This window comes from Bidens hawaiensis, unplaced genomic scaffold, assembly GCF_021521415.1.
Source record: "Bidens hawaiensis isolate Kalapana, Puna unplaced genomic scaffold, B.hawaiensis_p1.1 tig00041915_1, whole genome shotgun sequence".
Lineage (NCBI taxonomy): Eukaryota > Viridiplantae > Streptophyta > Magnoliopsida > Asterales > Asteraceae > Bidens > Bidens hawaiensis.
In genome coordinates this window covers 5,200-129,660 of record NW_027505751.1, presented here as the reverse complement: position 1 = coordinate 129,660, position 124,461 = coordinate 5,200, and the positions used below count along the sequence as shown (strand labels likewise).

Below are 124,461 nucleotides of genomic sequence, written 5' to 3'. Positions count from 1 at the left end.
CGGGGACTGGACCCGGGATATCTTCGAGAACCATTCCGCCTCCTCGTAGTTGAGGGCGGGAAGGTTCGGAAGCGCCTGGCCATTCTTGAACTTCATGGCGATGGGGATGGCTGCGAGCGGATATGAAGAAGAACTCTCTTCTCCATGAGCGAAGACTCCGCTCGGTGGTACAAATCTTTAAACCCTTGATACGGGTTGTAAGAGTGTACCACCCCTGGATGCACCTCCAAGTGTAGAAGGTCATCAGACAGTCAACGAGGGGCTCAAGGCCCAGTATCCGGCACACCCACTCAAAGTGCCGGACCTTGGCAATGGCCATGGGGTGCACCTCTGTCAGGTGCACACCGTGCCTCTCCAGGACACGGTACACAAACTTTGTCAACGGAAACCTAAGGTTTCCGTAGACAAAGAATGCAGCATAAACCCCGATCTTGCCACTAGGGGCATCGTACACAGTATGGTGGGGCTCAGGAAACTCAGGCTCGAGAGACTCGAGCATGAACTTCCTGACGATATACTGGTACAGCTCGACAGGAAGAGAACACTGGCATTCGCCAGCAGTCTTCTGATCATCAGCATCGTGAGAAGACATGGTGGAAGAAAGAAGAAATTTCAGAGTAATGCTTTACCGAAAAAGAGAAATTCGCCGGAAATTACTGGAGAAGAAGAGATGAAAGTGGAAAGTGTGAATTGCAAATAACCCTCTCCCCCTTTATATAGTAATCGCAATTAATGCGATGAATTTAATACGGAAGAGAGAGAAATCAAAGGTGCAATGAAACTATGACGCGTGGCAAAGGCAAGCTGGCAACAGCTGTCAAAAGGACGTGTGCCAGAGATTTCGCGGCCACGCGCCCGAAATCCCGTGCCCACGCGCCTGAAAAAGCAACTGGAATGACCACATAATGTCATGTCGCCATAACTTCTGGCACGTCCTGACACAGTCAGAAGAAACCGTCGCACGACGTTTGAGGTATTGGGTTGTTATCCATCCACCAACTCTTCAAATTTCAAAATTTAAAAATTTGAAGACTAAGGTTCAAAAAAGTAAGCGGGAAAATACCCCTTACCTTGGCAAACAAGTAACCATAAGCCGGGTGTGGGTACAGTGTAAAGGCAAAACCCTTCACATACCTAACACCCGCAGGGAATTGAAGCCAAAATATTTGGCAACCAAGTAACCATAAGACGGGTGCGGGTACAGTGTAAAGTCAAAACCCTTCATACCTAGCACCCGCAGGGAATGGACGCCAGGAATACCTTGGAAGTAAAGTAACCGTAAGACGGATGCAGGTACAGTGTAAAGGCAAAACCCTTCACATACCTAGCACCCGCTGAGAATTGAAACCAGGAAGGATCTTCTGGGCAATGCTTGCGAAAACGGAAATAATATCCCCGCATAGCGGGAACATCGAGTACTACGTTGTTTGAGGCTCCAAGATGGAATTGGTGGTTTAAACATAATTGATCACTATGTTCAAAAACTACCAGAACCACAGGGAGAATCCGCACAACTAAGACCCAATGCTCCTGACTTGCGAGGAGGTTACAGACCTACCCGCATCATACCCAAAGACCAAGCAGGAAACTCGGGAATTTCTGCAAGTGACAAGGACTTCCGCGGGAAGAACCCCCATGGAAAACCTTACAAAAACCCCTTTTCAAAACCCTTTGCTTAAGTCCAAAAGTTCACCTCACTTTATTAGACATTCGTGAGAAGAACATTGGACTGGGGGGACTTGAAGAGGTAGGTCCCAGCAGGGCTCAGTTGGTCCCGCATGACTCACCTTGAACAGGGATGTCTGCGCAAAGACCATCTACTCCCGCAGGACCCACCATGCTCAGAGAAGCCTACGCGCAGTATGCAAGCTGCATACGCAGGGAAAAGCCTCCCAATGGTAAAGTAACCCGCCTGTTCCCGCAGTTGCGGATACAAGCCATCAGGGAAGGCTACCCGCACAGCATAGCTACACGCATAAGGCTTAACACTTACAAATATTCAGTGTCACCTGAAAGAATGAGCAAAGGCGGGAGGGGGAAAACTCCCGCCAAAATGGGCCAGTCCGTATGATGGAGGATCTTTTGCGTGATACCTGACGAGGTAAAGACAAAAGATCTGACCAAGAATGCGACAGCTCACTGACAGCAGCGTGGCAGACAGCACGCCACAGCACTGTGACCAATAGCCGCCGCCTGCCCACCAACTCCTGCCAGACCACGTGCCTAGCCTGCAGTTGGTAGAAGACGAAGAGTGCACGGCACGCCTGCTCTGTGTCAGCCGCTACCTATCCACCACTCACAGGTAGGGCACGTGCATAGGTTACAGTTGGTAGCGTGTTGGGCCGGCTAAACCCCTTGGAAACCCACCTTCGGCTATAAAAGACAGCAAATGGTATTATCATTTCATCATCTACTATCTCGTATAACTTACTTGATAATTGCTCTAATAGTATTCATATACTTTTATATTTAAAGAGCAATATAGACTGATTCTCACGCCGGAGGGTGGTCACAAGGAGGAACCCCCCCCCCCCCTTCTCAGTGACGAGCTCACGGTGTCTGTTTTGCAGGTTCCCTGAAGTACAACTTACTCTGCTGGACCTAACCTTCGAGGGAAACATTACTTAGCCCCCAGATTACCCATAATCTGCCCGGGGTCACTTAGTGTTTCTTCACAAACAAAACAATAAGTAAAAAGTCATCCTCTTAACAAATCAAGAAAATTAATTCCTGTTTAATTAATTATTATGAACATATGTCCTGGGCCTTTATCATGAGATGAAATGATTGATAAAATGAAAATATATTGAAATAGAAAACAGGAAAAGAGAAACACGGATTACACACATAAAGGATGACTTCGACATGTTTTCTAGATAATAAAGTGGGCCCACAACAATCTTTATCTATTGACCAATGGGTTTACGTATATCATACTCGGATTCGTCCAAATGACTCACCCTTTTTGGTGGTTCAAAAGCCTTAGGATAATTTCTTTTAATATATGGGACATTGCGTATTTGCTTACACAAATCATATTGTGCGTTTTAAATTTTAATATATGACTTTTTATATAGTTTTATAATTTGTAAAATACTATTTTTCTTTGCCACCTATAATTAGAAAAATAGGAGAGGGTATTTGGTTCAAGTCTCACCCGTTATAAAATAAAAGGAGGTTTCAGGCTGGACTAGGGAATTTTGGCACCTATGGTCGGTATTCTTCTAGGCGTGGAATGAAGATGATTAGGTGGGCCAGTACCCATTAGTGATCCAACTGACTATTCGATAATAATAATAATAATAATAATAATAATAATAATAATAATAATAATAATAAAATTATATAATCTAAAAATGGTAATGGCATAAAATTATGATAAAACTTATATAAATGTCTTGTTTATAACAATATTTAAAACTTATCTATACTATTTAATAAATAAAGGATTATTTGTGTCACGTGTCCTTAGTTTAGCCTATTCTTCCTCTCCAAATCCCGCCTACAACAAACTCCCCTTCCAATGACGGTCTGATCCCTTACTCTGGATATGATTTTATAATCCAACAATTAGATTCATCATAATTTTTGCGAAACCCTAAATCAATTTTGCCCCTTTGGTATTGTTTTAGAATCATCGGCGCCAACTCCCCCAAACTCCAAAATTAATCAGAATCACTAGCGATCAAACCTCTCAAAACTCATTCCCAAACTCCAACATCGAATAGATTCATCATAATCTAAATCAATTGTGCGTTGGCTATTTAATGTTGCTGACTATTAACCGGCGACCAAACTCTATGAATTCCTTTTTTGTAAGTTTACCAAAATAAACAAATTTGACGTAAAAAATTTTTAAAACAGACATGTCTAATTTAACCACATTCATGTAACACCCCGACCAAAGGCGGATTATACATCGGGGCGCCACATATTGTTTCATTACTCGTGACACTATTGGGTGTCAATATTTAATAAATACATTCATTCGCGCACGCGCAGGGTAAACACAAGATAACATAAATCATCATAAATCAATATATTATAAATCATAATATTCGAACAGCAAAAACTTGTCTTGATACATTTTAATCTAGGTCCAAAATAAAGAAACTTCCTATGTGTCCACAAGCTCCAAAACAGCTACTGCAACCCTGAACATGTGTTAAAATAAACGTCAAACACTTGCGTGTTGGTGAGAAATCAAGTTTAATACAATACATAGATAACCATAAATCTGCGCGCAACATGTGTATGTCTGGTTTTCAACAAGGGTGTAATCTGATCGGGACCAACTCTAAGATTCATAAGACTGCCAGTGCTCACAATTGAGCTCACAAACAAGACAAACTGTGCATGTGCAAACAAAAGAGAAAATCATAAACGATAGTTCTCCCGTGTTCATCTAATGGTACCATGAAAACTGCGGAATAGACCGACAAGACGGTTAATGATCCACACATACAAATAAACAGCCAAGTCTACGTCCTCAACACATGGGATACTGCGCGACTAAAGTTCATAAACAGTTTAAGACTCTAAGTTTGTATGAACACATGAACATCCCAAAACATTAAAAGCAAAAAGGGATTAGGTACGAGATTACTCACATGATAAACGATGCGGTGTAAGATAAAGCAAGAACCAACTTTAAACAAGCACAAGTTAACCTATAAATAAGATTATTGTTTTAATGATTTGTTTTAAGTCTTGATTATAAGTTAGCATAATTAATAAGTAAATTATATATAATATATATATTACCGGAAAAGCAGGGCAGAACAGGGAGGAAGACGGAGGCAGAGAGGAAGACGGCAGAGAGAGCAAGGAGCAAGAGAACAGGAGAGATTAAGTGTTTTGTGTGTGTAGTGTTAAAACATTATTATTATATATAGGAAAACCCTAGGAGACATAATCCCTAGAAAAGGGGAAAAGATCTTTAACAGGATCAAGCAAAAGATATCAAAAAGCATAAGAATCCAAAAGCAAAAGATATGGAAAGATATGGCAGCTGCAGAGGCAAGATAAAGTTGTCAGGGAACAGTAAAAAGCATGGGCGGGTAGATAAAGGTACAGGTCAAGCATGGCAAAAGCAGATCTCAAAAGATAATGTCAGTCACTTTTTCTGCCAACCAATGGGGTTGGTGCGCATGCTGCGCCGAAAGTAACTTTTCAGACATAAAGCAGATTAGGTCAACAGCTCAAAAGATAAGACAACACAAAAGCAAACGGCTAGATTAAACAGAAGAAAACTCAAAGGGTTTAGCGCGAGAAGGCTGACACAAAAGGTCAAGAGAGCGCGAGCGTGAAGGCAGACAGAACTAACCTTAACGCGTCGCGGAAAGAAATACATTTCTAAGCGCGCCGCGGGAAGAATCACATTTCTTAGCGCGCCGCGGTAGGAACTAAAATTCCTTGCGCGCCGCGGGAAGAACTATAATTCTTCGCGCGTCGAGGGATGAACTACGATTCTTAGCGCGCTGCGAGAAGAACTACAAATCCTTAGCGCGTCGCGGGAAGAACTACCGTCCTTCGCGCGCTGCGAGAAGAATTACAATTCTTAGCGCGCTGCGAGAAGAGTTCGTCTCGCGTATCGCTGAAACAGGTGGTCTTCACGCAGGATTCCTTGTAAGGGGTCTGGCGCGTGGAGCTGCGCAGACAACCTTAGGCGGGAAGGAACAAAGGACAAGCAAAGAGAAGAAAAAGAGGGAAACAAGGCTTAAGGGCGGGACGGCGACAAGAGGGAAAAGAAGGCGGAAAGAGAGAAGGAGAGGGACGGGACGGCGGAAAGAAAGAGAGAGAAAGAGGCGGGAAGGAAATTATATATTATTATTAAAAGTAAAATATAAGTATAAATAAATATTAAATCATAAAAGAAAGAGATCGGATAAGGGAAACGGGTACCTGGGTCGGGTCGGATCAGGGCAGTTGTTACAGTCTCCCCTACTTTAAGAAATTTCGTCCCGAAATTTATCTCGAAGTAGGTTGCGCAGAGAACAGGTGCGGGTACTTGATCTTCATTTGATCTTCCCTTTCCCATGTAAACTCGGCTCCGCGCTTGGACTCCCAACGAACTTTAACAATAGGGATACGACTGCGCTTGGTTTGCTTAACCTCGCGATCCATAATCTCAACAGGCTTCTCAACGAAATGCATAGTTTCATCAACTTGAACTTCATCAAGTGGAATGTGAAGGTTCTCGTCAGCTAAACACTTCTTGAGATTGGATATATGGAACGTTGGATGCACATTACTGAGCGCGGGCGGCAGATCAAGTCTGTAGGCAACTTTTCTTACACGCGCGAGAATCTTGAATGGACCAACATAACGAGGAGCAAGCTTACCTTTCTTCCTAAAGCGGACAACACCCTTCCAAGGCGACACTTTGAGGAGAACAAGATCACCAACTTGAAATTCGAGAGGCTTCCGCCTACGATCTGCGTAACTCTTCTGTCGGCTTCGGGCAGTCAGCAGATGATCACGGATCTTGGCGATTTTATCGGTTGTCTCTTGAACCAGTTCGGGTCCTGTGATTTGAGTTTCACCCACTTCGCTCCATCAAATCGGGGAGCGGCACTTACGACCTTAAAGTGCTTCAAATGGGGCCATACCAATACTGGAATGATAGCTGTTATTATAAGAGAACTCAATCAAAGGCAGGTGCGAATCCCAATTACCTCCAAAATCAAGAACACAAGATCGGAGCATATCCTCAAGAGTTTGAATAGTTCGCTCAGACTGTCCGTCAGTCTGGGGATGATATGCCGTACTCATGTCCAAGCGAGTTCCTAGCGCAGATTGGAGAGATTTCCAAAAGCGAGATATAAAACGGCCATCGCGATCGGATATGATGCTCAAAGGAGTACCATGGCGGCAGACAATTTCCTTGACATAAAGCTGCGCGAGTTGCTCAACACGGTAGTTTTCACGAATGGGCAGAAAGTGAGCAGACTTAGTCAAACGATCCACTATTACCCAAATGCTATCATGTTTGCTTGCTGTCAAAGGTAACTTGGTAATAAAGTCCATCGCTACACATTCCCATTTCCACGTAGGAATTTCAGGTTGTTCGAGCAAACCAGATGGGCGTTGGTGTTCAGCTTTTACTTTAGAACAAGTCAGGCATTTAGCTACGAACACAGCAATATTCTTTTTCATACCGGGCCACCAATAAGTAATGCGCAAATCCTTGTACATCTTATCAGCGCCGGGATGAATAGAATATCGAGATTTGTGCGCTTCACTCAGGATATCAGCGCGAAGATTCTCATCAAAGGGAATCCAGATGCGATTAAGATAACAGAGAATTCCACTCAGATTAGGGACAAAATGTGCTTCCGCGCCACACGCTAACTCGGCGCGAAGGTTACCATTACTGATGGATGCGCGCTGCGCGTCACGAATACGCAATTCAAGGTTGCTTTGAATCGGCGCGAAGTGAAGCTGGGTGCGCGGCAAGATACAGTTAAGCTGGCAGGGTTTTCGGCTGAGCGCATCGGCTACCACGTTAGCCTTACCAGGATGATACCGGATCTCACAATCGTAATCGCTGATGAGTTCGTTCCATCGGCGTTGCCTCATGTTAAGTTCCTTTTGATCAAAGATATGCTGAAGGCTTTTATGGTCAGTGTAGAGGATACACTTAGTACCATAAAGGTAGTGTCTCCAGATCTTCAAGGCAAAAACAACTGCACCAAGTTCGAGATCGTGAGTTGTATAATTCTTTTCATGAACCTTGAGTTGCCTTGATGCGTAAGCGATAACCTTGCCTCGTTGCATAAGAACACAACCGAGACCTTGGTTGGATGCATCGCAATACACGACAAAATCATCATTACCCTCAGGTAGCGCAAGAACAGGAGCTTCACACAACAAACGCTTGAGCGATAGAAAGGCTTCTTCTTGCTTCGAGCCCCAAATATATGGTTTACCTTTGTGCGTTAGAGCTGTTAAAGGCAAAGCGATCTTCGAGAAGTTCGAAATGAAGCGCCGGTAATAACCAGCTAAGCCCAGAAAGGAACGGATCTCAGAAGGAGTGGATGGCGTAATCCAGTTCTTGATTGCTTCAATCTTGGATGGGTCGACATGAATACCCATCTTGTTTACAACATGACCAAGAAACTGTACTTCATCCGACCAAAATTCACACTTGGAAAGCTTAGCATAGAGTTGCTCGGTTCTAAGCTTCTGCAACACCAACCGAAGATGTTGCTCATGCTCGGCCTTGGTCTTAGAATACACCAGAACATCATCGATAAACACAATCACAAAACGGTCCAAGAAAGGTCTACACACCCGATTCATTAGATCCATGAAAACGGCGGGTGCGTTGGTTAGACCGAAGGACATGACCAAGAATTCAAAATGGCCATAACGAGTTCGAAAAGCAGTCTTCGGAACATCTTCATCGCGGATGCGCAACTGGTGATAACCAGAGCGGAGATCGATCTTCGAGAAACAAGAGGCACCTTGGAGTTGATCAAAGAGGTCGTCAATACGCGGTAAAGGATACCGGTTTTTAATGGTGAGTTTGTTCAACTCGCGGTAATCAATACACATGCGAAACGATCCATCTTTCTTTTTAACGAACAACACCGGGGCACCCCAGGGCGAAGAGCTAGGGCGGATGAATCCTTTAGCTGTCAACTCTTGAAGTTGGCTGGCCAATTCTTGCATCTCAGCGGGTGCAAGACGGTAAGGAGATTTAGCTACGGGGGAAGCACCAGGGACAAGATCAATACGGAACTCGACTTCACGAGCGGGAGGGATACCAGGAAGATCATCAGGAAAAACTTCAGGGAAATCACGCACAACAGGGATATCGCGAAGCTTCTTCTCTTCAGCAGGTTTAACCACATGGGCTAGAAATGCAATACACTTCTTCCGCATGAGTCTTTGGGCTTCGGCGCAAGACATAAGTTTAAGACCGCGGGAGGGTTTCTCGCCGTAAATATGAAGATCACCATTTTCTCGAGGAATGCGAATCAACTTCTTGGCGCAAATAACTTCGGCGCGATTCTTCGAGAGCCAGTCCATACCAATGATAACATCAAAGCTCCCAAGAGGCATGGGGATGAGGTCGATCAGAAAATCGTTTTCGTTAAGGTTAAGCGTGCAATCTTTAATCACAGAGTTAATTAAAACAGTTTCACCGTTAGCCAATTCAACTGAAAAATCTTCTTTTAAGTCATCGCGCGGTCGCGCAAGCTTCTGCTCGAAGGCGCGAGAGATAAAACTTCGATCGGCGCCAGTATCAAAAAGTATAGAAGCATAAAATCCGTTAAGCAAAAATGTACCATTAACTACGTCATTATTCGCTTGCGCTTGGTGCGCGGTTATGTTAAAAGCTCGTCCACGCGTCACTTGGTTCGAAATCTGGTTCACCGGATTCGCTTGCATAATCTGAACTTGTAGTCTTGGGCACGCGTTCCGGAAATGACTGGGATCACCGCAGTTAAAGCACGATCTGGGTCGTGGGTTTTGGTAGGTTGGTTGTGGGTTCTGCGGGTAGACTGGTGGTGTTGGCGCAATTGGATTGGCGAGAAGGACTCTACAGTTTTCTGCAAGGTGACCAGCGCGGCCACATCGGGTACAAAGTCGACACGGGGTTTGGGTTGGGTGGTGAAATCTACAGGTTGGGCAAAAGGGATGGTTTCCTGTGTAAGGTTTCTTAGGTGGAGGGGCAGGGAGTGCTGAATTGGTCAAGGCATAGTTGTGGACTATAGGGGGAGTTGGGTAGGCTGACAGAGGGTTAGGCGCATAAACTGGAGGTTGGTATGTGGGTTGCTGGACTATGGGTGGGCTGGTAAGCGCATAGGCTTTGCGCCTGCGCTTGAGGTTGTTACGGTTTGAGGGTTCTGGTTTGGTTTCTGTTGGTTCAGGGGCAGTCTTGGTGGGTTTGGTTTTCTCAGCTCCCCGCAGGAGCAGGGTTCCTGCTCTGACATGGTTGTCGCTGAGCACAGCGGCCAACTCAATGGCGTCAGAGAGGGTTACTGGGTTTCTGGCCCATACAGAATCTTGAATTTCCATGGGGAGACCCCCAAGGAATTTCTCTATGGCTCGGCGTGAAGGGGTAACAAGGTGAGGGACAAGCAAACTTAGTTCATGGAAGCGCGTCGCGTACTCGCGCGCTTCGCCACTGTATTGCTTAAGATTCCAAAATTCTTCCTCCAAGCGCTTAACTTCGTTGGGAGGGCAGAATTCTCGCGTCAGAATTTCCTTAAATTCCTCCCAGAGCATGCTGGAAGCAGCTTCTGCGCCACGCGCATGAGCTACTCCATTCCACCATGTAAGCGCTCTAGATTCCAGGACACTGGAAGCATATAGGGTTCGTCTGTCTGAGGGGCATTGGGTGTGGAGGAAAGTGTTTTCTATTTTCTCAAGCCACTGGAGCATCACGGTGGCTCCTTCAAGACCTGTGAACTTTGGAGGGTTACCCGCGTTAAAGGACTTAATGTTGTAACCAGAGGTGTTGGTATTGTTTTGGCTCAAAGCTTGGGCTATTGCGGCGGCCATTTCCTGGGAACGTTGCTGTCTACGCATGCGCGAGGCTTCTCATCTCTGAAATCGGCGAGATAGCGGAGGCATTCTATAAAAGTTTTAATTTTAGTTAATATCTTGGTTTTATTGCAAAGTATAACTTTATAAAGCTTGGTTTCGCAGAGTTAGATACTATCAAAAGTTAAAGTAGATTAAATGACCCTAAATGCAGGCTTAATAAAGGTAACAAATTCGAATCAAGAATCGACAATTCATGTATCACCATGACTTTCCGAAATCCCAATTTAAAATATACGAGCAAACAAGTATTGGAGATTGACGATTCATGTATCACCATGACTTTTCAATCTTCAATATAAAATATACAAGGAAATGAGTATTGGAGGTTGACAATTCATGTATCACCATGACTTTTCAAGTCTCCAACCTCAGAACATAATCGTAAATGGAAATTGAAAATCAACTATTCATGTATCACCATGACTTTTCGGATTTTCAAACCCAACAAACGAATATGTAAGAAAAATCAATAAAAATCGAAATTCAACAAAAATCGAAATATCGCGAAATAAAAGATAAAATCATATACTGCGCAAGCGCGAGCATATTCATAAATAACGAGTAATTAACAATAAGCGCGCAAACATGAGATTTCTCTCATGCGCGAGAAGGGACTCTTAGGTATTCTAGGCCGTTACGTCTAACCACCTATCCTAAAGTCAACGAGCTCTGATACCAATCTGTAACACCCCGACCAAAGGCGGATTATACATCGGGGCGCCACATATTGTTTCATTACTCGTGACACTATTGGGTGTCAATATTTAATAAATACATTCATTCGCGCACGCGCAGGGTAAACACAAGATAACATAAATCATCATAAATCAATATATTATAAATCATAATATTCGAACAGCAAAAACTTGTCTTGATACATTTTAATCTAGGTCCAAAATAAAGAAACTTCCTATGTGTCCACAAGCTCCAAAACAGCTACTGCAACCCTGAACATGTGTTAAAATAAACGTCAAACACTTGCGTGTTGGTGAGAAATCAAGTTTAATACAATACATAGATAACCATAAATCTGCGCGCAACATGTGTATGTCTGGTTTTCAACAAGGGTGTAATCTGATCGGGACCAACTCTAAGATTCATAAGACTGCCAGTGCTCACAATTGAGCTCACAAACAAGACAAACTGTGCATGTGCAAACAAAAGAGAAAATCATAAACGATAGTTCTCCCGTGTTCATCTAATGGTACCATGAAAACTGCGGAATAGACCGACAAGACGGTTAATGATCCACACATACAAATAAACAGCCAAGTCTACGTCCTCAACACATGGGATACTGCGCGACTAAAGTTCATAAACAGTTTAAGACTCTAAGTTTGTATGAACACATGAACATCCCAAAACATTAAAAGCAAAAAGGGATTAGGTACGAGATTACTCACATGATAAACGATGCGGTGTAAGATAAAGCAAGAACCAACTTTAAACAAGCACAAGTTAACCTATAAATAAGATTATTGTTTTAATGATTTGTTTTAAGTCTTGATTATAAGTTAGCATAATTAATAAGTAAATTATATATAATATATATATTACCGGAAAAGCAGGGCAGAACAGGGAGGAAGACGGCAGAGAGAGCAAGGAGCAAGAGAACAGGAGAGATTAAGTGTTTTGTGTGTGTAGTGTTAAAACATTATTATTATATATAGGAAAACCCTAGGAGACATAATCCCTAGAAAAGGGGAAAAGATCTTTAACAGGATCAAGCAAAAGATATCAAAAAGCATAAGAATCCAAAAGCAAAAGATATGGAAAGATATGGCAGCTGCAGAGGCAAGATAAAGTTGTCAGGGAACAGTAAAAAGCATGGGCGGGTAGATAAAGGTACAGGTCAAGCATGGCAAAAGCAGATCTCAAAAGATAATGTCAGTCACTTTTTCTGCCAACCAATGGGGTTGGTGCGCATGCTGCGCCGAAAGTAACTTTTCAGACATAAAGCAGATTAGGTCAACAGCTCAAAAGATAAGACAACACAAAAGCAAACGGCTAGATTAAACAGAAGAAAACTCAAAGGGTTTAGCGCGAGAAGGCTGACACAAAAGGTCAAGAGAGCGCGAGCGTGAAGGCAGACAGAACTAACCTTAACGCGTCGCGGAAAGAAATACATTTCTAAGCGCGCCGCGGGAAGAATCACATTTCTTAGCGCGCCGCGGTAGGAACTAAAATTCCTTGCGCGCCGCGGGAAGAACTATAATTCTTCGCGCGTCGAGGGATGAACTACGATTCTTAGCGCGCTGCGAGAAGAACTACAAATCCTTAGCGCGTCGCGGGAAGAACTACCGTCCTTCGCGCGCTGCGAGAAGAATTACAATTCTTAGCGCGCTGCGAGAAGAGTTCGTCTCGCGTATCGCTGAAACAGGTGGTCTTCACGCAGGATTCCTTGTAAGGGGTCTGGCGCGTGGAGCTGCGCAGACAACCTTAGGCGGGAAGGAACAAAGGACAAGCAAAGAGAAGAAAAAGAGGGAAACAAGGCTTAAGGGCGGGACGGCGACAAGAGGGAAAAGAAGGCGGAAAGAGAGAAGGAGAGGGACGGGACGGCGGAAAGAAAGAGAGAGAAAGAGGCGGGAAGGAAATTATATATTATTATTAAAAGTAAAATATAAGTATAAATAAATATTAAATCATAAAAGAAAGAGATCGGATAAGGGAAACGGGTACCTGGGTCGGGTCGGATCAGGGCAGATGTTACAATTCATCCAATAATTGAGTTTTTGTCCAATAGACAAGTGACACGTCATGGAAACCGGCTAAGGCGGTTAAGCCTTAGTCGTCACTTTATGTGCATGAAATTTTGTGAAAAGTAAACGGGACCCACTTTGAAACTATAAAAATTCGACATGTGTCAAAGACGGCTAAGCTTAGTCTACATCTCTGGTTATTTAGGCGACATCTTTGACTCTTAGTCGACTTTGGATATGCGTTTATTCACTAAGTTGGCTCCATACATTCCTTCTTAGTCGGGCCCAACTCGGCTTGTGTTCTAAAGCTTCACTTAGCCATCTTTTCCCCCCCTTGTAGCCGCCAAAGTTTTATTAGGTAAGTGTTTTCATAGGTAGGTAAAAATATTTAAAAGCATGCCGATTGAGGGAAAAAATGAAGACGACTAAGAGTAAACACAACGGAAGTGGGCTAAGTGTTTATTAGGTAGGTATAAATGTTTAATTTTGGCGCCTAAAACATGTCGGCTAAGAGAGAAAATGAAGACGGCTAAGAGAGAAATAAAATGTGAGCCGGCTAAATATTTAATTTGGTAGGTAAAGTATTCAATATGGCGGCTAAATAAAGACGGCTAAGAGAAAATAACATGAAAGTCGGGTAAGTATTTAATTTGGTAGGTAAATATTTTTGATTTTCGTGGCTAGTGGAGTTGGCTAAGTGAATATATACATATTCCGAAACTGGCTAAGAGTAAAGAATTTCTGCTAAATAACCATAGATGTAGGCTAAGTTTAGACGTCTTTGATACGTGTCGAATTTTTATAGGCTGAAAGTGGGTTCCGCTTACTTTTCACAAAATTGTGTGCCCATAAAGTGGTGGCTAAGGCTTAGCCGGCTTCCCTGACATGTCACTTGTTTATTAAAATCTATATTCTAAGTTTTGAAGTTTTATGTAAGAATCTTGTTTACCATCTACTCATCCCCATCTTTAAGGAAGAGATCGACGACACCAAGTTCTTTTACTCTATTCAGAAAGTCTTTTCTGCCGGATGACTCGTAGGGCAGATAGGGGCCCTTACTCTGTACCACATAGTGTATTACTATCGGCCCTACCAGACAACATCTACTTACACAAGCTCGATCAGGAGATAGGGAGGATCCAACAGAAGTACGAAATTCCGATTGTTCAGAGAATAAGATATATTATATTAAAGACAGGTCATATTGATGACCAAGAAGAAACCCTCCCCAAGACAACAGAGCCATCATTGTGGGGAGGGTAAAGAGCATCCAACGGCAAAGCGGTACGATCATTATATGCACCTTAACTTCAGTAGCAGTAACATGTTTATGATGTTCATCTTCCTAAAATCAATTAGCTTAATTGTTTTAAAAGGTATTTGCATGTATACTTTCTAAACCCCTAAGGGCCACGGCACAGAACAAGTCAAAAGTCTTGTAAACCAAAAAATACGTTAGTGAAAAGTCTTCACTATGCTACTATATGAGTGAGACTTTATTGTTATGGACCACAAACAATTAAAAGTTGAATATTTTGCATGAGTTTAAGGCCTATTGACTCAAAAGTCAGTCTTACATTTAGAAATAGATCTAGAACACAAACGAATAGCCATGATGTGTATATATAGATTGTAACAAAGTATGAATATCTATAGCCATTTAAATGCTCATTCCATTTGGATAATGATAATGAAAGATAAAGAGATCCAACTGACCGTTAAAAAAAAACATATAATTCTATAACCTGAAAATGGTAATGGCATAAAATTATGATTAAACTTATATAAATGTCTTATTTATAATAAAATTTATTACTTATTTTTTAATATAACCAACTTTGGATTAGTTATTATGTGATGTGGATGCAATATTTTAATTTGTAACCGGGAATAAGTTTTTGGGAAAATTCCTAAAATAGGTATTTATGAAAACAAATTTCTAGTTTTAGGTACCATTTGTAAAAAAATCCATAAATAAGTATTATAAACTAGTCGTGACGAGTAGTTTGTAGAAACCAATTAGAACTTGCCACATATCTTAAACTAACCGTAACGAGCACGTTCGATAATCATTTACTCGTTACGACTAAATAAATTTCATGCCTCATAAGCAACGCCCACGAGTAATTATAAGTCATTTAATCGCGACGAGTTGATTATAAGGTTAAACTAGTCGCGACGAGTTAACTACTAATAAACTACTCTTGTAGGGAATATAAATAAGATAAACTAGTCGTCACGACTAAAGGACTTATGAATTACTCGTGAGCGTTGATTACAAGACATGAAACTTACTTAGTCGTGACGAGTAAATGATTAGTGAACATGCTCGTTACGGTTAGTTTAAGGACACATGGCAAGTTTTAATTGGTTCTACAAACTACTCGTCACGACTAGTTTCTAATACCTATTTTTGGAATTTTTTGAAAATAATACCTAAAACTAGAAAGTTGTTTTCATAAATACTTATTTTGAGAATTTTTCTGTTTTAACTTATGATTTTCTTTATGATGCTACATATTTGTGTCAAGCAACTTTTCCAGTTTTGGGTGGTTGGTATAGACTTTTGCCTTTTGTGGAGAAAACCATGAATCGAATCATATCATTGGAGTAGATTACTCTCCTGGTGTGGGAGTAGTCCGTAGTTAAAAAAAGAAAAAAAAATGAAAGGTTAGGGCTATGACAAGAAGTGCTCATTCCATTTAGATAATAATAATATTGAAAGATAAAAGAGATTTGAGCATGGGATACGAATAGAAGTGAGGGAATATGATTTAGTTGAAAGGGCTTATTTGATGTTTATTAATATATCAGTCATTTAATGAGCTTTTTTGGTGAATATTTTGGTTAAATTTAATTTTATTGTTTTGAGAAATCCAGATTGGAGATGGTATAAAACTAGTTTACAGCTTAAGAAACATTCTAACATAAGATATCGACAGTGTTGATATTTCAGTAATGTGATGGGCCTCGATACTTCTACTTCTAATTCTATAATGTGATGGGCCCATAATTTTCATACTTGAAATGGGCTATTCTCCTTTTTTTATTTTTGAGCCTGAGATATTGGCAGCTTGGCCGACATCATTTTCCTAATAATTGAAATTGAACTAGTGTACAATCAAACCGAAAAGAATCCGGAAACTGTCTGGGTAAAAACAGTTTGAATGCAATCCAATCCGTCAGTATAGGATGGGTTTGGTATATGATCTGATTCGACCCTACCCGTTATGGTTTTCCTTTTAAAGTAGATCCGGTTTGGGTCCAACATTTGTTTGACTGAATTATAGTCTTTAAACAGGTTTGGTTTAGCCAAAAACCGGTTTTTTGCCACAAGATTGAACATAACTTTATGTAGAGGTGTAAAAAAAACCGGTTTAGGACCGGTTTTAGGCAAACCGAACCGAACCGGTTTGGTTTTAAAACCGGTTTCACCCGAACCGGTTCCCAAACCGACCCAAACCGCCGGTTTCAGGACCGGTTCCCCTTAAGATCTACCAAACCGGTTTTAAAACTGAACCGGTTTGAGGAAAACTGGTTTAAACCGGCTAAAACCGGTTTATAAACCGAATCGAACCGACGTGACCAGGTCAGCCTATCTTGTGTCTAAACTACACAAGGTTTATAAACCGAACCGGTTTGAGTCAAACCAGTTTTGACCGGTAGTTGACCAAACCAGTTCGGTTTGGGTTTAAAACCGGTTTTGTACACCTCTAACTTTATGTATGGAAAAAGTTAACCAAATAGTAACAATGTTTTCCAATTGTTTCAATAATATCATTTAAAGTATTTTTCATTCTTCTAAACTAGCTCAACTTCAGTTAGGTTGTGTTAATATTGTGAAATTTTATTGTAAGTGTTCTAACTCTTTTCTTCTCAAATCATGTGATCTAAAAATAAACATATACGAATCATCGCTAACTTTTTTAAATTAACTTGAAATGGAGGGTAATAGTGAACAACAGATTCACTAAATAATAACAATTGTAAATTTATTTAATTATAAATCTGCTTTGTTTGTTTACTTAATTTAAAAACTTTAAACATTTATAACTTATTTTATATAATTTAAACAACTAATAATAGTTAAAAGATTTTAAAAACATTTAATTAATATGGAATAATGTCGTGAGTTTGAGCCTTGCCTAAACCATTTTGTTCCAGGTTAAGCTAGAGCGTTCTTTTCATTTACTAGTCGTGTACCGCGTGATATATGTTTAAACATTTTTAGTAGTTACAACCTTTTAAATATACGGTAGGATACAGTTTTTTCAAAAAATGAATGTTTCTTTTTGTACGGTACAATTATTATACAAATCCTAAAAACCTAGTTTTATACCCATGGCTTGGTAGCTTAAAAAAATGATCGAAACTCATTTTGCATGGCATTTTGACCTGAACCAAATCTATTATGATAGTCATGGTTATTTGGGAAGTTTTTTGAAACCTTCATAAACGACCAAAATTTTTCACACTGAGCCAAAATTGATATTTTCTTTAAATGACCTAAATTCATTTTGCATATAATTGTTTTGACGCAAACCAAAACCTATTTTTTTTAAAGATGACTCGAACCGTTATGCTTATAACATGTTAACAAGAACCAAAGTTGATAGTTTTTTTTAATGTCCCGAACTCATTTTACATATACCTGTCTTGATCTTGATCTTAACAAAACATTAAACTTTTTTTATAATGACGTAAACTCATTTGGCTTACATCCTAATATAACTCGAACACGTTTTGACCTATCAAAGTCCTCGATCGTTGGCCTGGAAAAATAAAAATATTAAAAAAAATTACCGAAACTCATTTTGCTGCGCATTTTGACCTGAACCAAATCTACTATGGTAGTCACGTTAATTTGGGAAGTCATTTGAACCTTCATAAATGATCAAATATTTAATGTCCACCCTGAGCCAAAATGGATACTTTTTTAAATGACTTGAATTTATTTTGCATATAATTGTTTTGACGCAAATCGAAACCATTTTTCTTAAGATGACTCGATCTCATTATGCTTATAACCTGTTTCAACTAGAACCAAAATTGCCATTTTTTTAAAATGACTCAAAGTCATTTTACTTATTGCATGTTTGGAATTGAACAAAAGTTTAAACATTTTTTTATAATGACATAAACTCATTTCGCTTACATCCTATTATAGCTCGAATGCGTTTTGACTTGAAACAATAAAAGTATTTAAAAAAATGATCAAAACTTATTTTGATGGCAATTTGACTTGAACCAAAATTGATACTTTCTTTTAAATGACGCGAAATCATTTTGGTTATAACATACGCATCAATATTCTTACATCGTAGTGTCGACAAAAACAAACACATCATGATAGTATGTTTGAAATTTATTATATTCAAAGATGTACATGAAAACCAAAGAAAAAGAATATAGCGGAATATATGGGTAAATTTAAGGGGATGGAAGGATAATTATTAATTAAGTTTATAAAAGTTGAGTATAGTTGAAGGGTTAAATTTGTAATTATATTTTAGGTTCATAATTGCATATTTGAGTTGCACTTTTATGCTTTATTGATTTGTACATTATAATAAACACATCAAAATAAAACAAAATTTACACTGAAATGTTAACAAAAATAAGCACGTTACAATGGTAAGTTTGGTTGCTTTTTAAACACAATATATTAAAAGATATAGAAGAAATAAAAAATTTAAATGTATTTGTATGTGGAGTCTGGTTTCGCAATGGTGTAAAGCATTCGTCTTCTTCCTTTTTAGATATCGGGATATTTTAGAACTTATAAGTTTTCCAAGTTCCCAAAGGATAAAGCAAGAGTTTTCCATGCGGTGTGTTTAATTGCGATTTGGATTTTGTGGAAAAGGAGGAATGCGCTAGTTCACAAGGGAAGTCTTATTCATCTTGTAAGTTTGGCGGAGGAAATAACGATGTTGGGATTTCTTTGGATAAAAAATAGGGGGAAAAGAAGATGTCTCACTTGGGAGGATTTGTGTCGATTTACTGTATAACGGGTTGCGATTTCAATACTTGTGTCTTTCTTGTTCCCTTGGCCATACTTGTTTCCACCTGGTCGCCGAAAAACATTATTTTCGGTGCCCGGTGAACAAAACATGGCGCGATCTATTTGGGGAGCTAAATCAAAGCTCGCATTTACTGCTCTCGCTTTAGGCAACGGTGCTGGTGCCGCCACCATTGCTAATGCCGAAGATCCGCCACTTCTCTCAAGCTTTGCACCACTGTACCCGTTCGCCTCTTCCGCTTATCCCTCACAGCTGAATCGATGCCCAACGTCTTCGTATGATCAAGTGTGCCAGGTTGTCAAGAAAGAACTCGGTGGCCCACCTGAAGAAGTATGTATGCTAATATGTTATATCTATGTTATTCTGATTATTTCATGTCTTAAAAGTGAGTTAAATGTTTGTGTACACAGATATTTAAGGAGTTTGATCCTGTCCCTATTGCAAGCGCTTCCCTTGCTCAGGTTCATGTTGCTCGAACTCATCGGGGACAAAAAGTTGCTGTCAAGGTTTCAAATTGTTACCATTATATTCCATCTTATTTGATTCTTTATATTGATAATTATTCTTTTTTGCAGGTACAACATATGCACATGACAGATACCGCAGTCGCAGATTATGCAACAGTGGAATTGATTGTCACTACTCTGCATTGGATATTTCCCTCATTTGATTACAGGTTTATATCTCTAGCTGTTATTATTTTATGCGTGTGTTTGTAAATGGAGATATTTGGCAATAACCATAGTGGTCTGAATATAGGTGGTTGATAGATGAAGTACACGAGAGTCTACCTAAGGTTAGGGACTTATCTTTGACTTTCACTTCGATCCAATTACTTCTCAAATTGTTATGAACATCAAAAACTGGATATGAACAAATTTTATGCTAATGAAGTTATATTGTTAATGAAGTTAAAATGATGGTTATCAGGAACTAGATTTCTTAAATGAAGCCAACAACAGCATAAAATGTATGGATAACTTTCGAAGGTTATCTCCTCATATTGCAGAGTATGTTTACGCACCTATGGTTAGAGGCTAATAACCATAGTGGTCTGAATATAGGTGGTTGATAGATGAAGTACACGAGAGTCTACCTAAGGTTAGAGGCTAATCTTTGACTTTGACCTGCTTCCCAAATTGTTATGATATCCTGCTGCATTATAAACACCAAAAACTGGATGAACAAATGTAAGGTGGTATTATGCATTTAAAAATATATTGTTAATAAAATTACGATGATGGTTATCAGGAACTAGATTTCTTAAATGAGGCCAACAACAGCATAAAATGTATGGATAATTTTCGAAGGTTATCTCCTCATATTGCAGAGTATGTTTATGCACCTGCTGTGTATTGGAACCTCAGTACCTCAAAGCTGTTGACCATGGAGTTTGTGGAAGGCCCACAAGTCAATGATTTGAAGAGCATTCAAAAACTTGGTCTCAACCCTCATGACATCGCAAAGCTTGTAAGCTTTCTAAGTCTTGTAAACCAAAAGACACGTTATTGAACAAATAGCCATAATGTGTTTATATAGATTGTACCAAAGTATGAATATGTATAGCTACTAGAAACACACCAACAACAAAAATGAGTAATTCAATGCTGCTCTTCTTTTTCCTTTCGTTTATTATTTTTATCTCTCCCGGTTCATCCTCTTCAACTTCTATGAACACCACTCGTAGATGTTCAGTTAAACAAGCCCATGCTTTGATTCTGTTCAAACAAAACCTTTCCTCAATCAATTATAACCGGTCTTGGTTACACCACATATGTGAAGGCTGGCTTGGTTCTGGTTATAAACAAAAAATGATTAACTGGAAAACTGGTGCAGATTGTTGTGATTGGAATGGGGTAACTTGTGACCGCTCCACCGGTGATGTTATCGGTCTTGACCTAAGTTGTGGCATGGTGCAAGGTACTATCCACCCTAACACGACTCTTTTTCACCTTCCTCGTCTCCAGAGACTCAACCTTGCTTACAATAATTTTACTGATTCTCAGTTTCCACCTCATATAAGCAAGCTTTCTAATAGTCTCACACATCTCAATATGTCTTCTTGTGGGTTTACGGGTCAAGTTCCCGCAGACATTTCACACCTTCATAAATTGGTGTCCCTTGATCTCTCTAACAGTGGGATTGATCTTATTTTAAAACCTCATGTTTTCATCAATCTGCTTCAAAATTCTACTGCTATGGAAGAACTTTCGCTTGCATATCTTCATCTCTTCAGTTTTACCTAATAATCTGAATATCTCTTCTTCTTTATAATTGCTAAATCTTGGCCCCACTGGATTGCAAAGAAACCTACCTAACAACATATTCAGTCTTCAATCTTTGGAAGAACTTAACCTGTCGGATAACAGTTTCACATGGCATATCCTTTCAGAAATCACACTTCTTCCTAAATTGGTTTCACTTTATCTCTCCAACAATTGGAATGAGATTGATAATTTGCATATGCAACCTCATATTTTCAGTATTCTCCTTGAAAATTCCACTTTTTTGAGAGACCTTTGGCTTGGTGAAGTTAATATAGGTTTTGTTTTACCCACCTATCTTAATATCTCTTCTTCTCTAAGATCACTTGGTCTTATCTCCACCGGCTTATAAGGAAGGTTACATGATAACATCTTAAGTCTTGAATATCTGGAAAGACTTTACTTGTCAAATAACAAAAATCTCTCTGGTCCACTTCCCAAGGTTAACACAAGCACTATCATCCCTCTCACGGTTTTATATATGCTGTAACATCCTAAAATTTTTATAATGTTAAATAAAAGAAAGTTATGTTTAGTGATTTCACGTTTTAGTTATTTAATGTCGAGTAAGGAACAGGTCATGGGCTTAGATTACGTAAGATGGGTTAAATGAGAATGGGCCTTGGGTCCGTGGGCTTGAGAGATATAAATACCCATCCCAAGCCCAAGATATCATTTTATTTCCATCTTTCTCTTTTACACACTCAAAAACACACACATAACCGACCGAGATCCGAAGTCGAGACCAGAGATTTTGCTGGTAGATCTGAGTTGGAAAGGTAGGAACTAATCCCGCAAAGCTAATATTACTGAAAATGGTTAGGATTTGACGGGTTAATCGGACCCGAAACCCAACTGCCCAAATCGGACCCCTAAAACGTCGATTTTAGGCCGATTTGATGGTTGGGATTTGTAGGCGCCGATCATACGATTCCGTGGGTACCAAAATCGAGTTATTTGGCTAAGAAACGAAGGAGTTATGGGCAAACAGATCTGCAGCGCGACAACTTCGCCTTCATCTGGGCAACTTCGCCTTCAAGCGATGAACTTCGCCTGCAAGCTAAGTTCGCCTGATGAACTTCGCCTGCAAGCCAAGTTCGCCTGATGATAAGTTCGCCTGAAGCCAAGTTCGCCTGATGGCAACTTCGCTGAAAAGCTAAGTTCGCCTAAATGGTAACTTCGCCTAAAAGCCAAGTTCGCCTGAGGTTTAACTTCGCCTAAAAGCCAAGTTCGCCTAAGGTTTAACTTCGCCTAAAAGCCAAGTTCGCCTGAGGTTTAACTTCGCCTAAAAGCCAAGTTCGCCTGAGGTTTAACTTCGCCTAAAAGCCAAGTTCGCCTAAGGTTTAACTTCGCCTGAAGCCAAGTTCGCCTAAGGTTTAACTTCGCCTAAAGTGAAGTTCGCTTAGAAAATAAATTAAAAACCTAATGGAAAATGTGTTAAGGCAGTTATCGAAAATAAAATTTTTCCAAGCTGACCTGGCAGCTTAACCCCAGCCAGGGGCTCTGCCCCTTGGACCCCGCTAGGGGCTGCCGCCCCTAGAACCCCGCTGCCAGGGGCGCTGCCCCCGGACCCCCGTTCGTTGTGGGTCATATAAAGATAGAAATACAAAACGAGTAGTAGTAGTTAATTGATATGTGTAAATATTATACAGTTAGCCGAGCCCAGTTAAAGAAAGGAATTACGATCAACGGCGAGCGTAACAGGATCCAGGTGAGTTTCTAGCCCCATTTATGTGTTATGTTTTCGGGGCTGTGTGCATACTCGATATGTTTGTCAATACGCTTATCCTAAGAGATAAGTGTATGCCTTATGTGAATGATATGATATGTATGAATGATTGCTTGATGGTACGTGAACGATCTTCGGATATTGCACGTACTGTCAGGTTGTAACGCTAAGTATAAGGTAAGTATGATATGTATGCTTATGTGTATGAATGTGATAAGTTAATTAAAGAAGGAAATGACGGTTGCATGATTGTATGGTTACGAAAAGGGTACCGAGCCCTAATAATACTCGAGGTATAATGTATGGTTGTATTGTAACAAAGAGGGAATCGAACCCTACTAATATTCGAGAACTAGGGAACCGAACCCTACTAATATTCGAGGAAAGAGGGAAACCGAGCCCTAATAATACTCGTGGAAAGAGGGAAACCGAGCCCTAATAATACTCGTGGAAGGAGGGTACCGAGCCCTAATAATACTCGAGGAAGGAGGGTACCGAGCCCTAATAATACTCGTGGAAGGAGGGTACCGAGCCCTAATAATATTCGAGGAAGGAGGGTACCGAGCCCTAATAATACTCGAGGAATGTAGGGTGTAATGCTCTTTATAACGTAAGATATGAAGGTAAGTTAATACAAAAGAAAGAATGAAAGTATGAAAGTAAGAAAGTATGAATGAAGGAATATAAGTTTATGTGTATGGTATAGTGTATGATTAACTAGAACTCACTCAGCGTAGCTGACTTTTAGTATGCACGCAGGTGAGTAGGATGAGGCAGCTCGCTTGAGGAGACACGTGGCATTGAACAAGAGTCTGGCATCTGAAGACTTATGATGTTCTAATTTTAATGCTTTAATGTGAAAGACAAAGGATGTTTTGGGACAAGTTATGAATTATGTAATGTTTAATGAAAGTTTTATATTCCGCGTAAAGTTTTTAATTAACTCTGATATTTAAAACTGTGTTTATGAGTAAATCCAACACGAAAGTAGGGTTACCGGTAACGGGGCCTTACATATGCCATTCACAAGCTTATCAGGAGAGATACCCACTTCAATTGGCTATCTCAAATCTTTAACTTACTTGTATCTTTCACGAACAAGCTTATCAGGAGAGATACCCATCTCAATTGGCAATCTCAAATCTTTAACTTACTTGTATCTTTCACGAACAAGCTTATCGAGAGATACCCATCTCAATTGGCAATCTCAAATCTTTAACTTACTTGTATCTTTCACGAACAAGCTTGTCAGGAGAGATACCCACTTCAATTGGCAATCTCAAATCTTTAACTTACTTGTATCTTTCACGAACAAGCTTATCAGGAGAGATACCCATCTCAATTGGCAATCTCAAATCTTTAACTTACTTGTATCTTTCACGAACAAGCTTATCAGGAGAGATACCCATCTCAATTGGCAATCTCAAATCTTTAACCGAATTGGATCTGTCATACACAAGCTTATCGGTAGATACCCATCTCAATTGGCCATCTCACATCTTTATTTTACTTGAGATTCTCATATTGTGATTTGAATGGGTCCCTTCCCAAATCCATAGGTAACCTAAGATCCCTTAAATATCTAGATTTATCATTTAACAAGCTTTCTGGAACATTACCTTCTTCATTGTTTACCCTTTCTTCTTTAGAATATATCGTGCTTGATAATAACATGTTCCAAGGAAATATGCCACCGGAGTTGTTTTCTCTTCAATCTTTAAGAGTATTATCCCTTTCTAACAATCGATTAACCGGGCAGATTGATGTGCTTGATAATGGCCCCATCCAGCAAACATTTCAACAGCTTACCAACCTCGCTTTCCTAGACCTTTCATATAATAAATTTAGAGGCGAATGGGAGTTGGATACATTGTTATCAAGCCTCACAAACCTTGATACACTCACTCTGTCGTACATTGGTATATCAGTTACCACCAATAATGCTAATCATTATGTCAATCCTAATTTTTTCATCTTGAGTTTGCCCTCTTGTAGACTAAAGGTCTTTCCGGTGTTTGTTCGGGCCATGAAAAATATTTACCTATTAGATATGTCTAACAATGATATAAAAGGACACATTCCTGATTGGGTAGGGGAAATAGGAGGAAATCATATGGCAGTTTTGAATCTTTCAAAAAACTCAATAACGGGCACCATTCCAAATGTATACAAGGATTGGGGCCAATTACAAGGGTTTCTTTTGAATGGAAATGAGTTAGAAGGAAATGTGCCAACTTCTTTGAACAAATGTCACAATTTGAGAATAATTGATTTGGGAAATAACCACTTGAATGACACCTTTCCTGGTTGGTTAGGAGATCTTCCCAATTTAGAGGTTCTTGTCCTCAGGTCAAACAATTTTCATGGTAGCCTTGCAACCTCTTCCTTTGTTAATTTCCCATTTCCATGTCTTCGAGTTCTTGACTTATCTCATAATGGGTTTGTTGGCAAACTCCCTACAAAATATTTTCAAAATTTCAAGGCGATGAAGAATGTGGTAACAAGTAACACAGAACCAAAATATGCAAACGGGTAACATGTATTACGCTATCACTATTACGATTAAAGGAGTGGATCAAATTTTCACGCGACTTTTTCGTTGAGTACACTATTGTCGATCTATCAAACATTCAATTTGAAGGAGAGATTCCAAAGATCATTGGAAATCTGAACTCTTTAAAAGTCCTAAACTTGTCCCACAACAGTCTAATGGGCCGAATCCCAAACTCTTGGGAAAATATCAAAAATTGAATCACTAGACATGTCTTGGAACCAACTCATAGGAGAGATCCCACAAAGCCTTGCTGACTTGACGTCTCTTGAGGTCTTAAAACTATCACAAAACCATCTAGTGGGTCGCATTCCACAAGGAAAGCAGTTCAACACATTTGAAGGAAATTCATTTGAAGGGAATCCAAAACTTTGTGGGTTTCCATTGCCAAAAATTGCAGTGAGCATCTACTGGAACCACAACTTGAAGGTGATGGAGATGGAAATAAAGAAGGTGGATTTACATGGAAAGTGGTGATGATGGGATACATGTGTGGAATCTTACTTGGGTTGGTGTTGGGATATCTAATGCTATCGACCGGAAGACCAAAATGGATCAATGCACTTGTTGATGAAGCAAACTATGTGATCACGAAGAGGCAAAATAAGAGAAGATGGTAAAATTAGTTCATGAATGGTACATGTTTCATATGTTTATCTAAATTCCAAAATTGTTCAAAACTCGTGACTCTATTATTATTGCTCTTTTTGTAAAAAAATATATGATGCAGGTAGAGAGCTTTAAAATGCGGCTGGACGTTGTGAATCATGCAATTGTAGAGATTCTTACAAAATATGTTATATTTTGAGTATTTGTTTTAATTTTGTTTCAAATTGTCTCAACATTACACTTGGTACTTGGTAGTCAAATATCTCTTTCTTAATTAATAGTAACTGATTTACCTTTTTATTGCTGTTATATACACACATTTAACATGAACTTAGCAGGTTACCAGTGTTTCGTGTGTATTTTTTGCATTTAAATCAAACAAAAGTGGTTCAACTCAATTTCTGATGCAGAATAGCATAACAGAAGATAAATCTTTTTCTTTATAGTTTACATTACACATTTTTTCATAAGTGTACCAAATTAAACCAAAATCAGGTGCAAATTAAACCAAAATCAGAAGTTGCAGCCACTCTTTCTCCATCATTTCTTCTTTCAACTTCATTATCATCAACCTCCATCTTCACGGTCTCCTTCGACGCATCATACGTGGCAGCAATCCCACAAGAAAGTAGTATGTTAGCAAGACAGCAGTCCACCCCAAGAACAAGTTCAATGCAATGCTACCCAACGGAAGCCATGGAGCAAATGGTGCCCCCAGAGCTTCAGGTTTCTCGCTTGCTTCACCTTTAACCGAAATACCCAAAGTGGCCAAAAACCAGGTCCCCACAACATACAAATACACCAACCAACTGTTTACTCCCCATGCCCAAAGTAAACCCATCTCAATAGCCGAACAAACGATCTACACCAATAAGATAATCAATATGGTTCTATTTTGAGCCGTTGTCACCCCCGTTGAGTAGTATCGCCTCATAATATATAGCCCGATTGCCACTAGCGATAATGTGAATAGTGTAGATATGGAAAGAAGACCGTGAAAAACGCAACCAGGCAGTTTGTAGCGGTCATGATAATGGCAGCATTAACCGGTGTCCTGAGCTTTTTATGGACCACAGCTAGAATAGGTGGCGCAATGTCATGTGTGCTCGCGCAATGTCAGTGAAGTATCTAGATTCGGCTATGATGATAGCTAACAGAACAGTAGTCATTCCCTTTCATGCGCCTAACCTGAGTAATATCTTAGCCCATTTCATCCCCACAGCTTCAATTGCAACTGTGAATAAGTGGCGATGAGCCGATGACAATTAACATATACCCGACTAACCCAATGGGTATATCTCTTTCCCGGCTTCTTGGTTTCTTCACCTAAATAATGAATTCCTTTTAAATCCTCCACGGATACTTGATCTATCTATTTAAGGTGTACTTACTCTTTCAGGCATTTCATCGAACACCACAAGTGCATACCGTGAAAATTGAAGAATAGTGTAATCTCCAAAGGGTCCATATATCATCAATAATAGTTTGATTTGTAGCTGTATTAGCTTGGTCATGAGCGTGGCCATCAGTAACAGTTTATGCTAAATTACCAATCCCACGAATAGAATGTAGACCAATCTCAACATAAATAATATGCAGATTAAATATTGCATTAAGGGGGGTGGGGGTGGTTTAAAAACCATCACTTGCTCCCACCAATACAAGTGTGCCACCTCATTCCATCACTTTCCATCGCTAGTGATGGAATTTTGGTGGGGTGGTGGTGTGGTGTAATGGAAAATTTTTTTTTTTGATATTTTTTTACAACTTAAAAATTAAAAACAATAGTAAATTAAAAAAATAAAAATTACATTAAACATTCTACTCCTCGTTCGAATTCGGAAATTCCAAACCTAAAGAACCTACAAGTTCAACTAGATCATATCTCAACCGGTGGTGAATATCTTCGTTCCGCAAGTCTAATTGCACGTTCTCAGGAACGGGAACTTGAGTAGAAGGATCCGGCACCCAATCTGGAGAAATTGCACGTCCGTCTTCTTTTATTAGCATATTGTGCAATATGATGCATGCATATAATATGCTAGAGATCATGGGTTTTTTCATTGCACGAACCGGTCGACTAAGTATGCACCATCTACCCTTTAAGACACCGAAAGCTCTCTCGACATCTTTTCTTGCCAATTCTTGCAACTTCTTGAACGCCTTTTCCTTGACCTCGACAGGAAACGAAAAGGCTTTCACAAAAACAGACCATGCGGGTAGATACCATCGACAAGAAAGTAGCCACGTCTGTAATATCTCCCGTTGACAAAATATGGACAGAAGGGTGCGGTACCATCTGTCACGCTTTGAACAACGGTGATGTGTATAGAACACTAATGTCGTTGTTTGAGCAAGGAACACCAAAATAAGAATGCCAAATCCATAAATCATTTGACGCAACCGCTTCAAGTACGATAGTCGGTCGTTTGATATCACCCCTAACATACGCCCCTCGAAACTCCCATGGACAATTCCTTTATTCGATATGTACAGTCGATGCTACCGAGCATCCCTGGAAAATGCCATCTAGCCTCATGCGTGGCGTAAAGACGTGTAATGTCGTGTCTTGTTGGTTTTCGTAGAAACTCTTTGCCATACAATTTAATAATCGCGTTACAAAAGAATTGCAGACATTCACGTGAAGTTCTCTGAGACATTTGTAAGTATTCATCAAATTGATCGGGTGGGTTACCTGTCGCTAATTGACGAATAGCGGATGTGCATTTTTGAAGCGCCGTAAAACTTCGTTTGCCCCCACGTCGTAAGATTCTTGAAACCATTCTTCGCTTGCTTTGACGTCCGCTACAATCTTTAAAAATAAAGATTTCGGCAAACGAAACCGATCCCTGAACGTCTCGTTATTGTATTTTGGCTCCTCCACAAAATAGTCGTTCATTAGCACTTCGTGGGCATGTATACGATCACGATCCACCATTTTTTCCTTTGGACGGCTCGGGCCTTCAAGTTCGTTATATAACAACGGGAACCATTCAACAATGTCATCGTCCGAAGACGAAGAGCTATCGGTGTCTAGCGGGAAACGAGTTGCTCGGAAAATCCATATTTTTGTTTTGAATTGAAGTGGTGAAGAAATAGGTTTTTGTAGTAGAAGATTGAGAGTGTTTTGAGTTGAATTTGATTTCAAGTTGGATTGAAATGGTTGTTATTTTTATTGTTAAAATATTTTTTTTTAATTACCCAACCCCAACGGTCACCCCCTCCCCAACATTCAATAAATTTGTATTCACCACATGATGGCCATCACGGCCGGACCCCATCACACGTGATGGCGGACCGGCAGTGGTGTTCGTGATGCCATCACGCGTGATTGCCGTGTATAACGGACCACCCCACTCTCCTAACACAGGCTAAATACCTAAATTCTAATGATTATTGTCATGTATACCAGAAAGCCGTGTGATGACAAGGAAGCAGGGATAATGAATGAATTAAGCACCTTCTAAATATGACATTATTTCTTATTTACATTAAACAAATTTAAAGTAATAAAATAATATCCCTTGTCTTTTTAAACTATCTACGAATAAAGTTTGGATACCCCGGCAAAGGCAACCCTATACGCCCTCGATCGTAGACAGTACTGGATCTAGGTAGCCCAAGGCCCATACGGTAAATCAGATGGGATTGGATTCAAACCTGGATCTTACGACTTTCAGCCTAAATCTTCTTTTCCCTTTTAATGTCAGGTGAGTTAAAGCATTCATTGGCGTAATATTGTTCTTTTAATGAATCATGAAAATGAAAATTAATTATTGTGTAGTTAATTATTTTATGAAACATATGTACTTGGGCCTTTTTCATGAGAAGTTATTTGAGAAATTAAAAAGAAAAAGAAATATAAATATAAAATCAGAATAGAGAAACACAATCACATAGCGTGATGTCATCATGTTTTCTAGATAATAAAGAAGTGGGCCCTCAACCCCTTTTGTAGTTCAAAAGCCTTGCCATAATTTCTATTATTGGGACTTTGCGTATTTGTTTATAGAAAACATATTTTTGTTTTAACGTATTTGACGCTTTAGATAGTTATTTTTAATTATTAGTGAAGCACAATTTTTTTTAACGTGCAACTTGGATCATCATTGATGGGTCACTTGCTCACCCTCCTCGAGTACCGAATACCACCTCAGGAGGAAACTCACTGGCCTAACTTTGAAGCCTTTTTTCTTGGTCACATGTGTGACTTGAGCCTAAAGTCTCTTCATTTTAACTTATAGTTTTTAGTACCTCGCCTCAAACACTTGAGCTATAGATTTGACCTAAAAAACACTATTTTCTAGTTATTTATAATCTAAAAAACATAAATGGTATAAAAATTATATAAATGAGTTGTTTGTGATAAACTTTAATACAACAAACTGTTGATTTGTTACGAATGTGACATTTAACCTCGTAATAAGTTTTAACTTATTTCTTTGTAACGACTAGGGGTAAATGAGTCAAGCTTCTTGTGAGCTACTCGAGATCGGCTTGTTAAAAAGCTCGATTCCTTCATCCCTTTGAATATTTAAAGACATGACCAAATCAAAGTCTTGTAAACCAAAAGACACGTTATTGAACAAATAGCCATAATGTGTTTATATAGATTGTACCAAAGTATGAATATGTATAGCTACTAGAAACACACCAACAACAAAAATGAGTAATTCAATGCTGCTCTTCTTTTTCCTTTCGTTTATTATTTTTATCTCTCCCGGTTCATCCTCTTCATCTTCTATGAACACCACTCGTAGATGTTCAGTTAAACAAGCCCATGCTTTGATTCTGTTCAAACAAAACCTTTCCTCAATCAATTATAACCGGTCTTGGTTACACCACATATGTGAAGGCTGGCTTGGTTCTGGTTATAAACAAAAAATGATTAACTGGAAAACTGGTGCAGATTGTTGTGATTGGAATGGGGTAACTTGTGACCGCTCCACCGGTGATGTTATCGGTCTTGACCTAAGTTGTGGCATGGTGCAAGGTACTATCCACCCTAACACGACTCTTTTTCACCTTCCTCGTCTCCAGAGACTCAACCTTGCTTACAATAATTTTACTGATTCTCAGTTTCCACCTCATATAAGCAAGCTTTCTAATAGTCTCACACATCTCAATATGTCTTCTTGTGGGTTTACGGGTCAAGTTCCCGCAGACATTTCACACCTTCATAAATTGGTGTCCCTTGATCTCTCTAACAGTGGGATTGATCTTATTTTAAAACCTCATGTTTTCATCAATCTGCTTCAAAATTCTACTGCTATGGAAGAACTTTCGCTTGCATATCTTCATATCTCTTCCGTTTTACCTAATACTCTGAATATCTCTTCTTCTTTAAAATTGCTAAATCTGCGCTCCAATGGATTGCAAGGAAACCTGCCTATCAACATATTCAGTCTTCAGTCTTTGGAAAAACTTGACCTGTTAGGAAACATTTTCACAGGGCATATTCCTTCACAGATCACACTTCTTCCTAAATTGGTTTCACTTTATCTCTATGGGAATGAGATTGATAATTTGCATATGCAACCTCATATTTTCAGTATTCTCCTTGAAAATTCCACTTTTTTGAGAGACCTTTGGCTTGGTGAAGTTAATATAGGTTTTGTTTTACCCACCTATCTTAATATCTCTTCTTCTCTAAGATCACTTGTTCTTATCTCCACCGGCTTACAAGGAAGGTTACCTGATAACATCTTAAGTCTTGAATATCTCGAAGTACTTTACTTGTCAGATAACAAAAATCTCTCTGGTCCACTTCCCAATGTTAACACAAGCACTATCATCCCTCTCACGGTTTTAGATCTATCATGGACAAACATATCAGGAGAGATACCCACTTCAATTGGCAATCTCAAATATTTAACTCGCTTAGATTTGTCATCCACAAGCTTATCAGGAGAGATACCCACTTCAATTGGCAATCTCAAATCTTTAACCGAATTGGATCTGTCATACACAAGCTTATCAGGAGAGATACCCATCTCAATTGGCAATCTCAAATCTTTAACTTACTTGTATCTTTCACGAACAAGCTTATCAGGAGAGAGGCCCACTTCAATTGGCAATCTCAAATCTTTAACCGAATTGGATCTGTCATACACAAGCTTATCAGGAGAGATACCCACTTCAATTGGCAATCTCAAATATTTAACTCGCTTAGATTTGTCATCCACAAGCTTATCAGGAGAGATACCCACTTCAATTGGCAATCTCAAATATTTAACTCGCTTAGATTTGTCATCCACAAGCTTATCAGGAGAGATACCCACTTCAATTGGCAATCTCAAATCTTTAACCGAATTGGGTCTGTCATACACAAGCTTATCAGGAGAGATACCCATCTCAATTGGCAATCTCAAATCTTTAACTTACTTGTATCTTTCACGAACAAGCTTATCAGGAGAGATACCCACTTCAATTGGCAATCTCAAATATTTAACTCGCTTAGATTTGTCATCCACAAGCTTATCAGGAGAGATACCCATCTCAATTGGCAATCTCAAATCTTTAACTGGCTTGTATCTTTCACAAACAAGCTTATCAGGAGAGATACCCATCTCAATTGGCAATCTCAAATCTTTAACTTACTTGTATCTTTCACGAACAAGCTTATCAGGAGAGATACCCACTTCAATTGGCAATTTCAAATCTTTAACCAAATTGGATCTGTCATACACAAGCTTATCAGGTGAATGGGAGTTGGATACATTGTTATCAAGCCTCACAAACCTTCAAGAACTTGTTCTGTCATTTAGTGGTATATCTGTTACCACCAATAATGCTAATCGTGATGTCAATCATAATCTTATGACCTTAGGTTTGGCCTCTTGTAGCCTAAAGGTGTTTCCGGCATCCATTCGATCCATGAAAGCTCTTTATTACTTAGATCTGTCAAGAAATGATATACATGGGCACATTCCTGATTGGGTAGGGGAGATAGGAGGAAATGGGTTGGAACTTTTGGATCTTTCAAATAACTCGATAACAGGCATCATTCCAAATGAATACAAGGATTGGGGCCAATTACAATGGTTTCTTTTGAATGGAAATGAGTTAGAAGGAAAGGTGCCAACTTCTTTAAACAAATGTAAACAATTGAGTGTAATTGATTTGGGAAACAACCACTTAAATGACACATTCCCGGGTTGGTTAGGAGATCTTCCCAATTTACAGGTTCTCGTCCTCAGATCAAACAATTTTCATGGTGGCATTGTACCCTCTTCCTTTGTTAATTTCCCATTTCCAAGTCTGCGAGTTCTTGACTTATCTCAAAATGGGTTTGTAGGCAAACTCCCTACAAAATATTTTCAAAATTTCAATGCCATGAAGAATGTGGTAATTAAGAACACAGAACCAGAATATTTATACATAGATGGCAAGTATTACTCTATCACTTTTGCGATGAAAGGAGTGGATCAAAATTTCCCACGACTTTTGGTTGACTACACGATTATTGATCTATCAAACAATAAATTTGAAGGGGAGATTCCAAACATCATTGGTAATCTAAACTCTTTGAAAGCACTCAACCTGTCCCATAACAGCCTAACGGGCCGAATCCCACAGGCTCTTGGAAATATTTCAGAAATTGAATCCTTAGACCTGTCTTGGAACAAACTCACAGGAGAGATCCCACAAAGCCTTGCTGATGTGACCTTTCTGGAGTTCTTAAATCTGTCCCAAAACCATCTCATGGGTCACATTCCGCAAGGAAAACAGTTCAACACATTTGAAGGGAATTCGTTTGGAGGGAATCCAAAACTCTGTGGGTTTCCATTGCCCAAAAATTGCAGTGAGCGTCTGCACGAACCACAACTTGAAGGTGATGGAGATGAAGATGAGAGTGGATTTGCATGGAAAGTGGTGATGATGGGATACATATGTGGAATCTTACTTGGGTTCGTGTTGGGATATCTAATGCTATCAACCGGAAGACCGAAATGGGTCAATGCAATTGTTGATGAAGCAAACTATGTGATCATGAAGAGGCAAAATAAGAGAAGATGATAAAATTAGTTCATGAATGGTATGTATTTCATATGTTTTTCTATTCTCCAAAACTGTTCAGAACTCGTAACTTTGTTTTCTTTCATTTTTTTTTAAATATGATGCAGGTAAAGAAGTTTAGGGTGCATCTGGACCCTTTTGAATCAGGCAGTTGTAGGGAACTTTCTGATCAAATTATGCTATATTTTAAGTATTTGTTTTAATTTTGTATTACAATGTCTATATTTGAGTATTTGTTTAAATTTTGTATTACAATGCCTACATTTTGAGTATTTGTTTTTTTCTTTGGAAGCCACTGTTTTTTCTTTGGATTTGCTTAGCACTTCAGGTCATCTCACATTTGTTTTCGACCGAGATTCTTATCAGCTATTAGTATTTTTGGATTCACATCTTCAACCAAGCAACATTATTGACCACCCGGTTGGTTTCCATTAAAAAGAATTAGCAATTGTCGTATTTTCTTACGTTTGTAAAATCCTCTACCGATACCTGAATGTATCTATTGAAGGTGTAATTACTCATTCAAGCATTTCATCGAACACCTTAAGTGCATACTGTAAGACTAGAAGAATAGTGCAATTAATCCAAAGATAATTAAACCATGTCGAAGCCAACCTCTTGGTTATGAGGCCAATAAGCTTATCCACAGTAGAAACAATAAATTGAAGCCAAAAATAGTGTATTGTAAGAATAGAACGTAAACCAATCTCAAGATAATTCATATGCAGATTAAATATTGCATTAACAACTGAATACGTAACCAATCTTCTTTTTCCCTCCAATGTCTCAAGTGAGCTAAACCACTCATTGGCATTATATTGTTCTTTCAATGAATCATGAAAATTAATTTTTGTATAATTATATTATAAAACATATGTACCCTTACCTTTTTCATGAGATGGAAGTGATTTGAGAAATTAAGAATAAATAGAAATTAATTTCCAACTATAGCAGTAACGTTTGCTATAAGATATAGCTAGAGGTTACCCTCAGCGCCAGGACCGTCTCCGACAATTTAAATACCTCGGCCGAGTCGAAAAAAAAAGGCCCATGGCCTTAACGAGTAACGAAATAAATAAGCTATTTTTTTTAAACGAGACTTAATGTTATAACAATAAACATAGAAAAATATATTATTAAAATCAAATACCATAATAATTAACGATTAACCAATGATTTGTGAAACTCTCCTAAGTCCTAACATTGGAAAAAGGAATAGCTTGGTCCTTGGTGGCTAGATTGGTCAACCGTGGAGGAACATGGTGGTTAACAACGAACTAACAGTGGTAGTCGGCTAGGTTGGTCGTTGTTCAGCATTCGCAAAGAAGGAAGGAACCAAAGAGAAATTTCAATCAACCGTTATTTCTTTTATTTTGCATCGGGTTTTTATTTAATTTTTTTAGTCTTTAGTTTTAGTTTGGACCTAATAATTTAAACTTAATTAAATGGATGTTTGTTCTGGCCCAATAATTATAAGATGGTAAAGATCAATTAATATTTTATAAGTTTTATGTTTTTAAATGTATATTTAAAAAAATATAGATACAAAAATTTTGGCCCCTAAAAGTTACATGCCCTGGCCGACGGTCCAACCGGCGCCACCCTCCGGCCGGCCTTGCCCAGCGCGTTACGTCGATTTCTTTTAAAACCAACTCAAAAAATTGAACACTACTTTACCACCACATCACCTTATGTTTCCGTTGCTTGATTTAGTATGAAATATATAAATACATAGATCTTAAAAAAATTAGTATGAATATATAAATACATAGACCTTAGGAAAACAAAAAAAAACTAAAAACCGGCCGAGGCCAAATTCGAACTCAAGACTTAAGCATTATAACATCACAGTGAGACCACCAGACCAACTTTCCTTTTATGTTAAACTACAGTCTCACAAATCAATAAATAGTAAAGTAATACCGAAAATATTAAAAAAAATTCAGTGGCTGTCACATGGCAATTACTGATTGGACCTCATCAAAATTACTGTAGCAGCAAGTTTTCCTTTAATATATAATATAATGGGACATTGCGTATTTGCTTACATAAAGCGTATTTTATGTTTTTAAGTTTTAACATATTTGATTGTTAATTTGTAAAACGCTATTTTTAATTATTTGTAAAACAATATTTTTATTTGAACGGTTAATCTGGATCATTGACATGAGTCACCTGATTATCTCTATTCTCTGACTACCGAAGATCACTCTCAGAGAGAGTCTCAGGAGAAAACCCACCATAAATGAGAAAATCCCTAGTGAAAGCCCCTATTTTTTTTTCACCGGTGGAACTTAAGCCCAAAACCTTTCATTTTCAAATTAAAGTCTTTTGGTGTCTCACCATTACTTGAGCTAGGAATCATTGGCTAAAAAACACTATTTTCTAGTTATCTTAAAAACGGCAATGGTATAAAAATCTAATAAAAATTATATAAATGGCTTGTTTATAATTAAATTCAATATAACAAACTTTTGATTTGTTATCATGTGACGCAAATGTAATATTTTAACTTGCAACAAGTTTTAACTTATGATTTTCATTATAAAGGCCGCATATGTTATCATATTCATATCATACTTGTGTTGAGCAACCAATCTAGAACTTTAAAATAAAATCATAGATCTAATGGGTTTTGTGATTACTGATGTGGTTAAGTTTAAATTCTTAAGTGGTACCCGATTAATTGAACATTGTTTTCTCGTACCATCTGCTTCGTCGATTTTCAGTTTGGTTTCGCTAAAGCTTAAGTGGTACCCGATTAATTGAACATTGTTCCTTCTTGGTAATATGAAGCTATCGGCTTACCTGATTGTCTACAAGCATGAATGAATTAATTGGGTATCACTTAAGCTTAATAAACCGAATAGATTGACCGAAACCAAACTGAAAACCGACGAAACTGAATACATATTAACCGCAAATTGAACATTGTTTTCTCGTACCATCGATACTGAAATTAACCGAACTGAACAATTCATATTTTCATATATTTCTAGCTTTTGTACTCAATTTCATGTATTATACCTTAATTTCATGTATTTATACCTCCACTTCATATATTTGTACCCCTATTTGTTCTTAACAAAAATTTTAGATCAAATTTGATTTTGTTATTGCCGAACCGTTCCGAAAACCGACAAACTAACCGATTAAAACAAACTAATTAACTGGAAACCAATTAGTTAATAAAACAAAGTAACCGATGATTACGATTTCAGTTTCGGTTTGAACTAATAATCGAACGAACCAAAACGGGCACACCCAAAAATACGACGACTTCCTAGTTTGTTTCTAATGAAATTGTAGTCTTAAAAAATAAAAAATAAAATAAAAAATTACTATCCATGGTTCTCTTGACTATGAGTTATTTTTGTCTCTAAAAAACAGTGTCAGCGAAAATTTTATTTACTAAAATAGAGTAGCTAGCGTCGTTAATTTATATATTAAAAAGGAGATTCAAATCTCCTCACAAAGTTACTATTCATTTTACTATTTAATATTTTAATATATAATTAATTATAACCACTAAATCACATAATTTCATAAATAAAAATGATTGTTTTTATGTCGTTAACTTGGGCAAGTATCGGCTTTACATGTAGGTTAAACGATTTTTTTAAACTTCATTTTTATATTTTTTATAGTTCATCTTTACAATGACCGAAACTTTTTCATGATTTAAAATATTCCATCGTCACGTGGTTTTAATTCGCGTTTCAACGTTTGACATCTCACCTTTAAAATATTTTTTGGCTTACTAATTTATGTTTACGAATTTGTGTTGGTACTGCTGATACTAACAGAATTTGTGTTGGTTTGCAGCTGTCACATGCCTGGTTTTTTGGTTCTATATATGATAATTGGTTGTATTTTGACATTGACGGGTTTATTTCTTTTGTTTACTTTCGATGTCGTAACTTCACGTTGACTTGCAGTGAGTTTATGATTTAACATTTTTACGTATGTTTTTTTTCCGATTTAACGGTCCCGTCGAGAAGCGCGGGGTCCTAAATCCCACTTCCAAATAAGTGGAGACCGGAAATGTGTAACATCCTAAAATTTATAATGTTAAATAAAGAAAGTTACGTTTAGTAATTTCGCGTGATTAATTAATTAATATCGAGTAAGGAACGGATCATGGACTTAGATTAATTGAGATGGGTTAAATGAGAATGGGCCTTGGGTGTAACACCCCGACCAAAGGCGGATTATACATCGGGGCGCCACATATTGTTTCATTACTCGTGACACTATTTGGTGTCAATATTTAATAAATACATTTTATTCGCGCACGCGCAACACACAATTTCATAAAGTAACATAAATCAATATAATATCAAAACTCAGAAAATATTCAATAACACAAACTTGTCTTGTTACATTTTAAAACTAGGTCCAAAGCAAAAGAAAATATCCTACGTGTCCTCAAGCTTCCAGAAACAGCTACAGCAAACCTGAACATGTGTTAAAATAAAACGTCAACACTTGCATGTCGGTGAGAAATCAAGTTTAATAGATAATAATAGATAATAACATTGCGCGCAACATGTGTATTTCTGGTGTTCAACAAGGGTGTAATCAGATTGTGACCAAGTCTAAGATTCATAGCTCATAGTTCAATCCGTGCTCCCAATTGAGCACAAAAACAAGAAAACTGTGCAAGTGTAAACAAAAGAGAAATCGTAAACGATAGTTCTCCCGTGTTCATCTAATGGATCCATGAGAACAGCGGAATAGACCGACAAGACGGTTAATGATCCACACATAAAAATAAACAGCCAAGTCTACGTCCATAACACATGGGATACTGCGCGACTAAAGTTCAGAAACAAGTTTAAGACTCAAGTTTGTACGAACACATGAACATCCCAAAACATTAAAAAATAAAAAGGGATTAGGTACGAGATTACTCACTTGATAAAGATGCGTTGAAAGATAATGCAAGAACCAACTTTAAACAAGCACAAGTTAACCTATAAATAAAGATTATTGGTTTAACGATTGGTTTTAATGTCTTGAATATATTTAAGCATTATTAATATGTGACTTAATCAAATTATTATATATTATATGTTACCGGTAAGCTGGGCAGAAAGGAGGAGAAACGGAGGCAAAGAGAGGAGGCGGCTGAGGACAACGGCAGAGAGCAAAGGAGAGGATAAGTGTTTGTGTGTGTAGTGTTAAACTATTAAGAAAACCAGTTATAAATAGGAAAACCCTAGGGAACACAATCCCTAGAAAAGAGGAAAAGATCTTCAAAAAGCAAAAGATTCCAAAAGCAAAAGATATCAAAAGATATGGCAGCAGGGGAACAGGAAAAAGGCTGACAGGTAACAGTAAAAAGCATGGGAGGTGTCAGATAAAGGTACTGGTCAAAGCATGGAAAAGCAGATCTCAAAAGATAATGTCAGTCACTTTTTCTGTCAACCAATGGGGTTGGTGCGCATGCTGCGCCGAAAGTGGCTTTTCAGACATAAGATAGGTCAGGTCAACAGCACAGAAGATAAGACCTCACAAAAGTAAACGGCTGGATTAAACAGAAGAAAGATGCAAGTCTAGCGCGAGAAGGCTCGAGCGCGCGAGAAGGCTGAGCGCGCGAGCGCGAGAAGGCAGACAGAACCAACCTTAGCGCGCCGCGGGAAGAACTACAATTCTAAGCGCGCTGCGGGAAGAACTATATTTCTTAGCGCGTCGCGAGAAGAACTATATTCCTTAGCGCGTCGCGGGAAGAACTGTATCCATAGCGCGCCGCGGGGAGAACTATATTCCTTAGCGCGCTGCGGGGACAGTTCGCCTCGCGTATCGCAGTAACAGGTGGTCTTCACGCAGGCTTCCTTGTAAGGAGTCTGGCGCGTGGAACTGCGCAGACATCCTTAGGCGGGAAGAAACAAAGGGCAAACAAAGAGTTAAGAGAAAAGGGGTTCAAGGCTTAAGGGTTAAGCAGAGGGGCGGGACGGCGACAAGAGAGAAAAGAAGAGCGGAACGGCGGAAAGAAAGAGAGAGGGACGGGACGGCGGGAAGGAAGGAAATTATTATTAGTAATAAAAAATATATTTTAAATGTCAAGTTTTAAAAGAAAATAATTAAATTTTAAATCATAAAAAGGATCGGATCAGAAAACGGGTACCTGGGTCGGGTCGGATGGGGCAGATGTCACAGTCTCCCCTACTTTAAGAAATTTCGTCCCGAAATTTATCTCGAAGTAGGTTGCGCAGAGAACAGGTGCGGGTATTTGATCTTCATTTGATCTTCCCTTTCCCATGTAAACTCGGCTCCGCGCTTGGACTCCTAGCGAACTTTCACGATAGGGATGCGACTGCGCTTGGTTTGCTTAACCTCGCGATCCATAATCTCAACAGGCTTCTCAACGAAATGCATAGATTCATCAACTTGCACTTCATCGAGTGGGAGGGATACCAGGAAGATCATCGGAAAAAACTTCAGGGAAGTCACGCACAATAGGGATTTCGCGAAGTTTCTTCTTTCCTTCATCGGGTTTGACCACGTGGGCTAAGAATGCAACACATTTCTTCCGCATAAGCCTTTGGGCTTCAGCGCAGGACATAAGCTTAAGGCCATTGGAGGGTTTCTCGCCGTAGATGTGAAGATCACCGTTTTCTCGAGGAATGCGAATCAACTTCTTGGCGCAAATAACTTTGGCGCGATTCTTCGAGAGCCAGTCCACCAATGATAACATCAAAACTTCCAAGGGGCATGGGGATGAGGTCGATTAGAAAATCGTTTTCATTAAGGTTAAGCGTGCAGTCCTTGATCACAGAGTTTATTAAAATAGTTTCACCATTAGCCAATTCAACAGAAAAGTTTTCGCTTAAGTTAATGCGCGGTCGCGCAAGCTTCTTTCTTCTTAAGATGGCGAGCTGATAGCGGAGGCATTCTATAAAAGTTTTAGTTTTGCTAATATCTTGGTTTTAGTGCAAAGTATAACCTTGTAAAGCATGTTTTCGCGGGGTTAGTTGCTATCAAAAGTTAAAGTAAATCATGAATTTAAATGCAAACTTAATACAGGTAACAAATTCGAAGTGAAAATCGACAATTCATGTATCACCATGACCTTCCGAATTCTCAATTTAAAATAACGAGTAAACGAGCATTGGAGTTTTGACAATTCATGTATCACCATGACTTTTCAAACCTTCAATGTAAAATATACAAGGAAATGAGTATTGAAGACTGACAATTCATGTATCACCATGACTTTTCAATTCTTCAATTTCAGAACATAAAGTTAATGGAAATTGAAAGTCAACTATTCATGTATCACCATGACTTTTCGGATTTTCAATCCCCACAAACGAATATGTAAATTAGAAATAAATCGAAATTCAGCAATAAAAATTGAAATATCGCAGAAATACGTGAAATCATACGCTGCGCAGGCGCAGGCATTTTTATAAATAACGAGTAATTAACAATAAGCGCGCAAACATGAGATTTCTCTCATGCGCGAGAAGGGACTCTTAGGTATTCTAGGTCGTTACGTCTAACCACCTATCCTAAAGTCAACGAGCTCTGATACCAATCTGTAACACCCCGACCAAAGGCGGATTATACATCGGGGCGCCACATATTGTTTCATTACTCGTGACACTATTTGGTGTCAATATTTAATAAATACATTTTATTCGCGCACGCGCAACACACAATTTCATAAAGTAACATAAATCAATATAATATCAAAACTCAGAAAATATTCAATAACACAAACTTGTCTTGTTACATTTTAAAACTAGGTCCAAAGCAAAAGAAAATATCCTACGTGTCCTCAAGCTTCCAGAAACAGCTACAACAAACCTGAACATGTGTTAAAATAAAACGTCAACACTTGCATGTCGGTGAGAAATCAAGTTTAATAGATAATAATAGATAATAACATTGCGCGCAACATGTGTATTTCTGGTGTTCAACAAGGGTGTAATCAGATTGTGACCAAGTTGAAGAGACGTGGATCGACTCACAGGTAGACGATCTACTTTCCTCGGGTGTGATTATACTCTTTCACCGATGGTTCTCTTGGATCTGTGTTCTTCCACCAACAAAATGAACAGCACCGTCAACTTACCCCTCAGAAAGGGACAGAGGGGTCCTCTTTGGGGTAACCCTCCGGCGTGAGAATAAGTATTTGTAGGAGAAGATAATAATGTGAGAGTATGGAAATCTGGGGAGTATTGCTTAATAGCTGAATACTCTGTGATTGGATGTGATTGTGTATGTTACTGTGTGTAATTGTCTGTAACTGTGTATGATTGTATGATTGAATGTGTGTGTCTGTATATGATTGAATGTAACTCCTTGTGGAGTTGATGCTGTATTTATAGTGCTAGGGTTTCCACTGATTGAGCTAAGACCCAATTAAGGTTTTGTTGGCCTCCTCCAATTGATTTGCGCCACGTGTCCTTGGGGACACCTGGTGCTCTTTCATTGGTTATAATCACGTGGTAGCACATGAGTTAAGCTGAGTTGTCCACCTTTCATCTGGCAGCTGTCAACATCAGCATATCCTTATTCCTTAAAAAGATACCTTCTGGAAGGTTGTCTGACGTGCACAATCAAGGTTGCCCTAATCCTGATTTGGATAAGGACGAGGTTGATTATGTGCATGTGTGATATGCGCCTATCCTGAGGATGCGCGAGGTCTTCTCTTTATTCTCACGCGCAGATATTTCATGCGCAGATGTGATGCACAAGCATGTGATATGCGCCACGCACGGATGCGCCACGCGCAGATGTTATATGCGTGAGCATGTGATGTGCGTGAGCATATGTGATGCGTGAGCATATGTGATGCCTGAGCATGTGTGATGCCTGAGCATCTGTGGTGCCTGAGCATATGTAATGCCTGAGCATGTAATGCATGAGCAAATGTGGTGTGCGCGAGCATATGTGATATGCGCCATGTGCATAGGTTTTGGCTTTGTGCCCTCATAATATCTTGATTTCAAGTCTCTTGTGGGTTGACCCGCCTCGCTCGTTGTTGATGCGGGTACATACCTCTTCAAGCCCCCCAGTCTAATGTGTGTCTTATCTCGCGCGAGCGAGGTAAGATAGATTTTAGACTTAACTGTTTGCTCTCTTAATGGGGTTTTGTCGTTTTCGTTTTTGTTTCTCATCGTTGCGCGAAGTTCTATCCCTTTAGTTGAAACGAAACGTCCAAATACGTGGTTGGTTGATGGTGACGTGCGCCGGAAACGTGTCAGATTTTTCGTGTGCTCGAGGGACTTTTCGTGTGCTCGAGGTGCTACAGTTGCTTTTCACGTCCCCTCGCACAGTGTCAGGAACACGTGTCGCGCTCGCATTGGTTTGCACCTGCGAGTGGGGGCGCGTCTCTGATTCGTGCCTGTTCCGTTTCCTTTTATGTCCCCTCAAACAGTGTCAGGGACACGTGTCGCGCCCGCGTTGGCGTACACCTGCGAGTGGGGGCGCGTGAAATCCGATCAGTATCAATTTTTCTCTCTCCTGGGCCTATAAAAGCCAGCCTCTTTGAGTTTTTTATCCTTCATCTCCTTGTTTATCCAGAGCCTTTCCTTCTTACATTGTATTCCGATTCTCTGTTTATTGTTTCCGAACACCCGATTGTCTGCTTTTTGCAGTTGCATGTCTGATAGCTCGAATTCCTCAAACACCTCAATCACCTCAATCGCCTCCCGAAGACGCCGTGTTAAATCCGTGGTGATGTCGACGTTGAAGAAGAAGGGCAAGGGGCAGAGGGTTGTTGAGACCACATCGGAGGAGGTAGGGAGGACCAAAGCCGTGAAGAGGTGGAATGAAATCCCCTGCAAACTGAGGCAGGCCGATCTTGACAGCCTTATCGCCTCTCAGGGTTTTCTCCCTGTGTTTGGCTGCATGTTGCCTCTGGCCGGGCAAACGGCGGCGGACCCGCCTACCGGCTATATTTCCCTTTACTCCCATTTTTTCACCCACTGCAACCTTCGTCTTCCGATGACCAGGTTTGTAGGTGCGGTGCTTCAGTTTTATGGGATTCATATATCCCAAGTCCATCCGTTTGGACTCGTGCGCATGACTCATTTCGATTTCATGTGCAAATCACAGCGCGAGGAGCCCACCCCTCGGCGCTTTCAATTTTTTTATAAGCCCAAGATCCAAGATTCTTGGTTCTCCTTTATTCCTCGCAGTCAGAAGGTTAAGTGCAGCACTGTCTCATTCAAGAGCCTTCATGACTGGTCTGAGAGGTTCTTCTACATCAGGGCTGGTGTAATCCCCATCCGCATGACCATGCGCGCGATTTCTTCTGCGCCTGCGGATGTGGGTGTTCTTAAAAACCCAACTGGTGCCTGGGTTAACAAGCTGACCGCCGAACCGTCCCCCGCCAGGAAAATTTGCGAGGAGGCGCTGGTGGGGGTCGGCATGAGTAGGCGGTGGGCCGACAGCGCGAGCGAGCCCGTTATCCAAGTTGACGGCTTGTATAAGTTGACTATTTGTATTATTTCTGCGCGAATTTAATTTGTTTTGCTGATATCATTTGCCTTGTTTTGTGTAGTGACGAAGGAGTATGTCCACGCCGCCTACGATGATCAGGTGGAGGGTGGCTCCGTTGCGCTGGGCGCTGGGGAGGTGGGCTTCCCAGATCGCTTTGATGACATGTTCATCCCTGTTGATCTGGGATTTATTTTTGAAAGCGATGCGCCTGGTAAGCCTTTGTACTTATGTTTATGCCTTTATGATATCAGATTTGGTCTAACACTTCTGTTGCGCGTATTGTAGATGCGCTCGAAAACTACGAGCTGGAGCTCGCGGAAGAGGAGGAGGAAGAGGAGGCGCCCCAACTAAAGCGTAAAGCTATGGGGAAAACTGGCGCAGGGGCCAGTAAGAAACAGAAGAAAGATGATGCCCCTGTTGTTCATCCCCATGCTCAAGCGAAGGGACCTGAGAAAACCCAGGTGTTTAGCACCAAGGTTTCCTTGGCTTCCCTGCCTCAAAAAGTGGGCAGACCTCCTATCCACTTGAGGTATGGTGGCGCTACCTCCTCCCTTCGCGCGGCTGAAGAGAGAAGCGGTGTTGCGCCTTCGACAGGTATACTTTGCTTATCTTTTATGGTTCTATGAGCGCGATTCTGATAGAAATACTAATGAATCTTTGCTTACTCAAATGTGTGTAGAACCGGCGACCTTGGTGGATCAACCTCAAGCGCCACAAGGTGCCGAGGCTGCGCCGGAGGTCCCTTCGAAGTCCCCCGTTTTACCCTCAAAAAAGGGTAGAATGGACTTCATGGCGATGTTTGTCTCGCGAACGAAATTGCGCCAAGGTATGTATTGCGCTTTTGTCTTCTGAATTTTTTCTTTTGGATCAAGTCATAAACCATTTTTCCTTGTTGATTTTTTCATAGGAGTTGTTGCTGGCGTTCAAGCTGCTGGTGGCACTCCTGGCGCCGGTGCCGGCGCCGCTGGTTCTGCTCCTGCTCCTGCTAGTGCTGAATCTCCCCTTATTGGGATTACAAAGGAGCAGGAGGCCGTATTGCGCGCCGACCTGGCGGCGTCGAGACCTCCCTCACCTCCTCCTGCGCACAGCCCTCCTCGCGAGACCGATTTTGTCTCTAGGTCGCAGGAGAAAAGGCCTGTTTCTGAGGAGGATGAGGAGATTGACGTTGAAGACTCCGACCGGGGTCGCGCCAGTCCTGCAGCGCCACGAGGCTTCGCGGCAGAGCCTTCTCGTGGGGCTGGCGCTGACCTTTCTGCTTCATCCCCGCAGGTATAGGTTATTTTTTTGGTCCGCTGCGCGGACTTCCATCTTAATGTTTTGATGACTTAGAACATTGCTTGTGTTTTGCAGGAAGCCGATCACATTTACCGCCCGAGATGGAATATTACAGAGGATAGCTCTTTTCAATCCATGGGTGTGTGTGAAGACTTCTGGGCTCATGCCGTGCCTCCTACTGAAAGGAGGTTTCAGGAGGGACGCGCCCGCGCGGACTTGCTCAACGATCATATTTTCGCTGGGTCGGCTTTCTTTGCTGCCTCCCAAGAGCTTCATCATGATTATATTAAAGTACGTGATGCTCTTGTGGAAGCCCAGCGAGAGGCTAAGGTGTCTGCTTGGAACCTTTCCGATGCTCGCGAGAGAGCTGAGAAACTCCAGGCAGAGCTCAGCGAAAACCGAGCAAGTGCCAACGCCGCCTTTATTAAGCGCGGGCATGAGCTCCAAGCTACGCGGGAGAAGCAGCAGCTGGCGGAGGCCGAAGCTGCCAAGTACGCGCGGAGAGTGCGTGACTTGGAGCTGGAGGCGGAGGCGCGTGACCAAGCTATTGTCCAGTCTATCACTGAAAAATCATCACTGGAGAGCGAGGTTGCGCGCCTAAAGAAGGAACTGGCGTCCGCGCAGGCCGAGAAGGATGAAGCCTTGGCGATGGCAGCGTCTAGCCAGGAAGCATTTGATTCTGCGCGGGCGGAAAAGGAAGAAGCCTTGGCGGCAGCAGCGTCCGACAAAGAGGAGCTAAAAAAGACTAAGGAAACTGTTGAGTTGTTAAACTCTCAGGTTCCTGCCCTCGAGACGACTGTTTCTTCTCTCGCGCAGGATCGCCACTGGCTAGTGTCACAGGGCATGACTCGTTGCGCTTACGCGATGAAATACTCAGACGAGTTCCAGGCCCTTGTGATGGATTGCAACGCTGCCGCGCGCTTGGTGGGTCGAGCTGAGGGGTTTACGGATGGCTATGAATATGGCATGTTGAAGAAGAACCCATCCGAGTACCCTTATCAGAGCGACGTTGCCTGCGCGTACATGGCCGCGATGGGGGAGAAGTATATGAATACTCCCATTCCCATCCTTGCGCAGGTATTTTAATCTTTCTGAGATTACCTTGACTTATTTTCTAAGTCTTTTTGTACTCATATTTTTCCTTATGACTTGCAGATATCCGCGCTTGCTGACCAGCCCGATCTCGTCGCGCTAAAGAAATTACTTGACGAGTGCGAAGGGGCTGGCGGCGACGATGATGGCGCGAGGAAGGCTGGCGTTGCTAGCGGCTCTGGCGTGGCCAAAGGATCCGCTCCTGACACTGTCGTGATAGAAGACTCCATTGAGGACGAAGAACTCGACTATGGTCAGTTTGGAGATGAGGAGCGGGCTGCGCCAGATGCTGAGGAAGATGATGATGGTGATGAAGAGGCTGACGTCGACGTGGAGACTTGAGAAGCCCTTCATCATTTTTTTTTTTTATACTTGTAGTTTGTAACTCATCATACTTGTAAATTTCAATGCCTTGGAATGAAATTTGTTTTTCCTTTATTTGCATCTTGCGCATTTCCATTCATCTCTATATGTTCGCATGCTTGCTAGTTTGGATGTAAGATATGCTTGCACGTTAAAATAAGAACAAGGTTGTAAGGAAATTATTTACCTAACCATTGTCATATTTTGTAAGTGGTTTTGCAATATCTTGTTTATGTTGACACGCGCGCTGGCGTTTCATTATTCCCTTTTTTGCGCGACGTAATCGCGCGTTTATTATAGGGAATTATGAGTTTTTTAGCCTTTACGCGTCAGCATGTGTTACTCAGATATCCACTATGATTTCGTGCGCGACCTCGACCTGAGACCTTAACAACTATGTTTTGGCATGTAGTTTGCCTTAGTTGTGTTTAGGGATTTTTATGATCAGGCTGCGCAGGATGTAGGATGGATGTTTGTGTGTTTTTGAGCTAAGGCTCGTATTTTTGGGCTAAGGCCCTAGCGTTTTAGAGTTAAGACTCGTTAACGCGGTTGAGCTAAGGCTCGTATTTTTGGGCTAAGGCCCTAGCGTTTTAGAGTTAAGACTCGTTAACGTGCTTGAGCTTGAAGCACGCGCATGTATGTTTTACTTCGTTTTATTTTTGTTTTGATGTCAATATAGTGTTGTCATATTGCTCAAAATTAATAAAGGAAGTGTGAAACATGTATGCAAAAGGTAATAGAACAGATATTGGAAGATAGCGCGAATCATCATTCATAATGGCTTAAAAGCCTTGATTACAAACTTGAATTTTTACATGAAGCATTTTCTAAGCTGTGCTGCGTTCCATGCGCGCGGGATCTTCTTTCCATTCAAATCTTTTAAAGCATACGCGCCTTTCCCCAATTCTTCTGAGATTTGATAAGGTCCCTACCAATTGGGGGACATCTTTCCTGGGGGTATCGCGCGACTAGCTTCATTGTTTCGAAGGACAAAATCATTTTTCTTGAAGTGGCATTCTTTAACGCGCTGATTATAATATTTTTCCAGCTTTTTCTTGTATTTGGCTTCACTGATGATAGCCGCCTCTCTGCGCCCTTCGAGTAAGTTGAGATCCAACCTTCTTTCGCGCTCGTTATCAATTTTGTTCATCATGAGCACCCTATGGGATGGGCATCCAATTTCTGCTGGAATCATTGCCTCCGTTCCATAGGTTAGGCTGAACGGGGACTCGCCATTGCTGGTTTTGCTTAATGTCCTGTGCGCCCACAGGACATTAGGTAGCTCTTCGACCCAAGAATGGGATTCTCCCTCTAACTTTTTCTTTAGCCCATTCAGCAAACTTTGGTTCGCGCGTTCCACTTGTCCATTCCCCTGAGGGTGATAAACTGAAGTGAAAATTTGGTTGACGCGCAATTCCTTGAGCCATCTGGATATCTTCTTGTCAGTGAATTGCTTGCCATTATCGCTCACAATTTCCATGGGCAAGCCAAAACGGCATATGATGTGGCTCCAGATAAACTGTTTCATCGCTTCGGCTGTGATTTTTGCTAGTGGCTTGGCTTCAACCCATTTTGTGAAATAGTCTACTGCCACTACCAAAAATTTTACTCGCCCAGGCGCTTGCGGTAGGGGACCCACAATATCGATTGCCCATTTATGGAAAGGCCATGCGGAGGTAACTGGAATCAAGTTGTTCTTTGGTCGCATGGTGTTAGGCGCATAGCTCTGACACGCTTTGCATTTTTGGATTTCTTTTAGCGCGTCTAAGTACATGCCTGGCCAATAGTAGCCTGCGCTCATTGCCTTGGCAACCACCATGTGCGGGCCAGCATGAATTCCACAGATTCTTTCGTGTATCTCTCTGATCACATAGCTTGCTTCCTCAGCATCTAGGCATTTCATGAGCGGCCCAAGATAAGAGCGTCGATATAATGTACCATCAAGCAGTTCATAGTTCTGCGCCTTGTGTCTTATCTTCCTTGCCTGTGCGCGATCGTCTGGTACCTTTCCCTCCTTCAGGAATTCCATTATTGGAGTTATCCATGATGAAGGAGTTGTATGAATTACAAGGACAGACTGCGCTTGCACCGACGGGTTGCTCATTACTTCCACCCTGACATCTTTGCCAAAGTGGTCAAAGCTGGTTGATGCCATCTTACTCAGCGCATCTGCAGATTTGTTTTCACTGCGCGGAATATGAATGATTCTGAAGCAGTCAAATTGCTCGATGAGCTTTTTCGCCTGCTCTAGATAAAGAGGCATGGTGTTCTCCTTGGCATCATAAAGGCCATTGACCTGTGCTGCTACCAAGTATGAATCAACATGGGCCTCTAGCTTTTTAACTCCGAATTTTTGCGCGATGCGCATGCCAGCCAGCAGGGCTTCATATTCAGCCTCATTGTTGGTGCTCTTGAAGTCCAACCTGATGGCGTAAGTATATTCATGATTCTCTGGATCCACCAGTTTGAGGCCTGCGCCGGATCCTTCATTGTTTGAAGCTCCGTCAGTGAACAATCTCCAAACATTTTCTTCATCATTGGCTCGCGGAGGGTCTACCTCGCGCTGAGCCTCTTCAATTTTTCCTTCGGGGACTTCTGCAATGAAATCAGCCAAGACTTGTCCCTTTATTGCTGGACGGGGCTTATAGGAGATCGTGTGCTCTCCTAACTCCAGCGCCCACTTTGTCAGCCTTCCTGAGAGCGCGGGGCGCCGCAAGACTTGCTGGATGTTGTAACCAGTCAGAACTTCAATGGGATGACCATTGAAATATCTATGAAGCTTGCGCGACGCGTGTGTTAGTGATAAAACTAACTTTTCCATGATGGAGTAGCGCGTCTCCGGATCTGTCAGCACCCGACTCACATAGTATATTGGCGTTTGGATTCCTGTGCGATCCACCAATAATACTGCGCCGATGGCGCGCTCTCCTGCTGATAGGTATAATGTCAAAGTTTCACCAGGAAGTGGAGCTGTGAGCGCGGACAGATTTATCAAACATTCTTTAATCTCACTGAAAGCTTGCTCGGCCTCAGGAGTCCATTTGAACTGGCTTTTCTTTAAGCAGTTTCTCAATGTATTGACAAATGGGGTAGATTTGCTTGCATGGTTCGCTAGAAACCTGTTGATTGAAACCAATCTACCATTCAGCTTCTGGACTTCTTTCATGGTGGATGGCGAGGGCATGTCAAGGATGGCCTCCACCTTCTCAGGGTTCACCTTGAAACCATCCTTGGTGACCATTACACCTAGAAATTTTCCCTCTAGTACGCCGAAAGTACATTTGCTCGGATTGAGCTTCATGTTAACTTCCTTTAGGCGCCCAAGGGTTTCTTCGATGTCTTTGAGCATTTGCTTTTCCTCCCTGCTCTTGATCACCAAATCATCCACATAGACTTCTAGGTTTCTTCCAATTTGCTCGCTGAAAACGGCATCCATAAGTCTTTGGTAGGTGGCGCCCGCATTCTTCAAACCAAATGGCATTTTTGTGTAGCAAAAAACACCCTTGTCAGTTCTAAATGCGGTCTTGTCCTCATCTTGTGGTGCCATTTGAATCTGGTGATAGCCTTTGTAGGCATCCAGGAAACATTTGAGCTTGAATGGCGCCACGGAGTCCACCTTTGCGTCGATGTTTGGGAGGGGGTAACAATCTTTTGGGCACGCTTTGTTGAGGTCTTTGAAGTCAATGCACATCCTCCACGACCCGTTACTTTTCTTTACCATCACAGGATTGGCTACCCACGTCTGGTATCGTATCGGGCGGATGATGTTTGCGCGCAGTAAATCCTCAACCTTCTCATTCATGGCCCTCGCTTTCTCATCCCCCATGACTCTCTTCTTTTGAGCAATTGGCTCTACAGACTTGAACGTGTTGAGAGAATGTTGTGCCAGGTCTCGCGGAACCCCAGTCATATCAGAGTGTTGCCACGCGAAGACCGACATATATGCTGTGAGCAACCTTTTCATTCTCAACCTCGTGTCGTCTGATATGGTAGCGCCAATTGTGATTTTTTGCTCCGGGAATTTTGGGTTGAGAATCCATTCCTCTGGCGCGTTGTCTGCCATTGGAAGTTTCATTCTCCCCTCCCGCGGAGTACTTTTCACTGCGCACAAATGATCTCTGTATACAAAAGTTACCCCTGTTGGTGTTGGGAACCCCAACGCGCCGTGTGCTGGCGACGGTATGGCGTTGAATTGGGCAATCGTTCCCCTACCCAAGATCATATTGTGGCAAGAAGTGGTGGGCAGGACCAAGAAGTTGACAACTTCGGCTCGCTTGTGTTTGTCATCCCCCATAGTTAGCTCAAATTGCATTTGACCTAGGGGATGAATGATTTCATTTGAAACACCATAGATTGGTGCATTCACAATTTCAAGCCTCGCTTGGTCTGCCGGATCCAGTTTTCTGAAACATTGCTCATACATTATGTCTGATTCGCTGCCAGTGTCCACCAGGACTTTTGACACTTCGTAATGAGCAATGTGTGTAGTGATGACAAGAAGACTGCTGATGGAAGGGCCTCCCCTGATTCTTGGGAAGATTACTTGCTGCTCGCGCCAATCTCCTTGGATTTGCGCGCTTCTTTTTCTTGATGTTTGCCCTTGCCTTCCTCCCTCGGCTACACAGATTCTTTTGTACTTTTTGCTGGCAGAGGCTCCTTCTGGTTGTTCATTTTCAGGTCTTGAGTTTTTCACCAGGTGAGCCAGCTTGCCTGATTTCACATCCTTTTCAATTGCATCCTTCAAGTGGTGGCATGCATCAGTGTTGTGTCCTGTGGACTTGTGAAACTCACAGTACTTGCCACTGTCTGATGGTCCCTTGTAGTGTAGTGGCTTGGGGCTTTTGAATTGGACATTCTCAGTGCTTAACACCTGTGAAGGCGTTTTAGTGAGGGGAGTCCATATTCGTGGCAGAGGTCTGTTAGGATCTCTGCCGCCCTCCCTCTTGTCACCCTCCCCGCGATTACGAACATCTTTTTGGGGCTGGGGTGAGCTTGGTTGCGCCTGCTTTTCTACGGAAGAAAAACTGGTTGGTTGCAACCTGGACCATACAGAGTTCTGTTTGCCCCTCTTTTCTTTGCTGCGCGGTGACTCAGCTTGATGCGCTCTTTCTCTTGCCCTATCTTGGGCAATTTGTTTTTCATTTCTCGCGAAGACTCGCGATGCTTCCATTAGTTTTGCCCAAGTGGTGGGCATGCCATCTCTGCTTACGAGAGCTCGGCGGAGTTGATCACTGCGCGCGCCTTGTATAAAGGCCACGCGCAGGAGTTGCTCAGTTATACCTCCGATTGCCAGAGACTCCTGATTGAAACGAGTGATGTAGTCTTCAATCGTTTCATCATTCCTGCGCACGCAGTGCATGATGTCATCAGGGTCGCGCGTATGTCTGCGCTGCTGTACGAAGTGGGCTTGGAACTTTTCCAATAGTTCCTCGAACCCATCAATTTGCCCAGTCGGCAAGCTCTCGAACCAGACACGCGCCGCGCCCGTGAGGCAGCGAGCAAACATGTGACACCATGTTGGCATCGTCCAGCTCTCTAGGTTTCCCGTGTTGTAAAAGCCTTGCAAGAAATCGTCTGGATCTGTTGTGCCGTCATATTTGCCCAAACCACTTGGCATCTTGGTTTTGTGCTGGATAGGAGCCTTCGCGATGCGCTCAGTGAACTTTGAATGTTTCACCAAGATGGCTGGTCTGTACGGTGTGGTTACGTCCACTAGCCCTCTAACTGGTGGGCTGTACGGTATGTGCAGATCCAGATCGGCTCTGGCTCCAGGCGCCATGTTCACAGGCGCGCGGAGCTGTGAGCCTCCTGCATGAGTATCTCGCGTCTTCCTCATGCTGTGCACTTCTTCATCACTGAACTCAGTGTGTGCAGTGTGAACAGAATGTCCTTCTTCCGGCGCGCGCGGCCTTTTTGTTCCATGAACAGTTTGCTTATCAAACGCTTGCCTTTGTGTTAAGTCGGCTAGCTTTTTCTGTTTGACCATCTCATTGTACTTTTCCATTAGACGCCGCTGCTCGTTTATGAGCCATTCTTTCGGATCATTTGTTTCTTCTTCTGGACCCATTGGTCCTTTTTGTTTCGCGCCGGCAAGATTTTGTAACGTGAGATCGTCTGGAGGAGTTTCAGTCTGGCCGTGAGGAGTTGTGATGAAGGGACGGTTACTGGTGGTGCGCGTAGAATCACGCGGCACCCTCAGAAACTGCTGTCCCTCATTAACATCCTCACGTTCAATATCCTCCAGAACTTGATCAACGTTATGAACGCCAGAAACCATGGTGATTTTTTGTTTTTTTATAGATCTGATGAGATCTTGTTGCCGTTGTAACAGTGGATGGCGCCAATGAAGAAGCGTGGATCGACTCACAGGTAGACGATCTACTTTCCTCGGGTGTGATTATACTCTTTCACCGATGGTTCTCTTGGATCTTTGTTCTTCCACCTACAAAATGAACAGCACCGTCAACTTACCCCTCAGAAAGGGACAGAGGGGTCCTCTTTGGGGTAACCCTCCGGCGTGAGAATAAGTATTTGTAGGAGAAGATAATAATGTGAGAGTATGGAAATCTGGAGAGTATTGCTTAATAGCTGAATACTCAGTGATTGGATGTGATTGTGTATGTTACTGTGTGTAATTGTCTGTAACTGTGTATGATTGTATGATTGAATGTGTGTGTCTGTATATGATTGAATGTAACTCCTTGTGGAGTTGATGCTGTATTTATAGTGCTAGGGTTTCCACTGATTGAGCTAAGACCCAATTAGGGTTTTGTTGGCCTCCTCCAATTGATTTGCGCCACGTGTCCTTGGGGACACCTGGTGCTCTTTCATTGGTTATAATCACGTGGTAGCACATGAGTTAAGCTGAGTTGTCCACCTTTCATCTGGCAGCTGTCAACATCAGCATATCCTTATTCCTTAAAAAGATACCTTCTGGAAGGTTGTCTGACGTGCACAATCAAGGTTGCCCTAATCCTGATTTGGATAAGGACGAGGTTGATTATGTGCATGTGTGATATGCGCCTATCCTGAGGATGCGCGAGGTCTTCTCTTTATTCTCACGCGCAGATATTTCATGCGCAGATGTGATGCACAAGCATGTGATATGCGCCACGCACGGATGCGCCACGCGCAGATGTTATATGCGTGAGCATGTGATGTGCGTGAGCATATGTGATGCGTGAGCATATGTGATGCCTGAGCATGTGTGATGCCTGAGCATCTGTGGTGCCTGAGCATATGTAATGCCTGAGCATGTAATGCATGAGCATATGTGGTATGCGCGAGCATATGTGATATGCGCCATGCGCATAGGTTTTGGCTTTGTGCCCTCATAATATCTTGATTTCAAGTCTCTTGTGGGTTGACCCGCCTCGCTCGTTGTTGATGCGGGTACATACCTCTTCACAAGTCTAAGATTCATAGCTCATAGTTCAATCCGTGCTCCCAATTGAGCACAAAAACAAGAAAACTGTGCAAGTGTAAACAAAAGAGAAATCGTAAACGATAGTTCTCCCGTGTTCATCTAATGGATCCATGAGAACAGCGGAATAGACCGACAAGACGGTTAATGATCCACACATACAAATAAACAGCCAAGTCTACGTCCATAACACATGGGATACTGCGCGACTAAAGTTCAGAAACAAGTTTAAGACTCAAGTTTGTACGAACACATGAACATCCCAAAACATTAAAAAATAAAAAGGGATTAGGTACGAGATTACTCACTTGATAAAGATGCGTTGAAAGATAATGCAAGAACCAACTTTAAACAAGCACAAGTTAACCTATAAATAAAGATTATTGGTTTAACGATTGGTTTTAATGTCTTGACTATATTTAAGCATTATTAATATGTGACCTAATCAAATTATTATATATTATATGTTACCGGTAAGCTGGGCAGAAAGGAGGAGAAACGGAGGCAAAGAGAGGAGGCGGCTGAGGACAACGGCAGAGAGCAAAGGAGAGGATAAGTGTTTGTGTGTGTAGTGTTAAACTATTAAGAAAACCAGTTATAAATAGGAAAACCCTAGGGAACACAATCCCTAGAAAAGAGGAAAAGATCTTCAAAAAGCAAAAGATTCCAAAAGCAAAAGATATCAAAAGATATGGCAGCAGGGGAACAGGAAAAAGGCTGACAGGTAACAGTAAAAAGCATGGGAGGTGTCAGATAAAGGTACTGGTCAAAGCATGGAAAAGCAGATCTCAAAAGATAATGTCAGTCACTTTTTCTGTCAACCAATGGGGTTGGTGCGCATGCTGCGCCGAAAGTGGCTTTTCAGACATAAGATAGGTCAGGTCAACAGCACAGAAGATAAGACCTCACAAAAGTAAACGGCTGGATTAAACAGAAGAAAGATGCAAGTCTAGCGCGAGAAGGCTCGAGCGCGCGAGAAGGCTGAGCGCACGAGCGCGAAGGCAGACAGAACCAACCTTAGCGCGCCGCGGGAAGAACTACAATTCTAAGCGCGCCGCGGGAAGAACTATATTTCTTAGCGCGTCGCGAGAAGAACTATATTCCTTAGCGCGTCGCGGGAAGAACTGTATCCATAGCGCGCCGCGGGGAGAACTATATTCCTTAGCGCGCTGCGGGAGGAACTATATTTCTTAGCGCGTCGCGGGAAGAACTATAATCCTTAGCGCGCTGCGGGGACAGTTCGCCTCGCGTATCGCAGTAACAGGTGGTCTTCACGCAGGCTTCCTTGTAAGGAGTCTGGCGCGTGGAACTGCGCAGACATCCTTAGGCGGGAAGAAACAAAGGGCAAACAAAGAGTTAAGAGAAAAGGGGTTCAAGGCTTAAGGGTTAAGCAGAGGGGCGGGACGGCGACAAGAGAGAAAAGAAGAGCGGAACGGCGGAAAGAAAGAGAGAGGGACGGGACGGCGGGAAGGAAGGAAATTATTATTAGTAATAAAAAATATATTTTAAATGTCAAGTTTTAAAAGAAAATAATTAAATTTTAAATCATAAAAAGGATCGGATCAGAAAACGGGTACCTGGGTCGGGTCGGATGGGGCAGATGTCACATTGGGTCCATGGGCTTTAAGGGATATAAATATCCCCTAAACCCTAAACCATCATTCATTCTCATCTTATTCTCTAACACACTCCAAAACACACACACACCACACACCGCCATACGGCCGGCGGCCGAGAGAGGAACGAACAAGATCCGAGAGAGAGTGAACGATTAGTTGTGATTAAACAAGTTAAACGAGATCCAAATGAGCACAAAAAGGTATGTTCTTGACCTTTAAAGTTTAAAGATCCAAGCTTTATAGTATATACGGGGTATATATACGACCGAAAACGGTTAGGGAACGTAGTGGGTGATGTCGAACCATAACAAGGCTGTTAAAATCGCCAAAATGCTTGATAAAAACCAAAACCGCGGCTGAACTGGGCAACTTCGCTTTCAAAGCGATAACTTCGCTTTCAAAGCGATAACTTCGCCTTCAAAGCTTAACTTCGCCTTCAAAGCTTAACTTCGCCTACGGCCAAGTTCGCCTAATTGATAACTTCGCCTAAGGCCAAGTTCGCCTAATTGATAACTTCGCCTACGGCCAAGTTCGCCTAACTGATAATTTCGCCTAAAGCTAAGTTCGCTTAAGTTTAACTTCGCCTAAAGTCAAGTTCGATTAGAAAATAAATTAAAAACCTAATGAAAAATGTGTTAAGGCAGTTAATGGAAATATAATTTTTTCAAGCTGACCTGGCAGCTCGACCCCAGCCAGGGGCTCTGCCCCTTGGACCCTGCTAGGGGCTGCCGCCCCTAAACCCCGCTGCCAGGGGCGCTGCCCCCGGGCCCCCATTCGTTGTGGGTAGTAGTTAAGACTAGAAAGATGATATGAATAGTGATAGTTAATTGATACGTATACTTGTTATACAGTCAGCCGAGCACAACTGAAGAAAGGGATTACAATTAACGGTGAACGTAACCATGTTCAGGTGAGTTTCTAGCCCCATTTATGTGTTATGTTTTCGGGGCAGTGTGCATACTCGATATGTTTGTTAATACGCTTATCCTAAGAGATAAGTGTATGCCTTATGTGAATGATGTGATATGTATGAATGATTGCTTGATGGTACGTGAACGATCTTCGGATATTGCATGTACTGTCAGGTTGTAACGCTATGTATAAGGTAAGTATGATATGTATGCTTATGTGTATGAACGTGATAAAGTTAATAAAAGAAGGAAATGATGGTTGCATGGTCGTATGGTTACGAAAAGGGTACCGAGCCCTAATAATACTCGAGGTATGATGTATGGTTGAATGGTAACGAAGAGGGAATCGAACCCTACTAATATTCGAGAACTAGGGAACCGAACCCTACTAATATTCGAGGAAAGAGGGAAACCGAGCCCTAATAATACTCGAGGAAAGAGGGAAACCGAGCCCTAATAATACTCGAGAAAAGAGGGTACCGAGCCCTAATAATACTCGAGAAAAGAGGGTACCGAGCCCTAATAATACTCGAGGAAGGAGGGTACCGAGCCCTAATAATACTCGAGGAATGTAGGGCGTAATGCTCTTTATAACGTAAGATATGAAGGTAAGTTAATACAAAAGAAAGTATGAAAGTATGAAAGTATGAACGAAAGAATATAAGTTTATGTGTATTGTATAGCGTATGATTAACTAGAACTCACTCAGCGTAGTTGACTTTTAGTATGCACGCAGGTGAGTAGGATGAGGCAGCTCGCTTGAGGAGACATGTGGCACTGAATAAGAGGCTGGCATCGGAAGACTCAAGACGTTTAAGTTTAATGTTTCGTTTATTTTGAAAGACAAAATGATGTTTTAAGACAAGACGTGTTTTGTTATGAAATGTTTTATGAAAGCTTTTATATTCCGCGTGTTTTAATTAACTCTGATATTTAGAACTGCGTTTATGAGTAAATCCAACACGAAAGTAGGGCTACCGGTAACGGGGCCTTACAAAATGTATGAATCAAAAAAATAGTGTGTTCGTTGTGAAATCTAAGGAAAAATATCATTTGTTAGTCAAAACGAAATTTTGATTAAAAGTTAAAAATGATCTAATTATAGTAAATAAGCATTCCTCCTCCTTTTCTTTTTCTTCTTCTTCTTTCTTTCTTTCTTTCTTTTTTTTTCATTTTTTTTTATTTTGAACTTTTAGTGTTTCCAATCAATCCATCATTTCACCATGGTTAAAACCCGTCATCAAAGAAAGACCGAGCCATGACACAATAAGATGACAAATTTGACTTGCCACTAAACTTGTGGCAAAAGCGAGATCATTGATCTCATCAATCTTGTTACAAACATCCTTTTGAGAAAGCTTATCTACTAACGGACCCCAATATTCATCCATCTTTTTTCAAATATAGTTTCTTGATTGTTCCCGACCATTTATTTATTTTTACGATGACACCCAATTCATTCTATCTAATAAAAGATTTACACAAAAATGACCAAAGATTTGAACTCAGGTTGTCAGTTCCTGACTAACAAACATCTTCTTATAGTGTTTTGATATATGCAGATTTAACTATTAGAAGGTCAATAACTGTCTTATAACTTTTTTGGTCTAGTGGTTTTATGTTCCTACTTACAAATATCTTTGCAATTATAAGAGAAATGTGAAATTTTATTGTAGAAAACAAAAGAAGGGTAATGACCGAATATAACTAATAATGTTAATTAAGATTTTTGAGTAATTTTATTAGGTACATTTGTAAATTCACCTAACCATGTTGAGAAACTAATGCAATTTTTCCAATAAAATGAATATTAAATTTATTATAATATTAATAACAGTTTATTGGTGCTTAGTTTCGTGACATTTAAAATTAAGTAATCTATTTTAATGGATTGATATATAAAAAAATAAAATATTAAAGTATTATAAGTCTATAAAATAATTTTTTAATAATTTTTAACAAATAAAAAAACGTGAACAAAAAGAGAAGTATCATAGGCTAGTAGAAATAATAAAAAATAATTTATAAGAATAATCCAAGCATCACTCCTAATGACGGAAACAGTTACCCTAAGTGGTACGCTATAAACAAGTTTATAAAAAGAAAATTAGAAATTTTAGGGCTTGGGAGTTGAAAAGGCTGAAAGTATCATAACGTGTTTTCACATTTATAATGGGTTAAGATCTTCCCACATCACTAGAGATTCTCACATATCATTTTTTTTACTATAAGGCTCGTATAGGATTATATGGTAGTATAACACCTGAATCGTGCCAGTTTTGTCGGATATCATCAGTCGTATAACACCTCGTATAGCCCTATATGGCTGTATAGACAATTTTTTGACACAAATTTTTTACGACCATATATTTATGTGATTTATGACTTTAACATCCTATATAGCCATCATTCAGATACATTATATGACTTGCACCATATTTTTTTTAGCAATTTTAGCCGCTCTCCTTTGTGGTTGTATACCGAGAACCTTCGTTTAAGATTATATAATGTTACACTTTATAATAGTCTATACACAATTATAAATCAATGATTAAGTAAACAAGAAAACATTTTGTCAAAACACACTGATAAACATCTGATCCACGTATATAAAAATAAAAGTGCACCCGAAATACATTATGTTCTAAACACATGGTTTAATAGACGGTCGTATAGGTTTTATGGTGTGTCAGGGAGCAATACGAGCAATTAAATGCCTATACGGCTCTTGTATGTCTATACGGTCATATAGGCTGCAAAAAAATTATTTTTTTGTTCCATGTCAGTCATGCGTAGCCTATGAGCCCATATATGCCTATACGAGCCGTATAGACATGTCCTGTCGGAGGGGGTGGTGTCAGGGAGCAATACGAGCAATTAAATGCCTATACGGCTCGTATAGGTCTATAAGGTTGTATATGCTGCAAAAAAGCTGTTTTTTGTCCCATGTCAGTCATGCCCGTATATGCCTATACGAGCCGTATAGACTTGTCCTGTCTCAGCAGGGGATGGTGTATGAGGATCACATCCAAAAGAAATAGAAATATAAAAATAGAAAAGACTAACATGGATTACACAGGGTGACGTCATCATGTTTTCTAGATAATATAGAAGTGGGCCCTCAACAATCTTTATCTTTTGACTCATGGTCTATGTATCTGTCGAATGACTCACCCTTTTTGTTGGTTCAAAACCTTGGATTATATCTTTTAATGAGACATTACAAAAGTTAAACAAGTTTGACCTAGAAAAATTTAAAGGAAAAATTACTAAAATAAACAAATTTAAAGAAAAAAATTTTAAAACACGCATGTCTATTTTAACCCACATCCATCCAATCATTGAGTATTTGTCCAATAAACAAGTGACACGTCATGGAAGCCGGCTAAGATGGCTAAACCTTAGTCGCCACTTTACGGGCATGAAATTTTGTGAAAAGTAAACAGGACCACTTTGAGACTATAAAAATTCGACATGTGTCAAAGACGGCTAAACTTAGCTTTCATCTATGGTTATTTAGACGGCATCTTTGACTCTTAGCCGACTTTGAGATATGTGTCTATTCACTTAGCTGCCTCCAATATTCCTTCTTGGCCGGCTCTAACTCGGCTTGTAGGCTAAAGCTTCACTTAGCCGTCTTTTTTTTCCCTTTTTAGCCGCCAAAGTTTTATTAGGTAAGTGTTTTCTTAGGTAGGTAAAAATAATTAATTTTGGCTGTAAAAACATGCTAGTTAAGGGAAAAAAACGAAGACGGCTAAGAGTAAAAATAATAGAAGCCGGCTAAGTGTTTTATTAGTTAGGTAAAAATATTCAATTTTGGTGCCTAAAACATGCCGGCTAAGAGAAAATAAAGACGACTAAGAGAAAAAAACATGAAAGCCGAGTAAGTATTTAATTGGGTATGCAAATATTTTTAATTTTGGCGGCTAAAAGGATAAAAAGAAGACGGCTAAGTGTAGCTTTAGCCTACAAGCCGAGTTGGAGCTGGCTAAGAAAGAATATATGGAGTCAGCTAAGTGAATAGATACATATTCCGAAACCGGCTAACTGGCTAAGAGTCAAGGATGTCGGCTAAATAACTATAGATGTAGGCTAAGTTTCGACGTCTTTGACACGTGTAGAATTTTTATAGGCTGAAAGTGGGTTCTGTTTACTTTTCACAAAATTCCGTGCCCATAAAGTGACGGCTAAGGCTTAGCCAGCTTCCCTGACGTGCCACTTGTTTATAAAAATCTATATTCTAAGTTTTGAAGTTTTGTGTAAGAATCTTGTTTACCGGTACATAAAAATAGGTATAAAAGGATAAATTACCAATCCAAGGACCCTACTGTTTCGATTCATTCACCCTGTACTTCTTTATTCTGTTTCTTACTTTGTGTTATATACATTTTTTTTCATCGACAGAGTATAGACTAGAGGATGTTAGTTGTGGTCTACGATCATTATATGCACCTTAACTTCAGTAGCAGTAACGTGTTTATGATGCTCATCTTCCTAAAATCAATTAGCTTAATTATTTTAAAAGGTATTTGCATGTGAACAAGTCAAAAGTCTTGTAAACCAAAAAATACGTTATTGAAAAGTCTTCACTATGCTACTATATGAGTGAGAATTATTGTTATGGACCACAAGCTATGATATTTTGCATGAGTTTAAGGCCTATTGACTCAAAAGTCTTGTCTATAGACCACAAACGAATAGCCATGATGTGTATATATAGATTGTAGCAAAGTATGAATATCTATATCCATTAAATGCTCATTCCATTTGAATAATGATAATGAAAGATAAAAGAGAACTGACCGTTAAAAAAAACATATAATTCTATAACCTGAAAATGGTAATGGCATAAAATTATGATTAAACTTATATAAATGCCTTATTTATAATAAACTTTATTACTTATTTTTTAATATAGCAAACTTTTGATTTGTTATTATGTGATGTGGATGTAATATTTTAACTTGTAACCGGGAATTAAGTTTTAACTCATGATTTTCTTTATGATGCTACAACGGCATATATTATCATGCTCATATAATCATATTTGTGTTAAGCAACTGTTTCAGTTTGGTTGGTTGGTATAGACTTTTGCCTTTTGAGGAGAAAACCATTAATCGAATTATATCATTGGAGTAGATAACTCTCCTGGTGTAGTTTAGAAGTAAAAAGTAAAGTGTGAGTAGTCCGTAGTAAAAAAAGAAAAAAAATGAAAGGTTTGGTCTATGACTAAAGTCTACAAGTGCTCATTCCATATGGATAATAATAATAATACTGAAATATAAAGAGGTTGAGCTTGGGATGTGAATAGAAGTGAAGGAATATGTTTTAGTTGAAAGGGCTTATTTTATGTCTAGTAATACCAGTCGCTTAATGAGCTTTTTTGTTGAATATTTTGGTTAAATTTAATTTTATTATTTTGAGATATCCGGATTGGAGATAGTATAAAACTAGTTTACAGATTAAAAAACATTCGAACAAGATATCAGCAGAGATTATATTTCTATAATGTGACGGGCCTCGATACTTCTACTTCTAATTCTATAATGTGATGGGCCTATAATTTTCATATTTGAAACGGGCTCTTCTCCTTTTACATTTTTGAGCCTGAGATATTGGTAGCTTGGCCCAACATTTTCCTAATGATAGAAATTGAACTAGTGTACAATCAAACCGAAAAGAATCCGGAAACTGTCTGGGTGAAAACGGTTTGAATGCAATCCAATCCGGCCCTACCCGTTATGGTTTTCCTTTTAAAGTAGATCCGGTTTGGGTCCAACATTTGTTTGACTGAATTATAGTCTTTAAACAGGTTTGGTTTGGCAAAAACCCATTTTTTGGCCATAAGGATTGAACATAACTTTATGTATGGAAAAAATTAACCAAATAGTAGGGGTGACCAGAAAACCGAATTAACCGAATCGAAACAGAATTAACCGAAAAAACCGCACCAAAAAACAGAACCAAAGCATTAACCGATGGTTCATTTTTTGTTTTTTTGAAAAACTAAAATTTCAGTTTCGATTTGGTTATCCATTTTTAAACAACCTAAAAAAACGAACCGAACCGATTGATGATGATAAATATTATCAAGATGATGAGGAATTGACCAAACTTTTAAGATAAATAAATAAGATGATGAATGAAGATCGGGATTAAACTTTTAATGCTTTTTAATTTTTAAACTCTATTTAGCAACTTTGTATTCGTATAGTTCCACGTAACTTGTGCCTATTTTTGTGTTTTGAATTCAATATATATGTGGACTGTGGCACTCTAACATGTTTTTATACAAGTTTAAAATATGCATTTTGTAACATCCTAAAATTTTAATGATGAATAAAGGAAGTTATGTTTAGTGATTTCGCGTAATTAATTAATATCGGGTAAGGAGCGGGTCTTGGACTTGGATTAATTGAGATGGGTTAAATGAGAATGGGATTTCAGGGATATAAATACCCCCAAAACCCCAAAGTACCTTCATTTCCATCATTTTCCTAAAAACACTCCATAACATACACACCACCTACAACCGCCGGCGGCAGCCGAGGAGAGGGAGAGCGAGGTCCGAGAAAGAGAGAGCGGTTGGTTGTGATTAAGCAAGTAAACGAGATCCAAACAAGCCCAAAAAGGTATGGTTCTTGATCTTTGAAGTTTAAAGATCCAAGCTTTTTAGTGTATAAACGACCGAAAATGGCCGGGTAGCGTAGTGGGTGATATTGAACCATAGCAAGGGTGTTAAAATCGCTCGAAATGCCGATCAGAAGCTAAAACAGCGGCTGTCTGGGCAACTTCGCCTTCAAAGCAACGAACTTCGCCTGCAAGCTAAGTTCGCCTGATGAACTTCGCCTGCAAGCTAAGTTCGCCTGATGGCAACTTCGCTGTAAAGTTAAGTTCGCCTAACTGGTAACTTCGCCTGAGGCCAAGTTCGCCTGATGACAACTTCGCCTAAAGCCAAGTTCGCCTGATGACAACTTCGCCTAAAGCTAAGTTCGCCTAAGGTTTAACTTCGCCTAAAGCTAAGTTCGCCTAAGGTTTAACTTCGCCTAAAGCTAAATTCGCCTAAGGTTTAACTTCGCCTAAAGCCAAGTTCGATTAGGAAGTAAACTAAAAATCTAATGAAAAATGTGTTAAGACAGTTAATGGAAATAAAATTTTTCCAAGCTGACCTGGCAGCTCGACCCCAGCCAGGGGCTCTGCCCCTTGGACCCTGCTAGGGGCTGCCGCCCCTAGACCCCGCTGCCAGGGGCGCTGCCCCCGGACCCCCGTTCGTTGTGGGTCATATAAAGATAGAAATACATTATGAGAAGTGATAGTTAATTGATACGTATACTTGTTATACAGTCAGCCGTGCACAACTGAAGAAAGGAATTACGATTAACGGTGAACGTAACCGTGTTCAGGTGAGTTTCTAGCCCCATTCCTTGTTATGTTTTCGGGGCTGTGTGCGTACTTGATGTGTTGTTAATACATTTATCATAAGTGATAAGTGTATGCCCTATGTGATATATGTGTTATGTAAGAATGATTGCTTGATGGTACGTGAACGATCTTCGGATATTGCACGTACTGTCAGGTTGTAATGCTATGTATAAGGTAAGTATAATATGAATGCTTATGCGTATGAACGTGATAGAGATAATAAAAGAAGGAAATAATGATGTATGGTCGTATGGTTACGAAAAGGGGTACCGAGCCCTAATAATACTCGAGGTATGATGTATGGTTGTATGGTTACGAAAAGGGTACCGAGCCCTAATAATACTGGAGGTATGATGTATGGTTGTATGGTTACGAAAAGGGTACCGAGCCCTAAAAATACTCGGGGTATAATGTATGGTAACGAAGAGGGAATCGAACCCTACTAATATTCGAAAACTATGGACCAGACCCTTATAATATCTGTGATGTTAGGGACCAGACCCTTATAATATCTGTGATGTTAGGGAATCGAACCCTTCTAATATTCGAAACTAGGGACCAGACCCTTATAATATCTGTGATGGTAGGGACCAGACCCTTATAATATCTGTGATGTTAGGGAATCGAACCCTTCTAATATTCAAAAACTAGGGACCAGACCCTTATAATATCTGTGAGGTTATAGGGCGAAAGGCTCTTTAAAACGTATGATTATGTATGTAAAGAAAGTATGAAGGTAAAAATGAAAGTAAAAGCACTTAAGTGTGTATGAAAGAAAGTTAGGAGGTTAAGTTTGAAATGTAAAGAATGTATTGTATGATTTTGTGATTAACTAGAACTCACTCAGCGTAGCTGACATTTAGTATGCACGCAGGTGAGTAGGATGAGACAGCTGGCTTGAGCGAGGACACATGGCAGAAGAATAAGAGCCTGGCATCTGAAGACTTACGATGTTTTAATTTTAATGTTTTAATGTGAAAGACAAAGGATGTTTTGAGACAAGTTATGAAATATTGTAATGTTTTATGAAAGTTTTATAATCCGCATAAATGTTTTAATTAACTCTGATATTTAGAACTGTGTTTATGAGTAAATCCAACACGAAAGTAGGGTTACCGGTAACGGGGCCTTACACATTTTCATTTTTGAAATTTTTTTTTTTTGCAATGTCAACACATAATTGAAGAAAAACCGAAAATTCGAAAACCGAAAAGCCGGAAAACCGAAAACAGAACGGTTTGCATATTCAAATAACCGATTACTTCGGTTTCGGTTTGGGTTTCACCTAATAACCGAACCGAACCGTGCTCAGCCCTATCAAATAGTAACAATGTTTTCCAATTGTTTCATTAATTAATATCATTTAAAGTATTTTTTTTTCTTCTAAACTAGCTCAACTTCAGTTAGGTTGTGTTAATATTGTGAAATTTTATTGTTAGTGTTCTAACTCTTTTCTTCTCAAATTATGTGATCTAAAACTAAACATATACGAATCATCGCTTACTTTTTTAAATTAACTTGAAATGGAGGGTAATAGTGAACAACAGATTCACTAAATAATAACAATTGTAAATTTATTTAATTATAAATATGCTTTGTTTGTTTACTTAATTTAAAAACTTTAAACATTTATAACTTATTTTATGTAATTTAAACAACTAATAATAGTTTAAGAGATTTTAATAACATTTATTAATTTTAGCAAGACAGATGATACAAACATAGTTAATATGGAATAATGCCATGAGTTTGAATCTTGCCTAAACCATTTGTTCCAGGTTGAGCTAGAGCGTTTCTTTTTTTTTTTTTTTTTAGATGGACCACGTTCTGTTGTTACTTTTTAGAGCGAAGTGATAGGGATTAATTCATAAGTTGACCAGCTTGTGTTTACGTGGAGCTAAATCATTAGCCAGAAAATTATCATAGGATATTAGCCAACACTACATCTTTCTGTAATGTTTATAAATTACGTGGAGAATTCATAATGTTTTGCTCATAATAAATTATAAAACAGAAAGATGTAAATGGCAAATTATTAGGTTTAACATATTAAACAAATTATTAGGTTTAACATGTTTCTCTTTGTTTATACATTTAAAAAACTTACTCAACCAAACTCATCAAAACCAACTTCAAGATTTTTTTCTTTTATACTTTAACCACCAAACTTTTAACTTTTGTTATAAAATATTATTTTGACAGTACAGTAAAGAACCGAATCGAAATACTAACCGAGTTACCGCCGCAACATGCCCATTTAAAGCTACTGTAGAGAGAGAGAGAGTTTTTAATCCTTTCGAGTTTCCAACAAGGTAACAGACATAGGCTTAGGGTTCCTATATCAAGTTCGAGCCGCCACAACATGCCCATTTAAAGCAACTGCAGAGAGAGAGAGAGTTTAATCCTTTCGAGTTTCCAACGAGGTAACAGACATAGGCTTAGGGTTCCTATATCAAGTTCGAGCCGCCACAACATGCAGTGTCTCTAACTTGTTAGTTATCAATTAATAAAATGATTTAGACTCAAACTCATTATCTTGGGCCAATCTTTGTCGGCCAAAAACTTTCAAGCTCTAATGACAAAAAAAAAAAAAAAACCCAAACCAATGCGGCTTTCAAAAATTCAAAAATCAGAATTTTAGGCTTTAGATCCAATTTTGCCCAAACGATGCACACCTCTACTTTTAACTGACATTTTTAAAACCAACTAACCAAAATCCATATGTAGAGGTGCAAAAAAAACATGAACCAGACTCGAAAAACACAAAAGAAACCGAGTTTTTACTACCGGGATTCGTACCCGGCCTTACCCATAGGGTATGGATATGGTATTCATTTTAGTACCAAAATCCGTACCCGGCACTGGACCCGATTTGTATCCGCAAATATCTGAAAACCAGAACCTGGTTTTTCCATAACCAAACCCATGTTTTTCAAATACTCGGTTTATACCCGAAAAATACCTCAAAAAATTGTAGCCCCTTAAGAAAACCAATCTATGCCGAAAATACCAAAAAAAAAAAAAAAAAGAACCTGAAAATAAGGTTTTTTCATTATCCGGAAATAGGGTATTAAAACACCCAATTTTATACCCGGACCTCGAACCGACCCTTAATAGAAAAACCCAATTTATGCACCTTTAAGGCTCTAACCCACATGCAATGATCCAAATCCAATAAAACTCATCAATGGGCCTAAGATTTAGCTATTATAACGGGCCGATATCTGGGCCTTAGTTTGGATCAACATCTGATAGCTAACCATCTCTCTGGTATCCTCCTGTCTTCATCTTCTTCTTCGTCCAAACCCTAGAGCACCACCTAAACTCTCCGGCGATTCAAATCTTGTTTCATCCGATCAATTAACCAGCCATGGCGTCAACAGATCAAACAGTGCTTCAACGCCTCCCGTTATCAACTAGCTTGTCCGCCAAGGTTCATCCTCTCGTCATCTTCAACATCTGTGACTGCTTCGTCAGACGCCCGGACCAGGCGGACCGAGTCATCGGGACGCTTCTCGGATCCGTGCTTCCGGACGGCACCGTGGACGTTCGGAATTCGTATGTCGTGCCGCATAATGAGTCGGCTGATCAGGTTAGGGTTTGGTTTAACGTGTTAATTGTTTTGGTATTGTAGTTTGTTGATAATTAGGTTAACGTGAAAGTGAAAGTCCATTAGGTTTTATGTTTTTTGATAATTAGGGCTGTAAACGAACCCAACCGAACGTTAAGCTTTTATCCGACAAGTGAATGTTTCACAATAGTCTAGGTGCAAACGAGCCTATCTCGAGCTCGACTAGGCTTGAACTCAACTTGTTTAACTTACACCGAGCTCGGCTCGTGAGTAGTTTTCAAGCTTGAGCTCAGCTCAGGATCAGCTCATTTACTATTTATATATATTTGTTAGATTTATAAGTAACATAATATATATTATATAGTTATTTTTTTTCAATATTATACACACACATACATTACATATATTATATATATAATAAAAGATTTATAAATGAAATGCTCGTTTAGTCCTGCGAGCCGGCTCAACTTTGACTTACACTGAGCTCAAGCTCGGCTCATTTAATTTACACTTAGCTCGAGCTCGGCTTGTGAATAGTTTTGCAAGCTGGAGTTTGGCTCGTTTACTATTTATTAATTAATTTTGTATATTGATAATTATTTTTATATATATTTTTTATAATTATAGATTTATAAATAACAAAATATATATTATATAGTTATATATTTTCATAACTATATATATATATATTAATTAATAATATTTTTTATTTTGTGTGTGTATCTATATATATAAATAATAAAAAATTTATAAATGACAGGCTTGTTTAGGCTCTCGAGCCAGCTAGAGCTTGATAACCGAGAATGGCCAGTGTCAACGGTTGGGTCCGGCTACCAAGTTCGTGTTGGTGGTTTTTTTAACATTCATATTCATATTTTAATTTTACTTCTAAATTAATCACATAATACTCATGTATATTTTCTGTTTATGGTTAATAATTTTGCTGGAGTCTACACGATAGGGATTAGAAAAGTCATGGAAAAGTATTAAATACATTTAATGAATAAACATTAATTGGACGTAAACGAGCACATTATCAAACTTTCGCGAACACGATTGAACAAATTGGGCTTATGTTTGTGTTCAATCCTTTAGTTAATTCTGCTGAACAGTTCACGAGCAAGTCTCTGAACGTTCGGTTCATTTACAGCCCTAATAATAAGTGTTTTTATTTTTGTATTGAACGTTAGATATATCGAATTTGTCATCTGACACTTATTTCATGTTCTCCTGTATGTTGTTTCAAGGTTGCCCTGGATATAGATTACCATCACAGTATGTTATCATCTCACCAGAAGGTGAATCCGAAAGAAGTCATTGTTGGATGGTAATTCCTCATCAAATTTTTGTTAACTTTCATTTTATTGTTCGGTCAATCTAATCCTGGGAACTCATCATAATACCATATTAAATCTACTTTAGGTTTTCAACCGGATTCGGCGTGACGGGTGGCAGTGCTCTTATTCATGAGTTTTATTCCAAAGAAGTTGCAAACCCTGTTCATTTGACAGTTGACACTGGATTCACAAACGGTGAAGCTTCCATCAAAGCTTTCGTCTCTGTTAACTTATCATTGGGTGATCAGCAACTCGCTGCTCAGTTTCAAGAAATCCCTCTGGATCTGCGTATGGTTGAAGCTGAGCGCATCGGATGTCAGCATTATAACATGTTCTTGATTTAATAGAATATGTTAACGATTAAACCGTTAAACTAAAGTATGGTATTTATGATTGTAGTTGATGTTTTGAAGACCACGGCAGTTGACAAACTTCCAACCGATATGGAAGGAATGGAAGCAACTATGGAACGGCTGCTAGCATTAATCGATGACACCTACAAATATGTTGATGATGTTGTGGTGAGATTGATTGATTTCATACTGGTTATATTATATGCATATATCATATTATCATTACAATGTTTTTATTAATTTAAGTATAAATTTTTGTTTTCCAGGAAGGGCGCGTTGCACCAGATAACACCATCGGAAGATTTATATCAGAAACCGTATCCTCCATTCCGAAGATATCGCCACCAGCTTTTGATAAGCTTGTGAATGATAGTTTACAGGTAAAGATAATATTCCTAAAGTACCCTTCATCTGTTGGATGCATTTGGTTGGTGTTGATGGCATATTTTGTTTATTATGTAGGACCAATTGCTGTTATTATACTTGTCAAGCATTACGAGGACGCAACTCAGCTTAGCAGAGAAATTGAACACCGCCGCTCAGATTCTGTAAACCAAATCTTATGGTTTTTTTTCTTCTTGAATTTGTTAAATCAGTGAGGTTGATTTTGCTAGGGAAAGTTTGTAAGATGATTTTGGATATGTAATAGCTGTGGATTATTTTCCGCTGGAACTGATATACTTCATGGATACTACTAAATTGAGGCTTGGTTTCGATGAGTTCTCTCTACTTCTCATGTTAGTTCTATTAGAAGACGACTAGGGTTGTTTTGTGGATGTGTTTTACATATATAGCTGTGACAAAGAGCGTGTTCGACTTTATTCCCGCTAATGTTGGCTAAAGTCTGTCATAAGCAAGTAGATACGTGAATGTCCATTCATCGGTTTGCCTATGCCGAAAGCCGGCTAGAGTTACACTAACTGCCTTTTCGGCCAAACAAGAGCGGTCTTAAAATTGGTTTGCTTATGTCATTAGTTGTAGACCTGATACAAGTAAATGCTTAATATGTAATTGTGTAGCATGTGCATAGCCTTTTATTCAAGCACATGCAAACTGATATGAGCCTAAAGTGCCTAATCATACTTGATTTTATTGTTTTGTTGTAACTGAATAGCAAGCATTTCCTTATTCAAGCATTACTCAATTTTATGTTTTTCAAGCATATTCGATACATGCAACATCCGTAATACTGTCTGCAACGTCACAACTAATTTTCCCATATGCAGGCCTAATCGGTATGCCGCATCAGTTTTTTACCCAAAGCACATTTTTACTCTTAGCACTATCATACTCATCCTTCCCACATGCAACCAACTTTTTAATACTAAATTTGTTGATTTGTGTGACAAAAAAGAAATAAAAAAATACCAAGGATGGTGCATGTAGCTACGTGCGGATAGTTAAACCTCAACGCCGCATAGCTAGCATGCATCCATCCTCTTAGCCACTAATGGTAGCAAGAATGGGCGTCGGAGATAGTCTAACGTTAGTCTTAAAACATTAATAGCGTTTCAACCAATTTGATCCGTATCTCAATACAATTTTCCCAGCTTCACACCAAATTAGACCAAAAGCACAAACCATCTCAAACCACAAAAGCATTAGGTATGGTCCCGGTTAGATCCTTCGGGCCAGCCCGGTCCAGACCAAATATATCACAAACCAACTTATGAGTTATGTCACTATCAATCTAAGAGTTTTATAAAAAGAATACATACAGTAATAATAATAATAATAATAATAATAATAATAATAATATTATGAATGGCATGAATGATGGGAATGGTGGTCGGGTTAGTGAGGTTACCATTTTAACTAAAGACGGATTTCAGGGCCGCCTCAATTTCACGCCTATATATATATATATATATATATATATATATATTATGTATCTATCAGACAGACAAGACAGGCACACTTCACTATCACTTTTGTTTATCTCGGTTTTAGACATTTATGGATTCTAAGAAAATATTATTGTTGGGACATATGTTGTTCCACTTTATAATACATATTGTCACATTTTATTTTATTTTACTATACTCATCTACTTTAACTTTACACACACTGTTTAATCAGTTTCATATCATCATATTTTGATATTCATATCCTCCAAGAAAGATGTAATATTGTTATGTTTCGGACCGTCGATAGATTTTGATGAAAATTTTGGTAATTATGGTTTGGGGAAGGACAGATTGAACTGGATGGTTTCATGATTTTACGATTTAACGGTTCGATTTTGATGATTTAGCGGTTTTAGAAAAAAAGTAGTTTTTTTTAAGGAACATAGTTTTGTATTAAGTTTTAAAAGGTGATAAACTGATAATGACTGTATATAAATTTAATATATACATAACATTATAATTTTAATTCCTAAGATTATGTAAAATAAAATAATAAATATTAAAGGTTTGGCTTGGTTTACTCAACCGGTTCAAATTTTCAAATTGTAAACCGAACTATCAAACCGTTAAAATCAAATTGTGTAACAGACGGCGTATATAATTTAACCGGCCAAATCAAACGAATTTCTTCGGTTTAGATGGTTCGGTCAGCTATGTCGATATACAAACACACATGTAATAAACCCTTGTTTTATAGACTTTACATGTGTCGTCAATATTACTTCCCGTTCCAATGAAGTAAGAGATCCCCTCGAGGACTATCAAGCAGGTCACCGCCATTATTAAGTTAAACAAAATATTAGTTGTATTATAAGTTATAAGGGTTTGTTTGTCATTAGTTTAAAGTTAGTTTAGGGTTAAACGTGTCAATGTAAATAGGTTAGGGGTCAGTCATGTAACTATGTTAAAACGGTTTCTGATGAAACATTGCGTCGATTAGATTGTGTCGATTGGTAGGGTTTATATACCCCTCCATCCATCACTTTTCATTGTATCAAACAATCATATTAATCAAAGAATTCGCTTATACATCATCATTGTGTTCTTGTTCTTATATAATTTGGATATTATATTGTTTGATCACCAATTTTACAACAATGGCCCACCAGTTGAAGGAGGCAGGTGGTTTACTTACACAAAATCGTTTTGTTTGAGAAACGATAAATAAAATTTAATTTTTAGTAGAGAAACCGTACCAGTCATAAATTTGTGTATCTTTTGTTTTAGCTGTAATATATAAGACATTTATGTATTTAACTACCATACTATATTTTTAATTATGCGCCCTGCTTGCCATGCGCGCATATAATGTATATATGTGTGAACTCTTAAGTGGGCAAAAGTGAAATTGCACTAATTTTGACGTTATTTTATTAATCTAGTGAAAATAACGTTAAAAGTGGCAGAAAGTTAATCAGGTATCATGTGGTGGCATTGATAGCCGAAAGACAAGGGTACATGCACCAATCGACTGGTGTCCCGATGGTTGAGTGTTATGTGCCTTATGTCCAAGGCTTGATGCAAAATTACTATCGAGCCGGGGTCTCATCGGAAGCAACCTCTCTATTCCTACATGGTAGAGGTAAGGTTGTCTACATTTTACCCTCCTCAGACCCTACTATAGCTTTGCTATTAGTGGGATATACTGAGTACGGTGATGATGATGACGACTATATTTTTAATTATCATTACACATGTAATGATATAAACCAATATGTACAAGTGTATTTTGTGCATCTAGTAACTCTTAATGTTATGTGAATACGCCCACTTTTGTTTTAACCTGATCAACACCGTTAATTTATTTAACCTTTTTGGTTAATTTTTTAAGAGAAGGAGACAAAAACAGAAAGGAACCGCAGCCAACTGAGGTTCCAAATGCTATAGGACAAAATGAACTAATTAAAATATTACATGTTTTGTCTCTGTTACTAAAGTTAACTATTAATTATTTATATAGTGTATAATTAATTAGATCAAATGTCCCAACATTTTGGGTTTCCAAAAAGAAAAAAACAAAGGGCCAACTTAGTATATCACTTTAGCAACAAATATATATCTTACTAAGGTGATACAAAGCGTTGTATTCTATTACAATATTTTGTACCGATATTATGTAACTTTATTGTTACATATGTATAATCGGTAGTACACGAAGAAGCTCAAAGAGCACGATAAACATGAAAACCACAATTTACGTATAATGCAACTAAAAAAAGTTTATATACATGTGTATTTTATTAGTGGTTTTTACTATAAAAAAAATTTCATAAGTTTTCTCATTTATATACATTAAAATTTATGGTTCATAGTCATTTCGAAATACAAAAAAGAAGTTTCATGTTTATATACATATGTGTGTGTATATAACACCGTGTAGTACGCGAAGAAGTTCAAAGAGCACGATGAACACGAAAAACACAATTTACGTATAATATAACTAAAAAGGTTTATATATGTGTGTATTTTATTTGTGGTTTTTACTATAAAAAAAGTTTTCATAAGTTTTCTCGTTTATACACATTAAAATTTATGGTTCATAGTCATTTCGAAGTACAAAAAAGAAGTTTCATGTTTATATACGTATGTATATTGGTGTCTTTAATATTTTGATATTCATATAATTGTTAAGCATCACATATATGTAAATTGTATCACATTTGTAACTAGTTAAAAGGATTACATATATGCAAATATCTCGATCGTCTTGTCAATAGATGGGAAAAATTATTTACATGACCGTCTTCAAAGCCCAAAAACATGATTTCTCCAATATACCCCTAAACCCTTTAACTTCATTCTATTTACAAAATTGTCCAACTAGCTGATTTCAGACATGAATAAACAAGATTAATAAAAAATACACATTCGAGAAATACATTTACTCTCACGAAAAAGTACGATCGCATAGAGAAGCTTCCATAAAGTGTTGTGGCAAGCCTAATGATCGTCGACTATACATGTTTAAAAGAAATCCACTCATTTATAATAACCTCACAACTTATAAAGCGTGCAAAGAAACAAATCTAACTTATTTGGAATTGGATTTTGATTTTGATAGCAACACATGTTTTAACAGTTATAACAATCGTTTATTTAAAAGTTTTGATATTCATTATGAAAAAAAAGCATTATGCTATATATACACTATAATCAAACATATCAACCTAGCTAATCGTGACAGTGGTTTTTAACTGTATATATAATTGCTCTGGTATTTTTTATTTGAACAACAATCTCATCTATCCATAATAAAACAACATTAATTGCCACGATTAGACTCAAACCCTTGACCTTCAAACGATTAGACTCAAAACATTGGGTCACATATCCATCGGTAATTACTCTAGTTGTTACGAAACATAACTTATCAATTTACAAATCAACCTATCAATAATAATTAGACATATAATGAAACTTCAAAGAAAATAATAGTAAGAAATACATCGAATTAAATTTGATAATTTGATCATCCAAATAATTTTTCATAAAAGTTAAGAATTTTTCTTTTAAAAAAAATGAGGTATTCAAGGACATGGTTGGGAATTGGAGTGAACAAATTGACCCTTTCACTTCTTCCAACAATTACACTCCGACCACATAAGTTAAAACAACTTAATATTTATTTAACTATAAGATCCCACTTTTTTTTAAAAATTTTCTTTCAAACCTATTATAAAAGTATGAGCTAGTGCTGGAGTGGTAATGAAAAGATTCGGTGTTTTATGTGACCCAGGTTTGATTCATGCCTACAAACATTTAGTTTCAGAGGCATCAGGTGAGTGTTCACGGGCGTTGGTCTTAGGTGAGGGTTTTTCCCAGATCGAGAGACGAGTGTATCCCAATGCGATGAATTTAGTCAATAGCCCATTTGGATGATTCGTTGGCCGTTAAAAAAAATAAACCCTAAAAAAGTTTCACTATATATATATATAGAAAAATGTTCAAATAATAATAAAGAGTTTTCTATGAATGATAAGAAACAATAGATTTTTGACATTTGGCATTAAAATCTATGGTAAAAGAATAATTCTCGGAAACTATGTCGGTTTTTGGTAATTTTAAATCTCAACCATTGATTAACATGATCCAATGGCTTTGATTTATTCCTAGTCTCCCTAGAAAACACTCTCTTTTTATTTTAACCCACATATATATATATATATATATATATATATATATATATATATAAACCATGCATTCATACATGTCAGTTATAGCTTGATTACCTTTTAATAATGTTTGTAATTGACATGAGTAAGAAAACTTATGGCACGTTTGATAGTCTCTTAGTTATTCCATTAAAAGCCTGTATCTAAATCGGTTAAATGTAGATGTAGATGGTGTTTACTTCATTAAAAAGACACATTTTAATGGTTCGTGTAGTCTTTTAATAACTATAAGTTTTAGAAACATGTTAAATTATTCATAGGTTACTCTTATTTTCAACTAGAATTGTTAATGATTCAGCGCAAGATTATCAAATAGTCTCTTAAATAATTATATTTAATTTTGCAATTAAAAAGTTAATGATCTTAAATTTATGAAGTTAATGTTTTTTATTAAAAGAAACATGTGCAGTGAATTGAGATCTTCCGTCTTCTTTTATCTTGTCATGTCTTGGTCTAATATGTATTGTAGCTTTACATACTATAATATCACATGACACATTATATTTATATATAAAGTAAAACAAGATATCTTATATGTAAAGCACAATTTAGTAAATTATGAATAACTTAAGTCAACTTGTGTAAGAGTAAATTTGACTATATGACATACTTACTAGTACGTTAATGATATTCTATTATTAAGTTTTATTATAACTACTTGATCATGTAGATATTTTATGAATTTGTAATGCCCATACACACAAAAGCCAATGAACGAATCAATGTTCGTATATAATTGATACTAGTTTGGGACCCGTGAATTACACGGGGAATTAATAAAAATTATAATATTTAAAAATTAAGCAAAATACAATGAATAACACATAACACAATTATCATATATTATTAATACAATTACACAACTCACATTAAAATGACATGAATTACAAAACAAACATTACGCAACTATTTTACAAATAAGAAAAAATTCACTTGTACACTACATTTATGTTTGTATTGGTCAGATTACCTTGTTTATCAAGAATCAGAATCTTTAGCCCACACATGCTTGTAACTCTTGACAAGGCGACATATAGCTGTCCATGTGAGAACACAGGTTCTTTCAAGTACAAACCAACCCTAGATAATGATTAACCCTGGCTTTTGTTTATGGTCATTGCAAAACATTCTGCAAGGGGAAACTGTCGTATTTGAAACTTATATGCTATTTTGTTGTCTGTTGGAGTCAATAGTGATCTATGGATCAAAACTCTATGTCCAATGTTAGTTCCATAAATAATTTTTGCTTCAACTACACGAGTACCTAAAGATATAATTTGTAGTCGAGTACCGTTACATAAGCCTTCTTTCTGGTTAAGATTTCTAAGAAGCATAACAGGAACACCGGTTTGAACCCGATATTACAAAAGCCGGTTTCTAGTTATAAACCACCGGGTGAGGACCGGTTTGGAGTTTTTTTTAGCAAAAACCGATTCGAACCCGATATTTTGGAACCAGTTAAACAAAAACAACTTTCATCTGGTTTAAAATCCGTTTGTAGCTCAAAACTAATTTATAGCTCACACATCATATCTATTTATAGCTCAGTGACCATTCCATGTAATGCCCCATTGATAAATCAATTTATTGTAAAGGAAATATGATTGTAATTATAATAATGATATTCACAATTGCTTATGTTACAATAAGAAAGATATTTTGGAACCGGTTAGTCAAAAACAGGTTTAACCCGGTTTAAAACCCGTCTGTCTATATACGTCAGCTTCAAAACTAATTTATAGCTCACATATCATTTTCATTTATAACTCATTAACCATTCCATGTAATGCCCGGTTGAAATTTGGAAATCAATTTATTGTAAAGGAAAATAGGAAATATCAATTGGAAATCAATATATGGTAATTAGTTCCAGCCGTAATGGCAGTATCAATACCTAGTGTGACATTCGTCAATTTCAGGTCTTGTTTGTATTCGTTTTTGTATTTGTTTATTATGTAAACCAACCTGATTTGTAAACCGAAGCTTATGTTATAATCAAAATGATGGATTTATGTTACAATATTATTTCACACTTGTTGGGTCCTGAAAACATCTTATTTTTATTTATTTATTTATTTATTTATTTATTTTTTGTTTTGTGTTTTTGTCTTGATCCATTTTGCATGAAAACTCTTGTGTCTCGCACCCATATTTGACCACCAACATTACCCTACATATACACCACATTTCCTCTTCATTTTCCATTGCCACAACTCCAAAAAAAAAAAAAACACTCTCTCAAACATCAAAGATTTAAGGTTATCTTCTTAAGTGTTCTTGAAGGTTTTTAGTCTTTCATCTTAATTAGTTTATGTAGCCTTATTAATACTTGTTTATGGTTGTGCAACATATATATAATATACACCCCTTGTTTACCTTTGGTAGTTACTTCTCCGATTCCGGTCGGTGAGGTTTTGGACCTCATAAGTCAAGACTTCATGGAGGACTTCGTATCCTTGATATATATACATCTATATAACTTGTTCATACATATTAATCTTGCTTATTTTAGTTTGTTTAAAGACTTTATTGTTAACTTTTGGTTGTAAAACTTAAAGTATTTTTATTTGTACATTATTATACAAGTTCTTTAGTGTTTGGACATGTGGAAACCATCTATGAACTTGTTGTGAGATGGAAACCGAACCAAACCGATTCTTACTCGCTTAAGACAGACAAGTGTGTTTTTTTTTAGCCATCAAGACTTGTATATTTCTTTAAAAATAGTTACAAATTGATTTTTAAATATTTTCTTAAGTACTTGGAAATGTTGGATCCAACTTGATCTCATAACAAAGTTTGGACCGACAAAACTGAACACTCGCTTAACGTGCGTTGTTAGTTCTAAAACAATGGAACTACATACTTGGTTAAGTCTTATTAAATTTTATTGAGTTATCTCATAACATTCAATATTTTGAAAAGTTGACTTTGGGTTTGACCAATTACCAAGACCCGATTTAACAACCCGAACACTCGATAAAAAAACCGTTTTAGTATCTTTATTCCAAAGGGATTTGCATTCTTGCATTTTACCCACCTTATTACTTAACATAGGTTGAGTAAATATTAAGGTTAGATACTTTAACCCGGTTTCGAGTAAACTTACATTTTTAAAGGGTTATTATTATAAATTCTTAAATAGTTACATTTTAAAACCTTGAACTTTAATTATTTACATTTCTCAACATTTATTTTGTTTAAAGACCTTCAAGACAACCTTTCTAAATTCAAGACTTCTTTTCTTTTTAGGCATTGTGCGTTAAACTCGTCGTTCCGACAAATCTCCAAATTATCATCTTTCAAGTTTACTACTTGAAGGTGAGTACTTCATACCCCATTTTCTATTTTTTATTTTGGGGGTGACATTTCATACTTATTCAACAAAATGCTTTATATTTGAATCTTAAACCACACACGTAGTTGTATACTTTACTTAAATAATTGCTCGATTTGGTGTTCTATGCTTATATGCCTATGTGTTTATCGCTTTTGGTTGGTGGAACTATAAAATCCTAGACTATTTGGCATCCCCTTATAGCAAGATGTCGTTAACGTAATGCAATTAACGATAACTATAAAATCCTAGACTATTTGGCATCCTCTTATAGCCAGGTGTCGCTAATGTGTTTAGCGATACTATTTATCCAAGTTACCACTTTTATTTATCGTTTCGTATGCAAGTTTTGTGGCTATCTTTATTATATACTAATAAGATTAAACTTATGAATTGCTCACCAACCTTTGTGTTGACAAACGTTATTTTATGAAATGTTGCAGGTTTGCATCTTGGTTGATTTATGATTGTGAAGAAAACGACATCAAAGACCTTAGGATATTAGTAAAAATGAACAATATCAAATTTGCCATATTTTGTGATATCTTGTTTATGGTTATTTTATGGATAATTGTTATGTGACATTTTCGATGTTGTGAAATGAAATGAGTTTATTAAATACTGTCACTTTAATTAGTGTCATGTGCTTATGGACAATCGTTACACCTCGGCATGTTCCGCATTTGGTCGGGGTGTGACAGATTGGTATCAGAGCCCTGACAATAGGATAGGTGGTTAGACGTAACGATCTAATATTGTTATGCTTAGGGTCCTATACGTGTGCTCATACGAGTTTACTCTATTTTGATTGTTCATATCGCATATTATTTATAAACTTGTTTAAAATTCACCAATATCCCAAATGTTCACATACACACATTTTCATAGTATTTCCAAGGTATCCTTACCTTAAAACGCAAAAAGTAGATTTTCATTGTGTTTTATGGATTACAAGATCCAATCTTAAAAGTTAATACAATATAGTTGCTAATATATTAAATGCATAACTAAATTAAATTGATTTATCTAGTGGATATAGGTTAGAACAAAAAGAAGAGCATGACAAGTGGCAAAATATGGTATTTTTTTATTAGAGTAGTAAAATTTGATAATTTCCAAAATTTTGTCTAACTGCAATATTATTTATTATTTAAGAAGTACGCATGTTAATTACTTTATTTTGTCAATTTTGATGTTACAGTACTTACATGCACGCAAAATTAATTGATATGGACCATATGGTCCTTTTATGTTATGTTGACCATTACATGATCTATCTTTCATCCTTAAGAAACATAACTTTATTCAATCGCAGATTTAATTCATTGATATGGACCATATGGTCCTTTTATGTTATGTTGACTATTACATGATCTATCTTTCATCCTTAAGAAACATAACTTTATCCAATCACAGATTTTCAAGCTTTCAAAGGTATTACAAATGTAGATTTAATTTTCAAACACCCCAATACCAAATATTACATGATATAGGCCCACTTTTATTCGACAGTTTGGAACTTTTATATTTCTTAAAGTAAGGAATTGAAATTGATTGACATGAATTTTTGCAAAGTAATATATGCCCAATATCAGTGAATATGGTTTTTAAAAGATTGAGTTTTGTAATTCAAAAAGAGTAGCGGCGCAACTTGTTGCCCGTTTACCTTATGTTTCGATGTAATCATCACCTTGCATATTACAATTAAAATATTATGGAATTTATTATACAATTTGCTTGATTTATTATATAAGTATAGGATAACTAGTTAATTATAGAATCTATTGTACAAACTATTTCGCTAGTGTTAATTGCCATAAGCAAGTGCATTTGTATTATTTGAAGGGGTAACACCTTAATAAACCCTAGGACTCATGTACCAGTCATGACAAGTCCTATAAGGCACTTCTGACCACAAAACTCAGACTCTTAGGTCTTAAATTGGGGTGCGACATTTTTGAATATATATAAATGCTTTAGTAAGTATTTATAAACGTGTTAGTAGACATGTCTTATTTTATGATAAGAAGAATAGAGTATGGAAAGTTCATGGTGTCACTAGTAAAAATTGACATTTTTACCACATATTTCAGTGTTAGCTATACTAAGAAGTGATCTGGTATCTCCGGGATATTTTGACAAACAAAGTAGGACATTTTTCTTTCTTTTTTTCTTTTTAACTATGATATAGTAATGTAATGGTTTAGACTGTAAGTCTTCTATTGTATGATGTGCAAAAACCCAACAAAATTTTTAGGTGTGAGTGTATGCCATAGACTTTGGCTATAAAGATCTATACAAGAAGTTGACTAGGATGAGAGGGCGGGAAAAGTAAAATCGATCTCTTATCTGGTGTTACATTCAATCAGATGCATTACAACACGACGGTCAACCTCTAAAACAAGAAAGCAACAAAGCATCCTAAGAAGATAGTATAAGATAAAAAGGGAGAATTGCTCGGAAAATGCTCGTTCGTGTTTTACTCGATTGTAAACAAGTCGCTCTGCTTGATTCGGTTTGTAAACAAGCCAAGCAACGAGCAAAGGTCTGCTCGGTTCGGTTCGGTTCGACTCAAATGTTTTTAATTTAATTTATATATAATTATATATGAACAAATATATAAACAACACGCATAAATATTTCTTATCCCGTCAATTTTATAGTTTTATAGTTTGATTCAAGTTTTCAGAATACTAAAAATTCGTTTACATGTTTATTATATCTCACTTCAAACTTAGTTCCCCTAAAAATTTACAACATATTATACGTTTGTTTAAAAACTACTAATTTGAATACAAAATATATAATTATAGCCTTCAAACTTGTTTCTTGGTGAAAATTTTAAAGTGAATAACAAATAAATAATGCTCGAAATTGCTCGATGTTAGATCGAAAAATGCTCGATTTGATTTTGGCTAGTTTCGTTTCTGCTCCGTTCGAATTTTAGCCATTTGTTCGGTTGTAAACAAGCCAAGCAACGAGCAAGCCTTCGCTCAGTTCGGCTTGACTCGTGAACAACCTACCTCCCACATCAACCATTAAGGTTGACTAATATATGGCATTAGACTCCTTCCATCCATGTTAGATTCTTTAACCAATGTGAAACTCCAAAAAGCCACAATAGGCTCATGTTATCATGTTCTCAATGATAAAAAGTCTATTAGAAATCATAAATAAATCTACCCAAAATGAGTTTAGCCTATTGACAAACTCTTTTTTATTTAAGGACTTTACAAAAGCTTGTGGGTCAATGGTCCGTTCTTGCCTACTTATCTTTGGAATCAGAATTGGAGTGATTGCTAGTCAAAACAAAGACAACAAACCAAAGACATGTTTCTACAAATTATAAAAAAAGTTATAAATAAAAACACATGGTGCTTGTTTCTTCTTACACATGTGTTGGTACTTTATAAAGAAATGTTTGCTTAAAAATATAAACCAGATGCAAATTAAGGGAATGTTCATATACAAAATGATCTTAACATGAGAATATAGGAAACGATAACAATTACCAAAAATAAGAACGCATAAAACAATACGTACCAACTACGATACCAATTTACATAAGTGTTTTAAAAACCGGTTCAAACCGGCCGGTTGAACCGGATTTCGCATAGAAGGCCGGTATTTTTGGCCGGTTTGCTAGAACATCATACCGGTGTTTTTTTTTTCTAAAATACCGGTATTTACCGGCAAACCGGTTTTATGTCCAAGAAATTTTTGATATTTGCGGCCCATATTTTATCAAAATTACTTTTAACTCAACAATTAATATTCAAACGTGTAAACTTTAGGACTGTTTTTTTAAAATTGAGTGGTTTTGCATTATTTTTTCAATATGGATTAACTTTTGGATTATATTTTGTTATGAAATCATTTACTTTTGGGTTATTTTTGGAGTTAAAGTTGTATTTATAGAAAATTATAAGGTAAACTATTCAACCGGTACGAGTAAAAAACCGGTTTTTAAAACATTGATTTGCATAGACAATGTTTTATAATAACAAAGAAAAACCCTAATAATAAAAACAAATGAATCAAAATAGCAACAAAATAATAACAGCAAAAGCCTATAACATAAGAAAAACACCTAATGATAACAACAAAATATACATCAGCATACTTGTAACGTCTTATAATTGGAAATCAGCAAATACAAACAAAAAATATCCGCAAACGCTTTTTAAAAACAAGCCTAATAATAACAACAAATTAGTTCTCACTGTTTTCATGTTAATTATAATTTGTATTTGATCATAAAACTGTAAATCATACACTCCTTTTTCCCATTTTTTTTCTTTGCTTTTTTTGATACGGTAAAATAATTACAAGCATGCGTATAGTTGTTTATACACATGGGTTTTGATGCAGTTTATAACTTTATACATTAATCTTATAATTAAATAAATATAAATTCCATTTGCATTGTGCAAAAAGAGATACATGTTTGTGTTTATCCTTCTTTTCTTGATAAGTGGCCACTACTTCATATTTTTACTTGACCATTTTATTATAATTACTATTATTATAATGAAACATATCATAGTTTTTCTCTCTTTATTTCATAAAAATTACTTCCAACTTTTTTCTACATAATCTTTGATATATATATCATTTGAAATTTTGATATTCAACACTAACTTTTTGAAGATGGTCAAATATCTACAACTCTAGGATGTTTGCAAGACTTCTTTTGATTTAAACTTTTCCCATTTTCGAAACTTCAAAATCCATCAAATGTGTTTTATGTTAAAAAAGACAAATCATATGTTACAAAAAATATGTTTGGTCAAATGTGTTTCCTCAACCTTCCAACAACCAATATGCAAAGTGATCTCCTTTGAAGTTCCCTACAATAAAGCAACTCACTTTACCAAACAAAAGGCAAAAGACAAATGCCATATGCCACCAGAAAAGCCAATTTTAGTTTCTTTCTTCTTTGGCTTCATCAACCCTTTTATCTTGCACTAAATATTGAGTTTTAAGTTTTAACAACTATTACAACTTTTATATTAATCTTTTACCATCTAAATTCTTTAAAGAAAAAAGTCACATAATACCACCAACACACTACTATCTAGTGGTAGCATGTAAAGTGTAACATTGGTAGTTACTTAAGCTTATGATTTTTAAGAGATTAAAATTAACAAAGGATAACAATGAGACGGGGCTTGCTAATCGCAGTCCATACTAGATTATAAATTGTATTCCTTACTCGTTGGGTACCCTACTACCCATATACCTGTTAATTTGTTAAGATTTATCAGTCGGGACATGCAAATACATTCCTTACTTTTTAAATTTCATTTAAGCATATTACCTAGGAAAACTACAAGTATAAAAACTAGAAGGTCATTTCATTTGGAGATTTATCTATTTCAAACAATGAAAAATAATAACGAAAATATTTACGTGTATGATTATGGTAAACAGGCATGTATGATTTGAGTAACTGAATCTGAGTACACATCCTGTACACGCAATTTTTTTTTAAATCAATCTTATACCTGATCTCATATCTTATACGTATCATGAATGTCTCAAGTTTCATATAGGTCTGTTGGATCAAACTATCAAAGTCATAAATTTAACTAATGCGTTCCACTTAAGGGTTAACATGTATGAGTTAAGGAAACATTCATTTAAGGACTACATGTACAGGATTTAACTACCATCCCGAGTTTGTTTCTTTGCTTTTTTTTACCCTATTTTCAATCATATAAAAAAAATTCATAAACTTATCAAAATAAATGCCTAATATTCATAATCAGATAAATACAAAAGACGAGTGTATCCTGATATAATGAATTTAACGAGTAACTCATTTGATAAATTCATTCATCATCGTTAAAAAAACAAAATAACAATTTTCAACAAAATAGAAAAAACTAAGTGAAGAGTGATGAGGGAACAGTGATCACAACCGTCCAACTATAGCAGACAATTTAATCTTTGACTTTCAGTCACTGGTGTTAAGTGTTAAACCATTTCCAATGTTTCTACTTTCCCACCACATGTATGTATATATATATATCATATATGTCATTAAATATATAGTTGTTATATTTCTTTAAACTCTATAAATCTCTGTCGAGTATCTTCTAAATGTGAACAAAATGCGAAACAGAGAACCAATCTTAGCTTTTAGCAAATACCGGTCAGAAAATGTAACATGGAGTTGAAATAAAACGTCAACGTTTTCTGTCAAGGTACTTTTTTACCTAATTTTTATTAAGTAAAACAAATCCATAACCAACTTTAAGCTTAAACTTAGTACTCACAAGTAAATGTAAAATATAAAATGTAAAATGATTTTTTTAAATGTTATTATTTTTCTTTTCAGATCTTAATTTCACTAAAGTGATCTCTATATATTTCCTAAGGACCCCCTTTATCCGGCCTCAAGATTAACTCAAGTCACTTAGCGCGGCACAATGCCGTATGCTTTTCCACTTATAAGTTATAAATACCAAGTGAAACGTAAGATGATTTTTAACCCCTTATTTTTTCTTTTTTTCGGTCACTCACTGAAATTATCTTTCATTCACCATACACTTATAAACTCCTAACAATTTTTTTTTTTAAAGTTAGTTTATTTGTTTAACACACTATGTCAAAGCAATTATATAAAATATTAAATTTATCTACTTTAGACACTTTAACAAACTTATAAACTTACCACTTAAATCGTTTAAAGCAAACGAATGTAAACAACATAACACAATGAATACATATAAGACCATGTGTAGTGAAAAAGTTGTGGGTGACATATTGGCCCAAAACTCTTCGCTACACCGCCCACTCAAAGTTGCCGATGACATTTTGACTATCAAAGTTGTGTACACGACGTTGAAGCATCAATTGTTTGTGAGAAAGAAAAGAGAGAGAGAGAGAGGGGAGGGGAGAGAGGGGATGATAATTAATGGTTACCGGAGAGTTGTGAGTTTTTTTATCATTACACTTTACAAAACTTTGAAATAATAACTGGGCCACCATGTGTCGCACAACGCCCGTTTTTAAAGAGTACTGACTACATATGGTCTAACAAAAGGCAATAGTTAGTCCATTACAATTTTGCCCTAGCTAATTATATAGGCTCTGGTTATCCACACACCCTGTGACTTATACACACCCCTTTCAAATGGGTTTCATACGATCGTATAGCACCTATACGATCGTATGCAGGGTGTGTGAATAATCAAAGAATGTACCAATAACATATCCCATTATATATCTTCAAAAATTTGCAGCTTTGTGCATGTCTATCTGTATCAAAGATTACACAAAAAACCATGCAGAAAAAACATTCAACTTAAAAAAACAGATCAACTCCTCAAAACTCTCCCATCCCTTTCCTAAATTCAAAGCAACATTATTATTTTTATTATTATTATTATAAATACTCACACTACTCAACAAAAAACCTTATTTTCCTCCACTCACTCCCTATTTTCCAAATATAATAACACCCTAAACTGTACTATATAATGCACCAACACGTACACTGCCTCTTTTCAGTTCTGACCCTGATCAAAACAAAAGCAGATCTAAATATGGATGAGGGAATGTCAGGGTTTGGTCTGAAACAACCTAGTAGTCGCAGTAGTAAGTGTGGTCGGTGGAACCCTACTAATGAACAAGTTAAGGTTTTAACCGACTTGTTTAGGTCCGGGTTGAGAACACCTAGTACTGACCAGATACAAAAGATATCTTCTCAGTTGAGCTTTTATGGCAAGATCGAGAGCAAGAATGTTTTTTACTGGTTTCAGAATCATAAAGCTAGGGAGAGACAGAAGCGTCGTCGGGTTTATGTTGAAAGTAATCAGAATGACGATGTTAATCATGTTAGTCATGTTACAAAACCACGTAAGTAGTTTGAATATATTTTATATAAAAAACGTTATGTTATGTCATGTTATGTTATGTATTTAAATTTTTTTTTTTGGTACAGATTTGGTTGAGGTGAGTGAAAGTGGGAGGGTGATGGAAACGTTGCAACTTTTTCCAGTGAACACTCTTGCCTTCTCGGACCAGTCTGAGAAGGCGAAAGTGTTCACAAATGATCATGAATGCAAAGAGAATGCTTCACCGTATACAACTGGCTATACGTGTGGGACGGAAATGGAAAATCATTATCATCATCGACGTCCATCGTTGGATCTACGCTTAAGTTTCATGTAACAAAGATTAATGTTGTTGGTCATGTGTTAATTTAGTTTGAATGATAATGTAGTTGTTATTGTGTTGTAATATCTTTGTGTCGATCCTTTGTTTACAACGAAAAACAAGCATGACGTACTAGCTGATCAAGAACGTCTATAATCATCGATCATATTCGTATGTACAATGATTCAATTGCTAGTTAACTTTGTTATGGAAGATTCGACTTTGCAGTATATTTTCTTTTTCTTCAAGAACCGTATCCAACGTTTTCATGCGCTAATTAATATTTATGAATAATATTTTCTGTGTATTGAATAACTAAAAAAATTTATCTCTTTATACAGAGATATTACAATGAAGATGATAATAGTAAAGTTAACTAATTAGTGATGGTGATAAAACGTTTATAACTATCCTAGTGTACGTTTCAAAAGAGAGAGAATAAGAACAAAAATATTTAAAAAAAATAAAAAAAATAATAATAACTACATAATAGATAGAGCGACCTGCGGTTTTCCCATGTGATTTGTCCAAATCTACAGTTTAAGTCAAATAGTTTCAAATTTGTGATTTTCGTCAATGTGGTTTCATTTCAGTTGCAATTAAACCCGAATTCATTAATCCCGTTAAGTCTGGTTGTTAAACCCATCACGTATCCTTCACGTGAGAGACGCATTTTTATTTTTTTTTCAAAATACATCCAATCCTCTCACGTGAATTAGGACCGGAGTATGTGTAATATGCTATAATAAATTAATAATAATACTTTAAAAGTAGATAAATGTTTTAGAGATGGAGAGTTATTCCATTGTAAATGCTATAATAATGATATGCTCAAATAGGCGTATGTGTATTGGGTTTTAGCAATCTAATAAAAGCCCAAACTCTTACACCTTAAGGTAATAAGGTTTGCTATTAATAGTACTGCACTACTTGTGTCTGAAAAAGCCCATATATAATTAAAGCCCATTAACCAACATCACAATATAACAATTTAATAAAGAGATCTAGCGAAAGGTTGGGACCAGAGGTGTACAAAACCGGTTTCAAACCCAAACCGAACCGGTTTATAAACCAAACCGGTTTGGTCAACGGCTGGTCAAAACCGGTTTGACTCAAACCGGTTCGGTTTATAAACCGGTTTAGACACAAGATAGGCCAGCCTGGTCACGTCGGTTCGGTTCGATTTATAAATCGGTTTAACCGGTTTTAAACCGGTTTTTCTCAAACCGGTTCGTTTTAAAACCGGTTTGGTAGATCTTAAGGGGAACCGGCCCTGAAACTGACGGTTTGGTCGGTTTGGGAACTGGTTTAGGTGAAACCGGTTTTAAACCCAAACCGATTCGGTTCGGTTTGCCTAAAACCGGTCCCAAACCGGGTTTTTTGTACACCTCTAGTTGGGACTTTTTGAAGCAGGGTCCTTCTAGTTTATATTATTAGAAGCAGGGTATATGTACCAAAAAATAAATAAATAATCATCATCATCATCGTACTCAGTATATCCCACCAATAGCAAAGCTATAGTAGGATCTGAGGAGGGTAAGATGTAGACAGCCTTATCTCTAAAATAAATAATAATAATAATAATAATAATAATAATAATAATAATAATAATAATAATAATAATAATAATAATAATAAAATAAAAAGTTGCCACATCACGATAAAAGTTTGTTTATTTACTTATATTTTGAGGCAGGGGAGCTGATTGTTATGGATAGCAGTAGCCCGGAAAATATGTACTGATAGCAACCTCGTCTATAAGTAGAAGACTAGCACCTAGTCAAGCACCCATTGGTGAAAAAGAGGACACGGTAGAGATGAAGATTATTTCTATGAGGGGATTAAGAGCAAAAGATAGGACGTTTGTACCGATTCATATTATCCGATTATTAAAAAAATATGTTTTTTAATATAAAATAAATATTAATCATTTTCGATTCATATTATCCAACACTTGTCAATTTTCTATCGGTTCATAAGATTTTTGGGATAAAGAAATTATTTTTTTATATTTATAGTCACTTTTAATAAAAAAAACCAACATTTATAAATTATATTTATTTAATAAAACATAGTGAAGGCTAGATTGCTAACGAGTGAAGAAAGTTTGGATTGATTGGGTCGGGTAGGTGGAAGAGAGAAAAATAGTTTTATATTAAATATTGGGTTGGGTTGGGTTGTAAACGAGAATGGTCTAAGCGAGTCGAGCTGCTCGAGATCTCTTAAGTTACACCCCTACATATCATACAAAGACAGTGCATTCCCAACATATGATAAAAGATCAGTATGTGACTATAAGCACAAGTGACAACAATTATAAAGATGAACAAGTTGGCTATAAACATCAATTTTTTTACCAATTAACCTGTTACATATGGCATCTTTGATGATATAGAGTATAATCTCGGCCCAATAAGCCGCAGTCAGAGGTTTTTCAATCGGATGTCATATTACTCGTATGAAAAACACCCAACTTCTACATTACAATCAACTGCAGCAGCGCCACCATATCGTATCTCTAAATCTTCATCACTGTCATCAGACTGAACGGATTGCTCAAACTCGGCCTCCATAATCACTCCATCCATAACATGAATCACCATCTCCCCTCTCCTCAAATCTACCCGCATTGATCGAACCCTGTTAACCACAAACATATTATCCACATCTTTCGATACGTGTAGTTTAAGCCCGGACAAAGAATCACAAACCATCTCTTCAGTGTCCGACACAGATACAGATTCAGAAACAATTTTCCATGGGACAACCGTGAAGCTCAAGACACGTGTAAGTATCGCATACGTATCATTCACTTTCTCCCCGGTTAAACTCTCGTTTACCCTTAACTTCAAATCGCGCTCGAAAGCTGTTTCTGAAGGAACGAATATCGTAAACGAAAGATCCCGAGGCAGCATTTCGATCATCATCTCACCGAACTTTCCTATACGATCACTATTCTCCGTAACTTTCTTGAAACCATTACTTAACGTTACGTCTGGAAGTCTATAAATAGAAAGGATCGAGATAAAAAAACAAGAAACCGAAACAATTACAACGAGAAACACAATCGGGCTAATCGGATTCTTTGATCGACCTCGTTTCATCCTCGAAACCTGATCTACAGCCTATCGATTTGGTCTACTGTTGCATTTAAATACCCATAAAAAAAACACTTCACTGAGGCATTTCGTCGAACAAGTTACGAGCAATCTTGCAAATACGAATTTGGGGATTAATAAACAAAATATGTAACAATTACAACACAAAACGAAATCGGGTTCTCGATCAAACACTTTTCATCTTGAAAATCTTATCTACAGCCAACAGATTGAGTCTAATGTTGCATTTACAGACCTATAAACATCAAAACTTTACTGAGGCATTTCGTCGAACAGGTTATGTGCAATATTACAAATATGAAATTGGGGATTAATGGGTTTACCTTGAAATGGGTATCAAGCAGTTTGTCATCTGGAGCAAGAACGCTTGATCAGGGTTTCGTATATCAGTAGAAGTTGTTAAATTTGGTGGTGATCGAAACAATTTCGTGCTTTTTAAGGGACAGTTTGGAAAGCTATTGACTTATAAATAAGTTGAAGATTGTGAATTGTGAATGATAATATTAAAGGTGGACAGATTATATGGGCTTGAGTTTGGGTAAAGATTGATGTATTTTAAGCCCAAAACTGGTGTACTTATGCAAACCAAGTACTAGGTCCGTCTGAATAGCTCGTCGCTTGATCGGAAATTACTCTTAAAATTCTCGCTTGTTTTTTCCCTCAGTTGTAAATGAGCCGCTCTGCTCGGTTGGGTTTGTAAAGGAGCCAAGCAACGAGCAAAGGTCTGCTCGGTTCGGTTCGGCTCGAATAATTTTAATGTATTTTATATATAATTATATATATACAAATATATAAATATATAGACAATACATATAAAATATAAGTATGCAACTTATAGGGGAAGATTAACGTACAATAATCGCTTAAAGTACATTATGTACGCGACATACGTTCAGCTAAAACGTTCAGACCTTTAAAAGTTCAAGCAAAAACTTAAACGTTCATATAATACTTTCAAACCTTTAAAAGTTCAATCAAAAACTTAAACGTTCAACTAAAACGTTCAGCTAAAACGTTCTAACCTTGAACAATCAGGCAAAAACTTTATACGTTCAATGCCAAAACCCATCATTCAGAACTCAAAATTGATCGATTGAAGCTTCAAATTGATGATTAATTGAATCGATTTCAAAGATTATCCGATCAATTGGCTTCAATTTCAATTCAACTAAACAAACCTGTGACGAGTTTTGCGTTTTTCCAATGAGTTCGTTGTCAATGGCGATGATGGTGACGAAGAGTGTTGATGGTGCCGGCGAGCGGAGGTGAAAGAAGTGTGCTGATGTCGGTGAGGGGTGGTGGAGACGGAATGAGGGAGAGGGACGGACAGATTAGTGTAATTGTGATATTGGGTTTCTGAAAATTAACGGTTAGAAGTGTCGCGTATGTAATGTACGATAAAGGATTATTGTATTGGATCCTTTTAAATTGTTCCTATTCCGTCAATTTTATAGTTTTATTAGTTTGATTCAAGCTTTCATAATACTAGAAGTTTGTTTACATGCTCATTATATCTCACTTCAAGATTATGTCTCTTAAAAACTTACAGCATATTACATGCTTATCTAAAATTACGAATTTGTTTACAAAATATAATATTTACAGCCTTCAAATGTGTTTTTATTGAAATTTTTATAGTGAAAAGAAATAAATAATGCTCGAAAATCGCTCGACGTTCGATCGAAAAATGCTCAATTCGTTTTTGGCTTATTTCAATTTTGGCTCGGTTCGAATTTCAGCTGCTCGTTTCGGTTGTAAACAAGCCAAGCAAAGGGCAAGCGTTCGCTCGGTTCGGCTCGGCTCGTGAACAACCCTACAAGTAGATGTGTACAACACTGGTTTGGACAACGGCTGGTCAAAAACGGTTTGACTCAAACCGGTTCGGTTTACAAACCGGTTTAGACACAAGATATGCCGACCTGGTCACGTCGGTTTGGTTCGGTTTATAAACCGGTTTAACAGGTTTTAGACCTGTAAACGAACCGAATGTTCGGGAACTATTCGTGAACTGTTCGGCGGGAAGTTCGTTTATGTTCGTTTATTTAATAAACGAAAGAACATGAACAAATGTGTTCGTTTAATTAAACGAACGAACATGAACACATGTTCCGTTCGTTCATTTATGTTCATGAACGTTCGTTTATGTATTAATAGAACAAAATTAAATATTATCTAGATAGGTAATCTGATTAAAGGTTTTTATATTTGTTAATTTGGATTCATTTAAGTGTTTTCATTTAAGTTCATTTATGTTTGTTTGTGTTCATTTATATTTGTTCGTTTATCATTGTTCAGTTATGTTCGTTTAGATTTTAAACAAACGAACACAAATGTCCCTTTTTATATAAACAAACATGAACATAAATATTTGTTCGATTAAGTGTCCGTGTTCTTTTAAAGTTAAATGAACGAACACGAGCATGCCTTTGTTCATTTTCATTCGATTCGTTTACAGGCTTTCATTATTCACATTGATGAATACATTGGTCTCAATCTATAGGCTCTGCCGATTTTATTTATGTTCGTGAACACATTAATTTCGTTAATGAACAAACACGAACATAAAATCTCGTTCGGTAAGTGTTCGTGAACCATTTGCGAACACATTATTTTCTTAACGAACGAACATGAACAAGGCCTTGTTTGTGTTCGTTCGATTCGTTTACAGCCCTAACCGGTTTTTCTCAAACCGGTTTGATAGATCTTAGGGGGAACCGGTCATGAAATTGGCGGTTTGGGTCGGTTTGGGTGAAACCGGTTTTAAACCCAAACCGGTTCGGTTTTCCTAAAACTGGTCCCAAACCGGTTTTTTTGTACTCCTCTGCTACCAAGTACCTTTGAAATATTTTTTTTTATCTATAATAATTCATTAATATATATACCGAAAAGATGACAAAAATAGATAAAATCTGAATTTAGTTTTTTACATGCTGTAATACTTAGGCTGAGTGTTATGGGGAGCTAAAGCCTAAACATGCGGTGCCCAAGCACGCGTGGTTAATTTCACTGCTAAACGCCATAACAAAATAAAGGTGATATGGGCGTCACCCTTAGGGTCTGTTTTGTATGGTGTAATGGAATGGAATAAACGAACGCGGAGGATGGTGGCCGGTGGCGGAGGCGGTGGTGGCAGGCGACGGAGGTGGTGGTGGGTGGTGAGAGGGCAATGGGTAATGGTGATGGGAGGGTGGTGGAGGTGGCATAGTGTGAAAGTGGAATGGAGTGAAAAAAAACAAGGGGGGTTGATGGAATAAATTTAAGGTGTTTTAGGGGGAATGGAATAGTTATGGTAATGGGTGATTCATTTACATTGACCAACCATACACATTTTTTTCATTCCATCATAATGGTCTATTCCATTCCGTCTCTCATTTATGCATACCAAACGCTACCTTAGTGTCGTTGGTATCACGTCCGCTAAACTCCTATTAATTAAATTTTTAATTTTTTTGTATTAGTTATATATTAAACCAGTAACAAGTTTCCAACTCACTTCATCCAATGATTATATTGCCCACTTCACAGTCTCACACACCCCTCCCATAACATCCTCGAGTGTGAAAGCTAAAAAGCCCCTTTGCCACCTTACCGGCCGCTTTTGTGATGCGATTTACCGTTTTATCCTTTGCAATTTCACATCTCCCATAACACATAGCTTAAAGGATTGATGGCATTATTCATGTGACTTAAAAATGTATATTTGTTTTCTTAAGAAATATAATTTGCAAAGAATTTATGTGATTTGGATTTATGACATTACTTATTTTGATTTTGTACGAGATAAATTTGAAATGTTAATGTTTAAACAGTCAAATTTTTTTAGCCAAAATTATCCTAAATGCAAAGCCTAGGCTTTAAATAACTTCTAATCTTGTAGTGTATAAACATAGGACTTTTATAAACAACTTGTCACATTTCAACCATAATTTATCTGTGTTATACATATGCAAATAGAGTTGGTGGTTTTAAATTTTTGGGTTCATATTGTTGTAACTTGTAACCTATATGCTCGGAACATGATTTTGAGTGGCGGTGGGGACAATTAAAGAGAGATGTATATGGGATTTGATTTTCATGGGGACAAAGTGATAACGTGTGTGAAGGAGTTTGTGTTTGAAAAGTGGTAGGGAACTAGGGATATTGGTGCCAGTGGTTATAAGGTGTTCAAATGTGACACTTTGGACCTAAGACTTAAGTGTTCTGTTGGTGATTTTATTGTATCAGGTTATTTGGGTAATCAAATATTTACTTGTAAATTAAATAAAAATTCACAATATATGTTTGTACTAGAAGGTGTTGAGTAAACACTTGACCAACACTATTGTGACTTTCGGTAGGTTGAACCTTCATATTTCTGAGAAGACTCCAAGAGACACCGCCCCAGCAGGGTCAAGGGGTTGACGCCATGCGGGGTCCAAAGGGCAACTCCCTAGTTTGGTTGTCACTTTAAACTAACTCCAGTGGCGAAGTTGAATGCCAGGTGTGGTTGTGAAACTTCGTTAGTTGCTGGTTCGTCACGGAAATGCAGTTTCTTGTACTAAAATTAATTGCTTAACTATAATAACCCGCCTCTGAATAGTTGTAACGTTTCAGCTTAATCTTAATGCCATATGAAGTTATGAACACCGATATAAACAGATCACTTAGTCTAAGTTCATAATTCAATTTCACATAGAAAAACTTCTCTTTGTTCATAAACTTTACATCTTATCCAATTATTCATTTTTTTTTCACTATATCATCACATGTCATACATCTTTTCAAACTTAATATGTGAGCACCCAAATTTTCAATTATAGTGTATAACACTTTCAAAAATAGCATTTAACAAGTCCTTGTTTCACATCAAGTCTTAAATTGTTGTTAAAGGGGAAAAAGACAACAATAAAATGATCCAAAGATAAAGGAGTTTTCATTAATTAGAACTTATCAAACTTAAATTACAAGCATATAACAACAAAAACTTCACAACTAGACAACACAATGACATCAACAATAGTCTCAATACTCATGAAACATATTGCATGAACTCATGGTCCAATTCCAACTCCACCATTGTCTCCGGTGATAACACCACCTCCAAATCCACACTACCACCACCCGCCCGCCCGGGAAACGCCGAAATCTTGCCATCGAACTTATTCGCGCGTCCACTTCTGACCGCCACTGGTTTTCCCCACCCGAAATCATTATCAAACATAGGAAACCTCGGCGAACTGCCCATCGTCAGCATGGCACCGTCGAAGTTCCCCAACGGGAAACACCGCGGGTCCCGCTCCCAATTTTGTACAAAACGACGCACCATTGTGTCATCGTGGGATAACACGTTTTTGTTCAGCTGCTCTGCGCACCACCGGAGATCGTGTGATAACACGTCTCCGGTGGATGCGTATGTGGGAACGCTTTGAATAGCGTTCCTGAAGTAAAGAGTTTCTAGCTTCGGTTCCAGCCTGTGCCGGCAATTTACCGCCATCCTAAATGTTGTCGTTTTAGAGTTTGGGAACTTTCTAGCACGTGTCACTGCGCACCAGAGCAGCGCGCAGAGCGACTGGAAAGAAGAAATCTCGGGTTCTGGTTCGGTCTTTCCAACAACGCCGTTTCGTAACCAATCACTTATCAACGCCTATTAGACAATGTAATTAGTAAAATGTTAGAGGTAGTAATATCTAAATATGGGTAAAGTATATAATATATGACCCCATGGGCCCACGGATTGTAAAAAAAAAAGTCTAATTATAACTATCAATATACCTTTATTATTACCTTTTCGTCTACGAGTTTAATCGGGTCATTACTTAGTTTCCCCATTACTTCAATCGCGTTAATTTCTCCACTAACCGAACAATTTAACCTTTTTCGGTTATTAACCGCGTCTTTCAATTTCAAAATCGATTCTCTACTAAAGCTAAAAATCCTCTCGGTCAACGGGGCGTACTCGTCAAACGTCACTTTCGGTCCACCAGCTGGGACCGAAAGTACTTCCGACGATATCAAAACCTATTCACGAGTAAAACTCGGTGGTTTTGATATTGTTTTCCCTCCTCTACAAACCTCCGAAAACATGTTAATAAAAATCCACAAGGACGTTCCGTCAGCGACGGCGTGATTAACGGAAAACCCAATAAACACGCCGTCGCAAAGCTCCGTTACTTGAACGGACAAAAGCGGATTAAAATGTCCGTTGTAGCTAACCATTCCATCAAAGGCGAAAAACCCCTTGATGCAATCAGGGACATGAATTGGACATATGATATCACTAACAGTGATATGAGTGGCTTCGGCGTGGATGAATTGCGTGCCCGCGTCGTTACATGAGATATAGACATAACCGTTAGCGTCGGTTATTAGACGGCCAGCGAGCGGTGGGAAATGGGTGAGAACGGTCGAAAGGCCTTCTCGGAGAAGGAAAACAAGCTCGGGAATGGACAGTGGAGGTCGAAGGAACAAATTGCCTTTCTGGATGTAGTGGCAAGACAACATTGGGAGGTCGGAAGCCGAGAGTTTGAGGTCGGGTAAGGTCGATTTGGCCGCGGGAAAGACGGTTGATTTTGAAATGATTTGGGACATAATTGTTGTTTCACAAGGCATGTTTGTTTTTGTTATGTTTATGAATATGAGTAACGCAGTGCTGAATTTTAGTGGATCGTGACAGTATGTTTTTCTTTGCGGTTGTGAAGTGTGAGGATACTATGAGGAGATAGAAGGTATATATAGGGTGGGTGGGTTCATGAACTTAACGGTGCTGCTGTTGGCGCCATTAACAAACTTGATTCTAGTTAAGAGTTGACTGTATTTTGTTTTTTTTTAAATGTATATTTGTTGTAGCTATGGAAGAAAATAAAAGGAGAAATAATAAGCCGAAGGCTAAATCCGACTGGCTGTCACGTGTCCGTTATACTTTTTCTTCAATTATTGGAATAATTTTTATAAAACCAAAATTTTGATGAAAGATATCAAGAAAGCTAACTTTAAATATAGAAATTTTATATAAAATATTGCATGTAGAAAATTTGATGAAAGGGTAGTCTCCAAGAAGACTATCAAATTTTGCATAAATTTAGCAAATAGCGTACACTAAATATTTAGCCATAATTTATTTTATTTTCTCTTAATTATAGAGTAATGACTTATGATAATACCTATAAAATGATAATAATTACGCCACATTTTATAAATAGCGTTACTGTTTTCGTAGCTCAAATGGTTTAGTAGTAGTTATGAAAATGTCATCACTTCCTTTTTTTTATTTGATATGTACATTTTGCATGAAAATATTACTTTGTATTTTAAGCCAAATTCCTACTATTAAAATAGGAATAAACTAAAAACTCTTATATGTTCTATAAATCTCTTTGCATTTGACATAAATAAATAATCAGATCTATTCATATAAATTTTCTTTGGAATATAAACTACATTATAAAATCTCCTTGAATAATTAGGTTCAAGACGTCTTTAAGGGACTGGAAGTGTGGTCCAATTTTAGTTTGGATGACATTATGTAATTGGTTCTTTGTTTTTTTGGTTTCAGTTCTCAACTTCTTACTGGTTCAATTTTTACTTTTAATTTGTTGTTAATAAATCCTTGCCGTTCAGAAAGAAAAGAAAAGTAATATCCAAGAAATTTGGTGTAAATTTAACACACACCAAATATTTACCCATATTTTCAGTTTTTTTCAATTATAGAGTAATAACTATTACGCTATAACAAAGTACCTATAAATGATAATAATTGCTCTACATTTTACAACCAACCTAATTATATTATTATTATTATTATTATTATTATTATCTTGTATCCGGTTATAGCGCAATTATTTTATTAAGAGTAATTATGAAAATGCCATCGCTTCTCTTTTTTCCATTGATTTTGCATGTTTAGCATGAAAAAAATATTAATTTGTATTTTGAACAAAACTCGTACTATTATGGACGGTGTAAGCCAAATGATTTACTCTATATGTTATAGAAAATCCTCTTTGTATTTGATCATATAAATCTTCTTTGGAATATAAACTACATTATAAAATTTCCTAGAATAAATGGAAGATTTGAAGTGATTTTGGAGAGTCAAATATTTGATATGGTTTGAAACCTTTATGTGATCCGATGTTCCAAGAAGGTTGGTGGTAAAAAATAAAATGGACAAATATAGATTTGTTGCGAACAAGGAAGGCAAGACCAAGAATGTGCGGCGGTAAACTACGGCACACACACCCAAATGATCCGAAGCACCAAAACCAAGAGGTTTCGTTTAGTTATTGAGTCAAATGAGTTGACCACTTATGTTTCTACTTTAAGAAACTATAAGTGGTATGATATAAAGGATTAAAGCCTCTTTAGATTAGAAAATGTTGTTTTAAGTAAACCAAAATAGCACTTTTATTAAGGAAAAAAAACCTTTAAACTGCGTATCTTAATCTTAAAAATATATAAACGAAACATTTAAAAGTTTTCTGATTGCTCTCTATATTATCTTAAGTCATCAGATTGCTTTTTGTAAATGGAGGTTTCTCATGCATTTTGCCCGAACTCATGGATATGGGTCTCACCAAACCCAGATAGCCCTTAAACGGGTTATAACATCTCATTAAATTAAAAATTAATTTCATCAAATATTTGATATGAAAATTCTATAAATTAAGGATATGTTAAAAATTAATATCAATTTTTTAAAAAAATATATTATTTATATTAAGAAACAATTTGCGGATAATGGGTCTCATCAAACTCAGATAGTTTTTAAAACATGTTATAACATCTCATTTATTTGTGAAACCCCTTTTATCATCAAATCTTAAGTATATTGTTAACTCTTTTACAATAAATAATCCAAAAAATATATATAAATATTAGACGAATAATGTAAAATAACCTCGTAATATGGGGATAAAAGCTAATGTGAAATAAATAAAATTTATATTATGATTATTTAAATCTTTTAAGCATACGTCCAATAAAAGATAAAAAGTAGTAGAAAACCCTTGAAAACATTTGTGATACAAATATTAGATACTTGTTTATTACTTTTGTTTTATTTAAATGTGTAATCGTAATGAAAAATATAATCAAAGGATGATTAATTAATTTAGTAAATGAGAGAATTAGAAAAAGAAATCAAGGAAGATATGGTTTGGGTCGAAAGTTCGGATCTGGATCTTCATTGGACTACTCATTGGCGCGTGTCTTTGTCAATTTGTCACCCTAATTCGAACCACCATATATTCTATAACCCGTTCCCCATGAACTCAACACAAAAGAGCACGTGTATTTATATTCACATAATAATAAAGTTTGAACTATTATCAAACTATTTACTATTAATATATTTATTTTCTTATTAGTGTTTTACTTTCTAAAGTTTTTTTGAAGAAGCGAATACCAACACATGTTGACAACTCTTCAACCACTGTTTGAAGTGTGAAGTATTATTGGACTGCAATCGGAAAACAAGTATGTAAGATCATAAGAAGTATTCATCTGATGTGTGTGTTGTCAGAACATATATTAACGTGTGTTATAGTGAGGTAGGTGGGGTGGGGGGGGGGGGGTCCAAACACATGAATGTTTTAGGCGCCAGGAGGTTAACGAGACAATGGGCTCAAGTGTGCGTTGCCACTACAAATTCAACCAATAACATTCTTTTCACTCATCTTTGTTATATTAAAAAAACATTAAATAATAGTCGTGTTTTAGTCAAACCATTACGCGTGTTTGATTGGTTAATTAGTTAATGTCTCACTACCTACGTGTCAATGACGTGACATCACTTTTGATTAACTAACCATCATGCATAACTCAAGCCTAAATTGTGTTAGATGTTTCTATCACCGTCATAACCGCCTTAATTATAACATATCAAATTTGATTGCTTCACAAAGCATGCCATCCATATAGTTTGCCACGTAGGTGAACCAGGCACAATTCATATCCCATGGATCTGAGTACATATTCATCCAAGCCCAAACTCGTTAGAACCGCTCGGTCTGTCAAACTTGAAATAACTAGACCGTTCTTAAACGTCTTGTCACTTTATTTTTTGTTAAATCAGATCATAGATTACTCTTGTTAAACCACAATGACAATTTGAATAATGAGCTCTAAATATTTTATAACTTGTATATTGTATTAGGTAATATACGAGTTAAGTCACATCCTTCGGTTTCAACGTTTGAACTTTGAGTTCATCATGATTCATGTTTATATATATTTAATAATATTTTCTATGAACAAAATTAACTGTGATAATTATTAGCTAGATAATGTTAGAAGACAAGTGGACTAGTTTACTATATACATTAGCCCCGTGCCGCATGCCACGGGATCACAGTATTCAACAAATGAATAAACAAATTTTAATCAATCATAATAAGTGTTATTGAATTATGTTTAACAATTTTACCCAATATATAATTCTAAGCATGGTATTGGCTTAAAGTTGAATATTTTATGTGTCGTATATTTGTGTACCTAGGTGATGAATTCGATCAATGATGTAACTTGTAATACTGATTTTAATGTTGGTTTTTTGACCAATTGCCTGAATTAATCTCTGAATCGTGAATAACTTCTAGATAAAAACTTATTTATGGGTATACACGATAATTTATTGGATAACACAGAGATTTCTGTAGATGACGTTGAGTTTTGATGATTATGTGAATGTGATAATGAAACAGAGAAGTAACTGTCCTCTTCGGTTATGTCTATTCGATCAAGTGGGAGGGATCCCATGGAATGAAAACTTCGGCATTTAAAAAACGATTCCCACATCCCATATGAGCCAAAATAATTAATTAGAAGCCTACTTATCATTATACGTAAGTCCAAGTAGACTCACATAATAAATTCAAATAACATCAAGAATTAAATCAAGCCCGCATTCCCACGTCTACTAACTCGTTTATCTCCAACGTTATTTCCTCGATCGACAAGTTAACCCAATAACACTAAAATAACCAACATTATGCACGATCATTTTGGTACATACTTGATGAATAAAGTTACGAACTAGCTTTTTGGTGATGAAATGATTGAAATGATGATATATTCGTGCCTATAGAGTATATTGTTCATTCAATGTTTAAGAACTTATAATAATAATAATACTTCAGAATAATAAGATAAAGAACCGATCCTTTACATGACACCATACGTAGGAAGAGAATATGTGAACCATACATGAATGTAAACGATGATTTGACATAGTTGCTTTTGGTTAAAAAAAATAAAAAAAAAATAATATTATATATGGTTTATTTGGGTTACTGAAATTATACAAGGCAATTTGAGTCTAATTATAGTATTCAATGGATATGCATGAATCATTAATACAACACTTGTTAGTTTGAAACACATGGTTTGAATATAAGTTAATACCAACATCGACTATTGTTGTTACTACCACCTACTCGTTGTCGACACCACTACCTGTTGTCATCGCCCTACCTACTACCATTGTTGCCGCTCACCACCACCATTGCTACCATAACCGCCGCCACCACATTCACCTGTCATCGCTAGTGTTATTAACTAGCATATAGCAGGTAAATCTATTTTATTGTTTTTCTTTTAAACCACTAATTATAAACCTTTTTTCAGACCGCTCTTAATTGTAATCTAATTATATATTCACCTTAAAGGATATTATCCTCAACTCACTTGGAAAGAGAGAAGACATTTTTCAACTAGGATGTCTCTTAAGGATCCACTCGTTTCAAACCAAGTCAATTTTTTTTTTTATGATAACTAGTTTTGACTCAAAACAAAATTTCTAAAGCAACCAATTTCACCCAGATCTATTACCTACATGTACATTTTTGTAAGTTATTAGTTGGTCTGCCATCCTCAGTGAAGATGCAAGTTTGATTCTCACTTTGGCCATTTCTATGGATGACTGGGTGAAGGGACGAATCATGGCTTTAATCCTGGGTTCAAACCCGACATGGGGCGAGGGTTTACGGATTCCATCTCGTTCCCAGCATCATAAGGGTACGATATCACGGCGGTCGAGGAGTCACAGATTTACATGTGAGATCCTCCGACGTTCAAAAAACTACTTCAAATATTGTTTGAAAAAAATCCAATGATGAGATTGTAACTAAATCACAATCATGTGTGATTCATTTTTATAATCATGGGATGAAATATCTGTACTAAATATAAAATGTAGATACTATAAATCTTAGTACGTGAATAAAAATAGGTAGAAGAATTAAGATTGATTAGTTAACATAAAAAGGAATTTAGGACAAGTGTATGTTGGTTGTCATTCCATTGATACTGAAATGGTCGGTTTCGTATGTTCTGTAATCTTATTAACATAAAAAGCTCGGTTTTATATATTTTTGTTTAAACATATAATATAACCAACTAATAACTACCTTTTTTTTAATATTTGTCGGCGCCATGCATACACAGCTAGCTGGGTTGACTTAAATTAACTAACTACATATTTGGCTAATTGTTATTCATATAATAAAATTGTTTGATCTTTGTAAAAATATATGCTACATTAAATCAGAATTTTGAGGATGTTTAATCTATTTTGTATCTGAAACAAAGTTCTTTCTCTAAACATATTAATAGAAAATAAAAGGATCAAATTACAATAAATAGACAGGTAAGCGAGCAGCAAGCTGCGTCGCCACCCTCTTTTAAATGACAAAAACTAAAATAAGAATTGATTAGAAAAGCCAAAATAAGAATTGATTACACAGAATATCTAGTCACGAGACTTTCATTTTGTTAAAGCAAATACCCCCGGCTATCGGTATAGTAATGACGAAGATGAGAGAGTGAGCGAGAGATTGAAAACCACACCGTTAATGTTTTCTACTACAAATTGTGAATGAATTATATTACAGATTTACATCACATATATATGTATGTGTTAGCTTTGTTAGTTACATGCGCAATTGTATTAATAGTGGCGTCATCTAGTGGTCCCCTGGACCACTAGATGCCGCTATCTAGAAGAATTATTTGTTGCTTCTGGGACTCACCAAATAACAACTGATAACTTCTTCTCGGGACAACGGGATGTCACTGTCGATGCTCTTATTTATGTATCGATTTATTGTTTTAGAGGTGTTATCCCTACACATTTCATGAAAAATATATTGGAGCAAATGATTAAAGTTGGTCTTGTCGTAAATGGTGATGAGGGAGGACCATAGTGGACATTAGATTCTTCGAAGTACTCTTAGCCTTAGAATTTGAGATGCCATCGCACATAGGGTTCCATCGAGAGTCAATCAACCACTTTTTGAGATGCCAAGTGTTGAAATCGTAACGTCCACCCACTCATGGGTTCAATCGTCTCTTGAACCCAATGGTTCAACCCACTAAAGCGCGTATAACTAAGATTAGCGAGGTACAACAACCAAAACAATAATTATACTAACATAAAGGTCACACACTCGAGATCTCACCAGCCCAAGGTGTTTGATAAAAAAAAACTATATTTTAATAAAACCGAAGGTCTTTGAGTTACAATAGGTGAATAACTAGTCATTAACAATTATAATGTTATCAAGGAATATTATTTAGTTAAATGATTGACATTCATTAATCAATCACCTTGAAACCCGCTATCAAGTAACAAGTATGTACGTTTTTGTTGATTGGGTCACATATCGTCATTACTATATACGTCCTATGGCTACAACAAAATTTAAAAACCGATTTCATAGTCGATTTTATACTTTTATAACCATTCCTTATATGTCAGGTTTCGAATTTAACCATGTAGTTAAGTAGATGTGGGCAAATAAACCGGTTAAACGATCCGACCCGAAAACTAAACCGAAACCGAACCGGTTTGAAACTGATTATGTAGAAATCGGTTTGTAATTTTCTCCACCAAAACCGGTTACAAACCAGTTAACCGAACCGAAATTGGCCAAAACCGGTCAAAACCGAAACCGATCAAAACCCGAACCGAAACCGATCGTAACATGGTAAGAAATCGGTTTCAACCCGAATCAAAACCAATCATAAACCCGTTTTGACTTTTGATGACCAAACCGGTTTTAAGTTTTAATCATCAAACTTTATTGTGTATTCATCTGATTCCAAAACTGCCTTTTCATAATTTCATTATTACTTTGTACATTTGTCACCATTTTGGATTTGAGTCGAAAATATTTATAAAAAAACATGATGCTTGAATTTAGAGAAAGATTGATGTGACACACAAAATGAAGTGCATTGAACTGACTACAAATTGGGATAATTTAAATGATCTAATTTATTAATTTCTAAAAAAAAATTGTGGAAGTGGATATCGGTGTGTAGCTGGGATTTATCAGGTGGAGCAACCCTAAACCAACTCGTGTCCAATTTTCATTCGATACCCACTAACATAACAAAGCGTGCGGGGCCTTCGACTGAGTGTAGAGGTTTTAACTAAAAAGTAAGCAACAACACACCACGTATGTATAGGGAATCTCACTAACCTTTTATTTTAACCTTTTTTTGAACGACTTTCTTGTATTTAGGTTATCTCACTCTCTAACACAACATTCTCGGGTTTAAAATATAAGGAAAAGAAATGATAAGATTGAATAGAGGAAGAAAGGAAAAGAAATTATATATTTAAAAGATATTCTCGAGTTAAAATAAAATAATAAAAAAGAAAGTGTTAATTATATTCTTGAATTCGATAGGAAGGAAAAGATAGGAAAAAATTGTAACTTTACAATCATGTCCTCATTATTGAGTTAGATAGGAAGGAAAAGATAGGGTAAATTAGTAATATTGTACATAACTATAAACTTTCCTTCTAAATCAGGCCAATTTGGTTGAAAAGTTTTTGAGGAAAAAAATCCTAACTTTTCTTTCCATTCTCTTTCTTTTCTTTTAATGAAAAACTCAATAATGAAAAAAGAAAAATTTTCTTATCTTTTCTTTTCCAAACCCTCAAATAAAAAACTCAAGAATGCAGTGTAAATTTAGAGAGCCCCGATGCCGCATTCTGGCCAGACTATGCTGTCATAGGTTCATAGTCGGGCCCACGCTGGCTTCAGAATATGGCTTGGGCGTTCCCTCGGGAAACCATACCATTGACTGCCACTTGAGAGTTGTGCCACCACAAGAGCAGAACTCTTTGGTGTAACACACGGTAGGGAGAAAACCCGGGTGGGCTTAGGTTTTGAACTGACAACCTTTGCATAAGGCCTAGCCCAAATCCTTCATTGTCAATATCCACCAAAAGTGACACAAGTGGGATTCGAACTTGAATCTCTACTGAATAACCCAAGCCTCCTACCATCAAGCTGCACATAATGATTTAACTAAAATAACAATTATTTAATGCTTTCTTTTTATTATATAAAATGTGAGTGAGAAGGTGTGATTGGTTAAAACATATGGCCCCACACAACAAGCCCTTAGCCCGCCAAGCTAGTGACGCCACGAGGGCTCTTATATTTTGTGCCCCTATGGAATTAGGACACCTCCAATAGTGCCTACATGACACCATCTCAAAATTCCAAAAACCAAAGTAACAAACTATTGACACCATTGGAGTGGTATCATCCGTCAAAAGTGGTTTGTGGGCAAGAACTCATCATCCGTCAAAAGTGGTTTGTGGGCAAGAACTCTTACAAATGGTTTAAAGTGGGCCCAAGTAATTCCAATAAAGGGGAAAAAAGGTGATCAGATGATAATTTGAAACATAAACTAGATAATAATTATTGGAAAAGAAATGAAAGTTTTTATATGTTGCTTTGAAATCTGATGTGTGATGTTGAGTTAACGGTTTAAAACAACGATACGTGTGTTAAATTGGAGATGCTCTTAGGATGTGGGATAAAGAGTGGATGAGGAGGCAGCCTGACATGTACACCACCCTACAACACTTGGTTTTAAAATGTTTAATTTTAAAAATTTAAATATCAGAAAGTTAAATGTATTTACAGAGAAATAAAAAAATCAATAACTCTTAAAAAACTTAAAAACGTTAATTCCATAGCTCTGATTCTCATAAGCGTAGCTAACCAAATTTGTTGTTGTCTTAAGAAAAGAGGGTTTCATTTTGAATTTTGCATGTCACAAAGCAAGACGGAATGGGCACAGAAATACGCGCCGGTGATAGCCAGTATGATCCAGTATCAGCGGGAAGCACTAGGCCGTGTGGCGCGATACCAATGTAAAAGACACCCAAGCAAAGCTCAAACTGAGACATTTTCTATTTTAACAGTCAATATAGTTTTTTTATATTTCAACCGTCAAATGCAGTCGGGCAATTTCTTTAAAAAAATATTTTTTTTTACCAAGATTACTTAATCCCGTCTCCTTTAACAAAACAGAAATAAATGTTGCATTTTCTTTCATGCAATAAATTGTTTTCTTACTGATTTTGACTACATTAACTAGTCTTAATTGGATAGATTCATTCATAAAATTAAATACGGATAACTTCGTCATCAATACGGATAAATTTGTCACTTTTGTGGTGTCACGTCATAATTCATAAAGTGCATTATTACGTGTAACTAAACAAAAATAATAATCCACATATAGCACACATTATCATATCAAATAAACATCTTAAATCTTATCTTAAATATATATAAACGGAACCTTTAGATGCTCTCTGGTTACTCTCTACATTCCCTCATGTCATCAGATTGCTTTATTTGTAAATGGGGACTTCTCATGCATTTGACCCAAATTCACGAGTACGAGTTTCACCAAACCCATATAGCCCTTAAACGGGTTATAATATCTCATTAAATTAAAAATTAATCTCATCAAATATTTGATATAAAATCCTATAAAATAGGGATATACTAAAAAATAATATCTGATTTTTTTGTTAAAAGATATTATTTATAATTAAGAAACAATTTTATAGTAAAAAAAATAAGCGGGTCATGGGTATCACCAAACCCAGATAGTTTTTTAACCGGCTTATAACATTTCATTTATTCGTGAAACATTTTCATCATCAAACCTTAAGCATATTATAGCTTTTAAACCGGGTTATAATATCTCATTTATTTGTGAAACATTTACATTATTAAACCTTAAGTATATATTATTAATTTTCTTATCATAAATGAAATTAAAATCCAAAAACATATATAAATATTATAAACAAATAATGTAAAACATTCCTATAATACGACAGAAAAAAGTAGTTAATCATAAGTTTAATAAGTTATCTAGATATAGTGGTAAGTTAATGTTTGAAAATAAGATCCGGATACATCGTCTTTTATATGTTTTCTGACATGCAATTGATAGGTGCAAAGTATTTTGAAGTCTCTTTCATTCCATCATGTATTGCACGTGTAGCTCGTCTATGATATTATATACTACACACCAAGATTAATGTTCCAGAACAAAGGCGATAGCAAAAACAATATTTTACTCGAACCTTGTTATGTTTGTAGGCCTGTGTTTAGACCTGGTTTATTAGTTGAAGTCAAAAGAGGCAGATGCAGAACGGTTGGATCTAAGCGCAACCTAGTTTGGAATTTTATGTTTAATAAGTTGTAAACTCTAGCTTTGTCTCTATATATTTCACGTTATATGCTTGTAATTGCTTGCTACTGCAGTACTACATAAAGAATAACCAGTTGTCACACATGAATGTAGGTCAGTTCAGAACGAATCACGTTCAACGTTTTTACATCTATTTTTTTTCCGTTCAACGTTTCGGTCCCAAGTCGACTGTGTTATTATTTTCCATAATTTCATGTTTAATGTTTCAGCCTAATCTTTTGCGTGTAACACGCCACAACTGGCGTGCGTGATTGGACATTTTTACGTCTATTTTTCTGTTTAATTTGGCATTTATGCAAAGCACGGGCCCAACAGCCCATCAACACACGTGTTTGATAAAACGTATTATCGTTATTTTTTCATGGTTTTACGCTCCCATCACAACGCGAGAGCCTTGATACTAATTAAAAAATATTTTCATATAAATCTTTACTCACCTTCACCTTTTGTTTCATATAATCACCACATTTTACATTTATATTTAATAATTGATTTATTTGTTGGAAAAAAGTGTGAGTTGAAATTATTTTTATCACTAACTCTAAACAGAAATAATTGTATTCTTGTATGTGAGTTACGCAGATAAAAATTTTCGGGTTTGTTTTCTTCAATTTGACAACTAGACAACAAACTAAACCATGTCATAATCTTAGCTAAGATGGATGGAATATTGATACTTGAAAAAAAAATCAAAGATGTTAGAATTTGGAAGAAATGGATTAAGGTTTGCCAACTTGTCCACATATGTCAGAAGACCTACTTAAAGAGTTGCAGCGGCTTATAAGGGTGCGAACGCACTCACCCACCCTCGAGCGAAAACAGGGACTTATATATCCTAATCAATTTTGTAGTAACCAGCAACAACATATATTTAACTAATAAGACAACAAGATACATCACATCGTAAATAAAGTTACATATTTAAATCCTTTTATGTGATTGACTAGCTAGGTTCAAAGTATTTATCAAGTGGTAAGTTTTAGTGTCTTATTATTATTAATACTATGTATGTAACACGTTAGAGATATATGATACTACGTACACAGACTCATATGTTCCATTCCCACTGCGGTGGTTGAGTTTCTATTTGATTGAACATCCATCACATTACTAGAAATCATTGTCTTAAATGTTCTAACTTGTACTTTGAATATTGGTGGGTATTGTTATTGTCACTTTTTGTTTGATGTTTGGTTGGTGTTGGTGGTGTTATTGTTTTTCGTTTCTGTAGTTATTATTATATTTAGGTATATATTGTTTATTATTATTATTATTATTATTATTATTATTTATATATTTTGAAATTTTAATACTTTCGATATAGAATCTTTTTTTCACCAATAATATTTCTACCATGTATCAAGTAATACGGGAACTCACAACCTTTTAGTGGAAGGCCAATATACCTTTGTCACCGTACTAAATTAGTGGCTGTGAGCTGTTAAAAATAAAAATACTCTTTTATCAATTTCATAATCCCCATGATCCTTTTACTTTTTCTGTCACTAAAATAATAGAGACAGTTCGGGATCCAACCTAGCATAATCGAACCAAAACCGGACATGCCCTAACTGAACTCGGGTACAGGCTAGGTACCAATTCCTCAAAGAAACCTTACACGGATCCGGAACCGAATCGTAACCAGTTTCCTCTCTACCTGGTCAAAACCTACACCCGAACCGGCTAAAAATCGATAATAAAATTTGGCCAAATGGTTCAAAACCCAGTCAAAAACCCAAAACGATCCTAAATTGGACTGACCCTACCCGGTTCTTGACTTTGTTGACCAAAATCAGACCCAATTCTCTGCTCTCTACCTGTAAATGGTTCTTAAAAATACCGGTTTGTGCACCTCGACATGTTTCGAAATACTCATGTTGAGTTTGGACAGGAACCATGCCATCGGATTCTCAACCCTGGTCTTAAAAGACACAAGATGCTTCAACACACTTAAGATAACACAGTTAAAAAAGAGACTTAAGATTTCAGTAAATGGGCTCAAAATAATAGAGCACCCAATAAATAACCAACTCAAAGTCAACTACAAATTAACAAAAGTACAAAGATACCTATTAAAAAACTTTAGGGCTTAGCAGCTGGGCCTTGCATACTGATGTTTTCATTAATAGCCCAATTTCTATCTAAGATTTTTGACTGAAAACCCAACTTGTTAAACATAACAAAACAATAAAAGAAAGTATTAAAAATTAACTCGTATCTGCTTTATTAATCCAGCTTTATCTAAAGAAAATTACAGTACCTTCCCAAAACTCATTAGGCAGTTAAAACTATGAGTGATCAATAAACGAATCGTTAACGAACTAAACCGAAAACTGGTGAAACTGAACGCCAGTTATCGGTTATTTTTTGTTTCCTCGGTTAACCGATAACCGAACCAAACCATTCATATTTTCATATATTTCTAGGTTTTCTATCTTAGTTTCATGTATCTCATTTTTTATACCATCATTTCATGTATTTATACCTTCATATTATGTATTTATGCGTCTATTTCATGTACTTTTAAGTAAACCTTAGACCAAATTTGATTTTGGTTATTAACTAAAATTAACCAATACGAAAACTGAAAAATAAATCAATTAACCGAAAACCGATTGGTTACTTTAGTTAAGGCCAACAACCAAACTATACGCACCTCTATTTAAAACCGCAACCATTAATATTGATGCACCAAATCCATGTCAATTTCTCTTAATTTATGCACAAGGATCCTAAATAATGTACATGTAATGATGTAAGTATGTAACTCATTTTGCAGTCACATCACACCTACATAAGCTGTTCTCTCCATAAACAGAGGCGGCTATGAGAATTCATGTGCCCTGGTCGAGCCGGAAAAAATGTCTCTTAAACCTTAACAAACTAATAGTGTTTTTTTAAATGACGATTAAAGTTATATTAATAATAAATATAACAATTAGCAAAATCATGGCATTCGAATAAGTTTATGACATATCAAATAGCAATAAACATAAGATTTTGGATATTTTAAAAATATATACACGTTATATTGAGAATTTTTTTTAAAATTTCATGTCCTCGAAAAATACATGCTCTGACCATATGTCCACATCTACCTATATATTAAAGCAACACATGCTTTACACATGCCATTCAACTAGACCCTTCATATAGGTGCCAAGTGTATAAGTTTCCATTATTACAATTTTTATTTAATGAATAATAAAATAAAAAATATATTGTTGGTGGGAATTGAACTCACTACCTTAATTTTAAAATATACATTGGATAGTTGTCAATGTTTATGTGGTACCTTCAAGCACCTCTCCAAAAGCTTAATTATCTAATGTTCATGTGATCTTGCTCTAGTTTATGTTGATGTTGACTATATGAATGGATTGTCATTATCATTGTCATTTTACCATTAGATGCTATATGTTTTTTGGCACTAAATCTCCCTATTCATGGTTATAAGTAATTAACTCATATTTTTAAAGGCCTTCATTATTCCTTTGTCATCACTCATCATACCTTTTGATTTGACAACAGTAGAACTACATATTTAACTCATAATACAATGTTTTATCTACATATAAATTATCTTGAATTAAGTCTACATTATATTTGTGGAATGGTTTTAGCATAACCTATATGACTTCAGTGTATTTCTACAGTTGATCAGCTTATTGACCTCGTGACCAAGTGATTGGCTTCCACACAGATTAATCATATTTGTCTCAAACTTCACGTGATCACGTCATTGTGAGCGTTTACCCTAGGGTTAAAATATTAGTTTTGTCAGTCTTAAGAGTCTGTTAAGTTCTTTTTGGTTATCATTAGCTGTTAATAACGACAGACTCACATTTTGCAATCTCTATAGCTTCTACTTATTAGTGTGAATACAATATAAAGCTCGAATACTTTTATTTTTCCTAAGTTGATAAATTCAAAACAAGATTTATCTTTTTAGTGCCATTTTCTTACCTTATTTCAAGCTTTGTGTTTCATGTTCACATGTCTATGAAAGAATAAAGCCGTGTAAAATATGGTTATATAATATCATCTAGAAACAATGGTTTTAATCTTTGACATTTGGGAGCATGTGACTTTGATTTTTCTATCTATAACTTGTATACATTTTAGCATTTGACTTCTTATTTTAATAATAAGCTCAAACATCCAATGCTCATTTTATGTTATGTTTTGTTTTGAGACATACATGTCTCAATGTATTGGATATTTGACCACATATCCCAAGTCTCAGTTACCTGACTTTTTGTAGTTAGTTTGACTTTTTTGCCTTTCAAGTTTTGTACACTACAGGATGCATATGCATGCATGTATATATATATTGGAATCAAAATTCAAAACCATATATTATTGAATGAATATTAATATATATATATATATATATTCACTAATTCGAATTTGGTTTTTTTTATTTCTATAGAATGTCATTCACCCAAAACAATCATTTAAATCTTCGATTTCATCTATACTAGATCAACATTGTTGGTTTAACCGTGTATGTCTGTTTCAAATCACGCATGTCTTACTTTTTTCTATTTATCGTCATTTTCATTATTAAGTTCAAACTAACACTCGTTTCTTTCAATAAGAATGCTTTATTTAAAACTATTAATAAATAATAAGGTAATGTCTAATTCAGTGATATTCCATTAGTAGTATAATTTGTTTGCAAAATTTGCTAAAACTCCAATTGTCCACCATTGCCGTCGTTGCCGCTGCCGCCTCCAACCTTAGCTAACAAACCAAATATTAATATTCCACATAAAATAATACATTTAAATTAATTTGACAGTATTACTTTTTATATTAATATTTGTTTCTTTTTTGACAAATTTTAATTCTTTGATTGATTTCAAATCATTTAAAAACATTAGAAGCCAAAATATTTATGACTATTTTGGTCTCATATATCTAAAATTATATTTATGACTATTACAGTAGTTCCTGCACCACCATAGCAGTATTCAACTATCCATACCTATTCAAGAAGGTTCCATCTCTAAATCATTCTCTTGATGGAAGCTTAAGCTCTAAGAAACATGTACCAACAACATATGTTTGTTAAGAAAGATAAAAACAAAGAAAGATTAAAACAAATGTCTATCCTGATGATACCATCTCCATAACAAATGTCTCTTTACATGACCCAAATAATTAACTTCACAGCATAAAAACAACAATGAAACCATTCAATTAAGATAAAACACATCAAATATAACAATCACGCATAAATCAATTCAATTCAATGAACACCCTCAATCAAATGAAATGAATAATAAGAAAAACTAGTCAAAAGTGTATTAACAATCAATTCCACTGTCGCATAATCTGCAGCTGCGGTATCTGTCATGTGCATATGTTGTACCTGCAAAAAGAATAATAAGAAATGAAATGAATAATAAGAAAAACTAGTCAAAAGTGTATTCATAATTAAACCTACAATTGGGATAGTCAAAGTAATATCAAAATTCGAACTTAGACCAATATTGGAGAAATCTATCAAAGAGAGATAACATCACCTGTTGGTTGAGACGATGGTTTTGAAATCCAAGATCTAATGAGATCGATGGAATTAGGGTTATGATTAATTGGGAATGTTTTGGTTTTTCAGCGCATCTGGTTGCTTATTATATATATGACACATATATATATTTTTAACCCATGGATACCTACTAAAATGCCTGAGAATAGAGATTAGGATTTTAGACCGGAATGTTATAAACAAAAACAAATAATTGTGGATGTTTAAAACTTTTTTATTTTTAACAATAAATTTCTTTTCAACGAAAATCCTCTTTATCCATCTTGTATTTTTCAATGATTTGAACCCACCATCTTCATTTTAAAAAGATAGACCTCATACCACTAGATCATTGATGAAACCTTTTTGTTATTTCGTGAATCTTTTATTCACTATTGCATTCTATTTCAAATTAATTGAAAAATTAAAAAAAAAACTATCATTAAAGTTGAGTGATCTTAAAAGAGCAAAATGTTTTTGAATGATATTATGAAACGGAATAATAGTTACTCTTTGGTGAAGTTTTTCCATATGTAAAATGATGTTCAGTCTAGTGGCACGCAAAATGAACGTGTTTGAAGATGGTTTAAGATCGGGTAATACTTACAGAGATAAAGACATGCAACTCGTAAGTTAATTCTTAATTCAACAAATCAAAAGCGAACTCCTACAACTCATACTATATACACATTCATGCTTATGAAAGAGCTGCATACACTACAACAATGCCAATGAGACACAAATCAAATACTACAATACTATCACTAAACAAAACAGCCTTTACCATATGTAAACAACATAATTTGTTCGTGCTCGAATGGTCGTTTATTAGCCTAAAGAAACCTGCATGTTTTACTCCAACAACCATGAGCCATCTTAAGTGTCGCTTGCCAATCCTCTCTTTCAACCAATCCATTAACAACCTAGTAATAAAATGCCATATATTAACCACAATATTATTAATTACCTTTGATTGATTAACAACAAACGAACCTCAACTAATATTCCATCTCCACTTTCACAAAGAATACCAACATGCATTGAAAATTAAAAAATCATATATAGATAACAATATTTACTAATATTGTCTAGGTTGTTCCGGATAACGTTAACTTTCAGCCGCTCAGTTGATTAGCTGACTACCACTATACCTTAAGTTTGATGGTACAGTGACAATTAATATTTCATTTTAAAGAGTTTAGAATAAACAAGTATACAAATCATAGGATTAATAATCAGAACCGAAACATATAAAATGTTGTGTTTAGAAAGTAATATGAAGTAGAAAGTTATATGCACGTAGTCTAGCAAAGACAGAAACATGACATGAGAAAGAGAGAGGAGTTTTAAGACTTATAAATGTACAGGAATAAACTACACAAATTAATTCAGGTATACAAAATAGGTATACAAAATAAATATGTAGTGGTTAATTGAGAAGAAAACTAAATGGTCCTAGTAGGATCCAGACATATGTTTCTAATTATCTTCAAGACAACAAACACATACTGCTATCACTACGTACCTCTTATGTACTACACCACAAAGAAAAGCCTCATATATACACAAACTAGGTTAGGTACCCATGTCTTACATGGATTTGATAACTTAAATTTTGTAAGTGATAACTTTTGTTAAATAAAGTTGAGTAATACATTAAATAAGTATATGAAGTTAAATTATAACTACTATTTACAATCTTAAAAGTAAATCACAAATCTCTAAATACTTCTTTTGATACAACATTAGATGATATACTAAAAATATGGTAAAAACTAAAGTAAAATAGAATTATGAGAGCATAAACGGTACAATCGGAACAATACGAACCAGTCATCAATAGAAGAAAGCTTTCGATCAGTCAAATAATGTGTACTAAAAGAGAATCAATAAGGTTTTGATCGGCAATATATGGATAGAAAGAAGGTGATTACAGTTACAAGGGAAAAAAGGCGGGTTGGGTTCAGTTAATGATCCACGCGCTTTTGATAATGAGCCCACTAGGTAAGTTTTAGAAGCTAAAATTTTTCATCTATATGTAAATGTTTTCTTATATATATACCTTATATATATATATGAGATATAATTTATATTAGACAAATTAAATAATGAAAATGTTTAGTTTATAAACATGTTTTATAAACAAACCTAACGCTTTTTAAAAATAAAAATACGTTTTGTAAAAGCAATTAGAGAAATCATAAAACAAAAAATATATAAAGAGAACTTTAAAAATGAATTAATGTACAATTAATAGGAGATAGAGGCGGGGAAAAAGAGTTAGAATTCATATGAGAATGACATGTGGGTGGTAAGAGGAAACTTTTATTTATTATATAGTATAGATACACACAAACACAAAATGCAAGCTCGGGTTCAATTGATTTATAAACTAGCCGAGTCCAAGTCGGCTTGCGAGCCAACTTATTTAATTTAATGTATAGTGTTTGAATCAAATATAAATGACTTTTATCATAAGAAGTGTACAAATAATTGAAGTAATTATTATTACTTTATAACTTTTGAACTAGAATAATTATTATTACATTACTTTATTTTTTATAACATAAATATTCTAGTTTAAAACTGTAATTACACTAGTTATTTGTATGTTGAGTAGGTTAAATTTTTTTATAAAGGATCCCACCCCTTTTATGTACGTATGTGTGTGTATACATAAATTGCTATTTTTTACACCATGGCTCGAGTACGGCCTGCGTAGACTATTATTATTACGAACACACACAGTGCTCGGGCTCGTTTATTAAACAACATAGCATGCATCACCAAGACCTACCGGTCTTCTGTCGAAACACGTGGGTTACAATCAACTAGTTTGTTTAATTGGTTTATATATTTGGGTCTCTTGTCCCCAATAACATTTGGGTCGTACACAGTAACTCATCGACGTTGAAGAATGATAAATTTATTTTCAGTAGGATCTGATTTTCCATTGTAAAAAGGATGACAGTGTAGCTTATTACCCGCATGCTTACCTACCATTGTAGTTGAATCCTTTGGTTGCTGTTAATAAAAGATTTTCCATTGTGTATTGTATTCAGAAATCGGTTCAAGTGAGAACGGAAAATGCGTATAGTTGGACTTGGGTGGCACTAGCTAGCTGCACTTGTTATCACATGATCTGAGCTGTAAACTGCTTGACGCGTGTGAGTGTGTCATCGGATTGCAGCTTCGTGTACACGTATGCAAAAAGATAATAACATGTTGTTCCATTATGAAAATGGAAAGACCTTAAAATAACAATAAGTTATCATAAATATTTTGGAAAAAATAGTATGAAACTATTTTATAAATTATGTTTTATAAGAGATGTAGTAGGACTAGTACAGTCATTGTAAAATAAAGGGTATGTTTGATAAGGAGCTTTTATGGGTTTCAAGCTTAAAGCTTTTAAGAAAAAGCTCCTACTTAACATAAAGCTTTGTTTGGTTCAATGGGTTTAAAGCTTTTATATTAGGAGAAAAAGCTCTTTTTCTAAACGCTACTAGACTAGCGTTTGAGAAAAATCTTCAGGCTTTTACAATTGAATTTACAATTTTGGTACTTGAACTTTCATCAACTTTTGTTAATTTATATAATAGTTACATATTTTACCTTTATTCAAAACTAACTACCTCCATGACTCTTTAAAAGTTCATAACTTTTTTACACGTTTGCTGCCTTTGCACGAAGTACACGTCTGCATTCGGGTTATGCGTGCACTAATATCAAATGAATCACGTACCGACACTGATTATGCGGTTGATCACATGTTGCGCGCGCACTCCGCCGCACCACGCTGGCACCCAATTAGTTTTATTAAAAGCTCCAACTACTCTGCCAAATACCTAAATATATCTAAAAAGCTCCAGCTACTCTGCCAAACACCTAAATATATCTAAAAAGCTACAGCTACCAGCTACCATCTACCAGCTACAGCTACCAGCTTTCAGCTTCCAACTAGTTTTACCAAACATACCCAAAGAGTTATAGAAAAGGTATATTAGTATAAATGAGATCCGCAGTTGTTTACATATACAGGCTAAACTATTAATCTTCTAAGAACATGGATAACTAGTACAGTCAGTGTAACAGAAAGATTTGTTGTATAAAAGGTATATTAGTGTGAATATAAATAATTACAATGCTTTAACCTTGGAAACAATATCTCCCTAGTCCCTATATATTGGTAAACAATATATGTAGTTATGTACAGTGATATATATTATGTAACTATACTATCTCTATAATTAATAACTATATGTTGTACAACATAGTCATGTTGATCATGTATATCGATCGCTTTGTCTTTAAAGAATGTCTCGTACATATATATTATATCATTTGTGCACATGTTCATTTCACCAATATTGCAAACGATAATTAACACCCATTGTAAAGCTAGCATGCACGCATGTTGAATACGATATTAATTTTCAATTTTAGTAATATCTCACCGACATTAATTGTTCAATAATCAATATTAATTATTAATTAAGATATTAAACTTCCATCCTAATTTTGCATCTGATCAGAGTGTTATGATATATTATTATTACCAATAAAAGAAAAAAGGAAATCAAAATATGTATTTCCTATTGCACATATATTCTTATTGTAGCAAATTTTGTATATGAAAAAAAAGTCAAAAACAAGAAACAAAATGGATAAAATAATATAAGTTTAATTAGATGAACATGGTTAAGGGACGGATTCCGATACAAATAAAATTAAAATACTAAAATGCAAATAAACAGAGTAATTCAGTTTTGAACAAAATATTTATACCATAAAAAATAAAATATTGTAAAAATAATTACTATAATTCAAACATTATAGTGTAATAATAATTACTTTAGTTATCTGTATTTACTTATTTGTACACTTCTCACGATAATAGTGTAATCTCAAATAAAAAAAATCAAAATTTGATTCCTAAAAATACATATTCTAGCTGTATCTCGGAACGTTTAGATTGTCATAAATACTAAGCATATATGGTTGTCATTGTAGTGTTTATCCTAACCATTGCACATATATATATTCTGACCTAAACCCTCCACCTTTACTCCTTTAGTACCACTCACTCACTTACTCGATCATGGCTTCAAGCCTACTCATGATCATCTGCCTCCTTACCACCACCGCCACTGCGGCAACCAATATCAAACCCACCTCCAATTGGACACTCCTCCAATCCAACGTTGGCATCAATGTCATGCACATGCAACTCCTCCCTAACGACCGAGTATTAATGTACGACCGTACCGACTACGGTGCCTCTAAAATCTCCCTCCCCGACGGCAAATGCCGCAACGACTCACGTGACAAGACGTTGAAAATAGACATTTGGTTCTGACAGACATTTGGTGTTCCTCTGCCTCGTTGTTACCCGATGGGAGCGTTGTTCAAACGGGGGGTTCAAATCGTGTGATAAGTGTGATTGGAAAGAGATCCCGTCAGCTTTAATCAATAAAAGATGGTACTCCACGAACCTGAACCCGGTGGTTTACAATCCGAATAACCCATTTGGGCAACGGTTTAATATTCAAACCCCGAGTAGCATACCTAGAATGTACCGCGATTTTAGCTCATGATGGTAGGGTGCTTGTTGCGGGAAGTAACCCTAACAAATATTATAATTACTCACATGTCCGTTTTCCCACTGAACTTAGGTTCAAGGCGTTTTCGCCATCATATTTGGATTCTAGATTATCTGACTCACAACCCACGATATTACCTGGTCCCCTGACCAAATTCGGGTATGGGGACAAAGTGATCATTCAGTTCAAGGTTTTAGGTCACGTGGACCCAAAACAAGTGTCAGTGACACTGTTGGCGCCTCCTTTTAATACCCATTCTGAAGAAACACTAGGTGACCCGGGGCAGATTATGGATAATCTGGGGGTTAAGTAATGTTTCCCACGAAGATGAGGTCCAGCAGAGAAGGTTGTTCTTCAGGGGACCTGCAAAACAGACACCGTAAACTCGTCACTGAGAATGGGGGGGTTCCTCCTTGTGACCACCCTCCGGCGTGAGAATCAGACTAGATTGCTCTGAATATAAGTGTATATTAAGAGATTGCTAGATAACGAGATATCAGATGATGTCACGTGGACCCAAAACAAGTGTCAGTGACACTGTTGGCGCCTCCTTTTAATACCCATTCATTTTCCATGAACCAAAGGTTGTTGATCTTTGATGGGCGGAACACCCGGCTTGTCACACGTATCAAGTGGAGGTGATGTTGCCGTTGTCGATCAACATTGCTCCGGCAAACCATTATATCTTGTTTGTGGTTCATGCCAACTTCCAAGTGAAGGCCTTTGGGTTCAAATAGGCTGAACCCGTAAATGTGTGATTTATGTTTTGTTTTGTGTGATTTATGTTTTGTTTTTTTTAAGGTTGCTGGATAATTTGTATTGAGTCTTTAAAGCTGAATTAATATTTTATGTTTTGTTGCTGAATACTAATAAGAACTATATAGTCTGTATTTAAATATTGGGATTTTCTGATATATATATATATATATATGTCTTAAGGACACATGTAAGAAACATTTATTACGTGAAATACTCTTATTTAGCCTTCTATCACTCCCTCCTAAATTTTCATTTCATTTATTACTAATGATTAAATTTTTAGTTACAAAGTGATGCATGGTAATTTGCTAAGGTTTAAATCAACCTTTATTCTACTATGTAGAAAAGTAATTATATGATGGTATAACCCAACAAGTCATGAAAGATGTGTGTTAGTAGATTGTATACCACTGGCTTATTATTGCGAGTCAGGATGTTATGCTTTTGAAGAGGTTTTGTAGAAGGAAACAATGTAATACCTTGCAATGTATGAAAGTTAATACTTCCCCAGATCTTCGACGTTTGGGAACACGCGTCATTTGTTAATGTTGCTATCGGTTTGGATTTCGATACGGGCATTCTTTGTTTGCGTGAAAATTTCTTCAATTGCATCCACAAGTGTAGAAATGTTCTGTCATACTTGTACAAGATATTATACCTTATGGAAGCAGTGTTCACAATAGAAATTAGCTAAGGATGGCTTTCATAGTACTTTATCACCAACTTATAACAATTTGAAATCAAATCTATAACATAAATAAGTATGCTACAACATATTGTGGCCTTTGGGTCACCTTCATTGACGACATTGCCGTGTTCAGGTAACGCCTTTATATACTTCTCAGTTTAGATATCCACATATCACATACCAATCGGTTTCCATAACTAAATTAATTTAGTGATTAGACTCCAAATATGAATTCGAGACAAACATGAATTTTTTTACTTATTGTTGAAAAGATTACAACTAAACAATTTAAAGAGGAACACCGCATTACTTAGTAATTTAATTTTGCCTTTTCTTTTTTCTTGCGGATATTGCGATTATGAAGCGTTGGACATGCATCCCAGAAAATTATGCGTTTCATCATGCCCGTCGGAGCCAAAACTAAACAGTCGGTTTTTAAATTGTTGGCGCCAAAACTAAACGGTCGGCGCCAAAACCAAACGTTCTCTTTTCACAAAAACGGTCAGGCCCGACCGTTTAAGTGTATATGTTTCAAGATGTGATTGGTTTAAAAACGGAAGGGTATGAGACAGATCTGCCGGGTGTCAATTCTATTATAGTGGATCATTCCGTTTAGAAAAGAGCCAGGGGATTAGTCAAGGAATTTGTATGGTCAAATGAACCATTTTAATTATTTTCTCTTTTATTTATTGTTGATTCTAAAGGATCAAGGACAAGAACTTTTGAGTTGTTATCAGCAAATAAAGGGATATGGATAGTAAAACTGACCTTGTGTCGAGTATTGTCACTTTTCGTAGGTAATGAATGAATTTTAGAAAGAGTCGTATAAATACAGTAAAACCTTTATAAATTAATAATGTTGGGACCGGGATATTTTATTAATTTAATGAGATATTATTAAATCGATAAATTAATGAATTATTAACTTAAAGGGTTGGCAGCAAATCTAATTAATGTATCGACTTTCAAATTTTTTATGTCCGTTCACTTTACCTATTTGAATAAAACAGAAACAAGGACCTTCAAAATTCTCATATACAACTCTTCACAACTTTTTGTTGCAATATAAGAATACAGTGCCTCAACTCTTAAGTGCAATATGGGGAGATTTAAAGATGATCAACTCAATATAGATTTGAAGTTAACAGAAAAACAAGTTATTATAGATTCATTTTTTTACTAGACAATCCTAGATATTTGGAATGTTTTAGTAATTATAAATTTATAGTTCTGCAGAAACCAATATACTTACATTAGGATATCAAAAAAATTATTATTTTATCTATTGAGGTCCAATTTTGTAGTGGTCCCAAGTTGAGACCAGACAAATTATTAATTTTATCGAGTATTAAATTATAGAGATTCTACTTTAGGTGAAATTCTTCATCTGTATAAACTACATTCAAAGTTAACTGAAACGTTCATTGTAAAAGCTTATTGTAATTTGTAAAAGTTCTAGTGTAATACAAATTTTTAATTTTGACTAAAGACGTATGAACTATGCAGTGCTAATTCTACATAAGGCTACCACAGAATTACCTGGTTAGAATAATTAACTCGGTTAATCGTAGCTTTAGAACAATTGATCCTTTACCTCTTGTTCTTTCTGAGTTGGTGAGTTTTTCTGACTTACATGAGTTTTTCTGAGTTGGTGAGTTTTTGTAAACCTAAGGTGTAGGAACATGAGAATTTTGTGATGCTTTTCGTTAAAATTAAAATATCGTTTATTATTATTAGGTGATCGATTAAGCAAAATTATACATGGCATGACAAGACTTATCAACTAGCAATAAAGGTTGGTTGTAGATGCTTTAAAATAGGGGCATCTATCAAAGCAATTGTTAAGTTGCCATACTTGTTGTATTTGAAGCAAATAAGCAATTGGTATAAGTTGTATAACTAATTGTGGTTGAATTAGCATTCACTGGTATTTGCATTGCTAACAACTTGATGTGTAGATAAGCATGTGCAACGATGATATTGCCTAACAACACAAAATCAAAATAAATTATTAAGCTAATCAAATTATACCTTTTAAATATGGTAATGAATGTAACAATAATCATCATAACCAAAAACTGAGAGCACAAGCACTTCATTTCACCAACAAAATAACATTGATCTACCAATGATCTTTTTTAATCCAATGTTTCTTGTTATCATAAAACCAAAAACCATCTGTTCTTGCCTCCCATATACAATCTTTAACAAACCCCCCAACACAATCACTAATCATATCATCAACAAAAACTGTAACATATTTCTCTCTTGATTACTGCTTGAAATGGCATTGGTAAAAACGCTCGATATATACAACAAATTTAACTTCCTGGCCTGGTTGAAGCGTATAATCCTCAAGCATCTCCACATTTCGAGCGTCTGGAGCTTCACACCAAAACATTAGATCGTTAACATCTTTGTCTTTGATGTGGAGGACATGATTCCAGCTAGCTTTCGGTGGCAGTGGACCGGCCAAGCAACATGGTGGTGCCACAAGAATGAGTAACAATGCAAGGAATCTCATGGCTTTGTCCATTCTTTTTATATTATGTGAACCTTTGATGCTTGTTATATAGGAGAAAGTTTAGTGGTCTATCAAATATTTAAATTCAAATATTGAAATTAATTGATTTTTTGAACAGGTAAAAGAAACTTCATTGGTATAGTAATTAAGTTATTGAGGACAAAAGATCTTGCATTATGTTTGCTAATTTATTTTAAAAATATATATACGTTAATGAATGTAATTAGTATGATTGATATCTAATGTAAATATGATTATTTATATGTACCTTGAAGACTCTGAATTTTAGAAGTTTATGTATTTATCGTGGCATTATTGCAAAACTCTTAAGCAGTGCCTGATATGAATAAATAGAACACGGAATGAAATAAAACATGCGTGGAGTGTGGTTGTTATGTATTTTTCATTTTTAATGTTTTCATTCTTACGTGTGAAGTGTAGTTGTCATGCATTTTCCATTTCAATTATTTTCATACTTTGGGAATAGATGTTTTCTTTTATTTGGTAGTTTATTGAGAATAGAATAAATTATGAATTATAATGGATGCACTATATATATATATATATAAAACAAATTTACAAGCAAATATCAAGAACAAGATTATGTACAGTAAATGATATAATAATTATAAATATATGGCATATACGTAGTCTTGATTTTCTACATGGATTAGGCTTGATGATTAATTCAAAATATTTGAATTAATGATATTTTCTTTTAGGTAGTGTCTGATAAGAGATGGGAGACATAATGAAACAGGTCATTTCAAAAAAATGAAAAAAATCATGTTTGTTGTCATGTGATAATGGAATGAATCATTACATAATGAATAAATTCTTTTCAAATATAAAATTTTCATTCTT

The 124,461-nt window shown here is 36.7% G+C and overlaps 5 protein-coding genes and 2 pseudogenes across 5 annotated transcripts; 5 read left to right on the top strand and 2 right to left on the bottom strand.

Annotated features, from left to right (window-relative positions):
* The first annotated feature begins 19,369 nt into the window (after positions 1-19,369).
* Positions 19,370-20,791, top strand: LOC143615138 (putative ABC1 protein At2g40090). The gene is made up of 5 exons (XM_077088353.1): positions 19,370-19,609; positions 19,690-19,955; positions 20,039-20,075; positions 20,210-20,308; positions 20,531-20,791. Exons 1-5 carry the CDS (start codon positions 19,370-19,372, stop codon positions 20,789-20,791), a joined length of 903 nt encoding a protein of 300 aa, XP_076944468.1.
* Positions 20,792-21,090: 299 nt separating this feature from the next.
* LOC143615137 (uncharacterized) lies at positions 21,091-26,557 on the top strand (annotated as a pseudogene).
* A 4,540-nt stretch (positions 26,558-31,097) lies between these two features.
* On the top strand, positions 31,098-34,584 carry LOC143615136 (uncharacterized). Its single transcript, XM_077088352.1, has 2 exons — positions 31,098-31,581; positions 31,885-34,584. The coding sequence occupies exons 1-2, from the start codon at positions 31,098-31,100 to the stop codon at positions 34,449-34,451; spliced, it is 3,051 nt and encodes a 1,016-aa protein (XP_076944467.1). The 3' UTR covers positions 34,452-34,584.
* Positions 34,585-68,381: 33,797 nt separating this feature from the next.
* LOC143615140 (eukaryotic translation initiation factor 3 subunit F-like) lies at positions 68,382-70,972 on the top strand. The gene is made up of 6 exons (XM_077088354.1): positions 68,382-68,606; positions 69,833-69,912; positions 70,008-70,237; positions 70,322-70,443; positions 70,542-70,655; positions 70,738-70,972. The coding sequence occupies exons 1-6, from the start codon at positions 68,385-68,387 to the stop codon at positions 70,825-70,827; spliced, it is 858 nt and encodes a 285-aa protein (XP_076944469.1). The 5' UTR covers positions 68,382-68,384; the 3' UTR covers positions 70,828-70,972.
* Positions 70,973-87,178: 16,206 nt separating this feature from the next.
* LOC143615142 (WUSCHEL-related homeobox 5-like) lies at positions 87,179-87,976 on the top strand. The gene is made up of 2 exons (XM_077088355.1): positions 87,179-87,557; positions 87,643-87,976. Exons 1-2 carry the CDS (start codon positions 87,179-87,181, stop codon positions 87,870-87,872), a joined length of 609 nt encoding a protein of 202 aa, XP_076944470.1. The 3' UTR covers positions 87,873-87,976.
* A 2,331-nt stretch (positions 87,977-90,307) lies between these two features.
* LOC143615135 (uncharacterized) lies at positions 90,308-90,961 on the bottom strand. Its single transcript, XM_077088351.1, has one exon. The coding sequence runs from the start codon at positions 90,959-90,961 to the stop codon at positions 90,308-90,310; it is 654 nt and encodes a 217-aa protein (XP_076944466.1).
* A 5,023-nt stretch (positions 90,962-95,984) lies between these two features.
* LOC143615141 (uncharacterized) lies at positions 95,985-97,576 on the bottom strand (annotated as a pseudogene).
* Positions 97,577-124,461: the final 26,885 nt, after the last annotated feature.

What these genes read in the sequence shown, in the direction of transcription:
- LOC143615135 (XM_077088351.1), bottom strand. Translation starts at nt 90,961, where the DNA reads ATGAAACGAGGTCGATCAAAGAATCCGATTAGCCCGATTGTGTTTCTC.
- LOC143615142 (XM_077088355.1), top strand. Translation starts at nt 87,179, where the DNA reads ATGCACCAACACGTACACTGCCTCTTTTCAGTTCTGACCCTGATCAAA. An exon ending in TAGTCATGTTACAAAACCAC is followed by an intron (nt 87,558 to 87,642) that starts GTAAGTAGTTTG and finishes TTTTTGGTACAG; the next exon opens with ATTTGGTTGAGGTGAGTGAA.
- LOC143615136 (XM_077088352.1), top strand. Translation starts at nt 31,098, where the DNA reads ATGAGTAATTCAATGCTGCTCTTCTTTTTCCTTTCGTTTATTATTTTT. An exon ending in GTCTTCTTGTGGGTTTACGG is followed by an intron (nt 31,582 to 31,884) that starts GTCAAGTTCCCG and finishes ACATTTTCACAG; the next exon opens with GGCATATTCCTTCACAGATC.
- LOC143615140 (XM_077088354.1), top strand. Translation starts at nt 68,385, where the DNA reads ATGGCGTCAACAGATCAAACAGTGCTTCAACGCCTCCCGTTATCAACT. An exon ending in ATAATGAGTCGGCTGATCAG is followed by an intron (nt 68,607 to 69,832) that starts GTTAGGGTTTGG and finishes TGTTGTTTCAAG; the next exon opens with GTTGCCCTGGATATAGATTA. An exon ending in TTGTGAATGATAGTTTACAG is followed by an intron (nt 70,656 to 70,737) that starts GTAAAGATAATA and finishes TTTATTATGTAG; the next exon opens with GACCAATTGCTGTTATTATA.
- LOC143615138 (XM_077088353.1), top strand. Translation starts at nt 19,370, where the DNA reads ATGGCGCGATCTATTTGGGGAGCTAAATCAAAGCTCGCATTTACTGCT. An exon ending in TTTCCCTCATTTGATTACAG is followed by an intron (nt 19,956 to 20,038) that starts GTTTATATCTCT and finishes GTCTGAATATAG; the next exon opens with GTGGTTGATAGATGAAGTAC. An exon ending in AGTATGTTTACGCACCTATG is followed by an intron (nt 20,309 to 20,530) that starts GTTAGAGGCTAA and finishes GATGGTTATCAG; the next exon opens with GAACTAGATTTCTTAAATGA.